Raw genomic sequence first — 133,812 nt, 5'->3', positions numbered from 1 at the left:
AATGCTCTCCCCTTTCAGCATTACCAGGGTCATATAAGATGTGTTTGTATCTGGGAGACCAATGATGTCGTTGTAGGTTCTGGGGGTCAGACATAGTATCTAAGCATTAAGAAAGCACAGCCCTAGTCATACTCTTGTTTCTTTGGGCTGGATGAAGGCATGTAGGCTTGGCTGCCAATAGAGTCAAGTGGGAGAAACTTAACAACATTGCACTTTCCACTTTTCATTATTCCCCTGAAGGTATCTGCTGTGTTTTCCAGTGACTCAGCAGGTGGTGGTGCCTCCGTGAAGCCTCTGACCTTTCCACTAAAGGGCTATGCTTCAGACTTGTCAGCTTCTCATGTTAGGTCTTCTGCAGCTTTCTTGGAGCTTTCTTCCAGAAGACAGGTAGTTGGTTGGCAAATCTGGTCAATTATCCCAGAATATAACGGCTAAGTTTCTTAATTTGCATTCCATGTAACACTAGTACTATGAGGCACTCTACAAAAAGGAGAATTCCATGGCCAAGTAATCTTAGCAAATCTCTTGGAGAGGCTCTTTAGCATGTTAAAGGCTTTGAGAAGATCTGCATTGCAAAGGTTTATTGATTTAGTTTGTTCCATTATTTTCCAAACATATTTGACCATGGAACTCCTTTATTTTCAAGCACCATTCTAATAAAGCTAAGAGGCCAATGTCTGTGAGACATGATTTCTGATAGGTTAAAGCATGGGAAAATGGCTGCTGATAATATACGTCAATTGTAACAAACATCCTAATTTCAGAGACATTAAAATGTGAAAGCTTGTGCATCTTAGTTAAATCCAGCGATACAAAGTCACTTCCCTTGGGACTAGGGTTTTGTGGAACACCTGCGGGGAATTGCTGGGCAAGATGGCTCTATTTTAACAGGGGTGTTCTGGATATGACCAAACATGGGCAAGCTGGTAGAAAGGGCAGGCAGTGGAGGCACTGGAGGGGAGAAGGGATTTCCAGCAGCTGCCACTGCTCTGTGTTCAAGAGGACTGGCCTGGGAAGGAAGGAATGATGTCTTCATTGCCAGCAGCCTGGGCTCTGGTGGGCAGAAGAGTGTGATGACTCCAGTCCCCCGAGAAAGAGCCTTCTGGCTTGCCAGGTGAGAGATATCATGAAACAGAAGAAGGTGCATATATGTTGTCATCAGGTGGCAGGGGAGGGGTGGTGGTGAAGAAGCTGATGGGAAGTAGTGTTGAGCCCCAGCTGTGCCCTATTGTGGTGTGAATTTGAGGGAGTATATATACATATATATATATACACACACACATACATATATATACAAATTTCTTTATATATATACACAAATTTCTTTATATATGTGCACAAATTTCTTTATATATATATATATATATATATTTTTTTTTTTTTTTTGAGACAGAGTCTCACTCTTGCCCAGGCTGGAGTGCAGTGGCATGATCTTGACTCACTGCAGCCTCTGCCTCCTGGGCTCAAGTGATTCTTCTGCCTCAGCCTGCCAAGTAGCTGGGACTACAGGTGCATGCCACCATGCCTGGCTACTTTTTTGTATTTTTAGTAGAGACAGGGGTTCACCATGTTGGCCAGGCTGATCTCGAACTCCTGACCTCAGGTGATCCATCTGCCTCGGTCTCCCAAAGTGCTGGGATTACAGGCGTGAGCCCCGCACCCGGCCAGTTGAGGGAGTTTCTTAAGCGACCTGAACATCCATATTTTAGTACATCAGTCGAACTACCATGATGATAACTATCAGACAGATTCTGTTTATGCTGTGTATAATAGAAAGCTGACTATGGTGGTGGACCCAACTAAGGTCTTTTTCTCACACTTCTCAAGAATGCCAGAGGTAGGCATTTTGGGGGGTGCTGGGGACATCTGTGAGTCAGGTTGCTTCTTTCTTCCTGCTGCTTTCTCAAAGTGAAGCTTTTGTCCTCACATTGGCCTCTTCGTGGCCACACGATGGCTGCTCTACCTCCCATCTAACTCTGCATTCCAGGCAGGAAGGGAAAAAGGGGAAGCTCCTATACTAGGAAAGCAAAGCCATTCCCAGAAATCTCCAGCCGACTTCCAGCTAGAACCCCCTGGCCAGCATCTTAGCTACCAGTCTGAGCAGGCAAGCATTAGGGGGCACTTTGCCACCATGAACAAAATTGGGATTTGTCAGAAAGGAAGGTGAATGAAGATACTGGGTCCGTGCCTAGTAGCATCGGCCACAAATGTTGGCCGATTATCGGGCTCTGGGAGGTAAGACTGCGCTAACACACACAGATGTGCCCAGCTCTGTGCCGGACACAGAATGGACTCGCTACAGATGCTCTTCTTTCCACACCTCCACCCTGCTGATAATGTTTGATGGCTGTCCCCATCTTCATGGTTGGAAAATGTTGTAATTTGTGGTTATACCACAAGGGGGCATGTAACCAGGAGGAAGTCAGAATCTTGGCTGTGCAGCCTTTGGTCCAGCATGCATAGTGGAGGAGAAATCGATTGGATGTTTTGCAACAGGAAGCCCAGGATGGACGCCAACTGGTAACTGGGCATCCAGACACGATATTGTGTTTCGTTGGAGAAAGCCAGTCAGTGTGTGGGCTAAAGTCCTTCCCCGACTACCCAAGTGGATTGTTCCCTGGTCCTCTGCTCTCCCAGAGGGATCGCTACCTAAGTTATTTGCACGGCTTTATGACATATCTTTGTTATTTCCACGTGTTTACGTCCTGTGTCTCCAACCATGCTATGAACTTATTTAGGACAAGTCTTGCTTCTTGTCCCCTTTGTCCATGCTGTCCCTACCCCGATCCTCTGACAGTCCAGTGCCTTGGGAGCCAGCCAGGTGAACACCCTACAAGGTATGCAATCCCTGCCCCTGCCTGACAGAACTCACATCTAAAAAAAAACCAAAAAACAAAAAACATTGGGAAATAATGGGTCAAAGTAATGATCAGAAGTGGCTACTCACCTGAAAAAAAAAAAACAAAAAGCAACCGTTTATCTTGTGCCTTCACAGAAGTACACACCTTTGATGAATTTGTGTCAAAAAATCAAACCTGAATCTGATCAAGCTTCTAGATATAACCACCAATTTACAGGACATAAAGGAGAGGAACATGTTAAATGATACCACAGAAATGCAATTAGCAAGAACCAGACTGTGGGAAACCTTATAGGACAAAATGACCCAGTTTCCTCAACAAATACATTGCCAGGAATATAACAAATGTGGAAGACAAGCCTATAGATTAAAAGACATTTAAGAGAGATATCAACCAGTTGTGATATATATTTTATTTGGTTCCTGATCTGAACAAACTGTAGAAAAATATTTGAGGCAATTAAAGAAATTTTAAAATGGACATTGACCTTATCTATCTCCCCTCCTCTTCAAATACAAGTTCCTAAAGTGTCCAGTTTACAAGTCAATTCACTCCTGGACAATCTAACATATATATTAAACACTGGCCTGATTAAGGAATTATTTTTTTTTAGGTGTGATAATGATATTGTGGTATGTTTTTTGAAAGAGTCCTTATCTTTTAAGGATGCATACTGAAATATTTTAGAGATAAAATGATATTAGGGATTTGCTTTAAAATACCACAGTATGTATGGAGGGGAATGGCTGGTTAATTCATTACAGATAAATTAAGACTAGCTAGCCAAGGACTCATGGTTGTGGAAGCTGGACGACAGATGCATAAAAGATCATTGTCTTAAACCCTCTAACTTTTGGTTATGTTTGAAATGTTCATAATAAAAAGAAAAGAAAAGGCTGAAAAAGGAAGAATCATTGGGCTAACCAAGCCATACCCACGGCTGACAGAGGTGGATTTACTATGGAGCTGATGAAGTGCAAGTGTGTGAGCCTGTCACCAGAACAGGCCCCTCCCAAGAGAATTGTGCATTCATCATTTTTCTCAAGGATGGCTCCCCAAATGGTAAAAGCTTGAGGCCTCACAAACCTTCCATCTACCCTTGATGGCAGGCAGCTGATTGACTCCTGCTTCAGACATTCAGTGAATATTTGCCGTTCTTGTTTGTTTTTTCTGACAGAGTTGGGATATCATTATGTTGTCAGGCTGGTCTCAAACCCCTGGGCTCAAGTGATCCACCCACCTCAGCCTCCCGAGTAGCTGGGACTACAGGTTTGCGCCACTGTACCTGGCTAAAAGCACTTGATGTTGAAGATTTTCAAACTTACACAGAAGTAGACACACATAATAAACCTCATGTGCTCTTCCCCCATTTAAGTTCTCAACATTTTGCTATAGTTACACCTTTTTTCTCCTCTTCCTTTTCCTTCCTCTCTTCCTCTTTCTTCTTTTCCACTAAGTAGTTCTGTTTCTCCATTTTCTTTCATAACCTCAATAACATTATCATACCTAACAAAATTAATAATAATTCTTTAATATTATTTAAGACTGAATCCATGTTCAAACTTTCCCAATTGCCTCAAAATGGTTGGTTCTTAAGCAAAAATCTCCAATCAATGTCCAAAACATGAAATAAGAGCCACTAATGAATCATCCCTCTTTTTGCATTAAATATTAGCTTAAGTCACTTTCCTCTTCCATAGCAGGTGGTACTGTATGAAAATACTAAGGTTGACCTTTTTGCGAAATGTAATTGTGCATGTAAATTTAAAATGGTTATATTTATCAATGGCTACTAATGGTGAGTAAACAAGGTATAAGCATGTTAGCTGAAAGAGCTTATTTGAAATATAAATAAGACAACTTATGCATTTGCTCTCTTCCTTTTTTCTGCAGATAATAGCCAGCACTCTGCTGTTAACGGTGACCTTTCCTTCTAGCCCTGTCATTCTATAATTATCTAATATGTTATGTGTGCTTTGCGTACTATGTAGACTATACTACACAGAATAGAACGCATATTGTATGCAGTCTGCTAGGCATACTACCTTTTAATAGTTTACTAGGCATAAAAAGGTTAAGAACCAATAAAGGGCATGCACGCTGCATTAGTCAGCTCTGGCTGTCATAAAAAATACCACTGACCAGGTGGCTTAAAACAACAGAAATTTATTTTCTCACTGTTCTGTAGGCTAGAAGTCCAATATGAAGGTGCCAGTAAATTTTGTTTCTGGTGAGGCCTCTCTTCCTGGCTTGCCTGACAGTGCCTTCTTGCCTTGTCCTCACATGGCCTTTTCTCTGTGTGTGTGCACACATGTGCAGAGAAAGACAGCTCTCTGATGTCTTTCTTCTCCTAAGGACACCAGTCCTGTGGGATTAGGGCCCCACCTTTATGATCTCATTTAAACTTAGTTACCACCTTAAAGGCCCAATCTCCAAATACAGTCACATTGGGGATTAGGGATGCAACATGAATTTTTGGGGGGACACAATTGAGACAATACCGTGTGCAATGCACACACACACACACACACACACACACACACACACATCCCCTTAGGATAAGAGAGAATGAGGAGGACAGAGGGGAGATGCTCAATGGATTGGAAATGAGGTCTTTAGGGACCTTATTAAGCACACTGCCTCTGTGGCATATAGAGAGTAAGCCACATATCAAATTATCCAGCAGTGAATTGACTTGTAAACTGGAACCTGTATTTGAAGAGGAGGGAAGATAGATAGGATCAATGTCATTTTTTTTTTCTGAATATGTGTGTATTCTAAGGAGAGTGAATAAGTGAGTGGGGGACATTGACTGATAGATACTATATCTGGAAGGAATCTCAAGAAATCATCTGATTTAATGGTTGAAGGTAAGAATCAGTTCTGATGAAGAAGAGGATCACTGATTCAGAATAGAAAGGGGATTGCTTTTCAGAGACTGGTGACATGCTGGCACTGCAGAGAAAGGGGTTAAGGGAAGGTTAGGATTTTAGAAAAGGATACAATTATGTGAAGCTAGGAGTGGCTGGGAAGCCTTCATGTAACTTATATCATTTTAAAAAGATCACATCCATGAAGTGACTGAAACAAAGGAGGTGACACATGGGCTGTGGGGTTGGAACTACAGTGTCATCTGCATTCTTTGACTTCTATGACTGTCTAAATTTCTGTGCAAATGCAGAACAACAAGACCCTGGACTGTTACTGGCAAGTTGAATGTGTGGGCGCCCTGCCACTGACCCTCAGCTTTCTGGCCAGAGATGTGCTGAAGGGCTCTTCTACTGTTTTCACTGTGGATAGACATTTATCTTCTGCCTTTCAGAAACCACGCAGGAGATGTGCCTTGCTCAGGGTTTCCATGGGGTGGGCTGGGGCAGTGAGCCAGCCAACCTTTGAAATTGAAGAAGCACAGAAGGCCCATGCCCTTGGGCCGTACTAGCAATCTCAGCAGCTGAGACTGAGTTTGATTCTCCAAGGATCTGAGAGATGTTTTATTGTGTCGGTTCCTGGAATAAAGGGAGTATCTTTTTGGGACCAGCAAAATAACTTTTGAAAAAGTGCAGGAAAATACTTGCTCCAGAGCTGTTAGGTTTAAAAATGAACAACATGTTGAGAAATCTTTAATTTCTTGCAACCCTGTTTTAAAAAAAGAAACCTGATTTTAGAATTCCTTTTGTTGACAAATTAGACTTTGGAATTGTGTGAAGGAAGAACTTTTGCTTTTATTCGAGAATTCATATGTAATTGTCAAGAACTTTGAAGGGGTTGAGATTTTACCCCGCTTGCAAGCTAACAAGTTAGCTATTCAAGTTAGTTTCATGGATAGTGGGAAAAGATGTGAGACTGTTGAGTCAGGGAGACGGTTTATTATCTACAGCCATAGCAGTGGATAAACTGTCAGCATGCTTTGAAGAATTTATACTGGCTCCCCACGTCTCAAAAGAGTGATTGAAGAGGGTCAGATTATACATGCAAATGCAGTGGGTTGCATTTTAGGACAGGAATTCTAAGCTTAGGGACCTGAACAAAGGGCAGTAAGCATGCACGCCCTTGATTTCAGGATTACTTATTATCTCTATTTTCCAAGGATGTAGGCAAACCTACCCTTTGCTCCCAAGGTACATATGATCTCTATTTTCAAGTTTGTTCACTACAGAAACATCCTTCAAAAGATAGTCCAGAGCAAAGGACAGGCAGTGTTTCTACTCAAAATATACAGAAATGCAGCCCGGTGTGGTGGCCCACACCTGTAATCTCAGCGGTTTGGGAGGCTGAGGCAGGTGGATCACTTGAGCCCATGAGTTCAAGACCAGCCTAGGCAACATGGTGAACCCCGTCTCTACTAAAACAAACAAACAAACAATACAAAATTTAGCAGGGCATGGTGGTGCACGCCTGTAATCCCAGCTACTCAGGAGGCTGAGGTGGGAAGATCGCTTGAACCAGGAAGGTGGAAGTTTCAGTGAGCCGAGATCTCGCCACTACACTCCAGCCTAAGCGATAGAGCAAGACCCTCCCTCAAAACAAAAACAAAAGCAAAAACAATACAGAAATGCAAGAGATCCACAGATAATTATATCCCAACAGTAATATGTCATTTAAAACTTAAATGTCTAATAAATTGAATGAAAATGAATAAAATTTTACTGTACCTTATTTTCAGTTGTGCCCCAAATCCTCTCTACAACTCCCCCTTTTTTGAAAACAGTGGTCTTGAAGAGTTTTCTGAATGTCTTATCATTATTGATGCCCCTGGGCCAAAGAAACTTCTTAAACACTGCTGGAGTCTTCTGTATACCATAGTTCCTGCTTTAATTGTTTCTACCTCTGGTATCTCAGATTCCTTCTGGCTTAAATATTTCCTCTTTCAAGCCTCTGTCCAGGTGACTACCTGCTAGTTAGTACCTCTTCTCCACTCCCTGGACTCAGCAATGTTTTCTATCTTCCTACTTCCAACATTTGGTTATTCTGGGTTTCATGTCATTTGCTCTTGCCTACAAGATTTATGAAAGAAGACAAATCCTGACCTTGATCAACTCCACTCCTGAATGCTTTGGCCTCTCTCACTGCATAAAGCTGGAAAGAATCTTAAAAGCTGTCTAATCCAACCTGCTCATTTTACAGATCTGTGGGGCTCTGTGGTCAAATGAACAAAGGAAATACTAAGTTTAAAAAGTTGAAACAGGTACAACCACTTTGGAGAGCTGTTTGGCAGTTTTTATAACATTGAACATATATACCCTATGGTCCAGCACTTTCACTTCTACATGCTTACCCAAGAAAAATGAAAACATATGTCTACAAAAAGACTTACATAAGAATTTTCATACCAGCCTTACTCATTATAGTCAAAACTTGGAAACCACCCAAATATCCATCAACAGGAAAATGGATAAACAAATTATGAGATATATATATATATAATCTCTCTATATATTACAATATAGATGTATATAATCTATCACATTTATTTACATACACAATGCTATACAACACAACAATAAAAAAAGAACTACTAATATACACAACAGCACTGACGCAACTAAAATATCTCACACTGAGCAAAAGAAGCAAGCCACACAAAAATACACGTGGCATAGTCCAAGAACAAGCAAAGGCAGATGATGCTGATGAGCGGTAAGACAGTGGTTGTCTCTGAGTGGGGACAGTGGGTTGGCTGGAATTGGGCATGGAGAAACTTTCTGGGGTGATGGAAATGTTCTACATCTTGTTTTGGGTAGCAGTAAACTGAGCATTAAACTCTCAAATATTACTGAGCTGAACACAAGACCTGTGCATATGTTCATTCTACCTCAACTATATATTAAAAAATTAAACATTTCTTTACTCTGGGGCTTTCCAGAGGATTTAATAAGCAAATATGTATTGTGCATCTTTAAGAAGGAGACACAGCCTAGAGTGTTTTTTAAACGTGTTTGAGGAGGGGACACTATTTGAAGGAGCATCTCATGGAACAGGAAACGCTGTAGAGGAGTGATGTTTTGGTTCGAATATTGACTTTAGAGCATCTCACCAGGACTATGTTTTCTGCTGTGATTTCCTTCCTTCTGCTCAGCCTAGAGATGGACTGTTTGTGCCAATCCATGGGGCAGGGGGGCAGGGGGATGAGGTGCCTGCTGTGGCCCACTTCTCCTGCCTTCCTGTTACCAGACTGGAGCCCTCCATTGGCACCCTGCCCTCTCTAGGCCACTGGATCACCACCACCTTTGCCTGGTGTCAGAGGCAAGAGACCCACTTGGGCATCTGCTGTATTTGCAGAATTGTATCAGTCATACGGTTCATTTATTCAGCCATGGGTGCATGCATTCACTCATTTACAACCTACATCTCTATGAGTGCCTCCACATGTCTATCACTGTGCAGTTCCCTGGAGACACAAAACTGAGTAAGGCATAATGACTGCCTTAAGGGGGAAAGAGTCACACAAACACAGTTTTTTTTTTTTTTTTTTTTTTTTGAGACGGAGTCTCGTTCTGTCGCCCAGGCTGGAATGGCGTGATCTTGGCTCACTGCAAGCTCCAGCCTCCCAGGTTCATGCCATTCTCCTGCCTCAGCCTCCCAAGTAGCTGGGACTACAGGCGCCCGCCACCACGCCTGGCTAATTTTTTGTGTATTTTGAGTAAAGATGGGGCTTCACCGTGTTAGCCAGGGTGGTTTCGATCTCCTGACCTCGTGATCCTCCCACCTTGGCCTCCCAAAGTGCTGGGATTACAGGCATGAGCCACCGTGCCCAGCCACAAACACGGTTTTTAAACAATGCAGAACTGCAGTATTAGAGCAATGCCTAAGGTCTTATTTTTATTTTATCCCTTCTCCTACAAACATGTGATTCCCTTTTCCTCCTATGGGTCTGCCAAAGGCGAAAATAAGAATACCAACCACCTGAAACAAAAGGACAATTATTACTTTGACCAAAAGGATATCTGCTGCAAGAGAAATGCTCTAGATATCAGTGGAGTGGTAGGGTAGTGTAGCAGGTAGGGGTTCCAGGGCCTGCTGGGGCTTTGCTGCACATTTTGGGGTGCAGCAGCTAGGAAGGAAACTCAGAAGTGGGTGCTCCAATGATGAAGTGACACCTAGATATGTAAGTCCTGATCTTCATAAGTTCAATGGTTTTTTTTCTTATCTTATTTCTCAGGAGGGGTGAAGGGAGGTGAACTTTATAGATTTTGTAGAAGAGGGCTGTCCCACAAAATGCCTCCTGACTTATTCATTGTTCAGCTCAAACGTGTGATATTTTCTGAGCTTGAACTGGCAGTGGGGCAGGTGGGGAGGGGAAATTCAGCTGTGAGCTGCGCACTCAAGGGCAGCAGAAACAACCGGGCATTGGCCTTGTCAATGACCTTCACAAGCAAGTGTCCAAGGAAGGGTGGTGAAGTATTATTCAGTATTATTTAGACTAGAAGGTTCTTAGGGAGCAACATCTCTTGTTTATTGGCCTAAAAAAAATTAACATGCGGCAAGATTGACCTTGGGTGTGTGTAGAATTCTACGCCTTTTAATGAGTGTAGAGAATCAGGTTGCAGAACAGCTTCATCACTCCAAAATGTCTTCATGCTATCCCATTTTAATCACACCCTCATCCCACCCCTGACCTCTAGCAACCACTGATCTACTCTCTGTTGCCAAATTTTTATTTTTGAAACTGCTATATAAATGAAATCATTACAGTACATAACCTTTTGAGTCTAGCTTCTTTCACACGAGGTAACTGTCTGTAGATCTTTCTTTAGTAATTCTTCTACAGCACGACTGCTGCCAAAAATTCTCTTATTTTTCATGTATCTGATAATGTTCTTATTCCACCTTCATTCCTGAGGGATATTTTCTTAAGAGTATAGAATTCTAGGGTGACAATTTTTTTCTTTCAGCATTTTATCATCTTGCCTCCAATTGTTTTAGATGAGAATTCCACAGTCATTTAATTGTTCCTCTATAAATAGTGTGTTGGTTTTCTCTGAGTGTTTTAATATTTTGGGGGCTGGTTTTAGCTCTTAGCAGTTTCATTAGAATGTGTTTGGGCATAGGTTCCTCTGGGTTTGTCCTGTTTGGAGTTCACTGAATTTCTATAGGTTTGTGCTTTTTGCCAAATTTGGGAAGTTTCCAGTCTTTATTTTTTGAGTATTTTTCTGTACTACATTTTTTCCTGTCCTTTTGGAGCTCTGATGACACAAATATTAGGGGGAATTGTTTCACAGGACCCTGAAGTTCTGCGTATTTTTTAAAAATTATTTTTATTTTTATTTTTCTCAATCTTTATTCTCTTTGTTAAAGCTTTCTAGAGTGTTGGTTCTTACTTCTTAGAGCACTTTTATAATAGTTGCTTTAATTTCTTGTCAAATAACTATCACATTTGTGTTTTCTTCATACTGACATCCATTGATTGTCTTTTCTCTCATGAGTTGAAATTTTCCTGGTTCACATGCCGACTAGTTTTGAAGCATATCATGAGCATTTTGAATATTATATTATGAGACACTAGGTCTTGTTTAAATCCTGTACAGGTTTGTTCATTTACTTATTTTTTTTTTAGCAGGCAATTGACACAATTGGTTTAGACTGCAAGTTCTGATCAGCTGTGGTTGTGGCTGCAATGTCAGTTCTATTTTCAAAGTCACTGTGGTCCTGTTCACGTTTCTCCTGGGTGCCTATTATTTCATGGTCAGGATGGGACCTAGATAGAGATGTAGCTGTTAATTCAGTTCTCAAAGTCTCTGTTATGATGTTTGTGATCAAATCCAAGAATGCATAGCTCAAGGGTGTGCCCAAAAGCCAGCAAATAACTGTCTGGGTTTGTTTTCCCAAGCTCCTTTCTCTCTACCATCTCCCTGGCACTTTCTAGTTTCCCAGGATTCACCTTTTTGGCTGTCCATCCAGAAAGCTGGAGCCTTATCACCCTGCTCTTCTGTGCACTTATTGTGACTCTACCCCTGTCCAGGACCAAGTGGTGGGAGCCCAGAGAAAAGAAAAAGCATGGTCTTGGGACCATGGTTCCTTTGATTGAAGAGAAAGGTCCCACTTCAAGAGCATATTCTGTGCTGCGGGCCTTCCATGCTGTGGCTGCCACTGCCAGAAGACTCTTCTCTCACCTTGAGTCTGAACTAGAAGGTTTATGCTGGAACCCTCCCTGTCACAAAGGCTGCCTTGAGTCCTGTCCAGGGAATACAGAGGGTAAACATGGTAAATCCACAGTCCATTGGTGATATTTTTGAATTCTGGTTTTCTTCCACAATCTACCTGCTACCGTTGACTTTTTCAAGAGTTCTCAAGCAGCTGCCCCAAGCATTCTGTCCAGGTGTTATAGATATATTCTATGGGAGAACCAGAACCAAAACCTGTTCCTGGATTTTTGCAGAGCCATTTCCCCAGTATCTCCTTGGTCTGAGATCTGGGGACATTTTCCAGGTTACAAAGCTAGAATGGATACATCATCCTGAGAGTTTATGATGGCAATTGTTAAGTATGTGAGTTTGTATGTTCATGTGTATATGAGTATTTATTAAGTACTGAAAACAGACATTGCAGGTGAATTCAGGCAATATGAAAGCTACAAGGGGGAACCAAATCCTTGTTCCCAAACTGGAGTGGTGGTCACCTCCTCATATTCCTAAACCCCTGCAGATGGGAAGAGAGCTTTTTCCACCTGTTCAGCAGATACAGTACTGTAGGTAACAGCTTGCCAGCAGACCTATTGTCCCACTGGGCAAATATAATATTCTAGCCATGGAGCTGTCAGCCCTGCATCAACTTGCAGGTACCATCTAAACCTTTTTTTCTTTTCCTTTTATTCATTTCTTCTTCCTGCCCCTTGTTATGGAGCAATGTGATGTTAGGACACACATGATTAGATCTAGGTAACAGAAGCAGATGGGCGGAGTGTTGATGAAAAGGAATGAGGTTCTTACATGTTGTAAATGTTGTGATCCAGGCTGGGGCCATCTTTGGGTGGGGGGTGGGAGTTGCAGTGCAGAAAACCCTTGATTGATAAAGATATAGATGTGCTTGCCAATGTCACCCAAGGGATAAACAGCTTGCCAGCCATAAAATCTCATTAGTCCTGCCAGGTGAATGGAGAAAATGTAAAGATTTGTGGCCCCAGTCTAACTAAAGCCATTATCTCAAGAAGGTCTCAGCAGTGTGTTACAGGTCTGTTTGAAGATTTCAATTTACCTGTAGTAGGTTTGCTTTCTTTCCTTCCACTAGAGGAAAACATTCAGCTTGTTTTATTGTTTTGGATTCATTTTCAGAGGACCAAAAATATCATAGCCCTCTCTCCAAAAAAAAAAAAAAAAAGTAAAAATACCAACCGTTTAGCTGTCCTCCCCAGCACACACACAATCTTAAAGGAGATTTCAGTTTGTGCAACAATGGGTCACTTTTGTGGGTGTACAAGTTGAATGATATAGTTGTGAATTCATTTGTGGTGGAAAAACATGCTGAGAATTTGAAAATGTCTCTGAAGAAAAGACATTGTATTATATTTTCCTTTTTGACATATTTGGTGAGTATAAGAAACATCATCAATTCTTTCAACAAATGTTTACTAGGAACCTCTGAATGCACGGTCAGTGTTAGGAGCTATAAGAGATGCAGAGGATACACCAAGAGCAAGGGCCTTGCTCTTTCAGAGCTTGCAATCTGCCTGTAAAGACGATACAGTCGTAGGTGGTGTTGTCTGAGTGTTCACTCAGTTGCCAGGTCAGAAAGCTTGGCCAAGCTTCAGCTTCACTGGTTCCTCACTTCCCACATTCAATTGGTTGCCAAGTCATCTTGATCCTGTTTCCAAAATGCTTCTCAAATTTACTTGGTTCTCCTCCTCCTACTGCTGCTGCAGCTCTATCAGGCTTTCACTTACTTCAATTGCCCAGATCACAGCAATTTCCTTCTAACCAGTCTCCAATCAAGTCACGTATCTGGTCATGACTCTTCCCTATTCAAAATGTTTTCATGGTTATTTATTATGTCCAGAATAAGGCCCACAGCTCCTTAGCACATATGTTATTCTGGCCCAAACTTCCTCTTTCATGTCTGTCTTCCACTGGATCTGTAACATGAGGTGCTCTCTGAGAAGACCACGGATTTGCCCACTCCTATGCCTTTGTTCTTGTTATTCTTCTGCTTATAGTCCTCTCCTTTTTTTTTTCTGCCAAGCAAAATCAAACTTGTTCTTCAATACGAGGTCAAATGCTGCTTCTTCAGTGTGGCCAGTCACCGGTTATAGCTCCCATTTCTAGGCTCCTGTAGAACTTTGTTTAGGTATCATTTATTCATACATTCATTCGATGTATTCATTAAGTAATACTTTATTATTGGGCAACAGACTAGCTGCTGAGAATGCAAAGGTAAGACATCATTCCTGGCCTCAAGGGACTTAGTCTAGTGGGGAGATGAATTTGAGCATAATAAGCATATGCAATAAGAAAAGATAGTGGTTATAATGGATGTGTATACAAAGGTGTGTGTGTGTCTATGGGAGGTCCAGGAGAAGCAGCCACTAAATCTGCCTAGAGGAACTTCCATAGGACACAGCATTTGAGCTGAGGCTTGGTGGTCGGGTAGGGTTTTCCTGGTAGACAAGTAGAGGCAGATTTCAGGTAGAAGAGCACAGCGAAGGCACTGAACCATGCAGAGCAAGGCACCCGAAGAAGGAGAGTCCACATTCACAGATGCAAAGCGTGAGGGTGGCTGTAAGGTTTGTAAGGCAGCATACAGGACAGATGCGAAAGCAGAGGCTGTATGACTCCTTCCGGAGATGATGACCAGGGGTTCCTGCAATGTGTGGGAGGTTAGACTGATTGCTGGGATTAGATTCCAGGAACAAAAGCATTTCAGAAATATGTGCGCTTAAAAAAATGTAGGTAAGGGCCGGGTGCAGTGGCTCACGCCTGTTATCCCAGCACTTTGAGAGGCCAAGGTGGGAGGATCACCTGAGGTCAGGAGTTCAAGACCAGCCTGGCCAACATGGCGAAACCCCATCTCTACTAAAAATACAAAAATTAACTGGGCATGGTGGCAGCACCTATAATCCCAGTTACTTGGGAGGCTGAGGCAGGGAGAACTGCTTGAACCTGGGAGGCGGAGGTTGCAGGGAGCTGAGATTGTGCCACTGCATTCCAGCCTGGGTGTCAGGGAGAGACTCCGTCTCAAAAAGAAAAAAAAAAAAAAAAAGTAGATAAGTCTGTTGGAACCATTTTTAATTTAAAGGGCACTCTCACTCCCCCAAATGACAGCAGTACTAATCATAGAGTAACATATTTGTTTCTGAGTGCTTAGACCAATATGTGAATTAAATGAATTCTTCCCACTCTTTTTCACTACCTTCTCTTTATCTTCTTTCTTCCTTTCCTGGGAATTACTGTAAGATAGTACTTATGGTATATATTTAACTGATGTTGAATTTTGACTGGAAATAGTAAGTCTAAAATCTAAAAATAATTAGAGGAATATTCTATACCTATTACTATAAAAATCAACTAAATCTATCTTATTTTTAGCTATGTGACTCTTCATTATGTTTCTGCTTCCCACCCCGTGTGGACTACGGCTCACACACAGGCATGCACACACACAGAGCTTCCCCGTTGCTGATACAAAACACAATTGCTAGATTCCTAGCCCTATCCCCACTGATTTGGGAGGAGGCAGGTGAAGCTCAAGAATGTCTAACACAGGATCCCAGGTGACGCCCATACTGCCAATCTGAAGACCACTCTTTGAATCACATTTCTCTACATGCTGCTATCTCCATTATTAAACTCCAAACATATGGATTAGTGTTCTCTAATCCATATGTTACTTGCTGAGTTGAAAGGCATTTTAAGAGGTTATCTAGACTAATCATCACTTTGAGCTACTATCCCAGGCTACTCCAGTGAGGTGCCAAGTAAAAGCAGTTAAATGTAGTTTCAAGTCCCCGTCCTCATAGAAATAGAACTTGGTTGTTCTGGGTATTACATTTTGTTAATCTTGCATAAGAAACAATCCCATGACACAGTATGATATATGTTATCACACATATAACAAATGACACATGAACTTCCAAACCACAGTAGTTAATGCCTGGGGACAAAGGTAACTGGCTAATTGAGCTTCTTTAACTTGACCTTCAAATAATTGCCACCTCTCTGTATCCTCAATCATTAAACCTATTTTTTTTCTCATGAACTTTACTGAGGACTGATTTAGGTACAATAAGCTGCACCCATTTAAAGTGTACACCAGTCTAACTTTTAAAACTACTAAATTACTAATGACTTATTAATTTAAAATTATTCATCAATATGAGTAAAAATATTTTTAGAAAGCCTACACAACTGGAAAGTACTACATGCTTTTAGAAGGAGGGAGACATATGATTTTCTATTTTTGAAATCTATTGGGTACACATGATAGAAAGGCAAGCGGGAGTAAATGGGAATCAGGATGAGACCGTCCACAAGGACCTTGGAAAACCATGGAGGTGCATCTGGCATCTGGTGCTCCTGAACTTGGCTTGGTGTGCTCAGATAGCAAAGGCTGCTCTGGGAGGATTTGGGCTGTGAGAATGGAGCGAAGGGGATGAGTCTTTGTCATGCTTTCATGGCTGTCTGTCACTTCCTTTATGTTCCCAATGTCCCCACCCTGGTAGGCCCCGTCTGAGTTATACCTAGATTATTATTAAAAACCATCAGCGTTTCTCCTTGATTCCTGTCTCTCCCCATATAAACCTATATTGCATCTGTGTTTATGCCACAAACAAAACTTCAGAGACTCTCAGGGTGAAGTCAGAATCTTCCCTCTGGCATTTGAACCCCTCAACTGCGTAACCTGTGCCTCATCCACCCATGTCACCTAATTTCAGAGGCAAATCACCTGCGGCAGATGAACGGCTCTGTTGACTTGCTCTTACCTTCATGTCTTCCTGCCTGCTGGAAATCCCTTCATTTTCCTTACCTTTATTTTGTGGTCCAAATGCAGTTCTCTATCAACTTCATGCACACAGTGGAGACTTGATTCCCTCAGAATTCCCTCTCCCCATTTTTGTAGTTCTTATCTTCTGAACTACTCGTTTTATACATAATCATGAACTGCTTTGGATTTGTGTTTAATAGTTCATGGGCATATGTTCTGTCTCTCAAGTGGAATATAAACTGCTTGAGGTCAGGGACCATGCTGTGGAATACTTCTTGGATTTTAGGGTTTTAAGTAATTACAGTAATAAAAAAGATACCTTAATGTATAACTAAATGTCTTATTGAGACTTTCCACATAAATCCATGAATCTGAAAACAATCTTTTGTTAGACCATGTATCTTGTTTTTTTATTTTAAAAATATGCTATTTTTATAGGCACTAAGGGAATGCAGAGTAGTGATAATAATGACGAACATTTATTGTGTTTTTACTGTGTGTTGTGCACTTTCCTCAGTGCTATGCTGTGTAGTAACTGCCTTAATCCTCCTGACAACACACAGAGACTGGTGCTATTATTATCCCCATTCTATAGCCATGGAAACTAAGGCACAAAGGGTGAAGTCATTGGCAAGGTCAGAAAGCCAGACTTCAGGGAGCTGGGCCTGGTGCCCACCAGCTTAACCACAGCACACACTGCAACTCATTCATACGAGAAACACATGAAATGTAGGCTGTGTTGAGAAATAAATAGCAGAATTGTAATTAGGGGCCAGAGGAAAAGGTTGTGAAGACCATGTCAAGATTTATGCCTGTGAGATGGTGAGTAGGAACATGTCCTCTGTGTAATGAAGGTGTTATATTCTAATAAACGCAGGAGAAGGAAGAGTTCGTTATCGGTAGGATCTATTTTTAGATCCTTTTTCTTATGCCATTATGAAGAAAATATAAAGTCTCCAATTTCATTGCTCTGTATATGACAGGTCTGATCTATTTTTTTTTTAAGATTCTCTATCTAAACTGTATTTTCCTGAATTTTTCCATTAAAAATCTCCTTTTCAAGCTCAGCAAATGTTTAATCTTTTCTACTTTAATAGCTGGAAATTCTCCCTTGGGGGTCGTAAGCTCTTTAAATATTTTTAGGTTGCCAGATTTCTTCTGTTGGCTCTCCAGGAAGCCAATTTTGTTCCTAAGAGTAGTCCAGCTCTGTCTTTTGCACACTCACTGCAACACAATAAAATGCTGCCTAATTACCACCTTTGTGGGATCCCAGAGGTGTGAGTATTTGTCTCCAGGCTATTGCTGCAGACTATAAACTCTTCTCAGATGAGAGATAAACCTCTTCATTACTTAAGCCTCCAGGTCTGGTAACAGGAGTTTACTCCATTCAAATTGTTTCCAGTCTTGTAAAAGAAGTGATCAAATGAGACGTGCAACTCACCTTAAGATAATTTCTAAAGGGAGTAGTTAACGGAATCTTCCTTCTGGGTGGTGCCCAGTTCAAAAGGGATACTGAAAAGTCAAATCCTTTTATTATCTTGGGTCTTCATTTCTAGTTGGAGAAGGGAGTTGAGAGGTAAACAGATGAGGAAGTGTTACTTCTCCTGCAAAGACACAAAGTCTAGTATACTCCAGTGGATATTTTCTTCTAACTACGGCTTCTTTAAGAAATTTGAGTCAAATAGCTAAACCTATGTTTTTACTAGAAACTATTTTAATAGATAATATATTTATATTTATAAAATAAATGTATGCTTATTTGGCTTAACCCTAAAGTGAAACATCATATAAAACATGTATAATTTGTAGACACATTGGAATTCAATGGAAAAATACATTATTAAATAATGTATGATTATTTCCTTATTATCCATGGGGAAAATTACAGAATTGGCCACTCGTCGGCTATGTGCTTATCCTCTGAGATTTTTTTCTTTTAAAATAGGAGGTATTCACTTTTCTAACCACTGTGAATAGGAGGTCCTGTGGAATGTTTTCAAGGGGAGCTTAGTGGAGGAACAGTGATGGGGATGGGAGGCTCTGTGCTGCTCAGATTCTCGCTGTGTGCACCATCTTATCTGTCAACCGTGGCAGTTCAGGAAAAAGGCCAGCTACCTACGTCATGGTGGCATTTAGAATCTTTGTGGTTTGAGCTCTCGGTCCAACTCTTGGATTTCTTTCCCAAGTGACCTCAGACCTATTTGACTTACGTACTACATTTCTGGAACAAGCAGATGGATTTTTCCAGAACCACAAGCTATGTTCTTTTAAAACTGTGATCACTTTCAGCAGCCACTGAGATGTACAAATAGTCCAAAGAGCAGTGGTTGCCAACCTTGGCTGCATATTAGAATCACTTGGGAAACTTTAAAAAAATACTGGTGCCCAGTTCCTCCCCACCAGATTAAATTTTAATTGGCCAGGGTGGGACCTAGACATCTGCATGTGTGAAGCTCCCCAGGGGATTCCAGTGTGCTACAACTTAGAGAATCACTGCTCTAAAGACATGCTGAGAAGAAAGAGCTTCCCCTTCCCTCACTGGCTGGCTGCTTGTGCACCTTCAGACATGGTAGCAACAGGGGTGTTATATAGGTGATAATAAGCTGCAAAATTACTGAATGGCTGCAATGAAAGGCACTGTCAAAGTAAAGAGGTTATAACGAGTATTACTCTTATTATTTTATTAGAAAACACTGCTAATACCAGACATCTATGGATTACCAGCTCAGTTATGAAGCACTTTCACATATACCACCTGTTTTGTCCTCATAGGCACCCTGTGAGGCAGAGAGGGAAGGTATGATTATGTACTTTTTTTTTTTTTTTTGAAATGGAGTCTTGCCCTGTCACCAGGCTGGAATGCAGTGGCCTGATCTCGGCTCACTGCAACCTCCGCCTCCTGGGTTCAAGTGATTCTCCTGCCTCAGCCTCCTGAGTAGCTGGGACTACAGGCATGTGCCACCACGCCCAGCTAATTTTTTTGTATCTTTAGTACAGATGGGGTTTCACCATGTTAGCCAGGATGGTCTTAATCTCCTGACCTCGTGATCCACCCGCCTCGGCCTCCCAAAGTGCTGGGATTACAGGTGTGAGCCACTGCGCCCGGCCAATTATGTACATTTTTTATAATGAGGAAATGAAGGTCAGAAGGTTGAATGGGGCAAAACGTGGTGGCTCATGCCTGTAATCCCAACACTTTGGGAGGATCCTTTGAGCCTAGGAGTTCAAGACCAGTCTGGGCAACACAGCAAGACCCCTGTCTCTACAATAAATTTAAAAAATTAGCCAGGTGTGGTTGGCACACGTCTATGTAGTCCCAGCTATTCAAGAGGCTGAGACAGAAGGATCACTTGAGCCAGGAGTTCAAGGATGCAGTGAGCTATGATCGTACCACTGCGCTCCAAACTGGGTGACAGAGTAAGACCCTGTCTTTTTTAAAAAAAAAAAAAAAAAGGTAAACAACATGTCCAAGATCATACACCTTAATAGCTGGCAGACTTAGGGTTAGAGTCCAAGTTTTTTTGTTGCTATTCCCTTTCAACAATTGGCACTATTATACCTTAGAATCCCAAACAGTTCTAGTCAGTTGCTGTGTGATCCACAGCTGTTTAACCTCTGTGAACCTCAGTTTCCTCACCTACAAAATGGGTATAATACTTGTACCTATTTTACAGGGCTGCTCTGAGCTCATATAAGCTGAAAAAAGATAAAACATCTCACAGACTATAAAAATAGATACAAATATAAGCTGTTGCTATTATTATAACTAGCGGGAGAAGGCAGTAGTTTGAGAGAGGTCACGTTATTTATGATGCTGTTATCCTGCTCTTAGGACTTTAAATTAAGCCCAAAACAAGGAGAACATATCTTATTCTTTTAAATATAATCTGCATTTGTTTTTGACCTAGTTTGTTTATTCATTAATTCAACATCCAGGGTTGCAGAATTGACCTGAGCAGACCAGGCTTCCAAGGGTCAAAAAACCGTCTGAAGGAGAGACACTGAGTGCATTCTGGGTTCACATTCCCCTCCTCTACTGCATTCCTGAATTTTCTGCCTCACAGCAGCATCTGAAGCAGTGGCTGTATGTGCTCTTAACCACCCTTCAAGTCCACAACATGTCATATTACCTCATTTTGGCTCCCTGGGACTATCTTGGAGGACCTGAATTAGTCATGTGGGGTACTTGATTAAAAATCACTTGAACAGCCCTTTTCTTTTGCTCAACACTGGGTCTCTCTGTTTGAGAGCAGACCTGGGTTAGAAGGGCAATGCCTGAGGTTTCTCTCGTAAGAGATGAAAATAGGGAATCAGTTAAGAAAAAAAGGCCGGGCATGGTGGCTCACGTCTGTAATCCCAGCACTTTGGGAGTCTGAGGCGGGCGGATCACGAGGTCAGGAGATCGAGACCATCCTGGCTAATACGGTGAAACCCCATCTCTATTAAAAATACAAAAAAATTAGCCGGGCATGGTGGCAGGCGCCTGTAGTCCCAGCTACTTGGGAGCCTGAGGCAGGAGAATGGCGTGAACCCAGGAGGCGGAGGTTGCAGTGAGCCGAGATTGTGCCACTGCACTCCAGCCTGGGTGACAGAGTGAGACTCTGTCTCAAAAAAAAAAAAAAAAAAAACAAAAAAAGATGAAAGAAATGGGTTCTTTAAATCTCACTTTCATCATTCAATCCACTGTCAGTGAGACATCTGATGGTACTTAGTTGCAGATATAAAGAATCCTCATTTATAAGTACAGGTCATTTTATACCTACTTTTTTTCATTTAGCACTGTCAAGTTCCACTATTTTTTTTTCATAATTCTCTCCAGCACAGTGCTCTATGTATAACAGATTTTCAATAAATGTTGTCAGGAACTTCTTTCTATATCCTTAATCTCTATGACATTCATTCATTTGTTCATATAAGAAACATCTATTAGGTTTTGACTTTATGTCAGGCACTATGCTAGGGCTGGGGATACGAAACTGTAGAGACCTACTCCCCATTCTTAAGGAACTTGTCTAGTGGGAAAACAGAGAAGTGAACAGATGATTCGATTCAGAGTAAGTGCTGTGATGGGGGGGTGCACAGGATTCTATGGGGCACATAGAAAGAAGACTGGGGTCAGGCAATGGGTTCCAGAGGCAATGCCTGAGCTGATTCTTGAGGGGCAAAGAGGAGCTGGAAAGGTGACAGGTACAGTAGGGGAAGGTGGGTACAGGCAGAAGGAGGACATGTGTAGGCACAGAGGTCTGGGAGCATGAGGAGGCAGAAAATAAGGAAGAGAGAGCAGGCCAGGTCACCATCCTGCATCCTGCAGGCTGTGTTTGCTACACCTACTAGTAGTTCATGAATTAAATGTAAATGAAATAGGATAGAGAACATCAGAGCACAGGACAGTAACAGGACAGTAACTGAGGCCCTCAGTCCAACAACCTGCAAGGAACTGAATTCTGGCAACCACCATGAGAGCCTGGAAGCAGATCCTTCCATGTCAAGCCTTCAGAAGAGATCCCAGCCCTGGATGACACCTTGACTGCAGCCTCATGAGACATCCTGGAGCAGAGAACCCACTAAGCTGTGACTGGATTCCCGACCCACAGAAACTGTGAAGTAAATATGTGTTGTTTTGACCAAGTTTGTGGTAATTTGTTATGCAGCAATAGATAACTAATATGCGGCCTAATTTATATTTGACTTCCTCTGCTTCCTTAGCTTCAGCCTCACATTCCTGACTTGACAACCCTCATATAGTGACACCTACATCAAACCCAAATACACTTTCATACATTCACACTCATCAGAGCAGCAAAAATAGAAATGTCAGATAATTCCAAGATATGATGAAGTGGGAATTCTCTTACATTGCTGTTCTGAGAGTACATGAATACAGTTACTTTAGGGAACATTGATGAAATCTAGGAAAACTGAAGATGAACCCTTTGCTATCTATCATTCTACTTCTTGGATAAACTCTCCAAAACCTTTCACACATATGTACATGGAAATATTCAAGAATGTTTATTGTACAACCTTTAGTATTAGTGAAGGATAGAAATAAACTAGTCATCAATAGGAAACAGATGAATGGTATTATATGGTTACGGCAATTAAAATGAGTGAACTAAATCTATTAACATGTATAAATCTCAGAAATACATTGTTGAATAAAAAAAGGCAACCTCAAGAAAGCATAGTATAACAACATTTATAGAAAGCTTGAAAATATGCAAAATGATATTATGTAATGCCTATAATATACAGATATGTAATAATAGTAAAAGAACATGAATCCAAAAATAACATCAAAATCAGGATGTGGTGAGTACCAGGGTTTCTTTTTTGTTATGCAACTCTCTATAATTTTTTTTTGTGTTTTAAATTTAAAAAAACTAAAATGCTTTTCTGTCATGAAGGTGTAAATCCTGGAACAGATCGAGAAGGAAGAAACATATGTTTCTTCCAAATCTTATGTAATTGCCATACTTACTTTATTTCATCTTAACTTCACTTTCAGACAGTAAGAACAGGTAACCAGTAATTTGGGAAAAAGGGATCAAGATGAGGTTGAGTAAGTGCTGTTAGAATCCTTTATTGTCAGTGATGATTTTTTTGGAAATGTGAAAATTAAGGTGAGACTTGAGAAAGGAGTGAGGCAGACCAGCGAATATAAGGAGAGAATATCAGGGAGAATAAGACAATGAACAGTTTGCTTGAATAGTTAACCATTTAGGAACGATTTATGTAAGCCAATGTTTATGATTTTGTATCATTTATGCGCATAAATCACAAAGATGACCTCAAATGCATGAGAAACAGGAGGGAAGAAAGGAAATGGAATTTTCCTCCAAAACTCATCACTCTCAATTCTCTATAGTGGAAGTAGAACAGACTTAAGAAAAATAGGAAAAGAAAGGATTTCAGACATGGGAGGGGCCCTGGAGAGGGTTTGCATCTCCTTAGAAGGGGAAATGGGATCCCAGCTGTACTGCTCCTTTTTCATTCATACTTGAAATGTTCTGTGGTTGGGGTTGCCTGGCACAACACTGTCTTCTATGAATAGAAAACCTGATCACAAGCTGCTCTTCCTCTGTGACATGCCACCTACATTGTAACATGCTTCAGTGGGTAAATCAGAGGATGACATGCTTTTCAATTCACTAGAAGATTCTCTGCATGGTGCAAACGAAGTAAGTCTTGCCAACATTTGCCTGAGTAATTCACTTTGAGTTATATATTCTACCAAATGCAAGGTCCTAAAACAGGTGAAAAAAGTGTTGCTAATGTATTAGTATCTAGCAGAGTATCTGCAATGACTTACTGCAGTGCTCAATGAAAATACTATTCCTCCAGCTATCACAGATGACTATACATCCATTCATTGAGTTATGTGCCCACAACACTCCAAGTGTTACAAATCCACTTAACAGCCTCAAGTCCTGGGTTTTCTGTTCATATTTCTGAATTAGCATAAAGAAATGCAAAATCACAAGCAAGGAGAATCCTCATAGATCTCTGCCAAGAGGTTTTGTGTTTATCTTGGCACACATAAGAAATATTTTGAGTTCCTGAAATGTGGAGCAGTTCTTTTTATTAGGAATATGTGATTAAGTGAGTCTCACTTCTAATGGGAGACTGAGGCATAAGTATAGTAAGTTCATGAATAAAATAAAGCAAAAGCCTCATTTTGACTGGATAAGGCAGAAACATAGGTATTAGGTATAAGGTTCTTCATTTCCTCCTCTTGTCTACTATCTCTTTGGATTACATGCGAGAAAAAGCAGCATCAGAGAGAGAAAATTGACACCTTGAAAATCTACCTTTTAAATCCTTCTCTTCCACTCAATCAAGTTCCATTTCACTGTATGAGGTCTCTGGTACTTGTTCCTGGCTTTCTTCATCATTAACTTTCTGCTTCCTCTCACTTGTTAATAACGAGTAAAACTGTAGCAAGTAAAGAAGCTGAATTTCTGTATATCTGAGAGAGGTCAGATTCCATATGGGTTCAGGCCATACTCTGATGGACAACTGCAGGCTCACTGCTAGTGATCCCTACAGGCCAGGCTGTGACTGGGGTCCAACAGTGACAACTGCTGTAGTGGAACAGGATCTTTGCTTTTCATGGACCTGAAATCCAGAGTACCTCTACATGTTAGGACTGGCCCCTTAGCTGCATCTCAGGTCATCTGGCTATTTAAGAACTCCCAATCCTCTAAAGCAGTGTTTCTTAAACCCTTTTCATGGACACTTATGGCAGGAAGTACATCTTACTTAACAATCCATATTAGTCATGGTTCAGTCAGGAAAAAAGAAACTTTAAGTAGGTATTTTAAGAGCAAGAATTTAGCACAGGGAATTGATTAGACAGATGTTCAAGGACTGAAAAATTAAAAAAGGAACACTGGAGTAACACATAGGTTATAACTGCAAGAAGCAGCTCCCGCCTGAAGGGCTGGAGATCAAAGGCAGGAGAGGAGGTTGGGGTTTGTAGGAAAGGCCTGTTGAAGCTGGGGCACAGGCTCCTGAAGAGGGACACTGTCTGGCTGCTGCTGCAGGTAATGCTTTGGGGAGGAGGGAGAAGAGATGCGATGAGGCTGGTTGAGATACAAGAAGAAGCTGGAGACAAGTAAAACTGCCACCAGGCTAAAAGTCTGTGGCAGGAGTGATGCTGCCAAGCATAGCAGGCCGTCAGGAAGGAGCAAGTTGCTTCCCTCTCCTCCAGCCTTGTGCTCTTCCTCTGGTCCTGCTGTGCCGCCCCAGCCTCTCCACCCAGATGACACAGGAGAAATGTGGTTTGCATAATTCCAGCCCCACCAACACAAAGCAGAGGACAGAGGGTAGGTTTGAAGCTGAAAGATGACAGCTCAGTAACTGCCATACGATACTTGACCCTAACCATGCACATCCCCTCTGGATTTCATTTTCTACCGCATTCTATTGCATTCTACTTTACCCTACACTACCTTATCACTTTTTAAATATTACAAAGCTGGAAGAGACCCATCACATTGACTTCATGACCTACTAATAGACTGTGACCCACAGTGAGGAAAACTCTGCTCTAGACCTTCACGGTAAGAGGGCCTGAACGTTGGAATTCAGTGCTACTTACATACTGAATTCCTTCCACAGCAACAGCGACTTAAGGAATTACCTCCCAAGGTACTCCTCCACTGAATATGTATGGGGGCCCACAGTTCTATAGGCTTCAGGCAAATTTATATCAAGAGGCTGCAAATGCCCTGTATAGTACTAGAAGAGGGACAGCTACCAGATAAAGGAGGTTTTGCTAAGGGGAAAAGATAAAAGAACTACCAATCAAAAACATTTATTGTGCCCTTATTATATGTAGAGTATTATGAAGGTGTTTTTGAGAATACCCAGAAATGCACGTTGGAGGAGCTTGAAATATAGTCAGAAAAGACAAAAAGCCAATGAGTAAACAATAGATGAGCAGCCACTCAGCAGTATGGTCAGCTGTCAAGGGAGTGAGATTGGCAGGAAATATTCTGAGCACAGAGCAGGGTGATATGACTGAGCAGGAATGATCTGGAAAGGTTTCATGTGAAGGTTTGTTTTCAGAATACGTAGACCTTAGATAGGGTAAGGCGCTGGTATCTTAGGCGAAGAGAACAGAAGTAACAGAACAAGTTAAGGAAGAGTGGGCCTGCTTGTGCAGTGCTGGAACTTGTGGATCAGAACTAGCAAGAGAAATTGGAGCATCAACCACGGCCGAGGTGGAAGCTTGCAAATGGAGAAGGTGTAGTGACTGAACCTTGGAAACTATCCTCACATTTAAGAAGCAGGTAAAAGACCTGGTGAATAACACAATGAAGACTGGTTGGAAAGCTCTGAAGAGATCCAAGGTCAAGGACTCACCAAGGAGGGTGGTCAGCAAAGTCAAATGTCAGAGAGGCCAAGAGCTCTAAGAACTGAGGAAAGACCTCAACTGTAAACCAGATGCGCTGTAAATGAGGGTGGTGGCTCTTGACCACACTGCCTGTGTGGATTAATGTGCTACTACTTTCAGCTCCAGCTTTTGGATTTGTATAGGGTGTTTAACTATCACTCGAACAGGTCCAAAGTATCTGGTGAAAACAATTAACTATGGTTTACTATCGGTCCTTATTCGTTCCTACCTGTCCACAGCCATGCGAGGCATTTTAAGGCTGTGCTTCAGTGGCTTGTGGTCTTCCCTCCCGCGACTGCCCACCTCCAACTCACTTTTGTGACAGCTTTTGTTTGTGCTGCTGTCATCCATTCTCAAGTGGCCTGTCCTGCTGCGCTGATTTTCTGGGATCCTGGCTTCACAAAACAAGGAGCATTATGCATTGGGACCTTGTCTTTGGAGACTTCGTCATGGCTGTAGGCTGCATTACAACCCTGGCCAGCTGCCTTGCAAAGAAAGACAAGTGATCGGTCACAAGGGAAACCAGATCAGGGAGAGATGGATCCGGTGAACCTATCATCCCTACTACAAACGTGTTCAGCTGGTAGCAGATCAGCAACATCTTCTCCAGGAGTAAAGGAGAATTTTTTTACATGCTCATTACATATGCAGAGTTGTGAAAAAATTGCTGCAGGTGACAGGTCCAAGTTCCTATAAGGATGTCCTATGGCTTCATACCAGACTTTGTTCCGGACTTCATCTCTTAAGTGCTGTCATTTCTTCTGTACAAGCTATGGTTACTTTGGTTTCTTTTCTTCCTCTTAGACAGCAGATTCCAGCTATTATCACATAGCTTCCTCATTTATACTAGAGTAAACCATTATTATGGATGTAAGAAAATGGGTTTCATAAGCGAACCCACTGTGAAGGTAGCCAGGACAGGTGTATTAGTCCGTTTTCATGCTGCTAATAAAGACATACCCAAGATAGGGTAATTTATAAAGGAAAGAGTTTTAATGGACTCAGTTACACGTGGCTGGGGAGGCCTCACAATCATGGCGGAAGATGAAGGAAGAGCAAAGGGACTTCTTACACAGTGGCAGGCAAAAGAGCTTGTGTAGGGTAACTCCCATTTATAAAGCCATCAGATCTCGTGAGACTTATTCACTACCATAAGAACAGTATGGGTGAAATTGTGCCCATGATTCAATTATCCCCACCTGGCCCTGCCCTTGACAGGTGGGAATTATTACAATACAAAGTGAGAGGTGGGTGGGGACACAGCCAAACCATATCAACAGGTCATGTACGTAAGCTGCTTAATATTTATTGGGCAGCTACACTGTGGACTGAATCAAATAGAATATGAGGATATATATGTGAAAAAATATTATTTTAATAGCTGGCTCCAGAGTTCCTCTTGGGAAGTTACTTCGTGTTAGGAAAAAACTTTGGTAAACAGTTTAGGAATGGTAGGTAGCTATGAAGACACAGATTAGGAGATGGAAATAAAAGTATTGTATAAAGAGAGAAGAGAGGAGGGGAGAGATGGGACCAGAGAGATGGTATGATAGTGGGAGGTTACAGGTTATGATGAAAAAATGGGGGTAGGTGGTAGGTGGATAAAAATATCACGGGAGGAACTGAAGGACTTTTAAGAGCAGGGATTTCTAATTTTAGGTTTTTTGCATCCTTAATTTAAAACCACTCATCTGCTCCTAAACCTTCCAAAGAGTTGGCTATAGAAACAACCAAAGAAAAGGGGCTGATTTTGACATTATGTGTCAGCAGAAGAGAGAAGAGAGCTGTAAGAGGTGATATGTGGAGAAGTCTAAGTATTCAGGAAAAGCAAGAACTGAGAGCCAGAAGTGACGGTGCAGTCCTTGAGAGGACATTGGCCGCGGGGAACAACAAAAGGTGGATAAGGGATTCAGTCAAGTTCAAGAAAATCTCTGTGGTAGGATGACTCAGCTGGATTACAGGAGCCATTTTTGTTATTTTCAACCATAATTTTTCAGGAGATATTCATTACTAGAAAATGACAAGGTCACGAATTCACTCCCCTTCCTCTTGTTTTCTATTAAATCTCTGGGCCTCACTTTTCTCATCTATAAAATCTAGAGATTGGGCCTAGAATATCTCTGTGGTTTCCATTAGAGTCTATAGCTCTAATAATGATACCACCACATTTTTATGTTCTCTTTTGAGGTAAATTTACATGCAGTGAAATGTACAAATCTTAAATGTCGCATTCCAAGAGTTTTGACAAATGCATATACTTCTGTAACCGAAACCCTTAGCTATAGAATTATTTCATCACTACAAAAAATTCTCTCAAACCCCTCCCCGACAGCCAACCGCTATTCTGACTTTTATCACTATTGATTAAATAATTAATATTTAATAGCTATTGTTAAATGCTAAGCTTTGTTTTATAGAGCTTCATCAGTATTAATGCGTGTATTTCTTAAAAGAGTTGCAAGATGGATATCTCCATTTTTACAGATCAAAACGTTAAGAGGTGAGAAAGGGGCCCCTGGTCATCAGCTACCAAGCATAGGGGCAGGACGTGAACTAAGAATTCGTTTTAGAAGCCCACGCTCTTAACCTGTTTATCCTAGAGTCCACAAACGATTGCCAAGAAACAGCATAAATCCAAATTCAGTCGAAAGCAATGCCATTTACAAGTTCTAAAACCTCCTGAATAATCCTAAAGGCCATATGCATTCCATCTTATCGAAGGATTCCTTTCTATCCCACTCCCCAGAGAATAGAGAAAGGGGGTGCGAAAGACTTCAATTCGGTTTGACTGGAGAAAAACACAGAGGTGGCGTAGGATCCACACATCCCATGGGGGCAGACCCAGCGGCGGACGCCTGGACAGGCAGCGGGGAAAGGCGCTGCGACGCCCCGGGTGCCCCCTCCTTCGACGCCACTGGCATCCCCTCCGAAAGCAGCAGGCATGAAGGTGCCCCGTCAGGGGGGCTGGACGCAGTGGAGGCAGGCTCATCAAGCACGACCAGAGCTTAGTCGGCCACACGTCCTCTTCAATGTCACTGTCTCCCTGCTCTCCCACCCCGCGCCGCTGCGCCTCCCTACCCCGGCAACCTGGGCCGGAGTCCCAAGCTCCGCCCCAGAGCGGACTCAGCCCCCGCGCTCCCTCCCGCGCTGCGCCCACCACGCGGCCGCGGCTGCCATGGCAACCCTACGCCGCCGCCGCCTCTTCACGCACGTCGCGAGCTAACGGACTCGGCGGCGGCGGCGGTCTGCGCCCCACCCCCACCCCATCTGGACCGCATCGCTGAATGTGCCCGGACCTGCGCCTTCTAGGTAACGAATCCGAGAGAAAGGGGCGAGGGCGAGACAGCAGGTGGTGCGGGGCTCTAGCCAACAGCCCCTCTCGGCCTCCCACCTCCGGAGACGCCAAGACAGTGGGCTGCGGGGTTCCTCGGGCGCTGGCTCCTGTGCGGGGACGGGGAGGGGCGCGGGAGCGCCAGGCTCGCGGGGCATCCTGGGGATTGTAGTTCAGTAACTCCTCGGGCTCGCGGCCTTGGTGGGGTAGCTCGGACCGGCGAACTACAAAGCCCGGCGGCCCCGACCACCGGGAAAGACCGATAAACTTTGAGCGGACCGGGACAGAAAAAAAAAAAAATCTCTCTTTGTCTCGAGGGGGCTGTTGGGTGGTCGCGAACCTGGGCTCTGTGCGTTGGGAAAGGGAAGTGGAGGTGAGCCTCGGGCTTCCCGCCCTGTCGCTGGGCCCGCCCCAGCTGCAGCGCTCAGCCCCACCCCGGCTGGGCCACCGCCCTGCACAGTCTCAGGGATGAGCAGCCACCCAAGCTGCAGGGCCTCGGGTCTTCGGCGCCTCTGACCCTCGCAGGTTGCTGCCTCTCGGTGCAGAACCGTATGTATGTCACACATTGGATGTGAGACCTGAGAAACCGTGTTTTAACAGGTTTTTCTCCTTTCCTGGATACGTTTATTTCTGGGTTAGTCATGTTTGTTTTAAAGTAGCTCAGAGGTGTTTGCATATTAAACCCATCAATTGGTAATTACTCAAAGGGCAGTAATGTTTAAAGGTTAAGTATGGAAAAAGATAAAAAGATGTCATTGCGATTATATGGTGGTATCTGGCATTTTTAACTTTTTGCATTTTTGCATTTTATTTCTTGAGGTTCAAGGTTGTGAAATGAGTGCTCCACCGCACCACCCCCCCGCGCCAGCCTGAACACTGCCTACACGTATTTTGATTAGTTCAGTTTTAAATCACTAGTAACTTTTAAAAACAGACTTTTTTTTTTAGCAGTAGGCAGCAATAATTCTTTGATTATTCCAGTGTTATTCAGAATTTCTCAGCATGTTTTCGGAAGGAAAAATACCATGTTTTAATTATTTAGTTAATTATTTATATATTTTTTATGTTCGGGAATACACTTGAGTCCTTAGAGTTGACTCAAGACTTGGTGGTAAAGGAAGCTGACACAGATTTACGAAACCTTCCTTGACGACCCTTTAAAATTTTTCAATAGGTAGATAACCATCCTAGAAATTTGCTGCTTTATGGAGTAAGTTGGAGAATTGTTGATATTATTGTGAGTTTGTGTGTGTGTGTGTGTGTTTAAAAACAAAAAGACCACAAATCCTATAAAACTTTCTCTTAATTAAAATGAAGTTGACCTGTGTAAATTTTACTTGAGGTTGCAATTTTGTACAGAGAGGAGATGGAAAGTAGGTTTAGTAAGACAGGTAGAAAACAAAATTCAGGCCTTATGTGATACAATATAAGGTTTGAAGTATTTTATTTATTCATTCAAAATGTGTTAAGAACCTATGTGCCAGGCATTATGCCAGGTGATGAGAATAAAGAGATGAAAAAAGATAGTCTGTATCCTGCATGGGCAGTCTTGTCATCACAATAGTGTGGTAGAGATATGTGCAAGTTGCTATAGGAGCCCAGAGGAAATAATCACATAACAGTAACATTTATTGAATATGTCAGGTGCTGTGAGGAGTATTTTGCATGCAGCTCGTTATTTAATCCTCAGAACAGTTGGTGAAGTAGTTACTGATTTTTAGAGATGAGGAAACAGGCTTTAGAGGCCTTGCCCAAAATCATAGTTGGTAAAGTGTGAACCTGGGATTTCAGCCCAGGTGGGTCTGGTCCTGATCTCAAGCACTGACCATTCTCTGTCAATTAGTAGAAAGATCCTGACTCTGTCTAAGGAAGTCAGGGGAGGCCTTCAGTATGATTTGACTTTTAACTTGTGTTAAAATAGTTGAATAAGCTTTCACTGGAGTGATGATGAGGAAAGTCATTCTAGGACAAATGGATGGCACAAAATGAGCAAAGCATAGATCGAAGAATGAGTACTTTGTATTTGGGAAATGCTAGGTAGTTCTGAATGACTGGATCTCAGAATACTTGCAATTAGTGGGTGAGGCTAGATCTTAAAGTACTTGGCACCATATTTAGAGTTTAGAATTTTTCTTGACATGGGGCAGTCATTGAAGAATTTTAGCTAGAGTGGTGGTGTTGTCAGATTTGTATTTTAGAAAGATAACTCCAGCTCCAGTGTAGAGAATGGACCTGGGAGGGGAAAGATTAGAGGTAGTAGAAAAGCCATTTGTATAATAGAAAAAAACAAAGTCCAGTAGAGAAATGGAGAGAGTCTGAATTAAGCAGTTGGAGTTACAGAAAGACATGGATTCAAGGAATATTTAAGAGATAAAATTGATATGACTTGATAAGAGTTTGGATGTTGGGAGTTAGATTTGGAACTCTTAGCTGATTGATTCCTCAGTTTCTGGCTAGCATGACTGAGTTAATAGTGAACCCATTGATTGAGATGAGGAGGAGCCGGTTTTTATTGGGGTGAAATATAAAGATATTAGTTCAGTTTTGAGCATTTGTTTGAGGTTCCTATGGGATATTCAGGTGGAGATGCATTTGAGTCTGGAGTTCAGAGAGAGCAGGCTGGAGTTAGAAGTTTGCATATAGATAAGTAGTTAAAGCTACAAGGGAGAATGGACCAGCTCACATTGGAGTAATGAGTAGAAAAGAAAAAGGAAGAGGTTTGGATATGGAACTCTCATTTAAGAGATGTGTGTAGGCCGGGTGCAGTGGCTCGCGCCTGTAATCCCAGCACTTTGGAAGGCTGAGGCGGGCAGATTAGGAGATCAAGAGATCGAGACCGTCCTGGCCAACATGGTGAAACCTCGTTTCTCCTAAAAATACAAAAATTAGCTGGGCATGGTGGCGCACACCTATGGTCCCAGCTACTCAGGAGGCTGAGGCAGGAGAATAGCTTGAACCCAGGAGGCAGAGGTTGCAGTGAGCCAAGATCTGCCGCTGCACTCCAGCCTGGTGACAGAGAGAGACTCCGTGTCAGAAAAAAAAAAAAAAAAGAGTTGTGTGTATGTGTTTGCGGGAGGAGCCTACAAATGAGACCCTGGTTAGGAGGCAGAGAGGAAGAAGAACTGGGAGAGAGCATAACAAATAAAGGAGGGGAAAATAAGGAAAGAAAGTAAGTTGTCTAATTTTGTGTCTACAACTTATTTTCTGTATGATCATAGGCAGGTCTCCAAATCTGTACCCTTATTTCATATGAGGTGTTAATACTATTTTATTTGATTTTGGGAAGTTGAAACAGTTTAGTGGAGGTAAACCGTAAAGTGCTCAACAACTGAAAGCATTTCTTCTTCTCCCGCTTCCTTGCTAACAGTGTGGCAGGACTGCCAGTTCTGTCTGATAGAAAGACCCTGTTCTGTGACTTTACTTGACCATATTAAGCAGGTGGATCAGGTAGTAGTTATATTACAAAGTGATGATTAGAGTCTGAGGACTAATCAATTTTTTTTAAATGAAGCTTCCTTTAATGCTGTAAAATGTTATTGTATAGGGCATTAATACCAATGTGCTTTTGCCTTGTTTTCATCTTCAAAGAAACAGGAAGTTCCACTAGATAATGTGAGAGCCCAGTGGCTCTAAAATTTTTCAATTCTGACGGTATTTCATGTCTGGATGATTTGTGATTTCACTGATATTTGAGCATCTGTAAATGAAAATATGTTTATATTTTAATGTGCTCAAGAGTATTTCATTTTGTTTTTTTTTTTAGAGACATGGTCTGACTCTGTCACCTAGGCTGGAATGCAATGGTGCAGTCATAGCTCACAGCAGTCTTGAACTCCTGGGCTCAAGCAGCCTTCCTGTTTCAGCCTCCCCAATGGCTGGGATTTCAGGCATGTGCCCACACCCGGCTCAACATTATTTTAAACATTTTTCTCTTCAGTGATAACTATACTTATATGTGGTAGTCCCAGGGAAATTGTGCCCTAGAATACCTGATAAAAGTGAGATATAGGCATTTGCCAGATAAATTCAAGGCATAGATTGTGAGAGTAGTTTAAAAAAAATGGAGTAGTTTTTCAAGGTGGTTTAATCTTCACTGGATGTCTTTAGATATGTTTCTTTTGCTGGGGTATGGTTTGATTGTGGTCCTAACTGAACGAATGGCAAAGGAGTAAATGACCTTTTAAGTCCTTTTGTAACTTTGTTCTGTCCATTAGTAATTGTAAAAGCTCCTATTAGGCAGCCTATTAAAAAGTGAGCTTTGGTTTGAAATCTTATTCTTTTTAATATTTTGCTATGAAGCTGTTTTTAGTAAACACTTTTTATAGTTTTTAATCATATCTAAGTATTGTTTTGCCTTTTGTAAAGCATTTAATGCTTAGTTGCTGACTCCCCAGTTGTATTTACTTCCCAGGGTATTATAGAACTCTTTAGAAAGGTTATTTTATGGACATTTATCAAACACACGTGCCTTGCATTTCAGTTCAAGAAACATTGTGTGTCTTTATGTCAAACAGTGCACTGAATGATACATGATACATGAATAAGATCTGGCCCCTCTCTCAAAGGATGTTACATTTCAATCAGTGCTCAAACTAGTTTTGGTATACTTACTCTTGTGTTTTTTAAGGAAATCATCTCCAAAAAACAATGTATTTATTTTTTTAGCTTTTACGTGTTTGAGGGACAAACAATATAACTTCATTTGCTGTATTTCAGTAACTTGTTCCTTTATTCTCGTTTATTCCTGTCTCTGTGAGTGTCTTTATATGTCAGTATTCTTTTCTTTCTGATGTTTTCCTCTTTCCATTTTTCCTGGTGATTTGGTAGTAGGAAGAGAAATGAATGAGCTAATCAGTAGTGACTGTTTTTTTTTTCTGACCTACTTATATGAGAGTATGGATGACTGGTATTTAACACATTATTCCTGATATTTTTATACTCATATTTTCTCTGCATTATTAGATATTATTTGAAGTCAAGAATTTTACGTTAGTAAACTCCACATGGCCTTACATTGTTTCTTATATGTATATAGGTTATTTGCTTAATGTGGTAGGTGCTTACTAATTAGTTTAGATTGGATGATGAATGGATGAGTAAGTAAATATGATAATAAAATTACTTGTTCAAAGACTACTTGAGTCTGGGTGTGGTGGCTCTTGCTTGTTATCCCAGCACTTTGGGAGGCTGAGAGGGGCAGAATGCTTGAGTCCAGGAGTTTGAGACAAGTTGCCTGGGCAACATGGCGAGACGTCATCTCTGCAAAAATACAAAAATTAGCCAGGCGTGGCTGTGCACACCCATGGTCCCAGCTCTACTGAGGAGGCTGAGGTGGGAGGATTGGTTGAGGCTGGGAGGTCGAGGTTGCAGTGAGCTGAGATTGCACCATTGCACTCCAGGCTGGCGACAGAGTGAGACCTTGCCTCAAAAATAAATAAATAAATACATACATACATACATACATACTTCATAAAATAAAGTAATATGAAGCAGATGGTTTTGAAAGGTTTTAGGCTGTTCAAAGCACTATGAAATTAAAAAACAAGTAGTATTTAATTATATAGGCACCTGCAACAAAATATCTTTATTTCTGTTAATAAGCCTTTTATATTTATTTTTAGATTAGCTGCGTAACTTTAAAGGAATTTGAGGCAGTAAATTGTAATGAGCTAGGAGGACAGGCTCTGAGTTGGACACATCTGGGTTCAAATCCAGGCTCTATGGGCAAATTATTTAAATTCTTTAAAGCCTGAGTCACCTCTTCTGTTAAATGGTGGGTAACTGTTATTGTTTTGTAGTGTTATAAGGATTAGATGAGATAATACCTAGAAAAACATTTTTATCATATTACTTGGTGGGGAGTTAGTATTCAATAAACATCGCTACTATTATTTTTTTGCTAAAAAGGGTATTTACGCACTTAAGATAAAGTTTATAGGTTTTTTTTTTTTTTTTTTTTTTGAGACAGTCTCACTCTTGTCGCCCAGGTTGGAGTGCAGTGGCACCATCTCGGCTAACTGCAACCTCCGCCTCCTGGGTTCAGGCTTCTCCTGCCTCAGCCTTCTGAGTAGCTGGGACCACAGGCACTCGCCACCACGCCCAGCTAATTTTTGTACTTTTTTAGTAGAGACGGGGTTTTGCCATGTTGGCCAGGCTGGTCTTGAACTCCTGACCTCAGGAGATCCGCCCGTCTAGACCTCCCAAAGTGCTGGGATTACAGGCATGAGCCAAGATGCCTGGCCAAGTTTATAGTTTAAGCTGTCATCTTGAGACACAGTAACAGATGATCCACATTTTCTGTGCTTTGTAATATTTTAAAGCTGCCAGTAGAATTTAGAACATGAGCAGAAATTACTGTGATGGTTACTTTTGAGAAACGTTTAAGCTCTTAGAACCCTATATTAATATCTAGATTCTTTTATGTTTATGAACAGTTTTTTTTGTTTCTAAAATATTTGAGAAGTGATTACATGTAAAAAATAAATGAAAAGCCTTCATTACTACATACATTCTTCTGTAATGTCTGGGTTTGTGGTTAAGTTGTTTTCTTTATTATTCATGGCAAACTGTAGTCCTTGAGACTATTACCCAAAATAAAGAGATGGGAGGTATTGTGGTTTTCAAAATTAACTATTTTGTTGATTATTACTCACATAGTAGGTTCATTTATTGTGCTTGAAACATACTTCAGGATGCATTAATTTGAGAAGTCATGGTTATGTGTTTCCTTAATTGCTTTTATTTATAGCAGCCATTGTATGACATAAATTGGATTTCAGTGATTTGGAGAAACTTTTTTTTTTTCATTAAACATGTAAAGCCTAGACATTGATAAATTTCATTGTGGTACAAAATATTGAAAATAAAACTTGATTTGTTGTTTTGCTTACCACCGTTCTAATTAGTGTTATTTAGTTCACATTGCTATAGTTCAGGTTACTTAGGTGTTTCTGAAATAGGCATCTACTTTCAGGAATTTACAACTTTTAGGAGGAAAAGGAACAATATGAGAAAAATATGGAAGTGTCAGAATAAAAATAGTTTAAAGCAGAGATTATTTTCTTAGCCTCATATGTATTGTAAGTATAACTGAATTAGATTGACATCATTCACATAAAATTAGTTTAAAAAATGTTTTGTTTCCTCTTTAAAAACCATTACTGTAGAGACAAAAGAATGATAAATATTATGATTTCATTTGTAAATGGAATTATGAGTGACATCCCTGGTGGGATTGGGTTCTGGATACAAGCTAGCTTTTCATTTTTTCAATTATATGTCTTAGTGTTGGCATGAGATAAAATTTCAAGTATGTTGGGAGAGAAAGTTTGTGTGTGTGTGTGTGTGTGTGTGTGTGTGTGTGTTGTGGGTGATGGTAGATTTAAAGGAGAGAACAGAAAGGTTGGAGAGGTAGCTGAAAAGATGGCTTTATTTGTTACGTTTAGATCTGAGTCATGAAACAGTTACAAAAATAATTATCTGGGACCAGATAAAGCAGTATGCCTTCTTGATCTGAGCATGAACTTGGACTGAGTTCTTCTCAGTCTGAGCCTAGAACTCTCCTTAAAGGTATTATCTGGAGCATTCTGTATAGGGCAGATTGCTGGGTCAGTTCAGCAGTAAATACTGTAAGAAGATGCTTAATTTATTTTTGAATACATAATAAACTCAAGAGACATTGTCTAATATTAGACATTGCTAAAATATTTTGTCTTTAGATTTAACCTGACATTTTAAAAAGACCTAGAAATTCTTCTAATTTATATTAGAGATTTAAAAAACTATATGTTTCAAGATTATGACTAAAAGTAATTATAGTATAGCTTCTAGAAATTTATAATGAAAATTGAATCAGTTGATTTCTTTTTTTTGGAGGAAAAATTAACTGCTTCAATTATCTGTATTGATGTTGAGTGTAGAGTAAAAATATTCCTTACATTGATTCAGTGTTGTATGTGAGGAATGATGTTAACACGTGATCACATTTAATTTTTAAAATAACCTTATGATAAATATTATTTTTCCTGTTTTGTAGACAGAATTGAGGCCTATTGAAATTACATGATTTGCCTGAGGTCACAACTAAAAATTTATGGTGCCTGGATTCATATCCAGGTTTTTCTGTCTGAAATTTTTATGTGGCCTTTATCAAACATAAACTTGAATGGTTTGGTATACAATTCTAGGTTGCCAACCCCCTACACACTTACCCCTTGGAAGATATTATTTCATTGTCTCCAGGCTCCCACTGTTCCTCTTGAAAAGTTAGCTGTCAATATAATTTCTTTCCTTTGTATATAATTTGTCATTTCTTTCCATTTTAAATGTTCTTCAGTCTTACTACCTGGTCTCTAGGTGTGAACTTTGATTTGCTTTGAAACTGAAAATTATTGTCTTCTGCTAGTTTTGGAAAATTCTCAGCCATTGTATTTTTGAATTTTGCCTTTCTTTTTTCTCCTGGAATTCATAATAGACTTATATGATGGATCTTCTCTTTCTACTCTGTTGCATTTCTTAATCTTATTTACTTATTCAGTCTGTATATGCTGCATTCTGGTCAGTTTCTACAGCTCTGTCTTCTGGTTTATTGATTCTCCTTTCATCTGTGTCTAATCTCTTGCTTCCTCAGTCCACTGAGTTTTTTTTTTATTTCAGTGACTATATATTTTAATGCCAGAAGTTCTTTTTGATTATTTTTCAGATAAGCTTATTTATTTTAAAATTTCTTTTCCCTATGTCTTTAAATGTACTTATTTTACAGTAGCTAAAAAGGCCTTAATTTTGCTCTATGTTGTATTAATTCTCCCTCATAGTGGACTGCTTTCTTTGTATCTCGTAATTTTAGATGTAAACTCAGTGGAAATAAAGTAAAGCCTGGGTAAATGGTATGTCCTGTACTTTTGTGATTTGTTTCTGTGAAGTGCCCTATGGAGAACTGATAAGTGAATAAACAAATTTTAGTTTGTCTGTGTAATGGGATACTACTCAGCAATAAAAAGTAATTACTGATACATATAAGGGCATAGTTGAATCTCAAAAGCATTATTCTAAATGAAGGAAATCAGAGTATATACCGTATGAGTTTATTTATTTTGCATTCTAGAACTGACAAAACTGCAGGCATACTTCAGAGATACTGTGGACTTTGTTTCAGACCATTTTGGTAAAGCAAATATTGCGATAAAGCTAGTCACACAAATTTTCTGGTTTCCCAGTGCATATAAAAGTTACATTTACACTATACTATAGTTTATTAAGTGTGCAATAGCATTACATCTAAAAAATGTACATGCCTCAATTTAAAAAGACTTTAAAATTTTTTAACTTTTATTTTAGATTTAGGGGGTACATCTGCAGGTTTGTTACATGGGTATATTGCATGATGCTGAGGTGTGGGATATGAATGATCCCATTACCCAGAGAGTGAGTGTAGTAGCCAAAAGATAGTTTTCCAACCCTTGCCTGCCTCCCTCCCACCTCTATTAGTTTCCAGTGTCTGTTGTTGCCATCTTTATGTCTAGGAGTATCCAATGTTTAGCTCCCACTTATATGTAAGAATATGTAGTACTTGGTTTTCTGTTCCTGCATTAATTTGCTAAGGATAATGGCCTCCAGCTACATCCATGTTGCTGCAAAGGGCATGATTTTGTTCTTTTTTAAGACCATGTAGTATTCCATGGTATATATGTACCACGTTTTCTTTATCCAATCCACTGTTGATGGATACCGAGATTGATTCCATGGCTTTGCTATTGTGAATAGTGCTGCAGTGAACATACGAGTCCATGTGTCTTTTTCGTAGAATGACTGGTTTTCTTTTGTGTATATACCCAGTAATGGGACTGCTGGGTCAAATGGTAGTTCTGTTTTAAGTTCTTTGAGAAATCTCTAAACTGCTTTCCATACCAACAGTGTGTAAATATTCCCTTTTCGCTGCAGCCTTGCCAGCATCTGTTGTTAAAAAAGACTGTATTGCTAAAAAATGCTAACAGTTATCTGAACCTCAGCAAGTCTTAATCTTTTTACTGGTGGGGTGTCTTATCTTGATGGCTGCTGACGGATCAGGGTAGTGGCTGCTGAAGGTTGGGGTGGCTGTGGCAATTTCTTCTTCCTCCTCCTCCTTCTCTTTTTCCTCTCCTCCTACTCCTCCTCATCCTTCTTCCTTCCTCCTCCTCCTTTTCTTTTTTTTCTTTTTTTTTAGAGGCAGGGTCTCACTCTGTCACCCAGGCTGGAGGGCTGGAGCGTAGTGGTGTGATCATAACTTACTGCAGCCTCAAACTCTCGGACTCAAGCGATCATCCTGCCCCAGCCTCTTGAGTAGCTAGGATCACAACTGACTAATTTTTTTTTCTTGTCCCTAATATTTTATTGGTCACCTCTAGGCCTGTGTGCGGCTGGGCGGGCTCAGGAGTGGGCGTCACTATTCAGCTCCCAGGTGGAGGCATGAGAAGGCCTTGGCCTAGCCCTCCAGGGTCCCAGACTGTGGTGTTTGGAGGGGCAGGTCTGGCCTTTCCTGGGTCAGCACAGGGCACCTAGGTAGGGGCACAGGTGGACACCCAGCACAGGCACCTAGGTAGGGGCACAAGCTCACTATCCATTGGCCAGCCTAATTTTGTTTGGAGAAATATTCCTTGCTGTCATCCACGTTGGGCTTTATTGTGTCACTGCCAAGCTTCCAGCCAGCAGGACAAAATTCCCTGTGCTCGTCCGTGTACTGGATGGTCTGGACCAGCTGCAGAGCCTCATCCAATGACCGTCCCACAGGCAAATCATTAACAGTGATCTGGCGAAGGACACCCTTGCCATCAATGATAAAGAGGCCCCAGTAGGCAATGCACTCATCTGTTTTCAGCACACCGTAATCCTCAGACAAGCGTCTCGTCACATTAGCAAGCAGGGGGATGTTCAGGGGGCCCAAGCCTCCCTCCTTCCGGGGGATGTTATTCCAAGCCAGGTGGGTGAACTGAGAGTCCACCAAGATGCCCAGCACTTCACAGCCCAGTTTGCGGAAGTCCTTGGCATGGCTGCTGAACGCGATGATCTCCGTGGGGCATACAAAAGTGAAGTCCAGAGGGTAGAAAAAGAGGACCACGTACTTCCCTTTGTAGTCTGACAGCTTCACCTCTTTGAAGGCGCCATCCACCATGGCTGTGGCCTTGAAGTTAGGGGCGGGCTTTCCCATGCGCGCATTACCTGAGGCCATGACTGAATAAGCTAGGTGGGCAAAGGCTAGATGCACAGATGATCACATGTGTGGACCTGCGTTCTCAGTGCCCATGTGACTAATTAAAATTTTTTTTTTTTTTTTTTTTTTTTTTTTAGAATTGGCATCTTGCTATGTTGCCCAGGCTGGTCTTGAACTTCTAGCCTCAAGTGATACTCCTGCCTTGGCCTCCCAAAGTGTTGGGATTACTGGCGTGACCCAATGTGCCTGGCCCAGGGCAATTCTTAAAATAAGACAACAACAAAGTTTGGTGGATGTATTGACTCTTCCTTTCGTGAAAAATTTCTCCATAGCATGCAGTTATACTGTTTGATAGCATTTTACCCACAATAGCGGTTCTTTCACAATTGGAGTCAAACCTCTCCCAACCCTGCTGCTGCTTTATCAACTAGGATTATGTAGTAATCTAAATCCTTTATTGTTATTTCAACAGTGTTCACAAACATCTTCACCAGGAGTAGATTCCAGCTCAAGAAGCCACTTTCTTTGCTCATGCATGAGAAACAACTCATCCATTCAAGTTTTTTTTTTATTTTTTATTTTTTGTAGAGATGGGGTCTTGCTGTGTTGCCCAGGCTGGTCTTGAACTCCTGGTCTTAAGCGATCCTCTTGCCTTGGTCTCCCGAAGTGTTGAGATTACAGGTGTGAGCCGCTGTGCCCTACCCCATTTATGTTTTATCATGAGATTGCAGCAATTCAGTCACATCTACAAGCTCCACTTCTAATTCTAGTTCTCTTGCTGTTTCTGCCACATCTGCAGTGACTTCCTCCAATAAAGTCTTGAAACCCTCAGAGTCATCCGTGAGGATTGGAATCAATTTCTGTAACACTCCTGTTAGTGTTAATGTTTTGACATCCTCCCTTGAATCACAAATGTTCTTATTGGCATCTAGAAGGGTGACTCTGTTCCAGAAAGTGTTCAATTTACTTTGCCCAGTTTCGTCAAAGGAATTCACTGTGGCACCTATAGCCTTACAAAATGTATTTCTTAAATAATAAGATTTGAAAGTTGAAATAACTCCTTTATCCATGGGCTGCAGAATGGATAAGCAGGCATGAAAACAGCATTTATCTCTTTGTACATCTACATCAGAGCTCTTTGGTGACCAGGTACATTGTCAGTGAGTGGCAATATTTTTAAAGGAATCTTTTTTTCTGAGCCATAGCTCTCAAAGTTGGGCTTAAAGTATTCAATAAGCCATACTGTAAACAGATGTGCTGTCATCTAGACTTTGCTATTTCATTTACAGAGCACAGGCAGAGTAGATTTAGCATAACTCTTAAGGGCCCTAGGATCTTCATATTAGTAAATGAGCATTGGCCTCAACTTCAAGTCATCAGCTAAATCAGCCCCTGACAAGAAAGCCAGCCTGTCCTTTAAGGCTTTGAACCCAGGCATTCACTTCTCCTCTCTAGCTAGGAAAGTCTTAGATGAAATATTTTTCCAATAGAAGGCTGTTTTGTCTACATTGAAAATCTGTTGTTTAGTGTAGCCACCTTCATCAATGATCTTAGCTAGTTCTAGACAACTTGCTGCAGCTTCTACATTAGCACATGCTACAGCTTCTGCATTAGCACTTGCTGCTTCACCTTGCACTTTTGTGTTACGGAAAAGGCTTCTTTCCTTAAACCTCATAAACCAGTCTGTACTTGCTTCATACTTCTGCAGCATCCTCACCTCTTTCAGCCTTCATAGAATTGAAGACAATTAGGGTCTTGTTCTGGATTAGGCTTTGGCTTAAGGGAATATTGTGGCTGGTTTGATCTTCTGTCCAGACCACTCACACTTTCTCCATATCAGCAATAAGGCTGTTTTGCTTTCTCATCATTCATGTTCACTGGAGTAGCACTTTTAATTTCTTTCAAGAACTTTTTCTTTGCGTTTACAACTTGGCTCTTTGGCACGAGAGATCTACCTTTTGGCCTGTCTTAGCTTTTAACATGCCTTGCTTGCTAAGCTTAGTCATTTCTGGCTCTTGATTTCAAGTGAGAGACATGCAGCTATTCCCTTTCACTTGAACACTTAGAGGCTATTGTAGGGTTCTTCACTGGCCTAATTTCAGTATTGTGTCTCCGGGAAAAGGAGGCCCGAGGAGAAGAGAGACAGGGCAACAGTCTATTGGTAGAGCAGTTAGAACACAGTATTTGTCAATTGTATTCACCTTGCCATAGGGCATGGCTTGTGGTGCCCCAATACAATTACAACAGTAACATCACTGATCACTATTAACAGATATAATAAAAATGGAGAAGTTTGGAATATTGTGAGAATTACCAAAATGTGACATAGAGACACAAAGTGAGCACATGCTGTTAGAAAAATGGCACCAGTAGACTTGCTGGATGCACAGTTGACATGAATCTTCAAATTGTAAAAAATGGTGTCTGCAAAGTGTAGTAAAATGAGGCGTGGTAAACTGAGGTGGGCCTGTGTAGGGAGAAGGGAACAGGAGAGTGCATGGTGAGAGTTGCAGGTCGAATGCAAAGTGGCAAAAGGGAGTTTTCTGGGGTGATGGAAATGTTCTTTACCTTTGTTGTAGTGATAGTGGTGGTTATGCAGTTCATAAAGTTTTCAAAACTCATCAACTCTACACTTAAAATTAGTGGATTTAATTGTATGAAAATTATACCTCAATAAAGCTGATTTTTAAAAAGCAGGCAAAATTCATCTGTAGTATCAGAATAGTGATTAAAGTACTGACTGGGAGGGATAAAGGATCCTTCTGGGGAGTTGGAACTGTTCTGTATTTTGAAGTGAGTGTTGCCTGGGTGTACACAGTGTATGTGCACAGTGTAAAAGGTCATTGAGCTGCACACTTAAGACTTGTGCACTTTAAGTTATATACCTCAATACAAAAGGAAAAAGTTCTAAAGAAGGATTATAATATAAAGTTGAGAACATCTCCAAGAAAGTAGAGCAAAAGGACAGAGAGATGGGAAAAAGGAGGGAAAAACTAAGAAAATTAGAGGACCAGCCGAGGAAGTCTAATTCCTGGATAAAAGGCATTTCACAACAGAAAAAAAATGGAAAGAAATTTTTAATGAAATAATTCAGAATATTTCCAAAAATGGAAAGACATTAATTTCTACATTAAAAGAACGCCAAATAGACCCATTTCAAAGCATATCATCAAAAAGTTTAGAAAACTCATGTCAAAGAGAAGTTTCCAGAAAAGGGGAAAAACAAGTGATATATAACGAATTAGGAATTTAAATGACTTCAGTCTTCTTAATCTAATATTGAAACCTAAAATGTATTAGGGAAATGCCATAAAAATTCTCAAGGAAAATTATTTCCAAACTAGGATTCAGTAGCCAGACAAATTCTCATGGAAGTATGAGGGTAGAATAAAGGTATTTACAGACATGCACTGTTGCAAAAATTTTTTCTCCCATCTGTAGAAAATGTGCTCCATAAAGGTAAAAGAGTGAAAAAAGAAAGAGAAAGACATGTGATACATAAAAAAAGGACAGCATAGAGGAGGCAGAAGGGCTCCCCAGGATGAAAGGAGGTACCAAGTTGAACAGCCTTGGAGGGTAGAAAGAGATAGTGTCTTTCTCCAGAGCAAAGGTCAGGTGTGCTTACAGCCTTGGAAGATACAATATCTCCCTTTGGAACAAGGGGTAGGGAAGCATAAAACTTAATAGATTCAGGTTCTCTAAGCTTAGTCCTCCTCTCCTGTGATGCAGACTACTTCCTTTGCAGATGTTACATGGCCCTTTTCAAATTGCCCCATGGGAATTGGGGCTTGGGGAACTGGTGGAAAAAAAATACCTTTGGTTAGGTTGTCTTCTGGAAGCTTTATAGTTTTAACTCTTACATTTAGGTCAGTAATCCATTTGAATTAATTTTTGTATGTGATGTGAAGTAAGGGTTGAGATTCAGTTTTTGTTTTGCATATGGAGAGCCACTTTGTTTCAGGACCTTTTTGCTGGAAAAAATTGTCCTTCCCTTGTTGAATTGCTCTGGCAGTTTGGTTGAAAATTAGTTGGCTTTGTATGTATGAATCTGTTTCTTGACTCTCTAGTTTCTTTCACTGATCTTTGTGTCTGCCTTTATGTCAATTCCACACTGTCTTGATTACCGTAACTTTATTTTTTTTTTTTTGAGATGGAGTTTCGCTCTTGTTGCCTTGGCTGGAGTGCAGTGGCGCGATCTCGGCTCACCGCAACCTCCTCCTCCCAGGTCAAAGCAGTTCTCCTGCCTCAGCCTCCTGAGTAGCTGGGATTACAGGCATGCCCCACCACGCCTGGCTAATTTTGTATTTTCAGTAGAGATGAGGTTTCTTCATGTTGGTCAGGCTGGTCTCGAACTCTCAACCTCGGGTGATCCACCCGCCTCGGCTTCCCAAAGTGCTGGGATTACAGGCATGAGCCACCGTGCCCAGCCATGATTACTGTAACTTTATAGTAAATTTTAAAATCGTGTAGTAGACATCAACCCCCAACAGGCATTTTTCCCCTCAACCTTTTAGAAGTACCCCACCTGAATACATCTGTGTTAGTAAGTCCTCCTACTTTACTGTTTTTCAGAACTTTTGTCTATTTTGTGTTCTTTCATTTCCATATAAGTTTTAGAATCAGCTTGTCAATTTTTCCAAAAAAGGCTGCTGGGATTTTGATTGGGATTTCATTGACTCTATGGGTCACTTTCAAGATAATTTGACATTTTACGCATATTGAGTGTTTTTATTCATAAACACATACACACGTATCTATTAATTTAGGTCATCTTTAATTCTCTTAGATTTTAATAGTTCTCAGTTTACAGATCTTGCACATATTTTGTTAAATTTATCCCTGAATATTTAATATTTTTTGGATGATTTTACTCTTTTTAGTTTCCGGTTATTTCTTGTATGTGGAAATACGATTGATTTTTGTATACTGACCTCTTATGCTGCAACCTTACACAACTCGTTTATTAGTTCTGGAGCTATTTGCAGATTCCCTAGGATTTTCTCCACTGACAGTCATGTGTTCTGTAAATAAAAGCAGCTTTACTTCTTTTCCAATCTGCATGCCTTTTATTTTTGTATTGCCTTATTGCAGTGGTTAGAACCTCAGTTCTAATGTGGAATAGAAGGGGTGAGAACAAATATCCTTGTCTTGTTCTTGATCTTGGAGAGCATTTAGTCTTTCACAGTACATATGCTAGCTGTAGGTATTTCATAGATGTCCATTACTCGATTGAGTAAATTGTCTTTTATTCTTAGTTTGCTAAGCGTTCTTATGAATTATGTTGAATTTTGTCAAATACATTTTCTGTATCTATTGAGATGATTTATAATGTTTCATTTTTATTCTCTTAAAATTGTATTGATTGGTTTTAAAATAAACGGTCTTGAATTCTCGGGAAAAACGTCACTGGGTCATAATACATTATCCATTTTACATATTGCTGGATTTGATTAGCTAAAATTTAAAGATTTTTTGTATCTATGTTTGTAAGGGATATTGATATGTACTTTTCTGATAAGATCTTTGTCTGATTTTGGTGTAAGGCTAACACTGGCTTTAAAATATGAGTTGGATAGCCAAAAGAACTCTGGCAAAAAAAGAAAAAAAAAGAGTTGGAAATATTTCTACCTCTTCTGTATTCAATTTCATTAATTGATAAAGGACTATTCAGATTAACTACTCTGTCTCTTCTTGGGCAAGCTTTGGTATGTGACCATAGTAGAATTTGTCCATTTCATTAAACCCTCTCTTGTCTTTCAGTAGCTCCAAGGTTTGTAGTGATAGCCCTCCTTCATTTTTTGTTTTGGTAATGTGTATTTTTTTTTCTCTCTTTCCTGGTCGATCCTACTAGAGGTTTATTCATTTTTTTGATATTTGTGAAGAACCTGCTTTTGGCTACATTGAATTTTCTCTTGTTTTTCTGTTTTCTATTTCATTGATTTCTTCCCTGAACTTTATTACATTGTTCCTTCTGCTTCTTTTGGTTTTAATTTGCTTCCCTTGCTAGATCCTTAAGATAGAAGCTGAAAGCGAGAGTCGGCAAACTGCAGTCCAGGGGCCAAATCCAGCTTGCCACTTGTTCTTGAATGGCTCATGAATCAGGAATGATTTTTGCATTTTTATAAGGTTGTAGAAAAATCAAAAGAAGAATACTATTTTGTGACATGTGGAAATTAAATGAAATTCAGATTTCATTGTCCACATATAAGGTTTTATTGGAACACAACCGCACTTAGTTGTTTACAAATTGTCTCTGGCTGCTTTTGTGCTGGAATGGCAAAGTTGAGGGGTTGTGACAGAAACCATGTGGCATTCTCATTGCTTTTGCACTGCTGTTTCTGAACTGTAATCAGTGTTTTAAGTGCCATGCATATCACTGTGCTGTGACATTTTACTTTATTATCAATGCATACACATCATGTCAAAACAAGAAAAGATGAAAAAAATAGACTTGGAATGTTATACTTTTAAAGCACGCTGAAGCATGGATTATTGAGTTATGATAAGTCATTGTATTATGCAGTGATACTACAGCTGTGTTAAATACAGTATACACTGATATTACGAGACTCTGCATTCATCACAATATTCCCAACTCACAGGAAAGTAATGGTCAGAAAAATGAGAAAACATAAAAAGGAATATCTTATTCCAGTAGAATTTCTTCACAAAATTAGAAAATAAAAATCAGGCTGCACCCAGAGTAAATTTCCAAGTGGCTCATTTGTTAGCCAAGCAAGGAAGTCATTTATCAATAGTGAAGTAACTAAATTGTGTTTGGTTACAACAGGTGCAGAATTGTATCTGGAGAAGGTAAACTTAAGACTATTAGTCTTTTGGCAAGAAGAGTTGCTCAAAGAATTGAGGACATCAATAATCAATTAAAAAACAAGGCAAATGATTTTGAGTGGTTTTCCTTGGCTTTTGATGAGTTGACAGATGTTACCAATACTGCTCAGTTGTTTATTTGAAAAGTCAAGGCTGAGTTTGAAGTTGTTAAATAATCTTAATGAATAGTGTGTGTCGAATAGCTAAAGATAAGAATATTTCAAAAAGTTAAGAAAACACTAATGGCATGCAACCTGAATGAAGTGTAGTCTCCTAAGATGTGTTATAACTGATGGTAGTAAAAATTTGTATAGAATAGAAAAAAATTCAGGTGGACAAATAAAGCTGTGAAAGTGTAAGATGTTTAAAGTCTACAGTTACTTATTTTATTTCTTAGCAGGTATTTTGCAGAGAATATTTGAATCTATCATGTAATATTGAACCAGTAGTGTCAACATTTGCTCTTGTGGACTTAGCCATTATCAGTTCTAGGAATTTTTGTCAGAAATAGAAGCTGAATATTCTCACTTGCCGTGCTGTACAGCAGTTTGATGGCTTAATAGTTGTAAGGTTTTATTGCAAACTTTTGAATTTAGAAGTGAGATTGAAATTTTTCTGAATGTGAGAAACTGCTGTCAATCTGAATATTGAACACTGGCTTTAGAAATCAATTTGTGATGCAGGCTCAATAGTATTTCTTAATGAATTCAACCTAAAATTACAAAACAGTTCTTATATCAAAACTAATACTGCAGTAAAGTTATTTCAGTGGCAACCACTATTCTTTGAATCACAAGTAATATCAAGTCATTTTATATAGCTTTCCATGCTGTTATAAGTTAAAACAAAGAAGGTCTCCATTCCTACCCAGTTTGCAATAGGTATGTTTTCTGATTTCAAACTACAGTTTCAGCAGCATTTTTTAGAACTCGATGTAAGTGCCAAGGAAATTTCCATTTAACTGTGTAGTTGAGGCACTTTTTATTTAACCTTTAATTGGAATGATTAATCTGCAAATAATGGCATGCTAAAAGGTAAATACTAAGAGAAGAGTAAATCCTTTAAATGCCTTCCAAACAATGATTATGCTGAATTGAAATCATATACTTGTGATTACTATCAGTATAAAGTAGCACCTAACTGGTACTTTTGAAAAAAGACATTTTCAAACATGAAATGTATTGTATTCAAGCTAAACATTAGAATGTATGAGCATTTGTGATTTGATTTTGATGATAGGGAACACTAACTTTGAATCCCAACTAAGTGAAATATTGTCCCTAAAAAGAGTTTCATTCTTCTCCTTAGTCAACCTGTCTTACAGAAAGTTGTACTCTGTTATTGTTTCTATAATATTTTGAATTGCATTGATAAGAATTATGGAGTTTTTGTCTCATTATATAAGTAGTTATATAATATCCTTCATTTTGTTTGTTAGCCCTCAAAGCCTAAAATATTTACTTGTCAGGTCTTTTATAGGAAAAGTTTGGCAACCCCTCCTTTGTATCAGGATATTTTTATCTTTCATAGTTTTGTGTCTGTATTTGTGGGCAGGATTTATGCTTTTGTTTCACAATGATTTTCAAGGGAAATAATTTATAGAGCATCTTTGTTTCTACTGGATTTATTAATTACATATTACTCCTTATAATAAGACTATATTGTTTTGTGTTAATGTTCTAAATTTGAAGATGAGACTTTTTTGTGGTTGTCCTGTATTCTGTGGATAGGATCCACTGGACATTGAAATTTGTTACTGTGTAAAAGTAGTTGTATTAGTCCATTCTCATGCTGCTATGAAGAAATACCTGAGACTGGGTAATTTATAAAGAAAAGAGGTTTAAGTGACTCACAGTTCTGCATGGTTGGAGAGGCCCCAGGAAACTTACAATCATGGCAGAAGGCACCTCTTCACAGGGCTGCAAGAGAGAGAATGAATGCCAGCAGGGGAAATGGCAGATGCTTATAAACCCATCAGATCTCATGAGACTCACACATTATCATGAGAACAGCATAGGGGAATCACCCCCATGATCCAGTCACCTCCACGTGCTCCTGCCCTTGATATGTGATTATTACAATTCAAGGTGAGATTTGGATGGGGACACAGAGCCAAACCATATCATTCCACCTGTGGCCCTTCCCAAATCTTACGTCCTCACATTTCAAAACACAATCATGCCTTTCCAACTGTCCCCCAAAGTCTTAACCCATTCCAGACTCAAAAGTCCAAATCCAAAGTCTCATCTGAGACAAGGCAAGTTCCTTCCACCTATGAGCCTGTATCAAAAGCAAGTTAGTTACTTTTTAGGTATAAGGGGGGTACGAGCATTGGGTAAATATACCTGTTCCGAATGGGAGAAACTGGCTAAAACAAAGGGATATAGGCCCCATGCAATTCTGAAATCCAATAGAGCAGTCATTAAACCTTAAACTTCCAAAATTATCTCCTTTGACTCCACATCTGACATCCAGGTCACACTGATGTCAGAGGTAGGTTCCCATGGCCTTGGGCAGCTCCACCCCGTGGCTTTGCAGGGTACATCCCCACCTCCTGGCTGCTTTCACAGCTGGCCTTGAGTGTCTGTGGCTTTTCCAGATGCATGGTGCAAGCTGTCAATGGATCTACCATCCCAGGATCTGGAGGATGGTGGCCCTCTTCTTACAGCTCCACTAGGCAGTGCCCTAGTGGGGACTCAGTGGGAGCTCCAGCCACGCATTTGCCTTCCGCACTTCCCTAGCAGAGGTTCTCCATGAGGGCCCTGCCCCTGCAGCAGACTTCTGTCTGGACATCCAGGCATTTCCATACATCCTCTGAAATCTAGGTGGAGTTTCCCAAACCTCAGTTCTCATCCTGTGCACCTGCAGGCCCAACACCATGTGGAAGCTGCCAAAACTTGGGGCCTGTACCCTCTGAAGCCATGGCCTGAGTTGTACCTTGGCCCCTTTTAGCCATGGCTGGAGTGGCTGGGTGCAGAGCACCAAGTCCCAAGGCTGCACACAGCAGGGGGGCCCTGGACCCAGCACAGGAAACCCATTTTTCCCTCCTAGGCCTCTGGGCTTGTGATGGGAGGGGCTGCCAACATCTCTGACATGCCCTAGAGGCATTTTCCCCATTGTCTTGGTGATTAGCTTTTGATTCCTTGTTACTTACGCAAATTTCTGCAGCTGGCTTGAATTTCTCCCCAGAAAATGGGTTTTTCTTTTCTATTGCATTATCAGGCTACACATTTTCTAAACCTCTATTCACTGCTTCCCTTTTAAACATAAATTCCAATTCCAAACCATATCTTTGTGATTGCTTAAAACTGTATGCTTTTAAGAGCAATCCCCCCTTCCAAATCACCTCTTGAACACTTTGCTGCTTAGAAATTTATTCCGCCAGATACCATAAACACCTCTCTCAAGTTCAAAGTTCCACAGATCTCTAGGGCAGGGACAAAATGCTGCCAGTCTCTTTGCCAAAGCACAGCAAGGACAAGTTCATCTTCATGTGCAACCACCTGAGCTTGAACTTCATTGTCCATATCACTATCAGCATGTTGGTCAAAACCATTCAGCAAGTCTCTAGGAAGTTCCAAACTTTGCCACATTTTTCTGTGTTCTTCTGAGCCCTCCATACTGTTCCAACCTCTGCCTGTTGCCCAGTTCCAAAGTCACTTCCACATTTTCAGGTATCCTTGTAGCAGCACCCCACTCCTGGTACTAGTCTACTGTATTAGTCCTTTCTCACACTGCTATGAAGAAAAACTTGAGACTGGGTAATTTATAAAGAAAAGAGGTTTAATTGACTCCCAGCTCTGCATGGCTGGGGAGGCTCAGAAAACTTAGAATCATGGTGGAAGGCACCTCTTCACAGGGCGGCAGGAGAGAGAATGCATGCCAGCAGGGGGAATACCAGACGCTTATAAAACCATCAGATCTCATGAGACTTACTCATTATCACAAGAACAGCATGGAGGAAACTGTCCCCTTGATCCATTACCACCACCTGGTCCCGCCCTTGACACGTGGTGATTATTACAATTTAAGGTGAGATTTGGTTGGGGACACAGAGCCAAACCATATTAGTAGTGTACTATTTGTTGCTGTGTGATTCTCAAGTAATACAACTCTGCCTTCATGGAACCTATAAGGGGAAAATAACATGACAAACACATAAACACATTTATTTTTAAAAATCTGTTGGAGTCCGTTGAAATGCCTAGAACTAGTGATGGTTAATTTTCAGGAAGAATTTTTGAGTCCCTGAAGAACAGATAAGAGATTGAGAGTCAGAGTAGAAAAGTCAGGCTCCCCAAACCAAAGTTTAATTCCCTGAAGAAGGCATAGAGTAGTATTTTGATTTTCTTCTTTATGTGTATTCATTGGTTTACTGTTCCTGGAAATCAGAAGGCAATTTTGACTCTTTCTCAGGATATCATTCTCCTGTAACTCTGGACTTGCTGTTCTTTTTAGTCTTGGGAGGAAGTATCTTTGCATAGAAGCCTTGGATGATTCTGGGAGACTTTTGGAAAGCCTGGAAGAAAAGCCGGAATTACTGGACTGGAGAGCTTTGGTGGAAGCCAGAAATCTAGAGGGTGTTCTAAGTAACATCTTATAGAGTGGAAAATAACAATAGTTATTTGCATGGCCAAAGAGCTATAGAGAATGATGGGGTCTTAGAAGATTACAAATTGGGGTTCAGAGAGTGTAATTTATAGGTGTTTGCTTAGATTTAAGTTTGAGGCAATTACGTGAGTATAAATGGTACATGGACAACTATAGACTGTTCTTTAAAATGTATTCTTTAAGTATAACTTTTTATTCTTGGGGCCAAGAAGTTTTAGTGAGAACTAGTTTTTATAGTTTCAGCTGACTTCAAATAGAAAATATATTCATATATTTATGTGATATTCATATTTTTTATGTTAAGAATAAATTGAATAAAACAAAACAAGTTCATCTGTTATTGCAGCATATGGTAATTATGAAGGAATAAGGAAAACTAGTGTCCAGTTTTATGTACCTATAAGTAAATCAATAATTCAGAGCTGTGTGACCTCTATCCCTATTATTTCCGTGGGTGTTCTTTTGTAATCTCCTTTGTACTTCCAAATTTGAAAACTTTGTTTAGTATTATAAGATGCATTCAGATACCTCAAAGAATGGTAACTATTTTGACTTTCAAAGTAGTTCTAGGCTGGGCGCAGTGGCTCACGCCTGTAATCCCAGCACTTTTGGAGGCTGAGGTGGGTGGATCACCTAAGGACAGGAGTTTGAGACCAGCCTGGCCAACACGGTGAACCCCGTCTCTACTAAAAATACAAAAATTAGCTGGGCATGGTGGTGCACCCCTATAGTCGCAGCTACTCAGGAATCACTTGAACCTGGGAGGTGGAGGTTGCAGTGAGTCAAGATCATGCTGCTGCACTCCAATCTGGGCAACAAAGTGAGTCTCTGTCTCAAAAAAAAAAAAAAAGGTAGTTTTAAACATATTTTAAAGAATAATAAATGTTTTAAAGTCAGTGCTGGAAACTTTAAAAAAGTCGTTATATTTTATGTTTAGGTCTCTGAAAGAAGATGAATTTGGCTGAGATTTGTGATAATGCAAAGAAAGGAAGAGAATATGCCCTTCTTGGAAATTACGACTCATCAATGGTATATTACCAGGGGGTGATGCAGCAGATTCAGAGACATTGCCAGTCAGTCAGAGATCCAGCTATCAAAGGCAAATGGCAACAGGTAAGATGATATTGAAGTATTAGATGAGTTAGGATGGCAGTACCCTATTATATTTGAGAGATTAGAGTTGGAAAATCTAATTTTGAGTTTGAGATGGAAATAGTTCCTATTTATCTGAATACTGAAATACATTTAAAATATACTCTTGAATAATTTTCTAGTATCTTACCTAGTTAATGTTTTTTGATCATGTATTTCGTGAGGTATGTTTTGAAGATATTTAATTCCAATTGAATCTACTTTAACTTTTTTCTCTTTTCATGATCAGTTACCTAATTGTATGACTGCAAACTTTTGAAATAAAGTATTTCATTCATTCATTCTTTTTTTTTTTTTTTTTTTGAGACAGTCTTGTTCTGTTGCCCAGGCCGGAGTGCAGCGGCACAATCTTGGCTCACTGCAACCTCTGCCTCCCAGGTTCAAGCAGTTCTCCTCCTCAGCCTCCTGAGTAGCTGGGACTACAGGCATGTGCCACCACGCCCAGTTAATTTTTGTGTTTTTAGTAGAAACGGGATTTCACCATGTTGGCCAGGCTGGTCTTGAATTCCTGACCTAGTGACCCACCCACCTCAGCCTCCCAAAGTGCTGGGATTACAAGTGTGAGCCGCCGCACCCGGCCCACTCTTTTTTTTTTTTTTTTTTTGAGACGGAGTCTCACTCTGTTGCCCAGGCTGGAGTGCAGTGGTGCAATCCCGGCTCACTGTAAGCTCTACCTCCCAGGTTCACGCCATTCTCCTGGCTCAGCCTCCCGAGTAGCTGGGACTATAGGCGCCCGCCACCACGCCTGGCTAATTTTTTGTATTTTTTAGTAGAGACAGGGTTTCACGGTGTTAGCCCGGATGGTCTTGATCTCCTGACCTTGTGATCCGCCTGCCTCGGCCTCCCAAAGTGCTGGGATTACAAGCATGAGCCACCACGCCTGGCCTCTTTCTTTTTTTTTTTTTTTTTTTTTTTTTAAAGAGACAGGGTTTTGCTGTCAGCCAGGCTGGAGTGCAGTGGTGCTATCACAGCTCACTGCAGCCTCAAATTCCTGGGCTCAAGCGATCTTCCCACCTCAGCTTCCCAAGTAGTTAGGGGGACAGGTTTACACCACCATGTCCAGCTAATTTTTAAATTTTTTGTAAGGACTGAGTCTTGTTATGTTGCCCAGGGTGGTCTCAAACCCCTGGCCTCCAGTGATCCTCCTGCCTTGGCCTCTCAAAGCACTGATATTACATGTGTGAGCCACTGTGCTGGACCTGAAATAAAGTATTCATACTTGCCCTTTTCCCTTTCATATTTACATGTTGTTTTGACCCATTTTGCAAAACTCTTTTGAAAGACTCCTTAAAAATACAAATGAGTCAGTAATCTAATAAAAAAACATTACTATATTTGCTGTCTTTTGACTATATAATTTGATTATTTAATAAGACAGTTAATAAAAACTTGAATTTTAATTTACCTACTTACTGTTTTTTAAATTTAATGTTTTAATTGATCAGTATCTTTTAGCATAGTTATTGCTTTGCTGCTCCAATTCCAAATTAATTGTAACTTTTAACAAAGAATTTTTTTTTTTTTTTTAACAAATCATACTTATAAGCAATATATCTTTAAGGAAATAAAAGCATCTTCAATGATGTTTAAACAAAATTGGCTTTTGTTTTATAAAGACTTATTATTTAAGCTTGTGTTTTTCACCCGTTATACTAAAACAACGTAACATCCTTTTTAGAAAACGTTAAGTAAAAAAATACAGAACACTCCAGGAGTTTGTGTGCATCTCATGCAGGGAACATGCTGGTCTTCTCTGTTATTCCAATTTTAGTATATGTGCTGCCAATGCAGACACTCCCCACTTAGTGTTAAAATTTAAAATCTTCTAAAAATTAAAAGTACAAAGTCAAGCATTTCTTTGAAGTTTCCATTTTATGTACTAATGCCTTTCAAGTGTTTCTTCTAATTTTTCCATTAGTCAGAAATTGATGTTTTCCTAAGTTTTGAGGGTAAATTTGACTTATTTTCCAACTTAAATGTTATCAAATTATATTGATTGAGAACAATATACTTGCTCCAACTCAGGCTCAAATTTTTAGTTGTTTTCTTCTATCCTTCCTATTAGCCACAGGCAGGGTATTTTATTAATCTATTATGGAAATATTTTTGATATATTCTGAATTGTGTGTGTCAAATAGTGACCATTTCTACTCAGACATTTCTACTATGTTTCTTTCCATTGGATTCTGAAATTACATTTCTTCCAGTATAGCATATTCTGTAATTGCATGTATTAGCTGTTGAATTTTACCTAGCTTTTTCTTTGGATCTGTAACTCTTTCATATGTTCCTTTTAATATATTATTCAATATAAAGATGAGGGAAAATTTCTTATACTCTTCTTTAAAGTATGACGTGCTTTCTGATTAAAGAAAAAAGAATTTGTTAAAATGAATTTATAATTGTAATTTTCTTTTCTTTTCTTTTTTTTTTTTTTTTGACATGGATTCTTGCTCTGTTGCCCAGGCTGGAGTGCAGGAGCGTGATTGTAGCCTCGAACTCCTGGGCTCAAGTGATCCTTCTGCCTTAGCCTCCTGAGTAGCTAGGACTATAGACTCGCACTAGGACTACAGACTCATGCTGTCATGCCTGGACTAATGTTTTTGTTTCCCCAGGCTGGTCTTGAATGTAATTTTTAATCTTTATCTGTTTGCTTTGGAAAATTAGTTTGGGCTCAAAGTTTGAAAACACAAGAATTTCCTCATAGTATGTGTTCAGTTAAAGTTTTTAAATACAGGAAAAATCTTGTCTTTGAAATCAAAATAAACTTTACCGAGAACTCGAAATAATTTAAATAAGGCAAAAATAATTCAGATTTCAGGTGAAGGAGAATTTAAATAAAAACTGGAAGTTTGTAATTCATTGTATAATACTGCTTCTAGCTTTCAGACACTCATGACAGGCATCTTATATTTAGTGATATTGGGAATAGGAAATGCTGTTGAAAATTTTGGCTTACAATTTTTTGGGATCTATTTACAAATATATTAAAAGTATTTAGCACAATATTTTAGATTTCTTGGAATGTTTAACTTGTTACCTACTTAGTTACTTGTTTTAAATTGTATTAATGATCATCACGTTCTTTGGTAGAAATGGAATTCCATTATGAAAGATATATAACTACTTATTAAAAGGTATATAATTATGGTTTTTTCAAACTAATTTCTGCCCTTTTCTCAGTATTACTTGAAATAGTTCTTTGTATTTATGAATGTTTTAATGATTCATTTTTCACACTTTGACATTAAGAAAACATGCACTCTATAGTAATTTATTATTTATAATTTATGAAGTATTTAAACAGCTTCTAGCATAAAGCCTGTTTTTTTTTTAAGGTTCGGCAGGAATTATTGGAAGAATATGAACAAGTTAAAAGTATTGTCAGCACTTTAGAAAGTTTTAAAATCGACAAGCCTCCAGATTTCCCTGTGTCCTGTCAAGATGAACCATTTAGAGATCCTGCTGTTTGGCCACCCCCTGTTCCTGCAGAACACAGGTAAATAGGACTTTATATTCTCTTTAGGTGCTTCTAGTTAATTGATGTTCACAGTGAAGCATGTTTTGAACAAAGTATGAAAAATTATTTTTGGGGACATGTAAATTCAGTATCTGTTTTTAATATTCACATTTATAGGTTTACAGTTTTGTATTTGATAAAGTACAGAAGTAAATGACTTGTTATATATCTTGCTTTTAGAATGCTTTATTACGCTAATAACAATAGATGCCTATTGCTAGTCCTAAAATTTATCAGTTAAGAGAGGTCTTTTGGGTTTCATAATGACAGCATCAAAACTTGGATAGTTTTGCTTCTTTGCTTGAAGAGACTCTAACAACTTCAAATGAAGTGGTGGAGAAATTGAATTTTCCTGGTTGGGTCTACAGTCAATTTCCAGAGTTTTAGTGTAGAAGGAACCTTACCGATAATGTTTAAGAGGCTTATTGCTTAAAGGTCACATTCCTCAGTGTGGCATCTCCCACCAGTTTTCTCTAATACCCAGCCTGTGCACCATTTATGTTAAACCTCTCTCTTTTTGCCTTTTTTTGTCTTCTTGTCTGTGCAGTCTCTTCTTTCTTCAAGGAATACCCATAATCCCCATCTCTAAACAACTCATATTCATTCAAGTCTCAACTCAACTGACTATCCCCCTCTGCAGTCTCTTTTGATTTGCCCAGACATAGCAGTTTGTTCATAGTGGTCATCATGTTGCATTTATTTGTTGCTTCAAAAGATTTGCAAGGACAAGGACCATGGTTTTATTTACTTAAAAATTAAATAATGAACTTTCATTGCTAACACAGAGTTTAGCACATAGTAGGCATTCAACCAACACTGAATGAGTTAACACCATTAGTTTCACAAGGAAACTGAAACCTGAGAGGCCCTAATCATGCTAGATCAGGGTGTGAGTTTAGGTCTTTCTGGCTTTCTGTCCGCTTTATTATGGCCAGAGTATTGCGCCGTAGAAAATACGTTTTCGTTTGGCCAGTAGCTGTAATCATCTGTTGAAATTTTCTAAAAACGTTTTAAGAACTATGAAAAGCGGTTAATTTATTCCTTTGGATTTTTTCCATTGAATTACAGATAATTTTGTGATTTTTATTGTGAAAACAGTAGATGAGGATTCTTTTTTAAGGTCTACAACAATGTATTTTTCCTCTGATGTAGCCACCTTCAGGTGTTTTATACTAAGGTAACCCATATCCCTCAAAAGGTGGTGTTTTAAGAGTCATAACAGTGTTACCATGGAAGTTCCAAAAGAAATACTGAAAGAATGACATTTTAACCTACTATAACTTGAAATTTTCCTGTATGTATGTATAATGAAATACCTTGTTTTTTTACTGAAAGTCATTAATTCTGAAATATACTTCTAGTTTAAAGCTAAAAGATGACAATAACTTCAAATATAGGAATATCTGCTCTATATTGTTAGAGCACCATGATTCATTTCAAACAGCAGTGTCCTCAGATAATAACTAACATTGATGGCTCAAACTGAATAAAAAGTTGTGGATGACACTTTCCCATTGATGACTACTAATCTCAAAACGTATCACTACAGTGACACTAGTCCAGTTATTTTCTTTTCTTTGTCCTTTCTTAACTGTTCATAACATAGATCTGACTTATTTTTGTACTTGTTTTTAAATCCTTTTTCTAAATGAAAGTGAAAGATGAATGGGCCAGAATTTATTTCTCTGATTCTCCTTTCTTTGTACTAAATTTTTTTAAAAAAGTTTTCTTTGTGCATAGCCATTGTATGTATGGTTTTTTTCCCCTCTTTGGATCAGAAACCCTGAATAAAAGCAAATCTCAGATTGTCTGGAAAAAAAAAGATTTTCATTCCCATGTATATCATCATCAACAATAAGAAAACACTTAATAACTCCACAAGGTTCTACTAGAGAAGGAAATATAATACATTGAGTAATAGCATGGGATTAATAGTTTAAAACTTTATGAATAAAATTTCTGTGTAAGCAAAAACAGTGGGTCCTTCATCAATTAACAATGTAGGGCAAATGTTGATGAACTAAATCTTATGCTGGTTTGTGGCACAGAATGTATGCAAGGGCTGATAAAATAAATATTCAGATTGCAAATTTAGACTTAAAGGTTACGGAAGGTTAGAGTTGTATAATAATATTTTTCTTGTTTTATAAACTTTGTTTCTTCTACAGGTCATATAAAACAAATATAATAAGATTTTCACTTAACGATAGTGAATGGTAGATGCAGTCATTGGATATTCTTGGTTTAATGGAAAGACATTTGACTTGAGTTGATGAGATTGTGAATTCTGCTTCTGAAACCTACTTGCTTTATGACCTTGAGCAAGCTATTTAACTTCTCTAAACATTAGTCTCACTATCTGTAAAATGGGGATCTCTACTTCATGGAATTGAATAAAAAAAATTAAGACAGCAACTGGCATGTAATAAGTAATTAAAATTAATGGTCACCTCTGAAATAAAGGACTACAACATTCTTTCAGAGAAATAGCAAGAATAACAATTAAAAATGATAGCCTCATTCATAAAACAAGTCATTTTATTTTCTCCCTTCAGATTCTTCATAATTCCTTAGTTTCCTGAAACATTTCAGTAACTCTACAGAGAGGATATGGCTTTTTAAATGTCCAAGTCTTAAGCAGTTGGTGATTATTTTCAGGGAAAGGATGATAGCTAATAATTATTAGTCACTTCCTGTATATGTTATATGCATTATTTTATTTAAAACTCAAGTGATCCCATGAAGTTTAGGTACTGTTATTGTGTATGCATATTATCATCGCTAATTTATTATTATGAACCCCATTTACAGTGGAGGAAACTGAAGCTTATAGTTTGTAATTTTTCCAAAGTCATCTGAACAAGAAAGTAGCAGAGCCAGAACCCAAGTGTCTTCATCTTCAGGAGTCTTATTTGTATGCACTAGTATATTACTTTTGCATATATACTCAATGGGTATATTATGGGTATATTTTGATACACATCTGTATATCCTGGTATTATCTACTTGTTAACATTCTTACTAGTAGTGGTGGAAGAATAAAGAAACTGAAAATGCTTAATGAAATTTTGATATTTTAAAGGTAACTGAAAAGAACTTTCTAAGTGAGCACCACACTGAAATTACAATTTAATAGGAAAATATAATATTTACTTCATCTTGTTTCGTTTTTTCTTTTTTTTTTTTTGCCATCTGTCACCTTGTAATTTACCTTGTTTTATACAAAGCATTTCAGAGATGCTTCTGGTGTGATTGGCATTAGCCACTAATTTGGTAGCCCTGTTTATGGTTCTGTTCTTTTCACTTCATTGACTTTTAATATACACTTCTCCATCCCTGTTGCTGACTACCAAGGTAATCTGTGTACTGTGGTTTTCCATCAGTGGTTTTGCCACATCGTTTGAAGTTCTACTTCTATGTCATGCATCTGCTGAGTTTAATCATAATTAAGGTTTAAATCACCAGCAGTTGCTTGGATAAATCAAAATAATATTTTAAAATTTTGATTGATTGCCTTAAATGTGAGGAAACTGAGCTACAAAAGTAGGATCGTGATGGTAGGTAGTGGCAATTTTAGAATTGAACTCCAAAGAGATGAAGTCTCTAGCTCATTCTTGGTGTCCTAAAATAGTTCTTGTATTAACGAAATGATTTTATAATAGTTTACATGTAGGCTTATTAACTACATTTTCTTTAATGAGTTGGTTTCTTCCAGTAATACCTGAAGCCATGAAAGTAATATTTTCTATATTGCAGCAGTATTCAACATGGTATATATTCAATAAGCTATTCCTTATTTAGCTTAAAAAAATAAATACGGTAGGTCCTTTTTCCCCCAACTTTATTGAGGTATAATTGACAATTCAAAATTGTATATATTTAAGGTATACAGGTTGATTATTTGATATATATATATTTTGGAATATTTATCACAATAAGCTGATTAGCATACCAATTACCTCACATTTCTTTTGTTTTTTCATTTTGTGGTGAGAACACTTAAGATCTACCCTCTTAGCAGATTCAAGTATACAGTATCGTTAACTATAGTCACCTTGCTGTACATTAGATATCTAGAACTTATCTTGCATGACTGAAACTTTGTACCCTTTGACCAATATCACCCCATTTTCTTCTCCCCTAGCCCCTGGTAATAACCACTCTACTCTCTTTCTATGAGTTTGACTCTTTTTATATTCCACATATAAGTGAGTAATATGGTTTTGATGTTTGTCCCATTAATCCCATGTTGAAATGTGACCTCCATTGTTGGAGATGGGGCCTGGTGGGAGATACAGGATCATGGGGACAGATTCCTCATGAATAGCTTAGTACCATTTCCTTGGTAATGAGTGAGTTCTTGCTCAGTTCACATGAGATCTGATTGTTTACAAGAGTGTAGCACTGCCCCCTGCAACCCCTCTTGCTCACTCTTTTGCCATGTGATATGCTGGCTTCCCCCTTTGCCTTCTGCCATGATTGTAAGCTTCCTGAGGTCTCACCATAAGCCAAGCAGATGTTGGTGTTGTGCTTGTACAGCCTGCAGAACTATCAGACAAGTAAACCTCTATTTATAAATTACCCATCCTCAGGTATTTCTTTATAGCAATGCAAAACAAAAACAAAAAAACAAAACAAAAACAAACAGACTAACACAGTCAGATCATGTAGTATGTGTCTTTCTGCATCTGGCCTATTTCACCTGCTACAAGGAAATGGCAGGATTTCCTTCTCTTTTAAGGTTGAATAATATTCCTTTGTGTGTGTGTGTGTGTGTGTGTGTGTGTGTGTGTGTGTATGTACACACACCCCGCCCCCAACATATATGCACACATTTTCTTCATTCATCTGTCAATGTATGTTTAGTTTGTTTCCATATCTTGGCTATTACCAGTAATGCTGAAATGAACATGAGAGTGAAGAGATCTGACACACTGATTTCATTTTCTTTGGCTGTATGCTCAGAAGTAGGATTGCTGGATCATAAGGTAGTTCTATTTAATTTTTTGAGGACTCTCCATACTGTTCTTTATAATGGATATGTAGTACCAATTTATTCCAACTGGTAGGTCTTTCAAAGTTGTATCTTTTGGGAGAGGTAGCAGTAAGAATAGGACACACAAGCCTGAAATTAATTATTTTATTTCTTCTGTATAGGTGCGCTAAAACTCTAATAGGCCTTCTCAAGAACCAAGGGCAGTAGTATACTGTGTTTCTGTATACATATAGATAGGAATATTGATGTTTTGTAGATCAAATTAGTGCTATTCTGTAGAATTTCAGCAAAGAGGAGATTTTTATTGACTTGGTATTAAAGTTGTTGTCTTATGTTTCTTTGGGTACTCAGAGAGATTAACTGGCAGTATTTTACATCCCAATTTGCAGTGAAAAGATCAATTAAGGTAAAGTCAAGTACTGATAGAGAATAAACTGTCATTCATGCATACAGATATTTCACCCAGGCTCTGGCTCAGTTATTTTCCTGGGATTAGAAGGTTGGGGAGCAAGTTTTTCTATCAGTTCCACTACTAATTTAGTGATCCTGCAAGTTCCTTTCTGTATACCTCATTTTCCTTTCTGTAAAATGTATATTGAAGTGAGATTGCTTTGCAGGATGCTGGCCTCTGGATGCCTAGTACTGTGCCTGGTGCTGTCCCACATATGGTGGGATGCAGAAACAGACATGTTCCCTGCTCTCTTAGGCTTACGATTTTGTAGATGGGTGTGAGAGCCGTTACTGAGTTACAATGAACTGGATTTGGTGATTAATGAGATACAGAGAATGAGAGAAAAATTGGAGCAGATAATATCTAGATCAAGCTGTTGAATAGGAGTTAGAAATGAGAACCAGACTTTGAGAGAGATTGGGATTCATGTAGTTATTTCAGAATCATCAGCAGCTAATGACAAAGAAATTTTAAGTTCATTCTTTATATGATGGAATAGGTTATTTGCCTAATACTATTGGCAGATTGAGATTATACTCATTTTCTTAAAATTCTGGAGTCATATCATCTTCTAAAATTCTGTTTCTGAAGTATGGGATGGACCCTATTTTTAGACTGAGTAGAATGTAAGTAGCAGGGCTGATTAAGCACATTAATAACTGACATTTAGTGAGTTCTTAACTGTGAACCAGGTATTGTGCTTTTACATGATTTCTTTTTAAATCTTCGTAACCATCCTTAAAATAGGTACTATTATTATCATCCCTATTTTTTAGAAGAAGACACTGAGGCTTAAAGATTCTAAGTTACTTTATCAAATGAGTGTAGGTCAGATAGGATAAGCATTGAGAATTGGCATGGATTTAGCAGCAGGAGATCACTGGTGGCCTTGATGCACAGTTTTGGTGAAATGGTAGAGAATGATGGAATGGGTTCAGAGAATGCAGAGAGAGGAGCAGAAGATGGTAAGTATGCACAGTTCCCTCAATGAGTCTGGCTGAAAAAGGGAGCCAGGAAAGTGAGTGCTAGTTGGGGAAGACAAGTAGTTGAGGTTTGTTGTTTTAGAGAGAAAGGAATAACAGGATGTTTGTGTGCTGATGGGAATGCTGCAGTAGAAAGAGGAAAGTTGATGACGCATGGGCTAGATGGACACCTACTGGAGCAATGCCCTTGAGGTGACAAGAGGAGATGGGATCTAATGCACATGTAGAGGGAGTGCATGGGCAGCTGGCTCAGAGTCACAGTAGGGAGGCAGGGGTATGTAAGGGTGTGGTTGTAGAGAGGTGGGCAGATATAGAGGTGAGCGCTTGTGCAATCATTTCAGCAAGGAGAAAAATGCAAGCAAGACTATCTGAGATTGAGAACAGAGGGTGTTTTTCAGGATCTGAATTCTGATCTAATGTGTTCCAAGGGTGGGAGGACATTCCATTTGGTTATTTTATTTTATTGTTCCTTTTATGTAAGTTTTCTCTGGCGAGCATTTATATTATTTTATAGAACTTAGTGGTCACTCAAGTTTCCATTCTCCAGTTCTAGGTATGTAATACAATAAGTGCCTAAAAACTTGGCATTTCTGTCTTTTTTTTAAATGTTACAGAAAAGGCAACTGAAAGACAGAAATTATAATTCATTAAATATTAAGTACTGGGAACAAGATAGTGGTAAGTCAGAATGAAGCCATAACACATTACTTTACATTTTTGTTGAAAAGATCTTTGCCTTGCTGCATGTTAGTGATTGTCATCTCCCCTCTTCCTTGCAAACTGCTGTTTAATGTGTAGTATACATTTGTTGCCCTTCACTGCCCCTTTTTTCTTTTTCTTTCTTTTCTTTTTTTTTTTTTTTTTGAGACCGAGTCTTGCTCTGTCGCCCAGGCTGGAGTTGCAGTGGTGCAATCTCAGCTCACTGCAACCTCCGCCTGCTGGGTTCAAGCGATTCTCCTGCCTCAGCCTCCTGAGTAGCTGGGATTACAGGCGTGAGCCACCACACCCAGCTAATTTTTGTATTTTTAGTAGAGACAGGGTTTCACCATGTCGGTCAGGCTGATCGGAACTCCTGACCTCATGATCTGCCTGCCTCGGCCTCCCAAAGCGCTGGGATTATAGGCATGAGCCACCGTGCCTGGCCCCTTTTTTCATAATTACAAGAAATCCTGCTGCTCTTCAGTCATTGCAGTATTAGGACTGAATTCTTGAAAATACCAAATAACTTCCTCACTTAATAATGAAAATGCCTCTTCTCTGGACTTACATTGTTTAACCTTCGTAATACTTGATAATGTTGACCATCTTCTTTGGAACTCTTTTTCCCTCCTAAGGCTTCTGTGACATTACACAATTCTGTTTTTTTTTTCCTCTTTTCTTTTATTGTGACTGCAGCTTCCTTCTCTTATCTCTTCCACTTGTTGCTCCCTAGTCCTTAGCTTTGTGAGCCTTATGGAGCCAAAGAGCAGTAGAAAGAAGGTCCTTACCCTCCAGGAGCTCATGTTTTCTTTGCACAGAACTTGACAATCCACCAGGCTACAAGGTTCTGATCTAGTTTGGATCTATGTCCCTGCCCACATCTCATGTTGAATTGTAATCTCTAATGTTGGTGGAGGGGCCTAGTGGAAGGTGATTAGATTATGGGGGTGGATTTCCCCCTTTGGTGCTGTTCTCATGATAGAGTTCTCAAGAGATCCGGTTGTTAAAAAGTGTGTAGCACCTCCCCCACCTTCCCCCCACCCCCGACCTCTTGCTGCTCTGGCCATGTGATGTGTCTGTTCCCCCTTCACCTTCTGCCATGATTGTAAGTTTCCTGAGGCCTCTCCAGAAGCTGAGCAGATGCCAGTTTCCTGTACAGCCTGCTGAACTGTGAACCAATTACACTTCTTTTCTTTGTAAATTACCCAGTCTCAGGTATTTCTTTATAGCAGTGCAAGAGCAGGTTCTTCTCCTAGCCCTACCACATGGCTTCTCTGAGGACAAATCATTCAACCTGTTCCTCATTTTCCTCCTCTGTAAGTTGGGGATCAGTATGAAAATTATTTCATAGGGTTATTATGAGAATTAAATGATTTAACCCATGTTAAAGTGTGAAGAACATCTGGACACATAGGAAGAGCTCAAGATGTGTTTGCCATTTTCATTGCCTATCCCTTACTTCCACCCCACTTGATGTTCACATGGCAAATGCCCTCACCTCATTTGTTCAAATGTCACGTAGAGAGCCCTACCCTGACCACCCTATTTAAAATATTTACCCCTTCACTGTCACCACTCTTGTTCCCTTAGTCAGCTTTATTTTTCTTTATAGTACTCATTGCCACCTGATATTATTATATACTATATTGAGTGTGTGTTACCGTCCCTGCTAGATTGTAAGCTTTGTAAGGTCAGGGCCTTTTATTTGTTTGCTGCTTTACCCCCAGCACCAAGAATATTGCCTGCCACAGTGTAAGTATTCAATAAGTATTTGTTGAAAGAATGAGTAAGTAAAATGCTTATTTAGGTTTATTCATGTGTTTGCCAATGGTTTTGTTTACCATTTCTTGCATTTCACTATTTCTAGATTCAGTTTCATCTTTGCTGAAGAATATTTAGTAGTTTTTACAGCCAAGGTCTCTATTAGTGGTAAACTCACAGTTCTTTTCAAAATATCTGTATTTTCCTGTCACTCTTACATGATATTTTAGTATAAAATACTAGTTTGGTAGTTAGTCTCTATGCTTTGAAGATGACATTAGTAATAGTATTTTGTCTTCTGGCTTGTGTTATCAGTCTGTTTGTTGTTTGTTTATAGGTAACTTTTTTTCTCATTGGTTTTAAGGTTTTTTTTGTCTTTGTGTTAAACAGTGTCACTGTGAATTATGTAAGTGTAGATTTATTTTTATTTATACTACTTAAACTTGTGCATCTTTTGCTCGAAAATTTTTAAATGCTTCTAATCAAATTAAATATATTTATTTTGTAGCCTATAGCTGGCAGTTCCCTCATCAAAGTTATTGAGAGTCATCTTGCTTTTTGTTATTTCTGGTGAGTCTTGTTTGTGGTAAAGTTGAGAACGTTTCTTCAGTAAGGGTTTAACCAGTCATTTCAACATGTGGCTTGTTTGGAAGAAGGTGTCACTCCTGAGACGTCTGTATTTGCTTCAGCCAGGTGCCTTAGGGATGTTACCTGCCTAGGCCCACTTTTAGGCCCACTTTCTCTGCTTAAGGTAGTGTAAAATTGAGTCATAAATCACATGAGGATGGGCCCTTTGCTGCTATATCTAGGGGGCACTTTTGCTTCACTCCACAAATGTAGAACGTAGACCCAAGTAGAAAAATGTACTTATTTCTTCTGTCTTTACAATTCTACCCTTTTGCCAAGGTGGGCGTCCTTTGAGGGTCCTGGCTTTATGTGGTAGTCTCAATGCCACTTCTCTGACTTGTGTGGGGTTACGACCCTGTCTCAGATCTCACTTGTGGTTGATAAATCTCAAGCCCTCAGATGTCTGAGGCCCAAAACACTGAAGGACTGCCACGTCTTCAGCTCATGTGCTTCTATTTCTCTCTCTCTCTTTCTTGGCTGTTAGGTATTTCACTTACCTTATGGTAAGATCAGCTGTGTATATAAAAGGATATTGGTTACATTTTACCTAGAATTCCTGCATGTTTTACTGTGGGAAGGTTTTCAGCTTATTTATTTTTGTTGTCACTACATATTATTTTTGTAGTTCTATTATCAGTTCTTGAGGGGCTTATCTTACAATTTTTTTTTGTGACTTGTTTATGTTTTAGTTGAGGACTCTTCAGCAAGGCTTTAGTTATAGGGTTTATGTGAACAGAAAGAGATGTCTAGTGTAATTGTAAAACACGTATGTACATTCAGCTAAATTATAGGCTTAGTGAATGCTGGCAGTATGTCACATGCTTTTAGTGTCCACTTGGTTTTATAAATCAGTAGAATAATCTCAGAAGTTAACAATAAACTGGACAAAGACCTGTGAGAATTTATCTAAAGTTCAACTGACACTGTTTTATTATCTGTAGAGTAGAAGTTGTATAGTCCTGATAATATGAAAAAATATAATTGTTCGTCAAGTTTTAAAGTCTTTAGAGTTAGGCAAAAAATAAATATCTTAGGTTTTTCAAGTTCAGAGATTTTTAGAATTTAGTGGTAAAGGCAACGACCTATCTGTAGAGCCAAAGAAAAGCAAGATACAGGCAGTGATTAATTTGCCTGGGAGTGATGGAATTCCATCATTAGTGAAAGGTTTAGTAGTTTTCACACCACTTGCCCCACTCTTGAAATGACTAAATGAATGGCTTAGCAACTTTAAATAAGGTTTAGTATGGCTCATCAGAAACACTGACAAGAATCCACTCAATATCCCAGCTTAAATAACTGTTGTGGGTAACATCAAAATGCTAGGAATCCAACCTCCAACATATTAAATGGGATTGTATAATTTTTGGTGTGAGAAGTATGTCTATAGCTCCAGATCTTAAACCATCTGAAATTTCTGGTTTACTATTACCTTGGTTAAGTTGGATGATAAGTGTTTTCTGTAGTAGTTAAGCAGATCTTTTAACTCCAGGGAGATTTAAAATTAAGGCTAGACATGTCTAAGAGGATAAAAACTGGTAATATTTTTCTGTTAAAGGATATGTATATATTTGCATATTTATTTTTTATGTACTTGGAATATTTAAGAAAATGGGCTAATGAGGGTGACATGCATGCAATTCCACTTTAAATGTATTATGGAATAATTTAGACTTGTGATTTTTTTCGTACATGAAAATATGTGTTAAGTACTTTATTGGAACTCTTAGGAGAAATTTAATATTATCTTATTTGTAAACTTAATTTATTATAAGTTTATAAAAGTAATTATATGTAAATTATGCTTTACTAAGTAAGACAAGAACTAAGAAGAAAATATATTAAATTTATAAATGTTGGTTACAAAATTCTGGTGGCATTTTATTAAGCAGATTTGTAAATGGGACCAAGCATTATTTTAACATCTCTTAAAAGCGGGCCAGGTGCAGTGGCTCACCCCTGTGATCCCAGCACTTTGGGAGGCCAAGGTGGGCAGATCACTTGAGGACAGGAGTTCAAGACCAGCCTGGCCCACATGGTGAAACCCTGTCTCCACAAAAATACAAAAATTAGCTGGGCATGGTGGCACATTCCTGTAATCCCAGCTGAGGCAGGAGAATCGCTTGAACCTGGGAGGTAGAGGTTGCAGTGAGCTGAGATTGTGCCACTGCACTCCAGCCTGGGCGGCAGAGTGAGTGAGACTTTTTTTTTTTTGAGATGGAGTTTCGTTCATGTTGCCCAGGCTGGAGTGCAGTGGTACCATCTCGGCTCACAGCAACCTCCACCTCCTGGGTTCAAGCGATTCTCCTGCCCCAGCCTCTCAAGTAGCTGGGATTATAGGCACCTGCCACCATGCCTGGCTAATTTTTTGTATTTTTAGTAGAGATGGGGTTTTGCCATGTTGGGCAGGCTGGTCTCGAACTCCTGACCTCAGGTGATCTGCCCGCCTCAGCCTCCCAAAGTGCTGGGATTACAGGTGTGAGCCACCATGCCTGGCCGAGAGACTGATTTAAAAAAAAAAAAAATCTCTTAAAAGGGACTTCTAAAATCTGCTAGGCTAATACACAGAAAAAAAAAACTGTAGCTGAATCTGAAAGCTTTAAGGAAAAACTTATTTTTTGCATTTTTAAATTTAATAAGTTGCATATTTTAAAAATCAAAGTAAGCCTCTGAAGAGCATTCTCTGCGCAAAAAGCACCCTTGAGGATACAAAACAACTCATATCAACTTGTATCATAACATTGTCTGTGGTGCTCAATATATTTCTGAATGTGATTGATTTGCTTAGATAATGAGGGAATGCTTTTTTTTTTTTTTTCTTTGAGATGGAGCCTTGCTGTGTGGCCCAGGCTGGAATGCAGTGGCACGATCTCAACTCACTGCAACCTTTGCCTCTCAGGTTCAAGTGATTCTCCTGCCTCAGCCTCCCGAGTAGCTGGGATTACAGGTGCAAACCACCATGTACAGCTGATTTTTGTATTTTTAGTAGAGACAGGGTTTCGCCATGTTGGCGTGGCTGGTCTGGAACTCCTGACCTGAAGTGATCTGCCTGTCTCGGCCTCCCAGAGTGCTGGGATTACAAGTGTGAGCCACTGTGTCCGACCCTTAATACAGCCTTTTACGTTGTATAGCATAGTGCCTTTCATTCAGTAAGATTTAGCTATTTGTTGAAAGAATTAATAATATTTTAAAGATTCCTACTTACGATACTTGTTTATAATCTGATAGCAAATAATTTAAAAATTCTAAAGTCCTTTTTAGAACCAGAAGTTATCCTTAATGATTAAATTCTGGAAAGTCACTTGGTTTGTGAAGACACCACTGAAATTTAGTAGAGAAAGGTGGGTCCTATCAGTAAATGCTTCTGGGGTAATTGATTATCCATTTGGGTGAAAAAAAATCGAGATACTCTTCTTCCCCACCTCACATCATACAAAAATTAATATAAAATAACCAATACCTAAAATATTAAAAGTAATAAAGTAAAACTTGTAGAAGAAGACATGGGAGGGATATCATCATGATCTCAGGGTAGGCAAAGATTTATTAAACTGGCCACTAAAGCATTAAATATAAAATATTGATAAATTGGACTTCTAGAATTATGACCTTCACTTTATCAAGAAAGATACCATTAAGAGAGATAAAATACCTTTGTAACAGACTTGCACCTGTACATGTACCCCTGAATCTAAAATAAAAGTTGAAAATAAAATGCAAAAATAAAGAGCAAATCACACACTGGGAGAAGATATTTGCAAAGCATGTATGTGACATAGGACTTGTATCTAGACTATATAAAGCAGTACCAATAAGAACATTTACATATAATATTGATATTTAATATAGCTTTGAAAGAGGAAGTATTGGATTTCGAAGGAGATGAGGCTTATTTGCATGTGATAGAATAAGGCATATTTCTTATTCCTATAGGGAAATCTCAAATAGGAGAATTGAACACTGTATAGATATTTTTGTCTTTCACCTGCAGATCTAACCAGTTATTCTCTAAATTTGAAGTGCTGTAAGCTAGTACAGTGTCAGTCTGTTTGACCATTAGAGCAGAGGTCAAGGTTGCTATGTAATCCTACTAAAGTCTCTTTTTAAAGAGAGACTAGTAAAAGAAGCCTTGAGACCTTTATTGTTTACACAGCCTGGAAGCTGTCACTGAGTCCTTAGATTGAAGCATGACATTGTACAGTGATGCGCTAGTGGACAAAGAAGTACAGAACAGAATCAAGGATGTCCTTTGGGAAGTCCACAGAGTCTGTTACAAATGTGATATCCAATTGCAGTGAGATGGAACTGAAGACTTAAAAAGCAGAGGCACACTTCCTATGAGACAGGCCTTGCCACAAACGACACATCTGGCTTCTTGAGCAGTTTCACTTAGACCATTTAGGAGCCCATCAGAATGTTGAGTGGCAGGACGAGGTCAGTAATGGCAAACACTCAGAATGCAGCCTGCGTAAGAGCTTTGAACCAATTCTTCCACAATACAGCTTTACTGAGCGGGATTTGTGTGGAGAATGGACTACAGCAGGACTCCTAGGCGGCCGTTGAATCACAAGCTGAGGTGGGGAAAGCACAAGCTGAGGAGGCAGAAGGAATGTTGTCTGAGACCTGCTGCAGTGCACCCTGAGCAGTGAGGTCCAGCAGAGCAAGCCCAGCTGTGGGCGAGCAGCCTGGCATCTAGCTGGGAGGGATGGGCTTGCTGTTGGTGAGCAGAGGCTCTGGCTAGCTGTTGAGTCTAAAAAGCAGGACCACAAAGAAAACAGACTATTTAAATAGCAGGTGAAGCCGCTTACAAAAGAGCAAACTTGATGCAAATTCTGTGTGGAAAAGATTGTTGGTCTCATTTTATTGTCTTTGGCCATACCCATAAATCTGACTCAGGAAAGACATTTATATGTACACAAGTATATACAAATAAAAGTAAAGTTTTACTCTCTTACTTTACACCCCTTCATCAAAAAAAAAAAAAAAAAAAAAGGTCAAAAAACAGTGGTCACATTGGAATACTAGAAATAGAGCAATTTAACCATTATTTTTTTTATTCTTTACCAGACTCATCACATTTTTATTTTATAGGTAGAAGGCTTAAAAGACTACTAATGTCCTAAAGATGATAATGTAATAATACTTTAAATTTTAAAATGCCTCATAGCCATTACTATGCACTATTTTGTAGTTCCTTTCCTGTGGATTTCTTTCACAAGATTGCTTGTCTTTGTCTCCTCCTAGGGTCAGTGTGGTAAAGGCCATATACCACCTAATGGGTGCCTCAGTAAATACTTGTTTAACTGGACTGAACTCCAAGGATTAAGATGTCAGTGTATGGTTACCTCATAGATAGACATACGGTTTTCGCCAGCCTTCTAGAAATTTCACGATGTAGTCTAATTCCAACATCTAAATATGCTATATCAGACTCGCAACATGTTAACACATTTTTTTTTTCTTTTTTTCCTTTTTCTTACTGTTTTGGCCCTTAGTTTGCAACCTTCATGGCTTTTTATCCATTTTCCTATCTTTGAATTATGCATATGTGTCACCTTTTCTGATATGAGGAACGGAACTCCATGATGAGTTAGGTGAATTATAAGTGTGAGGCTGGAAAGGGGATAATAATAGATATGGCATGTGGTTAAAAATGGAATACACATATGGGATCTAGAGGGCTACAGATACATACATAGCTATAGAGAGAGAAAAGGTAGGAAAATAGAGGTAGAGACATTTCAAAAGAGAACTAAGATTAGACACGAAGTGATAGAGTCCCTTTCCCAAGAATCAAAAAGAGACAAAAACTGTGCTGAGAAGCTTCAAAACTTTACTGTTTGCAGGAGACAAGTTCCACAGTAGATGAAACAAAATATGCTATTTTGCATGCATACTTACATATATTTATCAAAATTTTTAATCACATTTGGAGGACTGTATAATTTGAATGATTCTGTGATTTTTAGACATTCTCAAAACATGAGTATTTTAAAACATAATTACTTAAAGAAGATTTCATTGTTAGCTCTGCCATTTGTAATTTGATGAATGAAATGTTTAATTTTCCATTATAGAAGCAGAGAAAATCATCTTGGTTGTAAAACAGAAATTAGCAAACTGTACAAATAGACTTACTTAGAATTCCTGTCCTTACAGCTTTTAATGCTTTTTTCTAAAAAAGGTTACTTATTCTTGGTTTAGGACAGTAATGAATACAATTATTGACTTTCCATTATGTTGTTAAGATTATTAGATGGGGATAGTCTGTGTTGCCCTCTATTGGTGATTAATAATTAACTTTTGACAGAATAATTGCTGCTGTATGTGTCATTTGTGTGTATTTAATAATTTTATCAGCCAGTATATTTTAGAAAAAAGAATTTGGGAAAACCAACCTAATAGTTGTGGCCATGAATTGGCCAAAGGTGAAAAATTAGCTTTTGGGCTTTTTGATTTAACAATTTTATTGACTAAGATAGTATTGACATACTTTTGCCTTTGATTTTTAATTTTAATTTTAATTTTTTTTTTTTTTTTGTCAGAGCTCCACCTCAGATCAGGCGTCCCAATCGAGAAGTAAGACCTCTGAGGAAAGAAATGGCAGGAGTAGGAGCCCGGGGACCTGTAGGCCGAGCACATCCTATATCAAAGAGTGAAAAGCCTTCTACAAGTAGGGACAAGGACTATAGAGCAAGAGGGAGAGATGACAAGGCAAGATGCTGTCTTTCTGTAATTCACTCACTTGAAGCCCAGGACTTTTGGTGGATGTTATGATTTTTGTTGGCTTTTCAAGATACCCTGGTTTTGATGTGGAAGAGTTAGAAAAAAGTCTCATTCAAAGCCTAAGTAGTCGTCGTATTTTGAAGGCCATGCTGCAATGCAATTACCTCAGAGGCGTAGTAAATATATATATACACATACATGTATAAAAATATTTAGTGAAATGGATCCCTTGTAAGAAAAAATACAGCTTTAAAACTTTTTTGAAAAATATTTTAATAAGTATTCTGAATAGAAATGAGCAATAAATGAAAACAGTTATGGGGAAAGACAAGAAAGTAGATGTATCTGTTCACGGAATAAGATGAGGGATATGATTTACTACTGCCAAAAATAAGTATCTTTGATTTATCTGTAGATTATAGTAGAACAAGATTTTTTTTTTCCCTTGAGAAGATTCCCCTTGCTTAGGGTTCATTATGCACATTTACTTATTTAGGAAATTGATGGGTGAATAAACATAGTACTGGGTGGAAATTGTACTTCCCTTAAAATGGACCTAGTACAGTGGGTTGAAGATAATCTTACAGAGTAAGGAGGTAGCCAGGATGATCTGATGTGTCTCTTAGGCCTTAATTTTAGTAAAAAGAGAAAAATTTTAAAGTGATAGCATTTCCTGTTTCCACCGTGATGTCGTAAATGAATGATAATGTAATCGAATTGACAGAGAAGTTTTATTTTACTAGTTAGAGATTCAGGATCTGTCATCACATTCAGGCCATGATATGTATAGTAAAGATATATCTAATAACAAGTGGTTATCCATCAAAACTGTATTTGAATATTTTTATTACATGTAATTTTGCTCTGTAGATAAGGACTTTAGACCAACTTCCTAGGTCTGATAGCCATAATACATAGACCAAGATAGAATAAAATTGGCGTTTTCTGAATATTTCTATTGATGAGATAGTTCAAAGACGTATTCTACCTCCCTGCCTCATAGGACACTGAAAATGAATTAGATTTTTTTAATGTTTGTAATTTGTGGGAGCTTTTACGCTATGAAACAGCAAGTGATTCTATTTCAGATCCTTTTTGGGATTAGTGAAGGGTAGTAATAAATACATTAACTTTTTAAATTTGTTCCCCCCGTTATCAAAAGCCACATAAATGGATACTTGAAACTCTATCTTAAATATTATTTTTGTTTCTTTTCTTTATTTTTATGCAGCTAACGTTGGTTTGCATTATAGAGAATACAGTAGGGGCTGAAATCCAACCTCCAGTTTGCTAGTAGCTTTTAGATAAACCTTTAGAACAGGGTAAGGAACTTTCAGTCTTGAATTTACATAAGAGAGAAACCATGGTGACGGTTTACTGGATGCTGCTTTGCTAGGTACCATTCAGAGTGATTAAACAGTAATTCATGAAGCAATCCCGTGAAGTAGGTGTCTTACTATCTCCACTTTACAGATGGAAGAAACTGTGGTACAGAGCGCTAAAACTTGCCAAGGTCTCACAGTAAGAGATGGAGACTGGAAGAATGGAATTTGTGAAGTCACACATCTTTTTCCTGTTTAACCTTAAGATTTTTCACCTACTGAGCTAAATGAAAAGTCTGGATTGGGTTTACCAAAAGAGATCCAGAACAATTAAATGTTGGTTTTTAAGTGTGACTCTTAAGCAAAGAACAAAATAATCAAGCAGCATTTTTTGAATGTCAAATACTTTTTTTTTTTTGAGATGGAGTCTCACTCTTGCCCAGGCTGGAGTGCAGTGGCGCGACCTCAGCTCACTGCAAGCTCTGCCTCCCAGGTTCACGCCATTCTCCTGCCTCAGCCTCCCAAGTAGCTGGGGCTTCAGGCACCGGCTACCATGCCTGGCTAATTTTTTTTGTATTTTTAGTGGAGACATTGTTTCACCGTGTTAGCTAGGATGGTCAATACATTTTTTTCTGGAAATTATAAATTGTCTTTCATTTATAATGTTATCAAATGATTTTCTAAATGTTAGTTATTCTTTCATTGACGTATAAGTACTCAGAATGTCACTAGAAAGTAACCCTTTTATGTAAGAAAACTCCGCAGTTGTTTGGAGATAAAAGATATTTTCTGAGTCGCTATGGAAACAGAGGGGACTACGATTTTTCAAAACAAACTCATGCAAACTTCATTAGCCTTTGAAAGGTATATTTGACTCAGTTACAATTTTCGTAACCACGCAAATATTCATTAGGATACTGAAGTTCCTAAAACTCACTGAAGGCTGCGATAGGATTTGAGGCAGCTTAGGTGAAACTAATAGATATCTACTTCTGCTAAAAGCTGATTTGAAAATGAGTGTTGGGGCCAGGGGCAGTGGCTCACGCCTGTAATCCCAGCACTTTGGGAGGCCAAGGCAGGTGAATCACTTTAGTCCAGGAGTTCAAGACCAGCCTGGGCAACATAGTGTAACCCCGTCTCTACTAAAAACACAAAAATTAGCTGGGTGTGGTGGTGCATGCCTGTAATCCCAGCTACTTGGGAGGCTGAGGCATGAGAATCGCTTGAACCTGGGAGGCAGAGGTTGCAGTGAGCTGAGATCCAGCCACTGCACTCCAGCCTGGGCAACAGAGTGAGACTCGGTCTCAAAAAAAAAAAAAAAAAAAAAAAAAAAAGGAAAATAGTGTTGTTTGGAAGTACCCTCAGAGGTATCGGAGTCCCCAGTGTTTATTGTATTTGTTTTTCTTAAGATCAGTTTTGTGTGTTGCTACCAGCTTTAAAATTGAAGCAGAATAGAACAGAAAATTCAGAGCTTATTGCCCATAAGTACAGTGTTATTTTGATAAAAATTTATAAAAATATATACAAATTTATTCATATGTTTTCATACACCAGCTCATGATCCAGAATGCATTTATTACTTTGTGCCTGGGTCAGAATTTTGAAAGCTGCTGCAGCACTCTAACTATGTACTTAACTTTATAGATGTAAAAAAAAGTGAGGATAAGAGAAGTTAGACGTATCTTGCTTAAGGTCCCTGGTATATTTTTGGATTTTTAATTTGGTGTTGGGAACTGTATGATGGAACAACTAATAATAGCAGTAGTAGCAAATGTTAGTCTTCCTTGAGCGCACTTATCCTTTTTGAAGCTTTTTACAAAAAAAAGCCTTCTTTGAAGCTTTTTACATTTATTGGTTTATTTGATCCCTGCGTAATCCTGTGAGCTCAGCATTATTTTTCCTGTTTTATGTGTAAAGAAATTGAGACACTGAAGTCTTAACTGCAAATAGATGGTGAAGTAGGATTTGAACCTTGTCTAATTGTAATACCTGAGTTTTTTAATCATTATGCTATACAGACTCTTATTTGAAAATGCTTACTATCTTCTTATAAAAGTACCAGTTTATTTTCTGAGACTGATTATGTCTTTTTTCTTTTTCTTTTTTAAAATTACTGACAGCCTTCAGGTTAGGTGCAAGCTTAAAATGCTGTTTTTCAGTAAGTAACAATCACTTTGCATAGTGATCTGTTGTAGAGGCTTTATCATTTTCCCCCCTGAGGTCTACAGGGTCATCCATAAGGCTAGTTAGTACTCTGTTTATTGGACACATCTTTATTAAGTGCACATTTTGTGTCAGTAATACTTCTAGGTGCTAGAAATACAAATGTTAATGAAATGTAGCTCCTGGCCTGAATAAATTAACTTTTAAGCTATATTTTTTCAGTTTTATTTCAATGTATCTGGTCTCTTCTTCCTACTATGACAGAATAGCTTACACAGGGTAATTTAGAAGGAGTAGAAATTTATTTCTCACAGTTTTGGAGGCTGGGAAGTCCAAAATCAAGCCACTAGCAGATTTGGTGTCTGCTGAGGGTCTGTTCCTTCTAGATGGCACCTTCTTATGTGTCCTTACAGGATGGAAGGGGCCAATAGGCTCCCTTGGGAATCTTTTATTAGGGCACTAATTCTGTCTGTGAGGGCAGAAACCTCATTGACCTAACCACCTTCCAAAAACCCATCTTCTAATAACATCACATTGGGGCTTAGATACCAACATGAATTTTGGAAGGACACAAACATTTAGACCATAGCACCTGGGAAAATCGGATTTATTATTATTTTGCTATTTAAGCTTAGAGTCAAATAGTTATATGCATAGAAGTAACGAAAGGATTTTTTTTATTTAAGAAGGATAATCTAAAAGTAAAATATTAGGTAGCAGAAGAAATGTTTTTGTTTTGTGACCTTAATTTATCAAACTCTGATTCTCAAGTATTTTTAAGATTATAGTTTTATGGTTAATTAATTCAGTGAAATGAGCAGTACTTCCATTATCTCATGATTAAAGCTATATATGCTTTTAAGTAGAATTCAGATTAAAGTATGGTAAATTATATTCTCTGAATTCATTTATTTCATTGAATTATACATAACAAATGGCCATTTATCATGAGAAGACTTTCCTTCTCATGAGTAAGTCTAGGGATATCTGACATGGAGAGATGCTGCAAACTAGATTGACATATTCTTTTGAGAGCTATTGATTGATTATACAAATGAACAGTGACTTCATAGAAAATATTTCTATTGAAGAAAAGTGCACAAATTGTATACTTTTTTGATGAATAATGATTAGCCAGTGGTGTATATTAATAACTACTTTTATGAAAAAATGGTGTATGTGTTGTATACACATTAAAGAATAAGATGATAATGAAACAATAAAAACATGCTAGAGCTTCACTCATTGATCAATGACTTGAGCAGTTTTCAAATACTGGAAGAATGATCAGATTTTTTGTGCTATTTACAGTGTAACAACAGCAAAAATGACATGCTTTAAGTTTAGTATGCATTATTAACATTTTCCCCATTACTTTTCTAAATCTAGGCAGTCAGGAAAACAATAAATCAAGCCCTGATTTATAGCATTTGCTAATTCTGTGATATAAATACCACCTGTATGATGGATTTCAACATCATGTCACTGAACTCATAGTTGAGATGAGTTTGGGTAGCAGCCTACCATTGTATGGTGTTTCCACCATAGAGATACAATAAACTATGGAACCTCAAGATAATAGGTAATAGTAAAATAATTAGGATGTGAGGAGTTTTGCGTATTTATTTCCTTTTTTAAAAATACAACTTATTCAAAGTTTGTGTAATTTAATATTTATTAATGGCTGCATTTCACAGGTGGCTCACAAAATTTCTGAAAATTTAGTAGCTGGCTCTCAAAAACTAGTAAGAAACAACTTCACCATCTCACTGCATAGTAAGCCTTGTAATTCAATGTAACCATCAGGTCTGGGGTCAAGAAATCGAACATTTGGCACCTCAGAAGCCATATTCATGATCCCCACCCCCAATCCTTGCCACTTACCTCTTTCCCAAAGGTAACCACTATTCTGATTTCTAATGCCATAAATTAATTATGCCTATTTTGGAACTTTATGTACAGTAAGTATTCTTTTGTGTCCAGCTTTTTTTGTTCAAGGTGTATTTGTGAGATTATTTCATGGTGTTGTATATATTTGTAGTTTATTTTCATTGTCATATAGTAGTATATCACAGTTAAAATCTGTTTTCTTATTAATGGATATTTGGGTTGCTTTTAGCTTGAGACTCTTGTGAGTAATGCTGCTTTGGATGGTTTTCTGCTTATCCTTTGACATATATATGCATGAATTTCTAGTGAGCATATACCTAGGAGTGGAACTGCTGGGTCATAGGATATGCATAAATTAAACTAGTGAATAACAACAGTTTCCAAAGTGGTTATACAAGTTTTCCCTCTTACCTACAGAGGGGAAGTTTTGGTTGCTCCACATCCTTGTCAACACTTGATGTTGTCAGTCTTTTTTTTTTGAGACAGAATTTCACTCTTGTCGCCTAGGTTGGAGTTCAATGGCGCAATCTTGGCTCACTGCAGCCTCCACCTCCCAGGTTCAAGCAATTCTCCTGCCTCAGCCTTCCAAGTAGCTGGGATTACAGGTGTCTGCCACCACACCGGGCTAATTTTTGTTTTTTTGTTTTTTTTTTTGAGATGGAGTCTCGCTCTGTCGCCCAGGCTGGAGTGCAGTGGCACGATCTCGGCTCACTGCAACCTCCGCCTCCCAGGTTCACACCATTCTCCTGCCTCAGCCTCCTGAGTAGCTGGGAATACAGGCGCCCGCCACCACGCCCGGCTAATTTTTTGTATTTTTTAGTAGAGACAGGGTTTCACTGTGTTAGCCAGGATGGTCTCGATCTCCTGACCTCGTGATCCACCTGTCTCAGCCTCCCAAAGTGCTGGGATTACAGGTGTGAGCCACCGCGCCTGGCCAATTTCTGTATTTTTAGTAGAGACAGGGTTTCACCACATTGGCCAGGCTGGTCTTGAACTCCTGACCTCAGGTGATCCACCCACCTCAGCCTCCCAAAGTGCTGGGAATCCAGGCGTGAGCCACTGCGCCCGGCGTTGTCAGTCTTTTTAGGTATAATCATATCTCATTGTGATTTTTCCCAGGATATTTGCCATGTGTTGTGTATTTACCTGATAATTTATGAAGTTGAAAACCTTTTCATATGTTCATTGGCTATTTGTATCATCATGACTTGTTTTTAAGAAACATCTTTTTCTGTCCTTTGAATATTAAGTTGCTCCACAAATTTTGTCTCTGGTGGTAGCTAATTTATAGTGCTGGGTTTTGTTTTTATTTTATTTTTTTACCTTGTTGTGCTAGATTACAGTAAGTAGTTTTTATATCTAAAGAACTATTTGACCAAACTTGTGATTTAGAATTCTAAATCCATTTGTGGAAATTTGCGCTATTCTGGTTTTTTACTCACCCACTGTTGATTTTGTCCTGTGCAAATGTCAGCTTAGTCTTTGACGGGGATGAGGTCTTAGGTCATAGGAGGAGTTGTGTTCAAATATTTTAACCTCTTATTCAGAAGACTAATACACATACTTTTCTTAGACTGAACAGTCTTACTGTATTTCAGCCTTGCCAGGTGAGAGTGCTTTAGCTTCTTGATTTTAGAATTTGTATATCCTTATCGAACTATCTTAAGTTTCCCACTTTCAAGGCTATCTTAATAGGAGTGCATGAGCTCTTATTTAATGTGGTATTTGGTATTTCTTATATAGTAAGATTAAATGTGGGGCTTTAATAGCCGTATATGTTTTTTGTTATCCTCTCTCAGACTCTACCACTCATTTTAGCCATTCTATATACTACAGAAAGTGTAAAATAAAACATGAGAGAACACACTGTCCCTGGCTTGTTGGCATCAGAGCAGCCAGAGAGTTCCTCTTAAATACAGGTCAGATTGTGTCTTCTGCTCATAACTTTCAGTGGCTTCTTATCTTAGATTAAATGCCAAGTCCTTATAATGGCCTACAAGGCTGTGCATAGTCTGGCATCCATTTCTTCTTTGACCTCATCTTCTTTCTCCCCTCTTCTCATTTCTTTCTGTTGGTTTCTGTGTTGTTCCTCAGATTTGTGAAGTATATGCTGATTGTGACAAATTTGAACTTGCTGTTCTGTCTCTGTTTTACTATATATTTTACTTATTAATATATTGGGCCTCCTAACTTGAATATATGCCTCATGAGGGCAGGGGTTTCTGTTTGGTTCACTGCGATATCCGCAGTGCTTAGAATAATGCTTGGCACATAGTACTGGCAAATATTGTTGAAAGAACATATATATTGATAGGTGTGCAGAATGATATGGATTCATAATTTCAATTTAAATGTATTAACACTCAAATGCAGAGCATGATACTGAAATTAGTAAGCACTGTTTGCATTTATTAACTTATTTTACTTTGTAAAATAAAGTCTTAAGAGTGGGATGCAATTTAGAAAACTTGTCTAACTTTTCCTCTGTTGTTTCTCACACTGGGGTAAGAGTAGCCCAGGGGTGTGCAGCAGTATGCTGGGGTACAAAGTGGTTGAAAGCACTGATTCTGGAGCTGTATTCCCTAAGATCTAGCTGCGTGTCCTTGGGCAATTTACTTACCCTCTCTGTCCCTTGGTTTTCTCATCTATGAGGTGGAAATAGTAAGAGTACCTACCTCCTAGGACTTTTAGGATTAATAAGAGTTAATATATATCCAGTGCTTAGAACAATACGTGGCACATTGAGTAGGCAGTATATGAGTTTTAGTTATCATTGTAACATGAAAGTGGGGGACTAACAAAGATATGAAATAGAATACAAAATCACTTTTTAAAAAAAGAAATAATTGCCATTCTAATTGGTGTGAGATGGTATCTGATTGTGGTTTTGATTTGCATTTCTCTAATGACCAGTGATGATGAGCTTTTTTCATATGTTTGTTGGCCACATAAATATCTTCTTTTGAGAAGTGTCTGTTCATATCCTTTGCCCACTTTTTGATGGGGTTATTTGTTTTTTTTTTTTTTCTTGTAAATTTAAGTTCCTTGTGGATTGTGGATATAGCCCTTTGTCAGATGGATAGATTGCAAAAATTTTCTCCCATTCTGTAGGTTGCCTGTTCGCTCTGATGATAGTTTCTTTTGCTGTGCAGAAGCTCTTTAGTTTAATTAGATCCCATTTGTCAATTTCGGCTTTTCTTGCCATTGCTTTGGTGTTTAGTCATGAAGTCTTTACCCATGCCTATGTCCTGAATGTTATTGCCTAGGTTTTCTTCTAGGGTTTTTATGGTTTTAGGTGTTACGTTTAAGTCTTTAATCCATCTTGAGTTAATTTTTGTATAAGGTGTAAGGAAGGGGTCCAGTTTCAGTTTTCTGCATATGGCTAGCCAATTTTCCCAACACCATTTATTAAATAGGGAATCCTTTCCCCATTGCTTGTTTTTGTCAGGTTTGTCAAAGTTCGGATGGTTGTAGATGTGTGGCATTATTTCTGAGGCCTCTGTTCTGTTCCATTGGTGTATATATCTGTTTCGGTACCAGTACCATGCTGTTTTGGTTACTGTAGCCTTGTAGTATAGTTTGAAGTCAGGTAGCATGATGCCTCCAGCTTTGTTCTTTTTGCTTAGGATTGTCTTGGCTATATGGGCTCTTTTTGGTTCCATATGAAGTTTAAAGTAGTTTTTTTCTAATTCTGTGAAGAAAGTCAATGGTAGCTTGATGGGGATAGCATTGGATCTGTAGATTACGTTGGGCAGTAATGGCCATTTTCATGATATTGATTCTTCTATCCATGAGCATGGAATGTTTTTCCATTAGTTTGTGTCCTCTCTTATATCCTTGAGCAGTGGCTTGTAGTTCTTCTTGAAGAGGTCCTACACATCCCTCGTAAGTTGTATTCCTAGTTATTTTATTCTCTTTGTAGCAGTTGTGAATGGGAGTTCACTCATGATTTGGCTCTCTATTATTGTTGTATAGGAATGCTTGTGATTTTTGCACGTTGATTTTTGTATCCTGAGACTTTGCTGAAGTTGCTTATCAGCTTAAGGAGATTTTGGGCTGAGATGATAGGGTTTTCTAAATATACAGTCGTGTCATCTGCAAACAGAGACAATTTGACTTTCTCTCTTCCTGTTTGAATCCCCTTTATTTCTTTCTCTTTCCTGATTGCCCTGGCAAGAACTTCCACTACTGTGTTGAATAGGAGCGGTGAGAGAGGGCCTCCTTGTCTTGTGCCAGTATTCAAAGGGAATGCTTCCAGCTTTTGCCCATTCAGTGTGATATTGGCTGTGGGTTTGTCATGAATAGCTCTTATTATTTTGAGATATGTTCCATTGATACCTAGTTTATTGGGAGTTTTTAGCATGAAGGGGTGTTGAATTTTATCGAAGGCCATTTCTGCATGTATTGAGATAATCACATGGTTTTTGTCATTGATTCTGTTTATGTGATGGATTATGTTTTTGATTTGCGTATATTGAACCAGCCTTGCATCCCAGGGATGAAGCCGACTTGATCGTGGTGGATAAGCTTTTTGATGTGCTGCTGGATTCGGTTTGCCAGTATTTTATTGAGAATTTTTGCTTTGATGTTCATCAGGGATATTGGCCTGAAATTATCTTTTTTTGTTGTGACTCTGCCAGGTTTTGGTATCAGGAAGATGCTGGCCTCATAAAATGAGCTAGGGAGGAGTCCCTTTTTTTATTTTAATTGTTTGGAATAGTTTCAGAAGGAATTATACCAGCTCCTCTTTGTACCTCTGGTAGAATTTGGCTGTGAATCCGTCTGGTCCTGGGCTTTTTTTCGTTGGTAGGCTATTAATTACTGTCTCAATTTCAGAACTTGTTATTGGTCTATTCAGGGATTCGACTTCTTCCTGGTTTAGTGTTGGGAGGATGTATGTGCCCAGGAATTTATCCATTTCTTCTAGATTTTCTAGTTTATTTGCATAGAGGTGTTTATAGTATTCTCTGATGGTAGTTTGTATTTCTGTGGAATCAGTGGTGATATCTGTTTTATCATTTTTTATTATGTCTATTTGATTCTTCTGTCTTTTCTTCTTTATTAGTCTGGCTAGCGGTCTATCTGTTTTGCTAGTCTTTTCAAAAAACCAGCTCCTTGATTCATTGATTTTTTGAAGGGTTTGCTGGAAAGGATATGGAGAAATAGGAACGCTTTTACACTGTTGGTGGGAGTGTAAATTAGTTCAACCATTGTGGAAGACAGTGTGGCGGTTCCTCAAGGATCTAGAACCAGAAATACCATTTGATCCAGCAATCCCATTACTGGGTATATACCCAAAGGATTATAAATCATTCTGTAAAGACACATGCGCACGTATGTTTATTGCAGCACTATTCACAATAGCAAAGACTTGGAACCAACCCAAATGCCCGTCAATGGTAGACTGGATAAAGAAAATGTGGCACATATACCATGGAATACTATGCAGCCATAAAAAAGAATGAGTTCATGTCCTTTGCAGGGACATGGATGAAGCTGGAAACCATCGTTCTCAGCGAACTAACACAGGAACAGAAAACCAAACACCACATATTCTCACTCATAAGTGGGAGTTGAACAATGAGAACACATGGACACAGGGAGGGGAACATCACATGCCGGGGCCTGTTGGGGGGTGGGGGACTAGGGGAAGGATACCATGAGGAGAAATACCTAATGTAGATGATGGGTTGATGGGTGCAGCAAACAACCGTGGGACGTGTATACCTATGTAACAAACCTGCACGTTCTGCACATGTATCCTAGAACTTAAAGTATAATAAAAAAAAGAAAAAGAAGAATAATGAGATTTCCAAGAAATTTTGCACTTTCTTTGGGCCATTGAAATCAGGCAACAGATGAATAAATTAGGCAAGTGAGAGGCAGTAGCTTTACAGGAAAAAGATCAGCTATAATTCAGCTTAGACATCCCTGTGACTATGACCCAGTGATTTTTATTACTAATTGGCCAGTAATTTCCGATGCGTGGTAGCTTACTACCTAATGAGTTGATTCGTCTGTTGGACAGAATCTATTGTTAGAAAATTCTTTCTTTTGCTGATCTGAAATCTCTCTCTTTTGTTACTGGCCCTTCCTTTTTTTTTTTTTTTTTTTTGGCTTAATACCTAGTAGGCCTGTTGGTTGTATTGCCCCATTAGAATTTACTTCTTCAGCTTAAATGTCTCTAGTTTCCTTGGTCTTCCTCCATATGACATGGGTTTTGAACCCTTTATCATCTTGATTATCCTTCCCTGGGTGTAATTTATCAGTATTTCTCTTAAAATGCAAGACCCAGAACTAGTAACTGATCATGTTTCACTTAATCTGCCATTGTGAGAGGTTGCATAGTAAAATATAAGAAACATTTGCATTTTAGGGCAAACTATATCATTAATTGACTCTGTAATATTTGGTTAGTCACTTTGAGCCTAATTTTCCTCAAATAGAAGGTTATCCAACACTAATAAAAGATGAGTAACAAAGCTTTCTTGATATGGGAAATTTTGATATTAGTAAAAAGAAGCTAAAATATTTTGCTTTCATGAGAAAAAAAGTATATCATCCTTCATGCTAAAAATCAAATTCTTGCTAATGTTGACCTTAGTCAACTCATGTGAAAATCTGAGGAAAGAATTCTAAGATCATTTCAGTGACATTGCAGTTAGTATTATTTATGTACACTTAATAATATCTTGGGAGAGGTTAGCTTTATTTCTTTTAACTAATAATTTCCTTTAGGTATTGCATTTAATCTAGCTGTTTATATTTGATGTCTATATTCTAATTTAAGCATTTGTTATGAAGAATAACTGTCACCCGTTTTACTGATTTCCTGGTATAACCAAATTAATTTTAGTTTTCCTAAGTCTGTTTTTTATAACCTCACCATTTTGATTTGAAAATGTTTCCAGAATCTTTTTTTGTAGTCCTTGATCGGTATTCAAGTCTCATGTGTACCACTGAGAAACTTTGGGTTCTCGGGCAGGTCATTTAACTGGCCTATACACACACTTCCTGTTCTGCGTAGTGAGAGGCTTTTACTTCTTTGATTCTCCTCCTCTACCCTGTCCTCTATAGGAGCCAGAAGAAATCCAAACTCACCTCTGCCTATATCTTCAACCTCTTTCTTCTGCGCAGTACCTTTTATCTATACTGGCTACTCAGGTTTTTTCATAGCACTTCACAGTTTATGTGTGTTTTTACTTTATTTACTTGTTACTTGTTTCCCCCACTAGACTAGATGCTTGATGAGGGCAGATAATGTATTTTCATTCACTGCTCTAAAACCTAATGCACAATAACATGTGTTGCACATAGAAGATGCCCAAATATTTACTGTTTTTAAAATCCTATGATACTCCTATTACTTTCAGATAGGCATGCAGCTTTTTCTTTCTTCTGAGGTAGTGTTTATTAAGTTCTTTCCAGCCACTTGGACATTCATATTAAAATGAAATTTTAATTTTAACTTGGTAAGTATAAATTACAGTGCCATATGAAGGCTCAAGCTCCAGATGTGTCAGTTTCTGTTGTATTCTTTCATTGATACATTTCTAGAATAGTTTTTAAATGATTATAGAATGTTCCTAGTGATTTGTTTGAATATGACTTGGTAGCCCTGGCCTATTCTGTACTATAAAATGCGACTCTAGCCTAAGCTTAAGTTTGTTGATGTTATGTTTGTTGTGTAGGTGCCAAAAATTTACTCCTTTTAATATTGTCAGTATTGATATCTGTCATCTGGAATGCAAGAATCTTCCTGAAAATTTACTAATAAATTTAATGCTACTGCCATACTGCCCAGAAATAATTTATTTTTTTGGGTGAAGTACCAGAATACTGTTTGGTCACTTACCTAGCGGCTTAAAGGAACCAGAGCATCTGTCCAAGGGAGCCATTTAGTTTCCTCCAGCACTTATGATTGAGCCTTTTGACTATTTCAGAAGTGGGATTGGAGAAGTTTGTCTTGTTCTCTTGTCTCTTCAGGTTGAAGTTTAGGAGATGGACTCATTTTGACCATTTTCTTTTTTCGTTTTTACTCTAGGCAGCAACTGGGGCTAAAGCTCTGGGGAGGCACTTGGCTGTGCTTGCTGAAGTATTTCCATAGTTGGACTGTCTCTGGCAAATACGTGAATTTCATTTAAAGCTCTTCAAAGCTGTGTAAATCTTGGCAGAACCCCATAGAAACCATAGCATAAAATTTCTTTTAAAACAACTATATTATTAAATGAAAAATTTGGGGTAAAGCATATTGCTTTAATGGTCTTAATACTATTTAAAAAGATCCTCCCACATTAATATTCAAAATGTTTTCTAGTAGTGGTGGAAATCCTCTGCATCTACCAGTTCAAAGATAGGCTTTCCCAGTCTTTTGGGATCTAGCAAGGATCAGTTTAGTCTTACCTGCAACTGTCCCTGCAGGAATGTAGATTTGAAGTTTTTAATAAAGCTGACCAGTTCATGTATTTCTGATGAATTAAATAGAGGAGAATGGCATTTGAGTAATCAGAAATACTACCTTAAAATAATAAAAATTATTTAGAAAGTGATGGCATTATAATGTTTTCAAAGCGTAATGATGTTAACTAAATTATCCATTATTGACTAGTACTTTTTTTTATACCTATCCCCAGGGAAGGAAGAATATGCAAGATGGTGCAAGTGATGGTGAAATGCCAAAATTTGATGGTGCTGGTTATGATAAGGATCTGGTGGAAGCCCTTGAAAGAGACATTGTATCCAGGAATCCTAGCATTCATTGGTTAGAGTCTTTCAAATTATTGAATTAAAGTAGAGGAGAACACAAGTTATAGGTTGTCTTGGTGTGAGTTTTCTCTTGTTATTCATTAATCTGATTACGACCACATCTATAATATGAAAGTATAGAATTGACGGGACAGTTCTGTTGAATGTAACCAAGGACATTTTACATGTTAATTTGAAGTTGATATATAACTGACAAAAGTTGTTAATTCAATGACATGTCCTCATTAATAACTAATGTTTTCACTGATCTTTTTATGCAGTAAGAATTAGAATAATGTTCTTAATATGAGAATAATTTCATAAGTAAAAAAAAATAAAAGAATTAGTTTCGACCGTAAATCAAAGATCCCTGAGTAAACATTATGAAACTTTGCTGTTCTTTCAAAGGGATGACATAGCAGATCTGGAAGAAGCTAAGAAGTTACTAAGGGAAGCCGTTGTTCTTCCAATGTGGATGCCTGACTTTTTCAAAGGGATTAGAAGGCCATGGAAGGTGAGAATTTATTAAATTGGTTTTGGTATAAGAATGCTACTTGGCATTGGAATGAAAGGCAGTATTGCTGTAGTTTTTGATGCATTTAACCCATTTTGAAAAGGTTGGGAGAAGTTTATGTACACCCAAAACACCTGGATTTGAATTTGTAGTTGTGATGTGTTACATCTGCATAGCAGGAGAGATGGGCTTGGAGTGTTGAAACTATATAGTCTTTAGGTCACTTCACTCAGGGATGCTGAGCTAGAGATTAGTTTTAAGAATTTTCTAGATGTATGGTTCTGTAAATAAAAAGTTAAGCAGATTAATCAGAAATAATGTATGGTCTTATAGAAGAAAGGTGTGATCAAACAGTTATTTTTCAAAAGTTGGAATATTTCTCACTGATGGTTAATTATTTTGTTTTACTTGTCACTGACTTGAAAACAAATGTTTTTTCTAAAAAGATGTCTTTAGCTATGTTTTAAAAAACTACTTCTTGGCTGGGTACCATGGCTCACGCCTGTAATCCCAGCACTTTGGGAGGCTGAGGAGGGTGGATCACGAGGCCAGGAGATCGAGACCTTCCTGCCCAACATGGTGAAACCTCATCTCTACTAAAAATACAAAAATCAGCTGGGCGTGGTGGTTCATGCCTGTAATCCCAGCTACTCGGGAGGCTGAGGCAGGAGAATTGCTTGACCTGTGAGTTGGAGTTTGCAGTGAGCCAAGATCGGGCAACTGCACTCTAGCCTGGCAACAGAGCGAGACTCCATCTCAAAAAAAAAAAAAAAAAAAATCACTTCTTATGTCATTACAAAATATCTGACTTTATCAATTTATTTTGTCCTTGCTGTGCTTTTGTAGTATTTATTGGCAAACTGGATTAAGAAAATAAATGTAAAGATATCTTTCTAAAGAGTCTTTTTCCTGACCAAGTAATTTTTTTCTGCAACAGTAGAATAAAATTCTTGAATAGAACTATTATTCTTTTTTAAAAGGTTATGTTTGAATTTTTTAGAGATTTGTGAGAGTAGATTATTTACTAAAATGGGACAATAAATGTATTTTATTTATTTTTTGAGACTGAGTCTCACTCTGTTGCCCAGGCTGGTGTGCAGTGGCATGATCTTGGCTCACTGCAACCTCTGCCTCCTGGGTTCAAGTGATTCTTGTGCCTCAGCCTCCTGAGTAGCTGCAATTACAGGTGCATGCCACCATGCCCAGCTAATTTTTGTATTTTTGGTAGAGGCTGGGTTTTGCCATGTTGGCCAGGCTGGTCTTGAACTCCTGGCCTCAAGTGAACCTCCCACCTTGGCCTCCCAAAGTGCTGGGATTACAAGCATGAACCACTGTTTCAGGCCTGATAAATGTATTTTAAAGAATACGTGAAAATAAGGAGACTTCAGAAAGTTTTCAAGCTTATAAAATTGGTCTCAAAATGTAATTTCCAGAATTTCAGAACTGGAATGAGTCTTTGAGATCATCTCAAATCCCCACTATTTGACATACTAGAGAATTGAAGTCCAAATAGGTTGTGACAACCATAATAGACCTTTAGAAAATTTAAAATTCAGTGTGTCTCAGCTTCTTGTGTTTATGTATGCCTTTCCGCAGCACACTTTCTCCTGCATTGTGTGATACCATTCCTTTATCCATCAGGCACTTATTTAGCCCTGTTATAAACAAGGTTCCTTGTTTTTCAAGACATAGTCCCTGAGCTGTGAGACATCCTAAATGGAGAGTTGGGCAGTTACATATAGCTTTCAGTGTTAGGCACTAGCAGAGCCTAATGGGTGGTACAGTCCATATGTGCTTGGAAAGCTCAGCAAAGCACAAACATGACATGATTAAAGAAGGCTTTATGCTTGAGGATGTGGGATTCAAGCTACAATTTGTAGGGTTGTGAGGATTTCACTATGTTGGAGGAGACATTTTGGAGATGTAGGAACTTAGAGGGGGATGAATGACGTGAGCAGTGGAATATAGTGAGAAAGTGTAAGTGTTTTTGGGAAATAGATGCATTGAAGTTTTGTAAGGAAGGCAGCATAGAATATTGGTAAGGGGCACAGATCCTGGATCCAGACTGGGTGCATGCGAATTATAGCCGTTTCCACTTATTCTGTGATCTTGAGCAAGTTATGAAACTTCTCCATGACTCGGTTTCCTTATCTATAAAATGGGAATAATAATGGTTATCTCATAGGATATAGTGAGGTTAAAATGAATTAATGAGGCCTTAGAACTATGTAAATGTTGAAAAAATAAATTAGTGGAAGATTCAAATGGGAAGGTAGGTTGAGGCCAGATTGTATTTCCCAGGAGTTCGATTCTTTTTCTGTAGGTGTTTGGGAGACCTCTTTGAGCAGGTAGGTAGCATAGTTAAATTAGTGAGTTGGGAAAAACAATCTGGTTGCCATGAGCACAGAAAGACGGGAGGCAAAGAGCATGTTCAGAAGTGATTGGCAGTAGTTTAGGCTTAAAATTCAAAGAACCTGAATTGGGATGGTGATTATGAATCAGGAATGGAAGGACAGATGCTAGTGATATTTAATGAAGGAAGCTGGTAACCTTTTGGATGTAATATATATGTCAAGAAGGCAGGGGCAAAGATAATTGGGTTTTGCCTATGGCAAAATAGTGATGATAACATAAATGTGGAGCTCAGGAAGGGAGAAAGACACTGGTTTATTGTTCTTGATGTTGAAAGTTCAGTAGGAGCAGGGGGTGCTTCTGGGGAAAGAGATAAGGAATTATTTTTGAGTTTTAAATTTTGGTATAATATTAATGTGGAAATGCACCAAGTTAGAAATACAGGGCTGAAGCTTGTGAGAGCGGTAAAAGATGGAGATATTAAGTGCCTTTTCAAAAATACGTATCTCTGGGATGAACTTTTCTCGAACAGAATAATATTGAGGTCCTTCTTTACAAGTTTTAAGATCAGATTATATGATTTTTATAAAGGCAACATTTAAAATTGTACTTAGAAAATAAGGAGATGCCCAAGAAATAGACTACTGTATTTTCAGTGTTGAAGTATATAAACATATGCTTGAATCACTCTTACATTGAGACTGTATTCATCTATCCATTTATCATCCAGCCTATCTTAGCACTTCTCAGACTGCACCATAATTTATCCATATTTTCTAATAGATTAAAAGTCTCTTGAGGATTTATGTGTGATTCCTGACAGATTCGACTTTTTTTCCTCAGGGCCTAGTACTTAGTAAGCATTGGATAAATTTACACTGGGTAAATACATATTTATTGAGTATTTACCTTGTGTCACGTGATAGGCTAAGTGCAGAGGATACCAAAATGAGTGAATAATAGCCCCCAAGAAGCTCATGGTCTTTGGGTGATTAAGCATGTATTTAATGGAGGCCATGTGGTAAGTGCAGTGTTTGTTGAGGACAGTGTGTCTAGTGTCTGATAGAGTAATGAACACACTGCTATGGCAGGAGAGAGGAAGAGGGACTTAGTCTGCTGTGGAGAATAATATCAGGGATGGCCTCCCAGAGCAGGTGAGCCTGAGCTGAGTCTTGAAAGATGAATAGAAGTTAAACAGGCAGATGTGATGAAGAAAGGCTCTAAGGCAGAGTGGATATCATGTACAAACACATGAAAAGTGTAAGAGAACATAGTATATGTGAGGAATCTTGTGTAGTTCAGTGTGGCTGGAAGTATAGAGTGTTTATATGGGACATAGTAATAAAAGACACTGCTGGAACGGTTGGTGTGACCTGCTTCTCACAAAGAGCCCTGCATGCCATGCTAAAGATGTCAGTGAGCCATTGAAGAGTTTTTAGTAGAAGGATGATTTGCAAGTGTAGGAAGATCTCTCTTCTGTAGCAGTATGGAGGACAGGTTGGGGATGGACATAGATGGATATGAAAAAGTAATCTCATCAGGAAGTTGTTGAAATAATCTAGCCAAACAATGAGGACAAATGCCTGCAGAAAGGCATGGGCTTTTTGGTTAGTGAAAAATGAATGGATTTGTGAGAGATGTTTAGGAGGTATCAGTGACTGATTGTTTACAGGGATGTGAGAGAGAGACAAGTTGTATAACTCCCAGATTCCAGGCTTGAATTGAATGACTTCTGACATCACCTACCCAGAGTTGGGCCAAACTTCACAGGTTGAGAGCACAGTTTTCCACAAGACCGCCCTCACTTCAGACACTAGCTGCAAACTTGGGGGTCCCCAGGTCACTCTTAGGACCAGCTGGCTACAAATTCAGGAGTTCCCACTACCCTCTTGGGTTTGATAATTCTCTAGAATGACTCACAGAACTTAGGGAAGCCTTACAGTCAAGCCCAGGACAACATAGACATGAACATTGTGTGTCCCCTGACACATGGCTTTTCTTCTGCCTCTGCTGCCCCAGACACAACAAGACAACCCCTCCTTTTCCTCCTCCTCCTTAGCCTATCCAAGGTGAAGACCTTTAAGGTGATACACTTCCATTTAATGAATAATAAATATATTTTCTCATAATTTTCTTAATAATGTTTTCTTTTTTCTAGCTTTATTGTAAGAATACCATATACAATACATATACAAAATATGTGTTTACAATTTTTGTTATCAGCAAGGCTTCAAATCAATAATAGGCTATTCATTGATTTTCTTTTTTTGGGAATCAAACGTTATATGCAGATTTTTGACAGTGTGGGGGATTGGTGCCCCAACCCCTGAGTCGTTCAGGGAGCAGCTGTACTTATGATGACAGTATTATTATAGCCAAAGGATATAAATCGGAATCAGCCAAAAGGAGAAACTTATGGGGTGAGGTCTAGAAGGATGCTGAAGGTGACGCTTCTTTCGCCCTCTCTTCCTGGAGTCAGGATGCTTTGCTCTCCTGGATGTGTGACAATATGGAGATTGTTGCATCACATGGACATGCGATAGTACTGTTATAGTTTGGATATTTGTCCCACCAAATCTCATGTTGAAATTTGATTCTTGATGTGGTAGTGTTGGGAGGTGATGCCTGATGGGAGGAGTTTGGGCCATGGGGGCAGATCCCTCATGAACGGCTTGGTGCCAACCTCATGGTAATGAGCAAGTTCTCACTCTGTTCATTCTCATGAGAACTGGCTGTTTCCCCTTTCTCTTGTTTCTGTTCTTGCCATGTGAGTTCTGCATGCTGCTGGCTCCCTTTCACCTTACTCTAAATGGAAGCAGCATGAGGCCATCACTAGAAGCTGAATGGGTGCAGGCACCATGCTTCCTGTACAGCCCGCAGAACTGTGAGCCAAATAAACCTTTTTTTCTTTAAAATTACCCAGCCTCAGGTATTTCTTTGTAGCAACACAAATGGACTGAGAGAAATAGCAGAATATTGCCAATTAGGGAAGCTCATGTGATCAATTGAATGATTGCCCGTGGTTCTTAATCTCTTATTCTCTTCCTCTTCCCAAAGGTTGAGTTGATACCACATGGCTCAAAGCCCCAGCTCTCTAATCACATGGTTGGTTTTCCTGGCATGATCATCCCCCATCCTGAGTAGTCTTGTTGGCATAAACTATATAGGGGGCCACCATGAGTCACCTCATTAGCATAAAATTTCAGGGCCTATTGTGATAACAAAAATAATCCTGTCACTAGGGTAATTCCAAGGATTTAGAGGCTATTTTCCAGGGACCGGAGACAAAGGCCAGCTAAATTCTTTATTATACAGGGTACAGGGAACTGATATTGGAAATAGAGAAAGGAACAGGCTTAAATAGAAACAAAATGTGTTTCAGTAAATACTCAGCAGCTAATTCAAAATAGAGGCCTGGAGCTTCAGATAGGGTGTGAGTGTAAAATTGTGAGATATAAAGGGTGGTTGATGATCTGGGTATGGATGAGTTTGTTCAGGAGTTTTGTAAAGGGAAAGGTTTAGAATTGCTTTGGAAATATAAAGGGCAGAGGAAAGAGGAGATCTGAGGCAGTGAACATAGCCAGAGAGCAGAAGTGTCAGGAAAAGAGCAGTGTCAGGGTTTCAAGAAGAGGGGAATGAATACCATGTATCAGCAGCATCAAAGGTCAGAGAGAAGTCAAGGAGGTGCGATTGAAGAGTGACCATTAGGTTAGTAAATGATGTATTTTTAGTGAATTGGTGAAGACTAAAGTCATGTTGTAGCTTATGAAGAAGAAATAGCATAAACCATTGAAGGTTGGCTGTGAGAGGAAGGAGAGGTGGAGAGTAGCTAGAGGATTTGTAGAGTCAAGTGAAGGAATTTTTTTGGTCTCAATTTTATCTGTTTTTTAAACATTTTTTGTGTTTTTGAATTGATACATAATAGATGTACATACTTTTGGGGTTCATGTGATAATTTAATACATTCACATAATTTGTAAAGATCCAATCAGTATAAATGGGATATCTACTACCTTTAACATTTGTCTTCATGCTAAGAACATTCAAATTATTCTCTTCTAGTTATTTTGAAATATACAGTAGACTGTTGTAAACTATGGTCACTCTACTGATCTATCAAGCTGTACTCATTGATCAGTCTCTCTTAATTCTCCGTTGACCCCTACCCTTCCCAGCCTCTGGTAACCACCAGTCTATTCTCTTCATGAGATCCTTTTTTTAGCTCCCACAAATGAATGAAAACATGTGATATGTGTCTTTTTGTGCTTGGTGTATTTCACTTAACATAACGACCTCCACCTCCATCCGTGTTGCTATAAATGACACGATTTTATTCTTTTTTATGGCTGAATAGTATTCCGTTTTGTATATATACCACATTTTCTTTTTCCGTTCATCCATTGTTGGGCACTTAGGTTGATTTTGTATTTTGGCTGTTGTGAATAGTGCTGTGCTAAACACGGGAGTGCAAATAACTCTTCGATATATTGATTTCCTTTTTTTTTTTTTTTTTTTTTTTGGATATATTCCCAGTAGTGGAATTGCTGGATCATATGGTAGATCTGCTTTTAGTTTTTTGAGGAACCTCCACACAGTTTTCCACGGTGGCTCCCACCAACAGTATAGGAGCATTCCCCTTTTTCCATATCATCACCATCATCTATTATTAGCTATCTTTTTGATGAAAGCCATTTTAATTGGAGTGAGATGATCTCATTTTGGTTTTAACTTGAATTTCTCTAATGATTAGTGATGTTGAGCATTTTTTCATGTATCTATTGGACATTTGTATGTCTTCTTTTGAGAAATGTCTATTCCGACCTTTTGCCCATTTTAAAATTGGATTATTTGTCTTTTTGCTATTGAGTTGCTTGAGCTGCTTATGTGTTCTGGTTACTAATCCCTTGTCAGATGGATATTTTGCACATATTTTCTCCCATTGTGGGGGTGTCTCTTTGTTGTTCCCTTTGCTGTGCAGAAGCTTTTTAGTTTGATATCATCTATTTATCTGTTTTTGCTTTGGTTGCCTGTGCTTTTGAGGTCTTACACAAAAAAATCTGCCTGGACTGATGTCCTGTAGCATTTCCCCAGTGTTTTCTTCTAGTAGTTTCATAGTTTCAGGTTTTTAACTTATTTTGATTTGATTTTTGTGTATGGTCTTTAATCTATTTTGATTTTTGTAAATGGTGAGAGATCAGCATCTAGTTTCATTCTTCTGCATATGGCTATCCAGTTTTTCCAGCAACATTTATTGAAGAGACTGTTCTTTCCTTAAGGGATTTTTGTAATGTGGCAGATTAAAGTATATTTGTATACCGAGGGGAAAGAGCCAGTAGACAAAGAGATACAGGAAAGAGAGAAATTAATTAAAGGAGTAATGTCATGAGGAGGTGAAGTTTATAAATATCGTACAGTAGCTATAAACAGCTGCTAATGTTAGAAATTAACTCCTATAGGAGGTGGCCACATTAATGGCATTACAGGATGGCCCTCTCAGAGAGCATGGAAAAAGGCATCAGAGAAATAAGGACTTTGCTCTGGTTATGCCTATAGCATCAATTGGTCGTTTTCATGGTTTTTAAAATCTCAACCTCATGCAAAGTTGAGGGCTCCCTAACAAAGCAAAAAAATATTTTTGTAAAACTAGTGTTTCAAATTTTAGTGATTCCTGGTTGATCTGTGTCAAAATTGTATAGCTAGAAAAGCATTTGGACAGTTTCTGAATTTGGAGTTTATGAAACTTTGACATACACATAGTTTTCAAAGCTTAAATCCCCAGAAGCTTGTCAAACCAAAGTAGCAGTTGGATCAGAATTCCTCTTAAGGAATCACCAGGTGTTATGCAAAAAATTCAGTGTGAGCTATGTATTTAAACTCTGTTAAAAATTCTGGAAGAAAATATTTAAGAACCCATTAGTTTTTAAGAGTAGAGGGTTGGATTCCTTGAATAGTTTTTATTCTTCACTGATTTGTTTTTATAGAATACTTTTATGTTTGTTTTCAAAACTAAGAAGTAACTAAAGTTTAGTTTTTATTCTGTATTTACTGGTTCTTTCATCACTATTACTATTTTATATAAACTAACACATTAAAATGATACAAATCTTGCTAATTTGATTATGTTTGAATCACCACTGGATTTTTTACTGTTACCTTATTAACTCATAAATGGGTCTTTATTTTTTACTGAAAGCTGTATATTATAAATGCACTGTGGAAGATAGGTTCTGTTCCTTATAGAGGGTAAGGAATGTGTAATTCTGCCACATGTGATAGAAAATGTCTTATTTTTATTATGTGTAAACAGAACAGTTGCTTTTAAGCAGTGCTCAATATTATATGTACATGTCATATGCTAGGTTCAGGAAACTGAGATTATATCTAAATATATGAGAAACTGTTGTCTAGGCTTTTTGTTAGGTTATCTCTGACTACCTCTGGCTTGAGACATTTTGTGAAATTTCTTCATTTTTTCTAGCTATAAAATAATACTCTTACTAAATGCATCATGATTTTACTGTGACAATTTTGAGTTTATCTTTTGATGGAAAAATCTTAATGTACATTAATAGCTGATGATAATTTATAAAAAATTTTTTAATCTGATAAATCATTTAATTCGTCTTTTGAAATTTCAGGGTGTACTGATGGTTGGACCCCCAGGCACTGGTAAAACTATGCTAGCTAAAGCTGTTGCCACTGAATGTGGTACAACATTCTTCAACGTCTCCTCTTCTACGCTGACATCTAAATACAGAGGTGAATCTGAGAAGTTAGTTCGTCTGTTGTTTGAGATGGTGAGTGACGATATGTTCAGATTTCAAAGTAGTGTGTGTAGGCCTATGATGCCCCCATAAATCAGTTCTGTCCACCTGGAATCTTTTTCGAAAAGGGCAGAATAGTTCTATTTTAATAGTTCTTGACACACTGACGAGAATTGGGATGATGGGTTTTGTGCGGTAGTTGGTGTATCTTCAGTGTATCTTTTTATTTAAGGTAAAGCTAGGCCTTTTGGCATCCTGTCCACTGAGGGTGGAAGAAGAGACTTTGGTCGTATGTGTGGGTTGACTGGTATTTCTGGATCTCTAGGGAGCTGATGGAACAGAAGAATATTTTAATATGTATTTTAAAAATCAGAGTCTGACCTGTCATTAAAGTTTATTCCTTTTTCATATGGGATTTGCAGTAACTTAAGAATGTATATTTGAGGATTGAGGTTGATTTTTTTTGAAAAATTTTTCTATTATGGAAATTTCCAGATATGAAAGTAGAAAGCATAGTACAATGAACCCCTATGTATCTATCACCCAGCTTCACCAGCCATATAACCTTTATTTGTAGAAATTTCTTTTTTCTCATGGGAATGATTGATTTAGCCTTTGCCATAACCAGGTGATGGCATTAAAACAGTGAGAAGTTTCTGCTCTCTTTTGCCATTGTTTTAAAATATTTTTTTAAATACTCAGATTGTTTTATGAGATTATTGAATGATTTCTTTAAAATATTTTCATAAAGGCTAAATTTTACGCCCCTACCACGATCTTCATTGATGAGATAGATTCTATCTGCAGTCGAAGAGGAACCTCTGATGAACATGAGGCAAGTCGCAGGGTCAAGTCTGAACTGCTCATTCAGATGGATGGTAATTTATATTTAATTATTGTTTCAAAACTCTTATTTTTAAATATTTTGTGTAAACTCATAATCAATGGATGAATTAGAAGGCAGCCTGAGCTTAATTATTTGTTCATTCACCCATTTGTTCATTTGTTCATGCACTCAGAAAGCATTTCTTGCATACTTGTTAGAGATCATGCACCATTTCAGATTCTGAGGTTACAAAGAAAAAGGCTACTATGGCCTTCAAGGAGCTTACTATTTGGAGCAAAGTTTCTAGAGGCATGATCTAGAGTCCTAGGGTTCCTTGAGACCCTTTAAAGAATCTGCAAGGTCAGAACTATTTTCATAGGAATATCAAGTCATTGTTTGCCTTTTCTTTTTTACCTCATTCTCTCACAAGTGTTCAGTAGAGTTTTCGAGAGGCTGTAAGACGTAGGGTATCATAGAAAGCAGAAGCAGATATGAGAATCCAGCTTTTCTCTAGATAGACATTAAAGAGATTTGCAAAAATATTTTTTTAAAAAGCCCCTCTTCTTTTTTTTAGTATTTTGGAAAACATACTTTTCATAAAAATATGTAAATAAGTAATGAATTTATCATTATTTTTAAGTGAATTAATATTTTTAAATTTCAATTTTAGGTTTTTTCTTTTTTTTCATACAATTTACCCATGCACCATCTATTTTAAGTTTTAAAGATATTGATAGATACACTCCACACACAAAAAAGCTCTTTAGGGTTCTCAATAATTTTTTTTGTTTAAGGTTCAGAGTCTTGCTGTGTTGTCCAGGCTGGAGTACAGTGGTATGAACACAGCTCACTGCAGCCTTGACCTCCTAGGCTCAAGCAATCCTCCTGCCTCAGCCTCCTAAGTAGCTGGGACCACAGGCGCATGCCACCACATCTGGCTAAGTTTTATTTTTTGTAAAGACAGGGTCTTTCCATGTTTCCCAGGCTGTAGTTGGACTCTTGAGCTGAGGTGATCCTCTGGACTCAGCCTCTCAAAGTGCTAGGATTATAGACATGAGCCACTGCACCCAGCCTCCATAATTTTTAAGAGTATAAAAGGGTCCTGAGATCAAAAAGTTTGAGAACCACTGATCTGGATGGGAAGCAGGCAGCTGATCAGATGAGTATAATACATTATGGTACATTCTGGGGTAGAAGTAAAGTCTGGGTGCAGTGGAAAACATAGGAGAGGCACCACCAAGACCGGGGAATCATGGAAAGAGATAGCCAAGTTGGACTTTGAAGCATTGGTAGGAGTTATCAGGACAGAGAAAAAGGGCCCTGAGGAGCCTCAGAGCTGCTGTTTAGAAATAAGTTACTCTGGTAGTTAGTTGTGTGGTAGACAGGAGGCTGTTCAAGCAAAACATTAGAACAGATAAAATATGTTAAAAAAAAATTCAGGGTGAGGGACCGAGTGCAGTGGCTCATGCCTGTAGTCCCAGCACTTTGGGAGGCTGAGGTGGGAGGATCACTTGAGGCCAGGAGTGCAAAACCAGCCTGGTTAACATAGCAAGACTTTAACATAGCAAAAACTTTAAAAAGTAGCTGGATGTGGTGGCATGTGCCTGTAGTCCCAGCTACTCAGGAGGCTGAGGTGGGAGGATAGCTTGAGCGCAGGAGTTTGAGGCCACAATGAGCTGTAATTGTGCCGTGGCACTCCAGCCTGGGCAACAGGGCAAGAACCTGTCTCATAACAACAACAACAAAATACCAACAATATCCAAGTTGTGTTGTTTCAAAACAGTCATGGTTATTCATCAACTGTGGATACTTACTGAATACTTATAATGTACTATGAGACCCTTCCCTCAATGAGTTTACCATTTTAACTTTTGCTAAAGTATGAGAGAAAGGAATGAGTATGTTTTGTTTTTGAGGTGGGGTATAGGAGAAAACATTAGGTGTTTAAAATTGGAAAAGGAAATCACTGAATACAAATTTAGTCAGCTGAATTTCATTGAGGGATATTTGTGACTATTGTTGATTATTAGTTGGACAGCTTGATTCTTTGTCATAATGATTGAAGTAGAAATTTCATAGTAAGAAAATATTATATGTTTCAGTGAGCCGAGATCATGCCAGAGCACTCCAGCCTGAACAACAGAACCAGACCTTGTTTTTTTAAAAAATACTATATTGAACTAGGTTGCCAGACTAGAAAGTCTTATCAATAAAGTTTATGGGTTTTTTTATCTTTTATTTTTCACTACATATTTTCTAGAGTTTCTGTTGTGTGACCTGAATTTTTTATTCTAAAATTTTAATTCTGAAAAGGAGACACTGTGTATGTACATGTAGTTGGTTTGGTTATTTTTATCTGTGATTACTGGGTTCATTCTTAAATGTCTTATTTATTTTTTACAAGTCACTTAGAAGTTTAAAGGACAACATCATGGAAATATAACTTGTCTTTCAAAATTGTAATTGCATGCTAGAATATTAAGTAATGTGAACCCTCTTTTCACTTCTTGAGAAGATAGATTAAAAACTAAAATGAAATTTTTGTGGAACTTTATGATTTAAAAGAAATAAGAGGAATAAAACAGAGCTTAATCGCCCATACCTTTTCTTTTAGGAGGAAATATACATTCATTTTCTTACAGAAAAATTGATGTTTTTATTGGATTAAAATCCTGCACTAGGTTGCACAAGGAAAAAAAAAAGAAAAAAAAATCCCACACTAGGTTATGTGAATTCTTCTACTTCTTTGTTTTGTAGTTATCTGTTAATGAGTCTGGTTTTGCCACCATACAGAGGTCAGGACTGCACTGTCTTCATCATTGATTCTGCCACTTTGGCTAAAAGAAATGTTAATTGAATGAAAGAATAAAGAGTTGTAAGAAAAACACTATCTTTTCCTCCCTTACTGTGTATAGGAGTTGGAGGAGCGTTAGAAAATGATGATCCTTCCAAAATGGTTATGGTATTGGCTGCTACTAATTTCCCATGGGATATTGATGAAGCTTTGCGAAGAAGGTTAGAAAAAAGGATATATATACCTCTCCCAACAGGTATGATGTCTTCTCCATTTTGAGCTTTCTGTTTCCCATGTATCTAAATCTTTATTCCATTGCCATTCTGCTTAAAGAAGTTTATAGCATCACAAAATTAATTTGTAGTAGGTGTGAACACAGGCCACAGTACTCTATTGAAATTTCTTACATTTCAGAGAAATTCTTAAATTTAGAACAATATTCATGTTAATAAATATGGTAGCACTTTTAAGTTTTCACTTTTCAACTTGAAGTTTTTTTGGATCTTTTTCAGAATATGCTGTTTTGGAGAGTGCGTGTGTGTGTGTGTGTACGTACATATATATATATATTTTTATTATTTATTTATTTATTTATTTATTTTGAGACAGAGTCTTATTCTGTTGCCCAGGCTGGAGTGCAGTTGCGTGATCTCAGGTCACTGCAACTTCCACCTCCTAAGTTCAAGTGATTCTTGTGCCTTAGCCTTCCAAATAGCTGTGATTACAGGTGTGCACCACCACACCCAGCTAATTTTTGTGTTTTTAGTAGAGACAGGGTTTTGCCATGTTGTCTAGGCTGGTCTTGAGCTCCTGGCCTCAAGTGATTTCCCGCCTCAGCCTCACAAAGTGCTGGGATTACAGGTGTCAACCACCACGCCCAGCCTGGAAAATATAGTTTCATCCTGTTAATGAATGCTGAAATATCCGTGAATGAATTTTTTCTTTTTCTTTTGAGGTAAAATTTACATACAATGAAATGTACTTAAGTATATAATTTGATGAGTACAAATCTGTACTCCTGTTTAATCAATACCCTAATCAAGATGTAGGGCATTTCTATCATCCTATAAAGTTCCTGTGTGCCCCTATCAGCTAATCCTCCAATAGGCATTCACTCTATGTGATTTTTATCACCATAGATTAGTTCTTTCACTTGTTAAACTTCATATAAATGGAATCTAGACAGCATGTACTCACTGTGTCTGGCTGCTTTCACTTGAGGTTCATCCATGTGATCACATGTATCAGCAGCTTATTCCTGGTATGATTATACCACAATTTGTTTATTCTCCTTTTGATTGGTATTTAAGTTATTCCTAGTTTTTTGGCTATTATGAATAAAGCTGTAAACTTTATTGTACATATCTTTTTTATGGATGAATGCTTTCAATTCTTTTGGATAATATAAGAAAAGAAATGATGGGTCATAGGGTAGGCATATGTTTAGTTTTTATAGGAAATACCCAAACTGTTTTTCAGAATGGTCGTACCATTCTGAAAATAGACTATCATCAATAAATGAGAATTCAAATACTTCCATATCCTTGCCAACATGTGGCATTGTCAGTATCTTAATTTCAGTCATTCTAGTCAGTATGAAATGCTGTCTCATGATTTTAATTGGTATTTCTCTGATGATTTACATTGAGTACCTTTTTATGTGCTTTTTGTGGTCATGGTATATACTTTTTGTGTAGTGTCATTTCTTTTTTCCAGTTTTTAATTGGATTATTTGTTGTTTTATTAATGCTTTTTATGTTATTAGATCTGTGCATTGTGAATATTTTCTTCCAGTTTGTAGTTTGCCTTTTGATTTTATGGTATCTCTTAATAAGCAGATATTTTAAATTTTGATGAAGTCCTGTTGACAATTTTTTTTTAATGATTAGTACTTTTTGTGTCTTAAGAAATCTTGTCTATCCCAAAGCTGCAAAGTTTTTCTCCTGTTTTCTTTTGGAAACTGTATTTATATCTTGATTCCTCTTGAATGAATTTGTGTGTGTGTGTGTGTGTGTGTGTAGATGAGTCATTTTTTTCATATGTATATGCAGTTGTTGTAGCATCACTTACTGAAAGGAGTTTTCTTTTTTCATTGAATTACTTTGGCACCTTCATTGAAAATTATTTTGTTGTGTATGTGTGGGTCTATTTCTGAATACTATTCTGTTCCATTGTTTTTTAAATACACACACATATGGTTATCTAAGTTATTTGTTTTTTTCTTGAGCAAGCTTTGGTAACTTGTGTCTTTCAAATAATTTGTCTGTTTTTTATAAGTTGTCAGATTTATTTGGATTTGACCTAATGTGAATGTGGAAGCTGATTAAATAGTTATGGGAGATTGTGGAAGCTGATTATATAGTTCATGGAACTTGAAGTCAGTAAGGAGGGCACTTAGGAAGAGATGATGAATGTGAAGTGGTAGAAGTAAGGACAAACTCTACCTGTAGGGGTGGAATCCATGAGGATACATTGGAATCTATGTTGAACTATTTTTTTCCACTGAGACTCCTAATCTTGATGAATGGACTTTCCTTCAGAAGAAGCTAGCTAAATGTATACCTGGCTCAAAAGTAAAAAAAGCTGAAGGAAGAAATGTGGCAGAAACTACAAAGAGCTGAAGGTGCAAGTGCTGCCCCACACTAACAAGGAGAACCAAGAAATAAATGACAGTATGTGCCAGCTTTCTGAGATGATTAATTTTTGCCTTTCACATCTCAGACATGTCTCATATAGTCCACATAACCCAGAGCTATGCAATAAAGAGAATTCTGGGAAATGAAATTGCAGCTTCACTTAAGTTGGCATAATACAAATCTACACACCTTATTTTCCTTTTATTGGCCATAGGATCTGTAGTGATGGCTCATTTTTCATTCCTAATATTAGTAATTTATCTCTATTCTTCATCATTTTTGGTTCAGATTTATCAATAATGTTAATCTTTTCAAATAACCAAATTTTTGCTTTGTTAATTTTCTATTTTAGTGATTTCTTCTCTCTTAAAAAAATTTTTTTTTTGCTTTATACGTTGAGTATGATTTTTTTCTATCTGAAGTTAGAAACTAAGGTTATTGATTTTAGGAACCACCCTTCCCCACTTTTTTTTTTTTTTTTTTTTTTTTAAGAGACAGAATCTTGCTCTGTTACCCAGGCTGGAGTGCAGTGGCATGATTTTAGCTCACTGCAGCCTCAAACTTTTGGCATCAGCAGATCCTCCCACCTCAGCCTCTTGAGTAGGGACTACAAACACATGTCACTGTGCCTGGCTAATTTTTTTATTTTTATTTTTTGTAGATACAGAGGCTTGCTGTGTTTCCCAGGCTGGTCTCAAACTCCTGGCCTCAGGCAATCCTCCCAGTAGCACTGGGATTACACATGTGAGCTACTGCACCTGGCCTTTTTTTCTTTTTTAAATTTGCACATTTTAAAGCTATAAATTTCTCATTAAGTACTGCTTTGCTTTTATCTCACAAATTTTGCTATATCATATTTTTTCTATTACTAAGTTAGAACTATTTTCTAATTTTCCTTTTTTATCCCCTTTCTTTGGTCCTTGAGTTATTTAGCATTTAAATTGGTTTGGGAGCCAAATAATCGGGGTGTTTTCTAGATATCTTGTTGTTGATTTTTAATTTAATTCATTGCAGTTAGGAACATACCTGTAAGATGTCAATTTTTGAACTTCTTGAGATTTGTGATTCAGCATATAGTCTATCTTGGTGAATGCTCCAGATGCAATTGAATGAAATGTGTATTCTGAGCTTGTTATAACATTCTATAAATGTCAGCTAGGTGAAGTTGGTGTGATAGTATTATTCAAATAATAAAATCCTTGCTGATGTTTTAGTCTAGTTTTTCTATCAGTTACTGAGAGTGGCTTATGGAAATCTTCATCTATAACTGGGAACTTGTTCATTTCTCCCTTTAGTTTTTTCAGTTTCTGCTTTATGTTTTGCTTCATGTGTTTTGATGTTCTGTTGTTAAGTAAATAAATTATCATTGTTTTATCTTCTTGGTCCTATTACCATTATGAAATGCCTCTCTATCTCTGAGAATACACTTTCACTTGGTATCTGCTTTGACTGCTATTAATTTAGCCTTACCGTCTTTCTTTTCCTATTGTTGTTGTGCTATATCTGCTTTTCATCTTTAATTTTTACCCTAACCCTGTCTTTATATTTACAGTGCAGTTTTTTTTGTTTTTTTTTTTTTTTTGAGTTGGAGTCTCACTCTGTCGCCCTGGCTGGAGTGCAGTGGCACGATCTGGGCTCACTGCAAGCTCCGCCTCCCAGGTTCACACTATTCTCCTGCCTCAGCCTCCCGAGTAGCTGGGACCACAGGCGCCTGCCACCATGCCCGGCTAATTTTTTGTATTTTTAGTAGTAGAGACGGGGTTTCACCATGTTAGCCAGGATGGTCTCGATCTCCTGACCTTGTGATCTGCCTGCCTCGGCCTCCCAAAGTGCTGGGATTACAGGCGTGTACAGTGCAGTTTTTATAGACAGCATATAGTTGAGCTTTGCTATTTGTCCAGTCTATATCTCTTTTTTGTTTGTTTGTTTGAGTCGGAGCCTCACTCTGTTGCCCAGGCAGGAGTGCAGTGGCGCGATCTCAGCTTACTGCAACCTCTGCCTCCCGGGTTCAAGCGATTCCCCTGCCTCAGCCTCCTGAGTAGCTAGGACTACAGGCATGTGCCACCATGCCTGGCCAATTTTTTTATATTTTTAGTAGAGATGGGGTTTCGCCATGTTGTCCAGGCTGGTCTTGAACTCCTGAGCTCAGGTGATTCGCCCACCTTGGCCTCCCAAAGTGCTGAGATTATGGGCATGAGCCACTGCACCTGGCTGTCTCTGCTTTTTAATAGGAGTATTTAGTCCATTTAAATTTAATGTAATTGGTAATATGACTGTGTTTAAGTGCCATCTTGCTATTTGTACTGTTTGTTTCTCTGTACCCCCCTTGCTAATTTCTTTTGGGCTAATTGACTGTTTTTACTATTCATTTTAATGCCATTATTGGATTTTTAGCTATACCTGACTATATTTATTTTAGCAGTTGCTCTAGCAATTACAGTATGCATCGTGCCAGCCATGTGAGAGCTACCCTTGGATGACTGTAGTTCTGGTCCATGTATTAACTGTGACTTCCTGTGAGACCTTGTATTAGTCAGGGTCCTGCAGAGAAACAGAACCAACAGGATGTGTATATATAAAGAGGTTTATTTTAGGCAGTTGGCTCACATGATTATGGGGGCTGGTAAGTCCAAAATCTGTACCCTGACCTGGCAGGTTAGAGACCCAGGAAGAGCTGATACTGCAGTTCTGGTCCAAAGGCTATCAGGCTGGAGACCCAGGGAGAGCCAGTGTTGCAGTTGAAATCTGAAGGCCATTTGCTGAATTTCTTCTTCCTGGTGTGGGCGGTGGGGGCAGTGTCGCGGTTCAGTGTTGGGTTTTATTCAGACCTTCCATTGATTAGATGAGGCCCACCCACATTAGGAAGGGCAATCTGCTTTACTCAAAGTCCACTAATTTAAATGTGAATCTCATTGAAAAACATGTTCACAGACACATTCAGAATAATTTTTCTTTTTCTTTTTTCTTTCTGAGATGGAGTTTCACTCTTGTTGCCCGGGCTGGAGGGCAGTGGTGCAATCTCACCTCACTGCAACCTCTGCCTCCCGGGTTCAGGGTTCAAGGGATTCTCCTGCCTCAGGCTCCCAAGTAGCTGGGATTACAGGTGTGTGCCACTGTACCTGGCTAATTTTACACTTTTAATAGAGACAGGGTTTCATCATGTTGGTCAGGCTGGTCTTGAACTGCTGACCTCAAGTGATCCACCAGCCTCCACCTCTCAAAGTGCTGGGATTACAAACATGAGCCACTGTGCCAGTCCCAGAATAATTTTTCATCCACTGTTTGGGCACCATTGCCCAGCCAAGTTGACATATAAAATTAACCATTGCAGACCCCAAGCTAGAACTTTCTAGCTACACCATTCTTAAATTCTTGACACACAGAAACTTTGAGGATAATAAATAGTTATGTAAAGTCTGTAAGTTTTAGTAAAATTTTTTATTCAGAAATGGATAATCTACCACTTTATAGTTTTTGTCAGCTAATTTTAGCAATTGAATCATTTGTTTTTGTTAGTTACTTTTTAATTCTCTTCAGTGTGGGCCATATTTTTCTGCTTCTTCACATATCCAGTAATTTTACTGTATGTGCTACATTAGGGATTACAGATTATGTGTTTTCCTTTAAATAGTGTTCTGGCAGGCATTGAGATTACTGGCAGAACTAAGAAAAATCAGTATTCAGTTCTTTACTGCCTGTTGGCTAATACATGCAAACAGTTTTCTTTATATTCTATCTCATTTTATAGTTGTTTACCATAGGAGGGCAAGTTTGGTAACAGTTATTTCATCATGGCTAGAAGTGGAAACCTCACCTACGAATTTTGAAACTTAATTTTTGTAACATATTCCTTGATCACTTTTTTGAGTAGACCCCAAGGCTTGTATAACAATTACTTGATAGATTTTTTAGCTCACAGATTCCATCTTATATTATCTTTTTTGGCATTACTCTGTATTCTAATAATTTAATAATGTCATTACTTAAAAAGAAAACTTTTCTTTTTCTTAAAATAGTGCTTTATTTGGCTGGGTGTTGTCGCTCACGCCTGTAATCCCAGCACTCTGGGAGGCCAATGTGGGCAGATCACCTGAGGTCAGGAGTTTGAGACCAGCCTGACCGATATGATGAAACCCTGTCTCCACTAAACATACAAAAGTTAGCCAGACGTGGTAGCAGGTGCCTGTAATTCCAGCTACTCAAGCGGCTGAGGCAGGAGAATCAACTTGAACCCAGGAGGTGGAGGTTGCAGTCAGCCGAGATCATGCCACAGCATTCCAGCCTGGGTGACAGAGTGAGACTCCATCTCAAAAAAAAAAAAAAATTAATTTACTGATTGAGCTCATAAAATAATATACTTATTTAAAGCAACAGCAGAAGCAATTAGATTTAGAACCTATAAGCCATGCTGGAATATTGCACCTCTGAGAATTAACTCCTTAATACCTGGTTCATACACAAGTTGAAATTCGAGTGGTTTTTTCCTTATTTGTGATTTTAAAAGTTTCTTCCCATTCTTTTTCTCTTCATCCATGTTTTTGTTTGTTTGTTTTTTTGAGATGGAGTCTCGCTCTTTTGCCCAGGTTGGGGTGCAGTGGCATGATTTCGGCTCACTGCAATCTCCACCTCCCGCATTCAAGCCATTCTCCTGCCTCAGCCTCCCAAGTAGCCAGGATTACAGGCACACGCCCCCATGCCCAGCTAACTTTGGTATTTTTAGTAGAGACGGGGTTTCACCATGTTGGCCGGGCTGGTCTCCAACTCCCGACCTCAAGTGATCCATCTGCATCCACCTCCCAAAGTGCTGGGATTACAAGCATGAGCCACTGTGCCCAGCCCATGTTTTGGTTTCTAAACAAAATATATGTATGATATCTAATATATTTGAAAGTTTAATTTTACTACCATATTACAGTGATTATAAATAAAAATTGATACCAGTGGAGGGAATAAAATTTTTGCTGCTTGAACTGTCAGTTGCATTATTCAAACTTTTGTTTTTTGAACTTTAATTCTTCAGTCTAATAAAGGGAGAAAAACATAATTAGAAAATAGTTGATGACAGCAAGTTTCTGAACTGCTAAGGAAAGTTTAGGTATTAGGGGAAAGACATACTTTATACTGGTATAAAGGTAGGAACTCAGTTTCCTTTGGAATTATAGAAGAAGAAAATAAACATGGCTAAGAGGCTTCCTTCTAAACTTGTTTTTCTTTATGAAAAGTTTGTAACAGTTAATTACTTTGGGGTGCTTCTCTTTGTTTATTGTGGATCTGAAGGTGTGTACCTTATGGTCATGAAACCTGGGAAATGCTTTCTCCCCAAGGGGCTCCCAAACCAATAATTATAATTAGAACTCCATTCTTTTTCTTTTATCTATATTAATTCATCAACAAGTGTTTGTTTAGCTCTTTGCTATGTGAAAGACATTTGTTAGGAACTGTGGGAATATAAATAATGTTCATTCCTTGTTATTAAAGAACTGCTTTGGAAGCCAGACATATACTTACCCTAACTGCAGTATAATAGTGGAATGCATGAGCCGAGAGCTCTGCACAGTATTTTTGGAATGGAGAGGGAGGAATCCCAAATTCTGACTGGTGTACTTAAGGGAGACTTCATGGAGGAAGTTGCATTTTAACTGAATTTTCATAGAGAAAAGTAGAATCGAAGCCATGGGTGCTTGAAATGAATATATAGGTAGGTTTTGGGACTGGAGCCACCTGATAGGATAAAAAGGCCTGGAAGAGATTGAACAATAAATAAAATTTAAGATGAGAGATCTGAAAACAATGATTTTGGAAATCCAGGGTAAAATTAATGGAAATAAAAGTAAAATGTATTAAAATTAAAAAAAAATTGGACATTTTATGAACAAAACCAACTGTGAATAATAATTTTTATTTGAAAAAGGCAAAGATTATAAGAATCAGGATAGATGAAATCAGAAAGCCATCTAATGTAATTAGATGTAATGCCTCTTTATATAATTTCCATAAAGAAACATCCATATTTCTTTAAGAAGTAGAAATTGGTGGTAAGAAAAGCCAATATATCACTTACTCTTGCAGTTTAACAAACCACTCCAAAATTTAATGAGACAAAATAATCGTATTATTCTCACATCGGATGGGGCACAGTGGAGGTGGTTTGTGTCTGTTCCATGATGCCTTGGGTCATGGTTGGGGGTGACTCCACAGCTGGGGCCTGGGATCCTGTGGAATGTCTTCATTCACAAGCCTAGATCTCTGCTGGGCCATGTTACCTGTGGCCTTGGGATATTTGGATCTCATAGATGGTAGCTCAGTGCTCCAAATGTATTTGTTTCACTGGATAAGGTGGAAATGGCATCGAATTTTATGATTTACCCTTGGAGGTTATGTAATGTCCCTTCTGCTCATACTTCTGACATTCTCAGGCCCATGCCAGTTCAAGGGGAGGGGAATTAGACTGCCTCTGGTTTGGGGAGTGGTAGGGTCACATTGTAGAAATGAATGTGGGATGAGAGAGAACTGTTACTGCTGTCTTGGTAAATACAATCTGCTGTAGTCAATGGAAGGCAAAATAATAGGCACAAGTGAGTTCTAATGTTCTTACCTTAAGGCTGTTTTCATTTTAAGCATCTAAATTATGGCAGCAACTACCTGGTGAGCCCAGTGTACTCCTTTCTCAACCTCTCTTCATTTAGTTCTGTTTTGCTTTTAGGCTGACCTCCTAAACACCAAGGCATTATAGCATTATATTCTTTCAACTCAGAGTGACTCTGACTTCCTATTACATCAGGGTCAGGTCCTTTATATATATATATATTCCTTTTACTGCAAGTTCACATCCTATCTGTGTCTGTTTGCATCTATCAGTATTTTATTGTATTTTTCTACTTACCTTTTTCCCCCATTCTGCTGCAGGCATGCTTCTTCCTACTTCTGTGTTGTTATCTGTGGTACTCCCATTTCCCAGGTTCTCTCTTCCCTTCTCTTTAAATTTTACTGATTTTTCAAAGCTGACGTTACAGCATGTGGACATCACGCAGTCTTCTCGCCCTGGCCTGTCTCGTGTCCTCAGGTGTTTCATCTGGGTTGGTGATTTCCCAGATGTCCCTCAGGAAAAGGACCCTTCTGTCTCCCCAGAGTCCTGTTTGTTGATTGACTGGTGGTGGGGGCTGTGAACATTTATTGAGTACTTACCATGGGCCAGGCTTTGCATGCACCAACTCAGGCTAACCCTCATGACAACTTTATAAGGTAGATTCTTTTCTTATTTTACTTAGGAAACTGAGGACCCAGAGGCTAAGTGAGAGCAGGCATGTTAATCCAGAGCCCAGATACGCAGGCCCAGAATGTAGTTGTTGTCTCCTGCACTGGACTGCCTGGTGTATTCAAGAGGAGTTGTATAAGGAGTGTATGATTCCTCTAACAACATTTATTTAAATTTAGAATGTGTGTTAACTTCGTGATACAGGATTGACAGTTTGTTACACTATGATTAACAACACATTAATCCCTTGTTAAATCTTTTCACAAGCTTATTGAATATCAATTCAGTTTTTTTTTGAGACGGAGTCTTGCTCTGTCACCCAGGCTGGAGTGCAGTGGCGCGATCTCAGCTCACTGTAAGCTCCACCTCCCAGGTTCATGCCATTCTCCTGCCTCAGCCTCCTGAGTAGCTGGGAATACAGGTGCCCACCACCACGCCTGGCTAATTTTTTTTTGTATTTTTAGTAGAGACGGGGTTTCACCGTGTTAGCCGGGATGGTCTCGATCTCCTGACCTCATGGTCCGCCCGCCTCGGCCTCCCAAAGTGCTGGGATTACAGGCATGAGCCACTGTGCCCGGCCATCAACTCAGTTTCTTGGAGCTGGTAAATCTTAAGAATATTCTAAAAAATTACTGACATAACCAGTTTTAAGTTACTTGTTCCCCACACCCCCGCCACCAATCATAGTTACTAGGGAAACAGAATATGCTTTCTGCTAAGCTTCAGTACCACTAGGTCCTCACTTACGAACAGGTTTATGTATGTTCATTTTAAGTTGGCTGTCTGGAACTTTGTTTCAGTGGGAGAATATATTAAACTTGGTGTTAAGGATCTTAGGCCAGGCACAGTGAAACGTTTGATTTACACATACAGTGGTATTCTAATATTGGGTCTGTAAGAATGAAAAGGGGTATTTGTTCATTGGCATTTGCTGGCTCTGTGTGGAACATTGTGTAACGATGCTCTTATGTTAACATCAGTTCTTACCTGGACATCAGTCGCACATCAGCCTTCTGTAGCGGTAGGCATAGGAGCTTCCTCCCCTCACCCCTTTCTGTCCCTACCCCTCCTGCCACCAGCCTGACTGGAGGACTTCTTTGGCTCTAAACCACATGTTGAGCAGGTGTACTCCCTGTGAGCCTGTTGGCTGGGATCAAGGATGGGGGCTCCTGGGATTAGGGAACTGTGGAGGTAGAGGTTTTCCAGTCCTGCCCTTTCTGTTTTCTGGTAATCCCAAATCACACCTGCTTGCTGCTTTTGGCACTGCTCTGCTTGGTCTCACTGTGTGTTTGTGGTGTGTGAAACATAACTCAATACAGAAACAGTTCCTAAAATGTTTAGTTTATCCAGTAGCTGGTGAAGCAGATAGCCCTGTTACCCGCTCCAGGAGAAGTAGAGCCTCCCTGGAACCCAGCAGCTCCCAGTGTGTTCCCTCCCAGCACGGTCCCTTCCTGCCCTCTGCTGGGGGTCACCACCTTTCCCTTACGGTGATTTCCTTTTATGGAGATAATGTATTGCTTTTCCATATAATTTCATCACCTAACAATGTATCCCCAAACAAAGTTTTACCTCCTTTTAAACTTTACATAAATGAAATCATACTGATTGTGTTCATTTGTATCTTGCCTCTTTTGCTCAATGTATTTTAAGATTCATCCATGTTATCACCTATAGATGCCCCCTCAGATTCATTTTTGTTGCTGTGTGGTATTCTGTCATGTTCGTTTGCTAGGGCTGCCATAACAAATACCGAAGGTTGGGTGGCTTAAACAACAGAAGTTAATTTTCTCACAGTACCGGGAGCTAGAAGTATAAGACCAAGGTGTAGGCAGGGTGGTTGCACTCTGGGGCCTCTCTCCTTGGCCTATAGGTGGCCATCTTGTCCCGGCGTCTTCATGTGGTCTTCCCCTTAGGGATGTTTGTGTCCTAACCGCTTCTTCTTATAAGGACACCAGTCATGTTGGATTAGAGCCCACCCATATGACCTCATTTTACCTTAATTACCTCTCCTGTCTCTAAATACAGTCACATTCTGAAGTACTGGGGTTTAGGAGTTGCCTAAAAATTTTGAGGGACATGGTTTAACCCATACCATCTATTATGTGATTATATCAAAATGTATCCGTCATATTATTTGGTGGACATTTTAATTATTTTTTGTTTTAGGCTATTATGAACAGTGCTACTGTGAACATTTTCATACATGTATAGTGGTAAGAATGCCAGAATGGAGCATTCCATCCTAGGAGTGAATTGCTAGGTAGTGCTGCACAGCTGCAGTATTAATAGATGAATTCAATATGGTTTCCAAAGTGCTTGTGTTGCAGGATCCTTGGTGGCGCCTTTGCTGGAGTTTTGCTTGAGCCCAGCGTTCCGCCCACTTGGCCTGGCAGGCTGTGCTCGGCTGGAGCTACTGGCCCTGATCCCACACCGGCCAAGGGCAAGCCAGGCATAGAGTGGTGAGGGGTGCGTGAGCAAGCAAGCACCGGGGTCTGGCCACTGTGCATAGCCAGGCACGCTGGCTGTTGGGTAGTCTGACTTTTTCTTGCTGATTCTTAGGAATTCCTTAAATATTCTTGATACAAGTCTTTGGTTGCTTACATATGTTACAAATATCTTCTCAAACTCTGGAACTTACCTGTTTTCACTGTGTTAACAGTATCTTTTGATGAATAGAAGTTCCTCATTTTAATGTGGTCAGTTTATCAGTCTTTTCCTAGTTGATTTTTTTGAATATATGTTTTGAGAATACTTCCCTGAGGTCATTCAGATATTCTTCTCTGTTATTTTATAAAATACTTACAACTTTGCATTTAGATGTAATATATCTGGCACTGATTTTTGTGTACAGTATGATGTAGGACCTGATTTCATTTTTTTCCCTGTGGATAGTCAGCTGTTCTTACATCATTAATTGAAAAAACACTCCTTCCCCTCACGGCCTGAACCACCTCTGACATAAATTCTGTGTCTGTAATTATGCTTCGGTCTGCTGCTGGGCACCCCGTTCTGTACTGTTGATCTGTTTGTCTATTTCCACAAGAGTGTCACACTGCTTTGAGTCCTACAACTTTGTAGTAAGTCTTAAAATCTGGTAGAGCAATTCTTTCCACTTTGCTGTTGCTCTTCCAGAGCATCTTGGCTGTTCTTGGTTCTTTCCATTTCTGTGAACATTTTGGTATCTGCCCGTTAGTTTCTACAGATAGACCTTTTAGGAGGATCTTTATTGGAATGCTTTGGCTGTATGAGATCAATTGGGGGAGAATTGTCAATTTCATGAAAGACAAAACAAAATGAACCAAAAAGTAAACACTGGGGAATTGTTTTAGATGAAAGAAGATGAATGAGACATGGTAACTGACTGCAATGTGTTATGGTTTGTAAAAGTTATAAAGGCTTGGGACAAATGGGGAAACTTTGCTTTGAATTGTGTATTAGACACTAGTATTCCAGTATTAAATCTCCTGATAAGGGTGAGAAATGTTATGTCTACCTTTTTTCTTAGGAGATACATGCTGGGGAATTTAAGGTGAAGTGTTGTGATGCCTGCAGCTAGCGCTCAATTCAAAAAGTTGAGGGTAGAGAGATGAGGAGGCAGCTAGAGTGATAATGGCAAAATGTTAGCAATTGGTGAATCCCAGTGAAAGGGAAATGGGTATTCATTGATTTTCTTTTCCTGTATATATGGCATTTTTCAAAATAAAAGTAGAAGAAAATTAAATTTCATTTTGTATCTCAGGAAATAGTAGAGCGCCAGATAAACTAGTAATGCATTATCTTAGTGTGCTGTGCTAAGCAGATTTGCCACTAAAAGCATTAGTGAAATGGCAAGCGTGATTGGTTATTTTAAAAATTCTCTAGTATGTTTGAACTTATTCAATTCACATTTAAATCATACTGGAACAGCAAATGTCTGTGGGCTGGCTCTCCAAGTAAAAAATACATTAATGAGCTTTTTGTGCCAATTACTGATTTTCAGGAAATGTTCTTTAAACTACTGATAAGAGTTCTGGAGATCCATGTCATACTAACAGGTGAGCAAAGTAATTCATAGGAGTTAGACTTGATGCAGTCTAATTTTGTAACACCAGGCTAAGTATTTTTTTTTGTTTGAGAAGCATTTCCGGTGCTTGAAAACTGATATTTATATTTTTCATGAAGGATCTCAGATTCTTTGTTCTCATAGTAGTTATCTTCACAGTCTATAAAGAAAACCCAGGTGGTTTTTGTTTTTTTTGTTTGTTTGTTTTTCTTTCAGTTTTTAGTTACTGCAACAGAGGCACATAGGAATTTAAATGATTCCATGAGTCATGCAGTGAATTGGTAATAATACTAATGGACACACAGTTATTGACTCTTCTTTGCATTGGCCTCATTTTCCCCCCAAATGTTAATATGTCATTTCTCAGCAAAATTATTGGTAAAGTAAAACATCTAACAACAACACCAAAATCTTGTAACAGCAAAAGGAAGAGCCGAGCTTCTGAAGATCAACCTTCGTGAGGTCGAATTAGATCCTGATATTCAACTGGAAGATATAGCCGAGAAGATTGAGGGCTATTCTGGTGCTGACATCACTAACGTTTGCAGGTATTTTTGTAATGATCTGTGATTTTAGACATTAGTTATAGACTTGGCAGGAGGACTGGTCTTAAAGTCAATGTAGTTAGCCCAGTGTAGTTAGACATGAAAGCAGCTACCCATTTCTTTGAAATGGTTTCCCATTTGTCCTTTTTTCTTCCATATAACTTTATTCTTCATTGTGAGATGAAAATTATATGGCAGTGGTCACTGATGTTTTTGATCTTTGGATTTTTAAGAAATTGTTGTGTCGGTGGCTCACGCCTGTAATCCCAGCACTTTGGGAGGCCGAGGCGGGTGGATCACAAGGTCAGGAGATCGAGACCATACTGGCTAACACGGTGAAACCCCGCCTCTACTAAAAATACAAAAAATTAGCCAGGCGTGGTGGCGGGCACCTGTAGTCCCAGCTGCTCGGGAGGCTGAGGCAGAAGAATGGCATGAACCTGGGAGGCAGAGCTTGCAGTGAGCTGAGATCGCGCCACTGCACTCCAGCCTGGGCAACAGAGCGAGACTCTGTCTCAAAAAAGAAAAAAAAGAAATTGTTGTGTCTAACTCGATAATAATGACTTTGGCAACCTAAGATTAGTTTAGCTTTGTGTTGGAGTCTTTCTGCATCAACATAAAGTAATATTATTTAGTTTTTGTTGGCATTATTTAAACACATGCAAATGAGCAAAAATGATCAGCGTAAGCTGGGGAAGATACACATTTAAAATTTTTTCAGTTTAGCGACATCATAATTTTTAGACAGTTCCTGTCACTCTGCAGTTTTTTTTTCTTATTTTTCTAACTGTACTTAAATTGACTTTAGTAGCCTTTCTTTAAAGCCATAGCATCTGTTTTTCTCACCTTTTCTGCTCGCATTTTTCCCATGTGCATCCAAGTTTAGTGGCATACAATAAGGTTGCAATAGTTTCTGCTGTTACTATAGTAAAATATTTAAGAACTTGACATTTTTGTTAGCTTGGCCTTCCTAATAGCTTTTTTGTGATTATGAATTATCCTTTTCTTCCAGACCTTCATATTTATTTGTAGTTGGTCAAAGAGAGCTGCACATGGGATCAAGAGAAGCCAGAGTTTATGCCTTCAGTTGCCTACAAATAAATACTCCATGTAGGGAATTCCATGTCCACTATATGTGGATATTCATGTTTCAGAGAGAGTGATTCGTGTCTTCATTCCTCTATTTAGGCTGTAGACAAACTGGTCTGTGGTTTGAATTATCTTAACATTAGCCATATGTTCATTTCCAAGTGTACTATTCAATATTTCAAAATTTGACTTCAGTTTCCTAAACTTTTTGGCTGTCTTTGAGGAGCGAGTGGGGAAAAGAAAATTCAGTACTATTTGAGCTTAACTTAGACTTTTAGGGTTCATTAACTATATATTTCATGTTTTTGGTTATTTGCATCCTGTTTTAACTTCTGCTGAACCCCCAGGATGTTTCTTAAGTGGAAAATTCTAAGAAGCCTCATAAAAACATATAATCTTTTGTTTTTTTTCATAACTTTGTTACAATTGAAAGTGTTTAAAACATGTGCAAAAATTACTGTTGACTGATTTTGGTATATTTTTAGGGATGCCTCTTTAATGGCAATGAGACGGCGTATCAATGGCTTAAGTCCAGAAGAAATCCGTGCACTTTCTAAAGAGGAACTTCAGATGCCTGTTACCAAAGGAGACTTTGAATTGGCCCTAAAGAAAATCGCTAAGTCTGTCTCTGCTGCAGACTTGGAGAAGTATGAAAAATGGATGGTTGAATTTGGATCTGCTTGAATTTCTGTCAGCTCTTTAATTTCTGGTATTTTTGTTTATAAAATATGCAGAAATTCCTGCAATTTTTAAAAAACAAGTTTGGAATTTTTTTCAGTGGAGTGGTTTTCACTTAAAGGAAAAAAAAAATCTAAAACTGCAAAGAATACTAAATGTAATTGAGAAATAATTCATGGCGAGAGTTTGCTAGTCTCCCTCCCCGGCTTTGTGCTGGTATTCCATGTATTCCTGCATTAATATTGCACACCCAAACCAGTCTGTCAGGGAGGCTGAAGAAAGGGAGCAGTGTGCTATTTTAGGAATACAGAAGATTTAGAAATACCCCTATTTCTCATTTGCAGTTTTTTTTTTTTCCAATTCTTTGCTCTGTCAACATGAGGGACCTATCTATATATGTTGACTTTTAACATCAAAATTGGATTTGTGTCCAACTCTTATTTATTGTTAAGAGAAGAAAGACAGTATATTTTGGAGGAAATAATGAATTTACTAATTAAACCTTTAGAATTTATGACTTACTGTTAGAGTCTGTCATATGGTTAGAATTTTTACTTCCCCTACCCCGCCATTTCTTCTGCTAGCTACTTAATAACATCTTGAGCTTTATTGAGGAATATTCTCACACTCTGTGGTATTTGAATCATTTTGCCAGGTCATTTCTCTGTCTTTAGTATTTTTTGCTGGTGCTTCTTACACTTAATATGGAAAGGTGGGAAGAATATTATTGCATTAGATGTAATTCTTCATTCTAGACTTCCAAGTTTGTTTTCACTTTTCTTTTTTTTGTGTGCGTGAAGGAGTCTCTGTCTCCCAGGCTGTGTAGTGCAGTGGTTGATCTTGGCTCACTGCAACCTCTGCCTCCTAGATTCAAGCAATTCTCCTGTCTCAGCCTCCCAAGTAGCTGGGATTACAGGTGCGCACCACCATGCCTGTCTGTGTTTTCACTTTTCTTTCAACATGTTCAAACAGATATATAGCCATTATTTTTCTCAGCTCCAGCATTGTTTGATTTTTCTTGAATTTGATTTTAGTATTTGAGATAAATACTTTTGCATTCTAAACAAGTCCACTCTCTGTGGCTAACACAAAACAAATGAAATCTTTATAGTTTTCCAAACAGCTAGTTTAGCAAAACAGCATTGTACATAATGAATGATGTTCATTGGAAAATTCTAAAATTTGTCCTGTCTAGGTTGAGAACTTTTACACACAGTAAGATAAAGATAGAAATCTGACATGCTCACTCAGTTCAGCAGGAATTACACATTAGAAAGAAGCCAGAAAAAGTAAATGGCATATATCCAATCACAAATAAATGATCCTGGCGTTAGTTTTTATGATTACATGTGTCTTGTTAGGCAATTTATGCTTTAATGGTCAAGCTTTTAAAAATTTGTATTTGATAACATCCTTAATTCTCAGTTTCGAATGGTGCCTACTGGTTTAAAACTAAAAATAATACAGCTTTTTGGACATTTAACCAAGATACTAAGAAGGTTTTTTTTAAAAAAAAAGAGATTTGATTATTTTTCCCTGCTAAAAACTCTAAATGCCTTATGTTCTTTTCAGATAACTTAAGTCTGACTCTAAACTCCAGTATTCAACTGATGCTGTAAATTGCCCTTCTTTCTGAGACACAGATTATAAGATGCCAGATCATAAGACATCATGATTTTATTGTAATTGAATTCTTCCTAAAAATTGAGAGATTTCCTTTTATTAACTTTTAAAATAAAGAAATAAGTAGTTTCATTATGATTATTTTGCAAACTATTACCATTCAGAAATATACTTTTTTTTTTCCCTGAAGTTTTAGGAACCATCACTAAAACATTAGTCTTGTGATTGTTAAAACTTGTTTGTAATGGGTTGGTGCAAAAGTAATTGTGGTTTTTCCATTACTTTCTATGGCAAAAACCGCAATTACTTTTGCACCAGCCTAACAGTAGTTGATTAGTTAGATCTTTTCTGGGTTTTGTATTAATTATCTTGGTGTGCATTTAATTATTTTTCTGAATTCTTCATGGATAATGACATAGTAATTGTGATTCTTTTAATGCCAGTTAAGCAGTATTTGGCAACTTAAACTTCCTAGGAGCTTATCTTTACTGTGTTAAGTGAGTCAGGTGTGCTTTTTATTTCCCTTGTTTCTCATTTTGCCCTGTCAGTGGATGGTAGATGCTTTGTATATCTTAAATCCCTTAAAGGATCTTAAAGTCATCCCTCAGGTGTTCTATTTAACTTTTATTTTATTTTATTTATTTATTTATTTATTTTGAGACTGAGTCTTGCTCTGTCGCCCAGGCTAGAGTGCAGTGGCGTGATCTCGGCTCACTGCAACCTCTGCCTCCCAGGTTCAAGCCATTCTCCTGCCTCAGCCTCCCAAGTAGCTGGGACTACAGTTGCCGCCACGCCCGGCTTATTTTTTTGTATTTTTAGTAGAGGCAGAGTTTCACCATGTTGGCCAGGCTAGTCTCGAACTCCTGACCTCAGATGATCCGCCCACATTGGCCTCCCAAAGTGCTGGGATTACAGGTGTGATCCACCGCGCCTGGCCCTAACTTTTAATATGCAACACACACACACACACACACACACACACACACACTCTTTATTTCAGAAGACAGTGTGTTGCCTTACCCAGAATGCGTGCTAGGATTACAGGCGTGAGACACACACACACATACACACACACAGAGTCTTTATTGCAGAAGACAGTGTGTTGCCTTATAGGCGTGAGAGACACACACACACACACACACACACGGTCTTTAATGCAGAAGACAGTGTGTTGCCTTACCAGAATGAGTGCTTGGATTACAGGCGTGAGCCACCGCGCCCAGCCCTAACTTTTAATGTACATCACACACACACACTCACATACACACACACACACACACACACTCTGACTGTCTTTATTGCAGAAGACAGTGTGTTGCCTTACCCAGAATGAGATTGAATTGTTTTGCTTCGTTTTGTTTTGTTATTCTGTGTTGTGGTAGCAGATGCATTATCAAAGGAAAAATATTTGGCTCCTTTAATTCCTCTGAAAACATGAGTATTTTGAGTTCTGCAGCACAATGACTGTAGGACTAAGCTAAGTCTGCTTTGCAGATATCTGATCAGATAGTCCCTTCATTCTGTAGATGTGTATTGGTTGGTCCAAGACACAGTGGGTGGGAGCTCTGTGGACCAAGACAAAGCTGTACTAGAGAGTACAGTTCCAACTTGGCAGTTTCTCTAATGACTCTGTATAGCTTCTGGCTTCTACTACTGAAACAAGAGTTTAGATCACTGATGGAGAGGCATAGGAATCTGTTTGTGCTTTGGAAAAATATATAAAAGTTTTTTTCCCCTATTTTTTGCACTTTAAATCTGTTTTGAAATTAGAACTGATATACATTTGTTTGAATAATGTGTAACTATTATGGATCTATTTTAATGAACAATTTTTACCATTTCCCAAGCTGCCCTTTATTATAAGCATGACATGTTTATTATAAACCTTTTGCTCCCATAATTTCTTTTTTTAAAGGAAATTAATATTAGTGAAATATATCAAACACCTCTTTAATGAAAGCTGCAACCTTCTAGTGATCCAAGTAGAAAATAGATGGTGGCATCACAGACTTTATCTGCACACTTTTGGGTCTGGTCTAGCTGTATAGCTCAGGGCTTAATTTCAGCTTCTGAGATCACAGTTTTTGTGATGTCATATTTCACTCTCAAAACATAGGCTGAAAGCACGAATTACTCAAAAAGTAAGCAAACCAATACCTGGTGAATCTATGGACAGTCATACACATACATCAGGGGAAAATGTGTGTGTACAACCCAAATTTACAATATGATTGTCATTCTTTGACTTTGCTTTGTATAGCCTGACTCTGTTGAACATGAAATTATTAGTACTCTAGGTTTTGGATAGCCTGAGTTCATTTGAATTCCTTCCTTAGGAATAAGTTTTTATATACACTGCTAAATGTGTGATGAGACTCATAAAACAGTAACCAGCTGAGGTAGCTATGATTCACTTTCCCCCCACCCTAACTTGAGATAAAATGAAGGACTAGGCAAGTATTTCATGTTGTGTGAGTGGACTTCGGTTCCTTCAGTATTGTCTAGGTTATTGAGTCTTTCTTTGCCTAATAGTGGATTCCCACTCTTAAGATAACTTTTATTAATGATAAATCACTTTAGGGTATATTCTGTATGACAGGCATAATGTTAAGGGTGAATGCTGGCCTTTTCCAAGAAAAGGCCACCTTAACTTGTATAGGGAAAAATTCCTAACTATTCTCTTTTTTGTATCTTTTTTTCCTTAACTGTTTTGATTGTATATTTTTAAGAAACCACTTAATTTGTGATGCACATAATATTTGTGTGAACCTGAGAATATGTCACAATAGAAAAAAGCAGAAATTATAGTTGGGGGACATGTTGGGGGATAAAAATATTTAAGCCTCAAATGTTTTACTGTCATCTCCACTAACTATTTTTACAGCAAAAGCTAAAAACTGTGTTGTAATTATTGTAAGTTTACTTATTTATACTTTTAAATTAGGTTTTTCATACTTACTTAATTTTTTTGACATTTGCTTTTAATATTTGTTTCTTAATGTGGAGATTGTGTATTTTAGTAATCAAATTCTTAGGATAATAGATATATTTTTAAACATTCACCTCGTTAACAAATAGATCTTTGAATTTTTATTAGGTTTTTTGACTCCGGACAACTCTTTAGCTTTAATGATATTTCTAAATTCCCAGCGACTTATTAATAAAAATGGGAAAAATATTTAGGTAATGTCATAAAATTTATTTTACCTTTCTCATTTCCTGAGAAAATAAGTGAAGAAAAACCTAGATATTGCTTTATTACCAGCAGTGTGTAGGTTTTTGTCCATTTGGAAATTTGGCACAAAAAAATAGGGAATTAGTATAGAGAAGTTTCCCTCTTATAAAAGGACTCCCATTTGATTGTTCGAAACTATAAAATGCACTTTTACTTTACCATATCTGAAATGACAAAATATCGCCCTTTGGAAAACCTGACTCTTTGCATGTGTAATCCCCAGAGTCTACCTCAGTTAACCAGGCTTAGTTTTAGGCAGGAATGAATTGAATTAAATTCAGTTCATCATCTATGCAGATTTGTTTCTTTGAAGCACATCCTTCCCTCCTGCTGTTGCCCTCCTCCCATTAACTTTTCTTTTTAATCTTGAAATTGTTTAAAATATTCCATTTTTCTTTCTCTAGCAAAGCGTTTATATTCCAAATAAGGCCTCTGTGAAATGTCTGAATTTCTTTTCCCTTCTTTGTTATGGTCAGCTTCATTATTTGGATGTATTGCATTCAAAGCAGCAGTTCCAAACATAACACACATCTATTTTCTTAGAGTTTTGTAAATACAAACTAATGTGATGACATTAAAAATTGTGGATCCTACATGTTCCTATGTTCATTCTCTAAAAACCTGAGTAACTTTATGAAAACACACAAACCTGGAAAAATGTCACATTTTTGTCACATTTTTACTGACAAATGTATATTCATATGATGGTACGGCAGCAGGGAGTGGCCCCCAGTTAACATGGTTGTGAGTGGACACAGTGTCCAGCAGGATCACTGCATGTTATGATGGCTTGTAAGTGCGTTGTTAAGACTTTTGTTTCAGTGTTTGTCTCCCAGTATTTGAACCTAATTTAAAGAAAAATACGTTTTCAAGTTATATTTATTAAATGTGTTTTTCCTTACATTTTGTGCTGCTACTTTGCTAATCTCATTAGCTTAGCGTGTTTGTGCATAGGTTATATTTGGTAATAAATTTATAGAGTGTTGGTTGTCATCGTTTTCTTTGTGGTTCATTTTGATCTATAGTCACGGGTGCACTTCTTGCCACCAGTGGGAGCAACAAACCCCTCACTAGTAAGGGATGGCTTTCCCCAGATTTTTGTTCTCATAAAATCACATATTATGAACTTGACATTTTGTATTTGCTGTGCTTATGCCAATAATTTCAAGGTTGATGCAGGTAAGATGTGTGTTTTTTCAATTAATTCCAACTGGCATAATCAATACACTTGTCTTATTTGTGTAGCACCATTGCAAAGTAGATGTTCTATATGGTGCATTTTCTAGATGACTAAGTCTTACTTTATGACCTCCTCCAAACAATTTTTTTAGTTAATAGACTTTATTTTTTTAGAGCAGTTTTATGTTTACAGAAAAATTGAGCAGAAAATTTGGAGCTCCCATTTACTCACAACCCCCGCCCGTTTCTCCTCTTATTAACATCTTACATTAGTGTGGTATATTTGTTACAATTGATGAACTGATGTTGATGCATTATTATTATTCAATAATTGACAATAGTTGACATTAGGGTTCACTTTGTGTTACACACTTTTATGGGTTTTGACAAAAGCATAATGTCATGTATCCATCTTTACAACAGCAGACAAAATCGTTTCACTGCTCAAAAATTCCCTGTGCTCCACCTATTCATCTTTCCCTCGCCTCCCAATTCCTGGCAACCACTGAGCCTTTTAATGACTCTCTAGTTTTGTCTTTTCCAGAATGTCATATAGTTGGAATCATATGTAGCTGTTTCAGACAGGCTTCTTTTACTTAGCAGTATGCATTTAAGTTTCCTCCATGCCTTCCTGTAGCACGATAGCTCATTTCTTTTTAGCACTGAATAACACTCCACTGTCTGGATGTACCACAATTTGTTTATCCATTCACCTGCTCAAGGACATCTTGTTTGCATCCAAGTTTTAGCAATTATGAGTAAAACTGCTATAAACATTCATGTGCAGGTTTTTGCAAGCGCCTAAGTTTTCAACTTGAGTAAATACGAATGTGATTGCCGGAACGTATGGTAAGAGTATGTATAGTTTTATAAGAAACTACCAGACTATCTTCCAAAGTGGCTGTACTGTTATATATTTCCACTTGCAATGGATAAAGGTTTCTGTTGCTCCACATCCTCACCAGCATGTGGTAGTGTCCGTAGTTTGGGTTTTGCCATTCTAATAGCAATAATGATGCTAACAAGCCTAACAGCTGTTTCACTAGGTTCACTGATAGGTGTGTAACGGGACCTCGTTGTTTCCATTGCAGTTTCCAGATGATGTGGAACATTTTTTCACATGCTTATCAATTTGAAACTTTGCTAAAGCATATCACATTTGTTCCTTGAGTTTGTAAACTGAAGAATTGGAACTTACCCTTTTCTTTAGGATTCAGAGTTGTTATGAGGTCAGTCAGTCCGTTGTTTTATGCCACTCTCTGCAGTTAGTGGAGGGGTAGCAGGGCTTTTTTTTTTTCTTTAAAGCTCTCTTACTGACTGGTCTTCGAGTTTTGATGTTTGCTTTTATAACATTTCCACTGGTCTCTTATCAGCCTTTCTTCCTCTTCAGTGTCCTATTTCAGTGAACCTAGAGAAATAGTTGTTAGGCTTGTTAGCATCATGTGTAAATGAGTACCGCAGTTTAGGGATGAGGAGTGGTGGGGAGGTCTATTCTTTGGGCTCTAGTGCTGTGTGTCATTTCTCTGGGCTATCCGTGGCCTTTTTAGCTCTATCTTTGGATCCCAGAAGTGCTCCTCGTGGACCAAGTGTGAAGTAGATATTTTTGCATAATTATGGTGCCATGCAGTTGTGTAATATTTGTAACTGGAAGGGACCTAGCAACAATTTAATGCCATGGCCCCAGCTGTTTTTCTTCCTGTGGCCATAAGTGAGGTTTCGGTCTGCTGGGGGGTACAAAGAAAAAGAATTAGGTTAAGTGGGACAAAGACAGGAGACATTTGCGGCTAGAGCCCTCCCACTCTCCTTGCAGTCCTTTCTCCAGTGCATATGACCAGTGCCACCTGTGACTGACCTGGCTCCCATGGCAGAGCATGGTGCAGTGTTGGAGTGTTTGCCCAGAGATGCCAGGAATTTAACTAGAAATCATGAGGGAAGATAGAAGCATTGCCTGGCTCCGTCCCTTCCCAGCATCAGCTGCTACCTCTCTAATGATAGGCAGAAAGGCAGGGTGGGCTCAAGTCTCACCTGGCCGGTTCCAACAACTGACGCCCCAAGGCTGGAGGCTGGTACTCAGGTGCTCCTCGCCCTCCCTGGCTGGATGTCACCACTTCAACTGCACCTGGCCAGGCAGACGTGGAGCTTCACTTGGGCATTCCTCTGGCTCCAGCTACACCCAGAAGAGGGCAGAAAGGGATCAGGGAGAGAGCACATGTGCTCGGTGGTTACTTCTTATCCTTTTTACCATCAGAAAAGCTTGATGGGCAACTCTTTCCTAGTTTTACCTATTCTAATATCTTCTTAAGACCTTCCCTGTAACTTTTGAGAGACTCACCAGCAACCTACAGCATTGAGAGCTGAAATTAAGAGCAAATGACTTGGTCCCCTCATCTTACAGGTGAAGAGTTGAACCCATGAAAATTTAAAAATATATGTTCAAGATCATATTCTGACCTGGAAGCAGAACTTATATCCGTTTCTGATCTTGAAGAATGCTGCAAACAAGGCTTAAAGCAAGTCAGATGGCAAAACATTTATTAAGGACCTTTAAGACTGTAGCAGATACCAATACAATTACCTGAGCTGATGATGGTTAAAAATAAGAAATGTAAGATAAGTTGACATCATAGGATTGGAACTAACATAATGTTTACTGTGTGCTAGATATTTTTATTTACTAAATTCATACATTAGCCCTAAAAGATTTATTCTTATTCTTTTTCTTCAGAAGAGAAAACTGAGGCTTATAGAGTGACTTGCTCTAGTTGAGTGGCTCCTAAGAAGTGAAGAAGGATAGGAACCTAGGTCAGTTTGGTTCCAGAACCCATTCCTTTGCCATATTCTAAGCTTACTCTCAACAATGTTAAAAACACACAAAAAGCACTCAGTTTTTAAAATGTTGCATTCACCCATTTTTCTGAGGTTATGAATCACTTTTTAACCTTCCCTTTCTCTTAATGCTTTTTTGTCAGATTTTTAGGTAGACTACTGTGATAGGTTCTGTTTCAGAATTTATGTTAATAAGGCAAGAAAAGAGGGCTCTTTTGGGATTTAAATGAATTTGAGACTAATGGCTGCCGTTTGCTCTATCAGAGTGCAAATATATACCTATTGTTTTTAAGGGCAACGCTTAATGAAATGAACTAATCATTCTAAGAATTCCCATGAATCATATTTGGGCCACCAACTTAGGTGACATAGAGCTCTAACAGTTACTTTTATTCCTGGGATCTCCAGCAGTCCTCTGCTGACTGGGTGACAGCTTCAGAGTCCTTAGCTGGATGCATAGTTGTCATCGGGTCATCATCAAGTCATGGATGGGGCTCGTTGTTCAACTTTGAAGCACCAGAACAAAGTTAATTCTGAATGTTCAAAATACCATGGCCACACCACCTGAACGCACCTAATCTCGTCTGAATATTCAAAACGTCTGTCAATTACTACATCTTAAATAATTTTTTAAACAAATAACTAACCATGGTATGACCACTGTATTCCATAACAAAAATCCTAAACTATAGTGTCAGGAATTATTTCGTAATTAGATGTGGATGAACTGAACTTCATTTGGGGTTTGTAAAATACCTCAAGCTATTTTTCAAACATTTTGAAATATGTTTTGTAACATTTCCCAAATATACTTTACTAAACATATTTCCTTTAATTTTTAAATCCTTTTTAAAGTGTTTAACGGGAAATTTAATCCATATGTTTCTGATTCATTTACACTTAACTCATCAAAGTTGTTTCTTAAGAAGAATTAGATTTCTAAGAAGCCTGAGGAACTCTTCGCATGAATTCTGTCAGCCCTTAAAAGCCTTTTTCCAATCAAAACTTTTTTCCCCAAAGATAAATAAATGTGGATGAAATGTTTTAGTTTGGTTTACAATACAAAGCCCATATTTCAAAATCTAACCTAGTTGTGAATTTGGGATAATAAACTATTCTGCCTTTACTGTAAGAATTCACCTCATTTGTTGCTCTTCAAATCAACTAACTGCAGTGTTTGCAATAACTATGCTCTCTTGAAAACACAGAACACTGACATTACATACTGTGTTCTCAAATTCATAACAAAAGTGACAGAGGTGGGCTGAGCAAACATATTAAACTAAGTCAGCTAGTTATTGGGGATCTACCATGTATGCCAAATATGTATACAGTACATAGTCACACATATACATACATGTGAAAATACTCATTTAAGGTTTTTTTGTGTGTGTTTACCTGTACTTGCAAATTTTAACAAAATTTATTTTGTATTTTGTGTTAATTATTCTGAAGTGACTACAATTGTTCTCATCTCTATTTAGAAATGTTTTTCGCCTGAGATTTAGTTCAACAGGTTTCTGTTGCCTAGCAGTAGGTTTTTGAGAATAGCTTTTTGTATAGCTTTAATTGAACAGGTTGATTGCATGAAATCTTAGCAAAAGTAAGGTCATTGCAGTGAAGGTAAAAGGAACTATGCTGACAACTAATTGGATAGAATGTCATAAACCACAGTGGATCTGGAAGAGATTTGCAGAAACGTAGCAACAAAAGAAGGGAGTTTGTTTGAGGCAGCTAGAAACTGCATTCAGAAATATTCATGTTAAAAGAAAGACACCATTTTCCTTGGTTCTCATTAGGGAATTGTGTAAGATACATATTTGTTCATCACAAGAAATAATCAGTTCCTATTTTTAGTGGAAACTTTTTCCCTTAGTTGTTTAGTATGGGATTATTAGACAATAAAAACATTTTTTGTGTACTTTTCAAAATATGAACTAATTTCTTACATATTTCATTAGTTCGTGCCATAGATGAACTCTTAGTATTTGAGGAAAAAAACTTTCATGATAATTCCTTTTTAAAACTAACACTTAAAATTGTCTTTATTTAAATCAAAATGCAAAACCTCTTGCATTAAGGAAGACTTTTATCTTTTACTTTGTATTTTTTCATATGATAATTATTTACTTTGTAAAAGAAATATAAAATTATAAAGACTTTTTAAAGCAATATTTGTAGACATCAAATCAGTGTCTGCCCTTCTGTCTCCCAAAAGCCCTTGGGCCTAAGTAAGAGTCACTCATAGCTCTTGACCCCATTTCATTTGACCCATAGGGCAGGATTGTGTTGACCACTGTCACTCACTCTCACCTAGGACAGTGCTCTTCAGGCTTCCTTAACAATAAAGTGTGTGTGAGTTACACACTGTTACTATGTTGGTAGTTTAAGGATACTTGTAAATTATAGTAGTATTTGTATATAATTTATAAAAATCTGTAAAATGTAGAAATACGAAAGACTATAGTATGAAGACACTGAAAAGTAATCTTATTGCTACAAAATCCTTCCAAAAAATATGAGTAATATTTTCATTGAGAGCCATGACATTAAATATACTTTATTATTTTTTTAAATCTTAGGATAACAATTTAGGGACAATGATTTTATTTTTATTTCAATGCTTAGTTTTAATGACTGTTACAGCTAAAAATGTAACTTCACAAAGGTGTGTAGATCCAAGTGGAAGAAATAGATCATTGGCTGCAATCTGAAGTAATGAGCTTCATTTTAAAATCATGCCCACTAAGCAGAAGTTTTTATTTGGCTATTTGCGTCTTTCTTGATGTCAGTCAGTTCTTGCAAATTAATTGAAAGGTTGCATTTTATGTTGAATGTTCAGAACCTACTGCACCTCTTCATTTGGAAGATTTTAAAGCAAACAGGAAAATTATTTTAAGTTGCACATATTAGAGTTCTTAAAAAAGAGGCTCAGTGTTTTTGGCAACAAAATCATGTAACAATGGAAAAACATTTCCCAACATCAGTTTTCTTCACGTAACATGGATTTCTTTCATATAGTAATTATTTTATCATCCTTTTTTTAAAAAAAGAATAAAGTTGTAGAGGAAGTAAGCATTTCATTTAACCTAGATATGTATATGAGCCTGTTTCTTGTGCATACAGCAAAAATTTAATAAAACAATAGCTTTGCCTTTATTATATATGATACATTCTGATATTTTCTAATTGGTTTCATTTTGTAAAATTCCTGGACCTGCCCCAGGAAATTGATTTCATTACTTGTTAATGGTGGACAGCTTGCAATTTCAGACCTCCTCCTGGACTGCAGGGTGCCACTGGCTGCAGCCCTGGCCCTCTCCCAGCTTCCTCTGTGCGGATTACTCAGTGACGCATTTGATGAGTGGCCTGGTGAGCAGCAGCAGCCATGCCTGGTTTCCTGGCCACCCGGGGGCTCATCCTTCACCGTGCTATTCCTGACAGGCCATTGCGAGTCTCTTTATCGTTTGAACCTGGCCAATCAGGTTCTCAGGGTCAGGCACTGGGCATCTGCCCTCTCTCTGCCTGCCTCCCTGGCCCTCAAATGCCTGAGGATTCCAGCTGTATCCCAGTGGTGGTTTTCTTGATTTTGATCAGTCTAGACATGATAGTTCTCGAAAGATATAAGACACGCTTAATTTCTGTTGAGTTTTCATTTCTCCTCAGTCTTAAAATTATTCCTGACTTCTAGATATGATATGAATATGTCACTGTTGCATTCCTTTTTAAAAAGTCAGCAGTGATCCCTGTGCCAATGTTGAAAATGGTTTCTCTGTCTGATGTTAAAAACATCCCCTGGGGAAGGACCAGCTCACTGTGGTTCTTGTACTGGTATAGGACATTTAGATAGCTGCCAGCAACCTAGGGCAACACAGCTGCTTGGTGACCTCTCCTTGTTCCTGGAAAAGGAATAGGGCTCTTCAGTTACAGTACATGGTATTGGAATCGTTCAAGGGAGGACCAAGAGAGGAACAGAGACTCGTAGTCACTAACAGGAAAGTGTTAAGGTTTGAGAGTCAGACTGGAAGGAAGAATCAAGGAAGGAGAGGATCGAGTTTTCAAGGGAAAGGAATCCTTATGTGTTCTGCTGTGAGTGGGTGAAGAAGGTTGACAGAAGCCACAAATAGTTGGTCTTATTTGGACTGTGCCTCCTGTGGCCAAGGCACTGTTCCTGCTATTTGGCTAGATACTTATTGGCTATTTAAAACAAGGCCTCTTTTGGATCATGAGACGTATTTGGGTATTGTGAGAACTTCAAGTCTGCAGTCAGAAGACAATTCTAGCCTCAGCTCTACCACTTCTAAGCTGTGGGACTTTGGGCAAGTTACTTATCCTCTCTGTGGCTGTGTTATCTCACCTCAAAATGGAGATGATAACAGGACCTTCCTTTGTAGGACCATTGGGAAGATTAAATGAGGTACTGAATTTAAAGTGCTTATCACGGCACCATACAAACCCTTAATGTTAGCTGCAGTGAGGTGCGAGGGCTGGTACATACCAGGCTGACCCAAAGCCAATTGTGGAATGTTAAGGAATGTTGCAAGCCTTTCCACCGTTGATAGCTGAAAGTGTAGCCGCGGTGAGAGGATTCACACATGGAAATCAGCAAACACTACACATCAGGGCTTTACCCATCCCCTATCCTCCCGGCAGAGTTAGTTTACCAGCGTGTCACAGGTTAGCTCTTTTTATTTTTGTGGAGTTGTTTTCCCCACTGCAAGTAATGCGGGTCCAGGTGTGTAGCCTGGCTCTTTGTCACTCCCTCTGCAAAGTGGACGCAGTGATGGTAATAGTCCTAAGTTTGCCAGTCATTGTGAACAGGTAAGTCTGACTTTCAGTGAGCCATTTTTGACTCAAAGAGTGAATGGCTGTTTTGGGGTCTGCCAAAATTAGGGGCCCTTCTCTTCTTTGATACTTTTATTGCAGTGTTACAGAAGTCTTAGGATACTAGTAGTGGACAAAAATATTCCCCTTCCCTTTTATTCCCTGAGAAATACAGTCTGAGCTGTATCTAGGCAATACCCACACTGCCTTCAGACTTTTTCCGAAAGTGGAGTTCATCAATCATCCAGGAGGCTCTGAGCCCCATGATTGGCATGGCTTACCTAGTGGCCGTGGTAGACATACGCGCATGGAGGTATTTTGCTGAGGGCTTGTGAGAGCTATTTGGCACCTTTTCCAGCAAAGGTGGGAGAGGAAGGAGGAAAAGAGGTTCTGTTCTCACCTATTTTGATACCCGAACCAAAAAATGGAAGTTGGTGGTAGCACTGAATCAGAACTCTTGCCTCATTTAGCACACTAATCATCAAATGTCTCTGTATTTTCAACAGAAGCAAAGCATACTTTCTCAATAAAGAGGCACTTCAAATAGGGGATTTACAAACATTACACATTGTCTTTCCTGTTGCAGCTATGAAACATACCTTCTAGAGAAAATCACACAGATTTTGTGTACTTTGCTTAAGAATTGCAGACTAGAGTCGTGATTTGTTAGTCTCATTTGCTTTTCACAAGAAAAAGTATTACATGATGTCCGAGGGTCTCAGGTTCCATAACGGGGACTTTCCCAAGGTCTTTCATACGAAAGTTTCTGTGCAGCCCATGGGAGATTACACAGGGAGGGAGTCTGGAGACTCTCACGAGGACTTATTTTAGTCTTCTAATTTGAATCTTATACAAATATTTATATAGGCCTATTATTTACACCTATATATTAATCTAACTTACTGAATGCCAACAAATTTGAGACACAACTCCTGTCCTCAAGTAACTCATGTCCTGGTAGAGAAAGCCATGAAGCAGTCATAGGATATTGTGTGTGGTTATAACAGCATGCACCTGAGAAATGGTCTGGAGGAGAAGGACAAAGAAGGCTTCACGGAGGAGGTGAGGTCAGCCACGTGCTGAAGCAAGCAGAGGTGTTTGCCGGGTGGCTAAGGAGGGAATATTAACCCAGGGGTAGGTGATGTTCCCCACCTTCCAGATGATTTACTGTATAGTTGTGTTTGCCCCTTAGCATGATTTCTTTGACAGCTGTTGATGGAGAGCTCTGTGAGGACGAGGAGCGCTCTCATTGTTGCCTCCTCCACAGGGTTTTGCAAGTTGTAGCTGCTCAAATCCCCGATGGGAAATGAGAACCTTAGCATACAAAAACAAAAAAATCTTTCTTCACTAGGACCCTGTAAGCAAAGCAGTTCCGAAGAGCACTGATAGGAAAAACTGAATTCACTGCATGATGACGACAGCTGGGATTCAAAATCAGCTCCTAAGCAGTAATCTGGAGCAAAGTCATTGTCTAGTCAGTGGACATGGTCAAGATGCATACAAAATTAAATTTTCTTTCATATTTTGTAGCTTGAAGGTGCCTTATATTGATTTCTGTTTTTTGTTCTGTTTTGAGATGGAGTCTCACTCTGTTGCCCAGGCTGGAGTGCGATGGTGCGATCTCAGCTCACTGCAACCTCTGCCACCCTGGTTTGAGCGATTCTCCCACCTCAGCCTCCCGAGGAGCTAGGATTACAGGCACTCGCCATCACACCCGGCTAATTTTTGTATTTTTGTAGAGATGGGGCTTCACTGCGTTGGCCAGGCTGGTCTCGAACTCCTGACCTCGGGTGATCTGCATGCCTCAGCCTCCCAAAGTGCTGGGGTTACAGGTGTGAGCCACTGCACCCGGCTGATTTCTGTTTATTGAGTCCCTGATAAAACTGCTTTGCTTGCTTTCTCAAGAGGGAAGGTGGCTGCCCCACCGCAGCAGGTCCTGCAGCCATGCTGACTTGGCAAAAGCATTCCTCTCAGTGCTTTAATATTTACCTGCCGTGGATGATGATACAGCTGCCAGTCACAATATCTTTTCAGTGCTACAACATTTCCCTCCATTTTTCCAGGCCCACATCTGGTCTTAGCCCATCTTGAAGTTGTCTATGAAGTAGAATTTGTTCCACTTGTGAACTGAGCCTATTTTGAAACTCAAAAGGTGCTTCCTAATTTGCAGTTGTATATTAGATTCACACATCTCAGATTGAAATTCGCACAATCTGTTTTGCATTACTCACACTTAATAGTAATTTCTTTTGGCTATTGCCCTCAGGCTATGTAAGAAAAAAAATAGATTTGAGCTTTTTATTTTGACTGTGTTCACAGACTGTAAATCTAATTAGTTCTCTGGGATTTTTTCTCTTAAAGTCGCAGGCACATTGCTCTCTGGACAAAGACTGATAAGCAGGGGCAGGTTTACCTTCTAACCATGTTCGTCTTACCTAAATTGTCCTGGCACTTCACTTGGAAAATTCATCTGTTTTTTTTTCCTGCGCTAATTTGCTGCATCAGGTTGATGTGTGTCGCCGGTAGATATGGTACCCACCTGTGAAATGGTGAGGAAAATTATGTCCAGATTAGGTAATGCTTTCAGATTCCTCTATTACAGATCGTTGACTCCAGTGTTTCTCAGACTGAGCTAGAGAGTTCATTTGTTCTAGGAGAAATTTTTAAATAACTGTGTTTTGATTCAGAGCAGCAACCACAAGAAATATGAACACAATCTGGCCCATGGTGATGACCTCTCCGAATTGAGATTCAAGGTCACATAACTTGGCTCTAGAGATAGGACCAAAGTCTGCAACCTAGAGGATTCAGCAATTAAGGAGTGGCCTGGGTTTTCCAGATGATGAGTCCAGAGTCCTCCTTTGGCAGATTGAATTCTAATTGGAGATATGGTGAATGGGGGGCATGGCCATGACGACTGTGTCATGCCAGCCCCAAATTCCTGTGGGAAGCAGCTGGCACTACATATTT

General features: G+C 38.6%; 2 protein-coding genes, 1 long non-coding RNA gene and 1 pseudogene across 9 annotated transcripts; 2 read left to right on the top strand and 2 right to left on the bottom strand.

Annotated features, from left to right (window-relative positions):
• Positions 1-17,406: 17,406 nt before the first annotated feature.
• LOC129049469 (uncharacterized) lies at positions 17,407-20,983 on the top strand. Its single transcript, XR_008512569.2, has 2 exons — positions 17,407-17,594; positions 20,709-20,983. It is a non-coding gene; the product is annotated as an uncharacterized LOC129049469 (long non-coding RNA).
• Positions 20,984-29,680: 8,697 nt separating this feature from the next.
• Positions 29,681-123,006, top strand: KATNAL1 (katanin catalytic subunit A1 like 1). 7 transcript variants are annotated; one of them, XM_002824138.5, is made up of 11 exons: positions 29,681-29,982; positions 53,566-53,741; positions 57,119-57,279; positions 73,360-73,528; positions 87,549-87,676; positions 88,069-88,174; positions 97,165-97,323; positions 98,042-98,168; positions 101,032-101,166; positions 115,265-115,391; positions 116,963-123,006. In XM_002824138.5, exons 2-11 carry the CDS (start codon positions 53,580-53,582, stop codon positions 117,159-117,161), a joined length of 1,473 nt encoding a protein of 490 aa, XP_002824184.1. In that variant the 5' UTR covers positions 29,681-29,982; positions 53,566-53,579; the 3' UTR covers positions 117,162-123,006. The 7 variants fall into 7 exon arrangements, with proteins under 7 accessions (XP_002824184.1, XP_009246807.1, XP_003778230.1 ...); XM_009248532.4 differs by lacking the exon at positions 29,681-29,982 and adding an exon at positions 29,999-30,557; XM_003778182.4 differs by lacking the exon at positions 29,681-29,982 and adding an exon at positions 30,172-30,377.
• On the bottom strand, positions 40,423-41,207 carry LOC100461663 (peroxiredoxin-2-like). The gene has a single exon (XM_054528860.2). The coding sequence runs from the start codon at positions 41,205-41,207 to the stop codon at positions 40,611-40,613; it is 597 nt and encodes a 198-aa protein (XP_054384835.2). The 3' UTR covers positions 40,423-40,610.
• Positions 55,473-55,573, bottom strand: LOC112128632 (U6 spliceosomal RNA; annotated as a pseudogene).
• Positions 123,007-133,812: the final 10,806 nt, after the last annotated feature.

Source organism: Pongo abelii, chromosome 14 (assembly GCF_028885655.2).
Source record: "Pongo abelii isolate AG06213 chromosome 14, NHGRI_mPonAbe1-v2.0_pri, whole genome shotgun sequence".
In the NCBI taxonomy this organism is placed as follows: domain Eukaryota; kingdom Metazoa; phylum Chordata; class Mammalia; order Primates; family Hominidae; genus Pongo; species Pongo abelii.
The sequence above is the reverse complement of the archived record's forward strand: the minus strand, read 5'-3'. Positions and strand labels throughout refer to the sequence as shown.

Excerpts from the sequence above, each read along its gene's own strand:
- LOC100461663 (XM_054528860.2), bottom strand. The coding sequence starts at position 41,207 with ATGGCCTCAGGTAATGCGCGCATGGGAAAGCCCGCCCCTAACTTCAAG.
- KATNAL1 (XM_002824138.5), top strand. The coding sequence starts at position 53,580 with ATGAATTTGGCTGAGATTTGTGATAATGCAAAGAAAGGAAGAGAATAT. Across the intron at positions 73,529-87,548 it reads CAAGAGGGAGAGATGACAAG|GGAAGGAAGAATATGCAAGA; the intron begins GCAAGATGCTGT and ends ACCTATCCCCAG. Across the intron at positions 98,169-101,031 it reads ACTGCTCATTCAGATGGATG|GAGTTGGAGGAGCGTTAGAA; the intron begins GTAATTTATATT and ends TACTGTGTATAG.